Genomic DNA, 144,179 nt, shown 5'->3' on the forward strand with positions numbered 1-144,179 from the left:
TTGTACACACTAAACTTGACACATGTATTGGAGGAGTTTGTAGAGACAGTGAGGGCAAGTGGATCAAAAGTTTCAAGAAAAAAACTACTGTTTAAGTGCCTATGAAGCAAAACTAACAACAATCAGATGTGCACTTCAGTGGGCTAAAGAGGAAAAGTGGACCAACGTGATTATAAACTCATATTGTAAAAGAGCAGTGGTCTAGATCAAGTCAAGATAGGAAACAAGAGACATTCCAACTCACATACTGTATGAATGGAGGGAGCTCCTTGGACAAACTCCAAGCGTCAACCTTTTCCATGAGAAGAGAAGCACTAACTCCGTAGTTGATGTCTGGCCAAAATAGCAAGACATGGAGACATCTTGATGGAAAAATTATTAGCTTATGTAGCCCCCAGGAATGTATTAACCTTATATACTAGATAGCAAGAACCTTTGTGTTAGTAGGAGTCCCAACTCCCACGCCTATACAAGGTGAAACTACTCGGCATGCCTCTTCTATAACTACTACTAGTTAATTTATGGAACGTCTAATTACCACAAAAAAAAAAAAAGCTACATACACGTTGATTAGAGGTAACTGTTTATTATCATCAAAATACAACGATTCCAACATTATTGATTTGCTTTATCAAAGTTGAGGGAAAAATGCTTGAGATTTGAAAAATTAAAGAGGAAGAAAATAAAGAGTGAACCTCGTTGATGGAATCTGTAATCTATTAGTATATTAAAAATACTAGTTTTGGGACCCGTGCAAAAATGCACGGGAAGTGATTTGCTTAATAAGACAGACTTTTCAATGAAACCAATAGCAAACAACGAATTTTGTAATGAAAGAATAAGTAAAAGTTATATTAACAAACATTACAAAAATGTGTATGAAGTTATACATTTTGGAACACTTCCTTGTAAACAACATTTGTGGTTGTTTTGCACACATTATTCTCTTTATCACAAATCAGAATTTTAAGTCCTTTTTTGCTCGTGACTCGGGAAATAGCGACATATAGCTGACCATGACTGAAAACAGGCCTCGGTAAATACAGCCCGACGTGCGACAATGATTGTCCTTGACTTTTATTTATTGTCATGGCAAAACACACAGTCAAAGGAAATTGCCGTCTTTGAAATCTGATAGAAATTTTGTTGAGTCAGACGGTGTTAGTGTCATTCGTGGGATGAATACCTTGTCACCAACATTGCTCCCTGAAATGACAGTAGCTTCAATCACTCGTTGCCTAAATGCTTCACTACCAGCCTCGTGCCATTACACAATCCAGATGTCTGATCAATATTACGAAGCAACATGATAGGCGCACCAACTTTTAACTTAATACTATGATTTGGCAGGCCCGAGCACTTTATTGTGTTTAAGAATTCAGTGGAATATATATCATGAGCCCCTAAGTTCCCTTCATCTTTACTAATTGCATCACAACTCAAGTAAATTTTCTCTTCACCTGGAATTGTGGATAACACATGATCATTTACCTTCTCAACTATTTCATTAGTTGGAGCTAGAATTGCTCTTTCTTGGAAGTATTTGGCTTCCCAAAGGTGATCAGTGAGTGAAGGGTATGTGCTGTCGACAATGGATGATATGGGGTCATCTCCACCGTCTATAAGAATATCTTCAGTGATTTCAATATCGACTTCTCCATCATTGGGCCCTCCAGCTCTGCCATCACCAACGCTCAGTATCCATTCTGAGAAGTCCCTATTTCATTAGCGGTAGACGAAGAAGAACATGATTGAAGTCTCATATTGCGTGTAAGCTTCAAAACCTTACATGAATCCCATAGAAACGAAGAGTTTAACGTCGCAAATACTATATCTTGCCTTGTACCCTTGGGTATAACAGGCAGAATCTATCGTAAATCACCACCAAGACAACAACTTTACCTCCAAATGGTCGATGCAAATTATCTCGATCAACAGCTTGCATAATATCCTTTAAACTCCTATCAAGTGCTTCAAAGCAATATTTGTGCATCATTGGTGCTTCATCCCAGATAATTAGCTTTGTTCTCATGAGCAATGCAGCTAAGTCAGAACCAGGCCTAATAGCTACACACGTGAGTTTTCACAAACATTGAGTGGAAGCCCGAACCTTGAATGGGCGGTTCGACCTTTTGGAAGAAGTAGGGACGCAATTCCACTTGATGCTACTGGCAAAACAATTTCACCCATCTTCCTAATTGCAGCACACAATGTCCTCCAAATGTATGTTTTACCCGTGCCTCCATATCCGTATACAAAAAACACACCTCCTGATTGGCCATTAACAGAGTGCATTATTTCGTTGAAAACCATTAGTTGTTCTTCGGTTAGACATGGAAACAGATTGTTATATTCCTGAATTAATGAGGGTATGTCATATGAAAGCTCATCCGCTATTAGCTTGTTTTGACCTTCAAACACGACCAATTCATCTGGAAAAGGCATCTCACTGAATTTTCGAAGGCTACTTCCATTACTTTGCAGTTTAGCTTCAATATCTGCCAGTGCAAAAGCTTGAATTTGTTCATCCGTTAGAGTTAAATCTGCAATGCATAGGAAGATTTAATATTAGATGCCTTCATTTATGTCATACGATCCTTTTTTCGTTGCACAATTATTAAACATCCAAGTGAGCGAAAAAAAAGTAAGTATGCAAAATACTGCGACTTTTACCTTTGTTTTTATGAATACGACGTTGTTTATATAGAATGTCATCAGAGAGTAGGTGCCATGTCTTTTCCCATATGTCTTCTGGTTTAGATAAGCTACCAGACATAAGTAACATGCAAAATAGATTTCGCAGATAATGCCCCGTTTCTCTAAAGCTTGCCTCTGTTATGGCGTCTATGTATTCCTTGTCGTCATCAAGCAGCCCCCTTGCGTAGCAAGCTTCTTTGAAAGTTGGATACACTAACCATCAACCGTTCTTATATCCTCGTAGCACGTCGGGCCTTTTACAAAATTAAGGAGCGTTCTTAGATAGTATTTCTCACCAGAACCTGGGGAGCGACATGGTATACCCTGCCAAGTGCGAACCCTTTCGACCTAGGTGTCCATTCTCGCGTAGGTTGTTTCCAAACAAATTTCGTGGGGAATTCTACATAACTCAACTGTCTTGCTTCTTCATACTTTTGGTTGCATTCCATCCACGATAAAAACTTTGTGCTATCAACATTAGGTCTATCAAGTACATCTCCCACGTCCATCTGGTCAGTGTAGACGACCGTTTGCTCCCCAGGTAGATGGAAACTCAATCTCTCAACAGGAGGGGTTCGATAGTGAATAGGAAATCCATATATCCTCCACACTGCCTCACAAGCAGATATGTAACGGCAGTCATAATACATTTTAATCTCATCAATCTTTTGTGGATCATCGCAGCTATTTTGTTTGATAAGAAGCAGCAGCAGTTACTCTATCGTAACCCTTATTTATGTACTTGAACAAATACTTTATCGATCTGGATTGATTGCACCATTCAACGTTTATATGAGCACGATACTTACGAAGCAGTTGTGGATTATAAGGAACAACAAACCTATTATCAAGATGCACTCCGTTCTTTTCAACCGAGATTCCGTTATCTCTTCTTCTATAAACTGGATATCCTTCCTCATCAACCTTTGTTTCGTCAATAAATCTTTTAGGAAAATGCTTTGACACTTATTTTGATCCATGCAAGGTGCATTAGTGTTTGAGGGACCACATGGACCATGTAGCATCATTTCTGTAACAGTCTCATACAAATCCGGATCCTCAATTGGATCTGGTAACTCAGCGCATATAATCTTGTCAATATCGCTTGCCTGTGGATATTTGTCAGCAGGGTGCAGGAAAGAAGTATATGAGCATGGGGAAGGCCACGCTTTTGAAACTCAACTGTATAAACAACTGGAGAAAAAAGAAGATATGTATGCATCATTATTTGAACAACTTTATAAGTAGACCAACTAATCTTGTCTGTGTAAATTGTTTTGTAAAATAGTATGAAATTCAAGTAATTCAATCTATATATATATTAAAGAATAAAAAAGCTGTAGAAATCAACATAATTATACCGGATTTTATTTATACGTACCAGCTTTGACTCGGCCAAATATCTCATTCTCCTTTAGGTCTTTAACCAATTGGTCGAGCTTCATTTTAAAGACTCGACAGATGATATCCGGTCTGTCCTCGGGTCTAAGTCCCCTTTTTTGAACGAATCTGGTTATTTCTGGCCATTTAGCATTACATGTAAAGGTTATGAACAAATCTGGATAACCATACCATCTACAAATGGCCATTGCATCCTGATAGTTCTCTCTCATGTAGCTATGACCACCTGTGAATGACGGTGGTATAACAACGCGACTACCATTGGAAGATCCCTCTGTATCACCTCTTTCCACAGCCCCTCTTAAATTCTTCACATTATCTGATCTTAAACTTTGTTGGTTATTCTTTAGAAAGGATAGCCTCTCCGCCTCAATCATAGTGTAACCGTCAACCAAAAATTGTTGATACAACCGACGACATAATAACAAAGTATCGGCTTCATGTTCACGATCTTGCATTCTGTATGCAAACCACTCCCGCATAGTAAGTCGTTCTCTTTATTCGTAGAACTACTTGATGCGGTCTTGTCTCTATGCATAACATCTACTCGATATCCATCTTCCCCATATGGGAAAATCAGTGGATATTGTAACGGTAAATACGATGGGTGAAGCTCAGATATCTGCCTTAATCTTCCATTTTTCCTTTGGACTACAATATCCCTCTTATCTGCTGTATCAATGTCTCCAACTATAAGAGCGGCCACTTCAGATGTTGTTGGAAGGTTATAAGTCCTTCCATCAGAATCCCTTCTTCCAATTAGCCTAAGTTTTAAGTCTTCGCCATTGTTTGATTCAAAACGATCTCTAGCCATTCTAAAACTCTTGGCCAATGGGTTATGTTGATCAACCATATCCTTCAATTGTGCAACGACACGATCTTCAAATTTATTAGGGTCTTTAGAACTGACGAAATATAGTATGTTTTAACGTTAGCATTGCTTTATTATGAATGAGGATTATATATTACATTTAATACAAATGACATGTTCAAATATTTGCAGTAAAATAGCACGATACCTTGCCGCATTCTTCCTATTGTTAATCTCTTCTTCAGTGTCATATATGTATAATTGAGAGAATTTAGGACGTGCTCCATCGTTCGGCAACAAACTGCCTATAAGGTGATGATTTTGACCTCCAATCTTGTATGTATATGGACCACGACCATGGGTAGTTGGTGCAATTATTCTACCTCCCATAGAAGTGAACGAATACATCATGTTATACCCTCTAATATTTTCAAGGAAGTGCGCACTTCTACTATGTCTCTTTTTCAATAGATCTTCCAAAAGTTGGGGTGGACGCTTTAGTAAAGGTAATTGTACTTTTCCTTGCATGCAACACATCCCAAACTTTGGTCGTCCGATCTTATTCCGTTTGTTTACTCGTTCACCAAACCACATTTGTGCTCCACAAAACTCGCAAACACATGTGGGATCTCCCAAATCTGAATAACCTTCTACAATTAAGAAAAAACTTAAAACTTTAATTAGTCTTTTAAAGAATATACCAAACTATTATATGCCTTACTGCAGGATTTATACCTGAATCAATTATTTCTACTCGCGCATTAGAATTTGCATAATTGTCAACATCCATATCATTTCCTTCACCATCACTGTCATCTGTACACAAAATTTAAATTTTTAATGCATAAACACACAAGTTTACTAATTTATAACTTATCTACATACTATTTATTTGCTATATTAGTTAATTAACAGTTACTATAACATACCTGGAATGATTCTCTTTGAAACCGATTCAAGTACTTGCCTACTTCGGATTACACGTGTCTTTGATCTAAATGAACTGCATAATCGCATTGGTTGTATAACTTCCGTTGACAGTGGAAATGACGTAGACGCTATGTCAAGCGACAATAGGTGATGTCAGTTGGTCACAACGTTTTAAATATTTATGATCATACTATGCCAAACTGAAATAGTATAAACATGGCATATTTATAATAGTTTTATTTATTACCAGAACTTCGTTTCTCTTCAATTATAAGTTTTCGTTGGTGCCTTGCTATCTTTGATGCATGTTCTTTATCTAACGCACACAATTTCACAAAATATCAATAGATTGTTTATACAGTAACGTTATTAGACAAATCAACAATCAATAAGTTAATAATTTAGTATAAACAAACCGATACTAATTTGTGTTATAGCACTTAATGGAGATTGAGTTGTCACGTGCACATCACAACTAATATCTTGTGAACTTGAAGATGGTAGACTTGTCGAAAATACTGCATTAAGAATAATGTTACATTACTATCTTGCAAGTAATACGTTTTCAAAGTAAAAGAAATTATATACACTCACCATTAGGAATCGGAGTTACGTACGAATTAGTAGAGAAGTTTGTAATTGTCGACGATAAAGGAGATAATCCATAAGTTGAGGAAAACGCTTATAATGGGAAGACAATAAACATGTTAGTTGCATATATAAAAACAAAAGGATAACTAATTATTGTCCAAAATGGTTTGATGATATGTGTTAACTACTTAATCTAATTGCAATTTATACCTGATGAAGATCCGTTAAGAGGTAAGTTGGTTGTCGTGGCCATTAAATTTCGTGATCGTATAGGAGCAGAGTTACGCGTAGATCTTGCACGCTTTTCTAACATAATAAACTTCCTCTTTTGTCTTGCATATTTTTGTTGAGCTTCTTTTGATAACAGTTGATTGAGTGGATGAGTGGTAACTAAAATAAGAAATGTTTTCCACGTTAAAATCCAAAATTTGTACGTATATTTAGATGGTTTTGAATTCATATGTACGTTCAATGAAATTAATGTTATAATTCTACTTATGTTATAGTAAGTTGTTCTTGTCAAAGTATAACAATAAGCAAATTAAAATAGTTAACATATAAGAATTAAGGTGTATTATACTAAAAGCGAACTTTGAAATTCCACGTTTGCTCAATAACATAAACATTCAGTCATTTATTTGTTAATTTACAAATTAAATAATATAAATTTAGCATGAATTAACAATTTTTTTAAATATGTACATGAAACAATATTGAATGGATGATAATAACAAATTGATTAGTTTACATAAAATAACACTTACGAATGAAATATGTTTGGAATGCTTAATGAGAAGGACATGACATTTCTATATTCTATAAAAAATTTGTAAATACATAGTATGATTTCCAACTAACTCAATATAGATATATATATATGTTAACCTACTTATAACTTATATCAGTGTAACTATTAAAATTTTTTTATGACGTATAACAATGATTTATAAATAGTTGCGACGATAATTATTTATTTAGGCATAAAGTGATTTATTTAATGTGGCCTTATAATAATATAAATTGTTTTTAAAGCGCATTATACATTTACACCTAAACATAATATTTACTATAATAAGATTTCCAAGCCAAATATAAATACACAATTATATATATATATATATCTCTTTAATTATAAAGCCCAAGATACATTTCCATTTCCATTATACATAATTATTTACTATAATACTCTATTTATACTACCTAATACTACCTAACACAAACATTAAAAACCTAAGTATATATATGATTCCATCAAACCAAATGCACCAAACAAAAAATTTCTCATTCATTTGGCCGTTCATATTCTCTCTCTCTCTCTCTCTCTCTCTCTCTCTCTCTCTCTCTCTCTCTCTCTCTCTCTCTCTCTCTCTCTCTAATTTATCTCGAAGATTCATTTCCAATATCTCGAACATGCATGAACATATTCTCATCAAAAATGGCAACTTTCCTTCTCTTCTATATTTTCCAGATTTTTTTAAAGCTATTTACACAACAAAAATAAATTCGATTAACAAAGAAGACAGCATAAAGTTTTAAGATTATCCGAAAAGGGGATTTATAAGTTGGGGAGTTCAATTTCGGAAATTTTCTTTGCATGCAAACCGGAAAAAAAGTTGATTGCCATTGATGAAGAATTGAAGATCCGAATTACAGGTGTAGTGCTTTTATAGATTTAAGTTTGTTTTTTTTTTGTAAGTAATAATTATATTAGTTCATGAGTATATGAAAATTTTGTAGATCTTCAATTTTTTGCTTAAAAACCAGTAAATTAAAAAACATGCATCTATATCCTCTATTTGTTTTCTTTCGTTTTTAGTTTATATGAATCTAGATTTTTTTTTTCGCATGCATGTGACAAAAAAAGAATTAGATGAAAATATTACGATATCTGAATATCTAATTTGTGTTTTCCTTATACTTTACATGGTGATCTATTATTTTGTTGATAATTTTTATGGTTAAATACATTAAAAAAAATCAGTTTTGCATTAAAATAATGAACGTATTAAATGGTTTTTGACTCTACCTTTCTCGCAACTAAATTGCACAGAAATTTATGATATTGTGTAATATTGTTAAAAGTTATTTTTTTTACTATTTACAACCTATATTATTTCATGAATATATGATTTAAGATTCAATCTTAAATCGGTTCTTAAAATTTGCATGCATATCCTCTATTTGTTTTCTTTCGTTTTTAGTTTGTATGAATCTAGATATTTTTTTTCGCATGCAAATGACAAAAAAAAGAATTAGCTGTAAATAAAACGAAATTTGAATATCTAATTTAAGTAGAAATATCATAATACCATTTAAATTTTGCATTTTTGCTAATTATTTCATGAATATATCATAATTAATCAATCTAAAATATACCTTTTTTAAAAACCGTAGAATTAAAAACTAAGTGTATCCTAAAGTGCTTTATTGTTAAACATAAGCTTAAAGAAAAAATAATTTCTCGCATGCATGTCACCAAAATTAGCTTTAGATTAATAAATAATAATATATAATTTTAAAAATAAAAATCTAGTAAATAATCATATATCATTTAAAAAATAGTTTTTTTAAAAATAATATCATTTTGTAGAAATACAACAGTTAAGCATTAAAATAATAAACGTATTAAATGGTTTTGACTCTACATTTCTCACAACTAAATTGCACAGAAAATTATGAAATTGTGTAATATTGTTAAAAGTAAAATTTATTTACTATTTACAACCTATTATATTTCATGAATATATGATTAATGCATCAATCTTAAATTACAATTAAATTTGCATGCATATCATCAATTTAATTTTTTTCCGTATTTAATATGTATGCATCTGTAATTTTTCTCGCATGCATGTCACAAAAGTACGAAATATAAAATAAGTAAAAATATCATAATATCATTTAAAATTTTACATTTTTAAAAACCGTAGAACTAAAAACTAAAGTGTATCCTAACGTGCTTTATTGTTAAATATAAACTTAAAGAAAAATAATTTCTCGCATGAAAGTCACCAAAATTAGCTTTAGATTAATAAATAATAATATAAATTTTAAAAATAAAAATCGTAGTAAATAATCATATATCGTTTACAAAATAATTTTTAAAAAATAATATCATTTGGATAATAATTTATGAATGTATGAAATACTATCCATAGATATAGGTATAGAATCGAATGTTAATTAAAAAAGTAGTGATAATATGTAGTTGATCCTTTAAATCAAGTAGTTCATATCCTTAATCGTATATCCTTAAAAGTAATTTTTTTCAATTTCATATTATGTTCTGATTTTATAAATTTAGTTGATAATATTTATGATTTAATAGATTAATAAATAATCATAAATCCTTGATAATTTGGAGTTGATTCTATAAAAAGTAGTAGATATCCTTAATTGTATATTATGTTCTGATTTTATAAATGTAGTGATAATATTTATGATTTAATAGATAAAAAAATAATCATAAATATTTTTTTTAAAAAATATCATTAAATACATAAGCTAAACTATGTTTGTTTTTTTTGGAGGGTTTGCTTTGGATGCAAAGGATGGTGGCCATTGAACAAATAATGTGAGATGAAAAGGTAGTCTTCTCTTTTCCTCTTTATAATGTATAATAATTATATACTTTATATACATGATAAATATAAGATATACTAAATTACCTTGACTTATGTATGTTATAGTAAGCACATTTCATGATAATACCTTTATTTGTTTAGTCAATGTTTGATTATTCCATAAAAACTGTACAAATATGAATATAAAAAAAATGTGAGAAAGTAGTTTATATTGTTTCACATCTTCTTGAAAATTTGTTTTGATTTAATATTAGATGGAGTAGAAAATGTTAATATATATATATGGGAAATAGTAATAGAATTCAACCATTTATGTTTGCATTACTTTAAAAACGCGAATAATATTTTACTATCATGAGTAAGTAAGAGACATCAGAAAATATATACACTACAAAAAAAAAACTTGGCAAAAACCATTAGTCTATTACAACATATGAAACATGGAGTCCTGATGAATATGTTGGTGTACATAATAATAAGATTAAGTAGTTTGAATACAAATGTATACACATAATATATGCCAACATACTAATCCTAAAATTATACTATACATTTATACTAACCAACAATACATACCATTAGGAATATTAATTTCAGGAGATAAAAGAATGGGTACACTCAATTCCTGTGTTTTCCTTTTATTTTCAATCAAGCTTCCCTTCCTCCTTCCCCTACTGACCTTGTCATCATCATTGTATTAGACGCTGTCTTTGTATGTAGATCATTATCTCTATTGTTACCTGGAATTAATATGTTTAATATAATATGGCTTAGTTAATGTCAATTCACAACTATGTTTAAAATACGAACTATATAATGAAAAAAGAATTGCAAATCAACTTACCATTAGAAATGTCAATTAAAGGAGTTCTCTCAGTCGAAAAATTTGACCATTGGCTTCTACTTCGCTTATCGTTCAAAATTGATTTCCTCCTTTGCATAGCAACCTTTGCATCATGAAGTTGATTTGAATTGTTACACACAATTGGTGTATGCCACCGAAATCGTTTTCTTTTCCGTAATCTGAAGGTTTCTTTACGCGTTTACTATTAGAGGAACTCATTTCTCTAATTATTTGTTATTAACGCAAAAAAATATGGTGTAATTCAAAAGATAAGAACACTATATAATTAATTTGTCTAAATGACCATGAAGAATATATGTGCGTTTTTAGTGGAGTGGAGGTATTATATAGACTCTAATATGCTAAAGTTTCCTTAGCAGTTATATATCTTATTATATATATAGAGTCTAATATGCTAACGTTTCCTTAGAATATGGTGGAGTGATCTAAAGTATCTTTAAATAAATATTATGTGAGCAATGGTTATTAGGAATATCATATAATAGGAAAAAAATAAGATTTCCGAATAAATAAAAGACTCAATTCCTATTATTAAGCTTCTCAATATCTCCCACGTTTGGAAACAAAATTGTCATGATCATATATAGGTTTAAAAAAGTAATTAGGGCCTTTTAATTAAGTTGATTTGATGCGCATTTAGAAAACTTGCCTAAATTTCTATAGTTAGTTATTTAGGGATAATAACGTTTTTATATAATTTGTTTTATAATAATTGATATTGTTTTCCTATTATGAAATATGATGTCTACCATTAACTTACCTAAATATTAATTCTTAAAAATGTGTAAGATGATGTACGTTAGATAGGTTATTATAATTGATATTGTTTTCCTATTATGAAATATTGATATCGATAATTGATATTGTTTTTTTTCCTAATAACGTATACCAAATAATTATAAAAATGACCTATTTATTTAAGCCTACATTTATTTATTTATATTCCGATTCCTTATAATAATATACATAACATGTAATACTAAATACGTCTATCATAAATAATAATATATATATATATATATTATTATTATTGATTATGTATAATTTATAACAATTAGGTTTACAAATTAGTTAAATATTTAGTTAAACATAAAACATTAGTATCAAAATACATACATATAATTATATCACTGGAAAATGATTTTTTCTTTAATAACGGCTACCAAGAATTATAAAAACGAAATATTTATTTAAGACTACATTTATCTATTTATATTCGGATTCCTTATAATAATATACATAACATGTAATACTAAATAATGTTAATCATAAGTAATATATATATGTGTGTGTGTGTGTGTATATATATATATATATATATATATATATATATATATATATATATATATATATATATATATATATTGATGATTATGTATAATTTATAACAGTTAGGTTTACAAATTAGTTGAATATTTAGTTAAACATTATATAGTGAGGAAAACATATATGATAATCAAATATATCATTAAATAATGCATAAAAAATCACATGTGAACCGCAAAAGTGTCAAAATGATTCTAAAGGACAATAACCAAAACCTTAATAAAGTAATGCAAATTGTTTAGAAATATAGAACAGAACTCTATTTGTAGTTCCTAAATCTAGATGAACTTTATAGACTCCATTTTTGTCATTCTTCTTCTTGAGGCACAACAGACTTGAGTTTCTTGGTAGTTGAAAGCTGCATTCCTAAGGGTGAATGTTCATCAAGTAATGTTGCCCTCTTTTGCGGTGTGATGTGGGAGAAAGAAGAGTCTGCCTCCGAATGAGAGAGATCCTATTGAATATGGTGAAAAAAAAAATCGTTGTTAGAAATGCTAAACAATAATTAAATAATATATATACATATATATATATATATATATATATATATATATATATATATATATATATATATATATATATATAGATTATATATACTTACATAAATGTGAGTAGAAGGAATTAGTTGATATATCTAATTATTACCATGTTCTCTTCACATTCTTGGACACTTTCTGCCTCACTCTCTTTTTTCACAACAATAGAGTTCTGTTAAAAATAAGTGTACATAAGTAATTACCAATTAATTGTTTACATAATAATAGATAATGAAACAAATTGGAAAATCATGTGTATCAATTCAAATACCTCCAACTTCACGTAAAGTTCAATCCACTTATCAATTAATTCAGGTTCATCAGACGTAGAATTCACAGTGTAGGAATAATTTTGATCAACACCATTATTATATGGCACGGTGACCTTAAACAAAAATCTTTTCCCCAATAGACTTTTGAATTCTTCAGGAAACTCATTGTTTTCCATCTACATGTAGTTCGATATTAGTATTTATAAATGTACATAAGAAACCATGTATTACAATTGGTAGTTAGATATTGTATGCTAACAAACCTTATTTTGAGAGGCAACCATTTCTTTTGCTGTTCTACCAACCAATTTAGACACCTCTTTATCAAACATCATAAAAGAAGCATCTCCAGATTTATCAGCAACAATCAATTTTATTTGAATCTATAAGAATTTTCGAAAATTAACTATTAAAATATAAAATATGTAATTTTTATAACTTAACATTCAATATGTGTATATTTTCCTTTTTGTAATGGTAAATTAGAAAATATAAGTACCTTGGTGTTGTACTACGTAACACTACATTCTCCTTTCTACATCGAATGACATCATCTTCCCTTATCACTCCACTCATACATCTGTTGCATCCATCGTAATACCAACTATACCCAACATCTATGTCCTCTATTGTGGCTAGGCATACGCATACACAAGACTGAGAAATGAAAAAGTGTATTAAGGATAATTAGTCATTTTCTTGTGATGGTAATATATATTGTTGAATGAAATAACAAAATTATCACCTTTTTCATGTTCATAATATCGAAAATATCTTTTACATATTCTTGCTTCAAAAAGTCATCACTCTCATTCGTCAGTTGAGTTAGTTGGCCAGATATTTGTTGAGTTTTGCAACACATGCTGCAAAACAATCATGTAGCATAATCTTAGACAAATCGTGCTAAATGTGTATGCAAAATGTATGTTCCTACTATTTGTATGAGTTTTTGTATTAATAATGCATTTTCCAAGAGATTAGTTTCCTATTTATCTAATAATGCACTCATATTTCATATGTTCTGATTTTACAAACAAACTTAATAGCTAATCTATAATGTAGATATATTTGTAGGATATCATGCAACAACATAGAGTCCAAAACTTACATATTTGGTGATATGTGATGAAACGCAGGTATAATTTCTTTAACTTTATATGACACAACATAATTTACATTTATATTAATACTATCAATACATGCTTACTATGTGATCCATAGCATATATTTAATTGGTATAATAAATTAAATAATAATATTTAACCATGTTGGTTACTATTAAATGGTGTTTATTTTATTCCACCTAATATTAGTTTATTGTTATATGTAAATCTATTTTTAAAGCGATGTAATTTGTTGTTAATTTTAATTGTAATAATTATTTATTTGTATTTGATATTATTAGGTGGAACAAAATAAACTCATATTCATAGTTCACCTACATGGTTAAGTACAATTATATTAACCTATTAATTAATGTGTTATTCTATACAAATAATTAGATGTAGTTACAGAATCTCAAATTATATTATTGTGGTAGATAACATACAATTACATGTTATTCTAATACATAGTTGCATGATAAAACAAAGGTTTATACTTGTACGAAATATATTTTGTTTTTATATATGAGTGTTAAGTAGGGTAATTGATATATAACATTAATCATCATTAAAACTTTAATTATATAAATGTTTAATTATATAAATGTGGCTATATCATATATTAAATTGAAAATTAATATAACTTACCTATCTTTAAAAGCAATAATTTCAGATAGTTGTGTGTTAATGAACAATCTTGAAGCATATCGAGAATTTTGAACACGAACACCACCTATTATAAAAAAACAGATAGACAAATTAATATATATAACACAATAAAATTTAAATACAAAAATCGAATCTAATTTACGTTAAAAACATACGAAGCAGTTATGGTAAATATACAATTTTGTAACTTTTTTAAAAATATCCGGAAAAAAAAAAAGTTAACTGGTGCATTTTATTATACTTTTTCTTGATTCTTCAAGATATATTTAATACACATTTAGTACGAAAATAAAATCTATTACAAATCTAATACGAAAATTAAAAAGCTAATACATATTTAATACAAAAATTCAAATAAAGCGTAGATTAAATAAAAGTAGGAATTACCTTTATACATTATTCGTTTTGCAAACTGTAAGATGACTATAACTGCACCATTAGCTCCCTCAGCATTGATGTAATTTATCATCTCATCAGCATATGTGCCCCATAGAACACATGTTAGGTTGTCATTCCTAATTAGAAATACGAATGAAAAGTTTAATAAGTTGTTATATTAAAATTTGAATAAAATTTTCAAAATTATCCCAAAAACAATAGGCAATGATTAATAATGTATATACACATACTTTGTGTCCATCAGCTCAATAGTCATGCACCTCGATTTAGCCGTATTGATTAGTTCACCATACGCAGTCACTTGCCCAATTATATCTATATGTTGTTTTAAAAAACAATTATAACTTAATGTGTACGTTTCAGAATTATAACTAAATATCATAGAAATAAAGAAAATTATTATAGAACAAAATAAACATACCAATGAGATAAACATCAGAACCTTTTTTGGCCAAAATATCACCAAATGGAACAAATTCAAAACCATACAGTGGGATATCCAAAGGATTGCAGTCTACTATAGACGATCCATAATTCATTGATATGGTGAATTTATGTTGCGTTGTTAGCTCGTATCCAGCATTATCACGTAGCAAAAAATTTGAAATATGTCTAAACCCTCCTTCCTCAATTTTAGGCCAAAAAGCAACAATTAGGTTCCTTCGAATACTGGCATGTATTTTTGTACCCTATGAACACATATAAAATATAATTGACTATTAGTAAAAGAAACGAATAAAAATATCTATCTATATAATATAATTACATAGCACTTACATGTACATCCATCAAAATCATTTCAATGCTACCAGCTTCCATATTGTTTGTAAAGTTTGGCTTCTCATAAACCCTTATTATCCGGACTTCAATAGTGATATATTTCGTTCCCTTAACCAAATCAGAAACATTAATTATTTTTTTAACAGGTGCATCATTTTGGGATGCCATTTGTCTAGGAATATATTCGAATGAATGAAATATAGAATAAACGGGTTTTCAAACAAATGTGAATTAAGATTAGGAGTAAGAGGTCAGTTTGTATTTATATAAAGTGAAGTAAATTATACTACGAATTAGTATTCACGTTAATATGGAGCTATTTAAGGAAATGATTTGGTCAAAAGTTAAGACCTAATTCGGTTAGAGAATTGAAAAATAAGAATATCTACTAATCAATTACAATGTTAATCACCGATTCTAAAATTGAGTAAAGATTTTTGTTATCTTAATATAAATCATTAAATCACTCAAAATCCGTCAAATACATCAAGTAATACGATATCTCCTATAAAAAAAAAGAAGTAAGATATCAATCCTATTTTAACATCGAGTATCGTATATATTCATGAAATACAATTATTTGGAAAATTTCTATTATTGTAAACTTTGTAAAAAAAAAAAGAATAGTATCATGATTCCTTCTGAATTAACAAAGAGATCTAAAAATCTATATATTTGTTCGTTTATAGTGATTGTAATTGCTTACCTAAAATTTAAATATATCATAATCATTGACAATCTGAATGACCAATTATAAGACTGCTTACAATAAGTTATTACCTTCATTTAAATATATTCGTACAGTGATATTAGGAATAACATACCTAAAATATGAATATCTCATAAGAATATCTACTAATCAATTACAATTGTAATCACCTATTCTAAAATTGAGTAAAGATTTTTGTTATCTTAATGTAAATCATTAAATCACTCAAAATCATATCGTCAACTACATCAAGTAATACGATATCTCCTCTTAAAAAAATAAAAAAAAAATTAATAAGATATCTATCCTATTTTAACATCGAGTATCGTATATATTAATGATACGATTTTCTAATCAATTTTTTTCCTTTGTAAAATTTTTATAATCTTAATCACCGATTTCTTAATTACTTACAATAAGTTTTTACATTCATTTAAATCATTAAATCACTAAAAATCATATCATTAACTGCCCTAATTAATAACATATCCTACTAACTACTAATTTAACTTCGAGTAACACATATCTTCCTAAAATACAAAAATCTATAATACATAATAGTAGCATGCTTCGTTGATTCGTTCTGAATTAATGTTGAGTTTTTAAAAAATATAGGACATATATTCACAAATCTATGCATATATTACTAAAATAAGATAATCAACTAATCAATTACTAATATATTTACTTTTATTTTTTCATTGATTAGACCATATATTCCCAAAAATCGTAAATTTTTTTTTTTTAGATAAAAAAAATATAAGACATATAATGTACAACCTTTACGTAAATTGACGTAACATTAATATTTAATTCCATTACTTAAAAATTAATTGTTAGCGTGCATATATAGGTAAGTATATTATGAATCTTAAATAAGCCAACTACTTAAATTAACCTTATATAGGCTTAAACAATTATAAGTTTTGATTATTAGTGTTTAATCTAAATATTGGTATAGATTGCTTTGATATGTGGTCAAACTGAATATAAATTTAGCATAACTTAACAAAAATGATTATCATTTACTAAGGAAAAGATATAAGATTAATAAAAACTGATCTTATTGAAATTAAAACTCTTATTATGAAAAGAAACTTGATACAATTGAAAAATAAACTACAAATGTATATAAAGCAAACATTTAAAACAACTATTTCATAAGTTAAAAAAGCTAGTCGAGCAAGCGTAGAAAAAAGGCTGCTTCGCGATTACATAAGTATGCGTCACATAAATGATTGAGATCATCAGGACCCCATGCGAAGTAATCCCATTTGTCCACAATGTTGTCATATTCATGAAGGTGCCCTTGATCACACTTGACCAATTGGTCTGACTCACGAACAATGCTATTATTTAACCAAAGGGACACCATCATATCTCGTAAAGTTCCTCTTAATTGAACCACTTCATCTATTGGATGCTGGTGAAAAACACTTAGTAATAACGATACACCCCTCTTTTTGCGCTCTTCATCTACATTGCATATAAGCAAAAGTCCCAATAAATATGTGGCCAACAAATTTCCCTCTGCATGTGCCAATTCGATGGTTTTCAACCCTTCATCTAACAACACATATGTAAAATATTGTACCTATAGAGAAATAGTTAGGTATGTTCAGAATTTAAATAAACAAAAAAATATACATGCGATAAAATTTCGTTATTCAAAAGTAAACAACTTTACCATGCCATAACGCAAAAGTGCTTCTGGGTTCTTGTATTGCACGCACAAATCAAAAAAGTTTGCTTTATTTTCATCATTACGCATCGAATGCATGTACAGATGTTCGAAAGAAACTTTTTATATATCTTCTCATCGTGTGACATTTTATTAATAGCCTTGCAACTGAAAATAAATTAATTTCATAAGATGATAATGTGTAAATTTAAATCTCGTAAAAACAAAAGAAATATATAAATATAAAACTCACGTCATTCTGCATGCAAATAAATCAAGAGCACTTGCAGCACCAACGCGTGAAAGTATTTCAATAATAATTTCAGTAGGAAGGGAATGAACAATGTTAGGCTTCTTTGCATTTGGGAATTCCATGTTTGAGAGTGTGAGAAAGAAAAAATCGAAATATCAATTTGGAGGGTGTATTTTGGTTAAATGAAGTGTAAAAACTATGCATGTATATTTAGATATATATAGATTCATAAAAAAATGCATGCTTAGAGAAAATGAAAAGATGTGTCTTTTGGCAATAATATTTGAGACAATGGAAAGTCAGAAATTAAAACCTAATCATAGCAACATTTCGTAACTGCCAAATGTCTATGTATATCCCAATTAATTCCATTTTAATATATGAATTATTAAGAAATTCATAAATAAACGAAACAAATCAAAATTCGATTTTTATTTTTTGTAAAAAACCGGAATATATAAATCTGTATATATATTATACATATTTACATTATTATAAATGGTTGTGTCTTTTGGCAATAATATTTGACAAAATGGAAAGTCACTAATTATTGGCAACACCTACCAAAATTTCGTAAATGTCAAATATAAAACTACCCCAATTAGTGCACTATGTAATATAGGAAATTTTTTCTAAATTCAATTACAAAATTGACGCCAGTTACTATTTTTTTTATTCAGCGTGACTAATAATTGTATATGGTTGTTTTATATATACGTCCAATATTAATTATTGCACTAATTTAGTTTATTATTTTAAGTGTTTGGTAATAAATCAAATTTATAACGGAATATATAAATACGATTACATATAATCTATATATAATGTTATGATGCTTTATTGGTAATAACTTTTCATTCTATTATGATTTAAGACATAAACAAAACCCTCGAATTATATAATTAATGACGCATAACAAAAAGTAGTAAACTTACATTATAATTGAAACACAATTTGTAACTAAGAAAATTTAAATAACAAATAAAATACATAAAATTTATATTTTGTGATCCATTTGTTAGCTATAAGTAGGCAACTTGCAAGTAAAATTGATAAGCACACTCTTCCGCCCAGTAAACGTGTGTAACATCCACAACTTTATGAACTTTAGATTTAAAACATAGCAATGTCGCTTCAAGTACGAAAACATATGCATCTCCAATATGAGAGAAAGTTTGGTTCGTATGTTGTCCATGTATTTAACTACAAAAAAACAATCATTAGCGATAATGCAAAATTTATATTACAAAGTTGTAGTTGTATCATAGAAGATTATAATATTAACATACATACCTCTTCAGTTCGTGTTGGTAGATCAAGAGTGGACTTTTGTAATATAAAACATATTTGCTTGTGAGATAGTCCAACACTTAATGACCCACTTATATCCTTAATTTTGATATGCATGAATACGGAATTAGAACTATTTACTTTATCAATATCATCTATTCTCCCAACAACCTACATTTGCATCCCTACAATGAAATAATGAATTTAATTTACATATCTATATAAATATAAACGAACGCATTTAAGATATTATAAAGTAAATATCAGATAGGACATACTCCGTTGTATTTGTGAAACTCAGAAATGGATAAACGCATTGAATTCGAGATGCATAGTAATCTATTGAGCGGAAGAGATGTCTTATTTATCCATAGTGTCTTGTGTCGGACAAATTGATCGTTACGAAACCTAATTAACCCAATCAAAACATGTATTTAAAGAGAACACGTTAAGTTGCGCATGGTTCAAAAAATGATAACAAATCGCATGTAAGTACACATAGTAGCTTACCACTGTTTTAGTTTGCTTGCAATCTTTGTCCTAGGATTGATCATGATTTGTGTGTTTCAACAGATTGCAAATAAATGCCTATGAAATGTAGTAAAAAGACAAAGGTAATTCAAATACAGAATTTGAACATATGTTACCTAAATAATACAAATTTCATGCTTACCGTCATCATTTTTCAAAAACCAATCCTCTTGCTAAAACAACCACAGGCGTCTTGTAATAGGTCAGAACTTAATTGTTCTAAATGGTAAAAAAAATTGTCGACAACGCATAGTTTCATAGCAGTATAACTGATATAAGTAGAAACAATTAATCAATATATTAATTATGGCAAGAAAAACGAAAATAACTACAATTACATGTAATATAAATCACGAAATTATAAAATTACCTCTTGTCAATTAGTATGATATATTGTTTTTTGCTTTCTTGATTAATTTTTGATTGAACACGTCCCATATAGATGAGTACTCCAACAACACCTAACATGTCATTTTTTTAGAATTACACATTTACGAATATTGTCTATTTCACATGCATATAAATTTATGATACTACTAATACTAAACGTGGACAAAAAAAAAAAAGAAAAAATCAAACAGAACAAAGAGGCGAAAATTGCTATACTGTGATAAAAAATCAAAAAAGGATTTATTTAAGCTACAATGTAACGATTTCTTATTTACTTGGGATTTCATGTAACGATTTTTTTGTTTTTTAGAACTATAATGTGATAAAAACGAAAAAGGGTTTATTTAAGATACCATGTTTTAACAGAATGTAACAAAGTAAAGTTTAAAAAAAAAACGTGTGGAAATAATAATTTGCAGTATATATATATACCTATTTCCTTATTTTGAACAGAACTTGCCTCATCAAAGAATTTAGCAATGTTAACTCATTTTTGCGCACCTTATTGACATGAGGATCCATTTCACAAAAGAGAATAAAACAACTGTTTTGTATGTTCAATATATATAAGAAAAAAATACAGCAAATTAAAGTATGTGTTGCTTGAAATCACTTAATTTCGGAATCAATCAAAAAAAATTCACTGGAATATTTCGTTTCTAAATTGCTAAATATAAATGTTCATAATTAGTGTTTTAATGCTTATGTTTGGTAACGAATAATAATTAAAAGGTAAATCAAATCAAAATCTTTACACATATAAGAGAATCCAGGGATTGTTCATTGTTAGATCGAATATACAAACTAATTACGTTAGAATTAAAATTTTATGTCCGTTTTTTTTTAGATCGAAAAAAAAAATTAACTTATATTTTCTTTCTTTATTGAAATTAATTAATGACTATGATAATAAAGAGATATACATAATACATATTTAAAATTCATCTATAAATTTCACTTAATAAATTTAGTCTTGTGCAAGACTTTTTGTAATAAACAAATTGACCATCAAAAATAAAAGAGATATGGAATACATGTTAATACGGATACAAATACATGAGATAAACTTGAAACACCACTAAACTTGAATTTTATTTTTTTTCTGAAGACATATCTCAGCTTTTCATCCTCATCGTTGAACACGTTTAAGTACATTAATCATTTATTAGGGAATCCAAATCTGAACTCTTTCCTTTGCTTCTATTGTTGCAAGTTCAATCTTATTACGAAAGGAGTAATATAAACCATACCATGGTTTCCACTTCATCTTCATCTATTTCTCTAGTGCTTTTAGAGATTTCGAAATCTCCTCATCAATGGCAGACCACGCTTCAAAAAATTCATACATAGACTCGTTAATATCATTGACATGTTTTGCAACTCTAGGATCCATTTAATGAAATAAATTGTTTTTGAGAAATTTGAAGGATTTTAAGCAAGGATTTTTAAAACCGATTTTGATGGATTGGAAGCAAGAGGGGTTGAAAAAATCGGATACTTGCAATCTATTTTATAGGCAAAAAATTTATCATTTAATGTATTGCATGCATTAGGTGGTAGATACTATTTAATGGCTTGCATGCATTGGTTGGTATTTAAAAGCTTGAATTTATTACATGTATTAATCACCAACCATGAGTTTTATTTTTTGAGGGGAAACAACCATGACTAATATTGGACACAAACACGTATCTATATATATTAAAAATGAAAAAAAAGTACAACTCTAATTGGACTTATTTTGTAATTTAACTAAGAGAATTAACATACTACATTAATATAAAATAGTATGTAAAACAACTTGCTAAATACACCTTGCACAATAATACAATAAAGTTTTATTTCTACTTAATTGAAGAAGATCTCCGTCGACCAAATTCAATTCTTCGAAACACTCATCACACACTTTATGAATCCTTGGAGGAACAGTATGTAGGTAGTATAACATCATGTTATCACAATCCAAGTGTACCCTAAACCGAGGTTTTGATGAAGTAACGTCTTCAATAGTATCCCATATAGGCGAATCAAACATATATCATGCGTGAATTCTTCTGATACCTTATGACTCAAAGACGACCCGAACGAATAGTGTTAACACCATTGCATCAACATCAAAAAAATTAGAATGTGCCAATTTCGGATGCCATGTATCTTCATTTGAGGCGCATTGTGCTTCACATGGAACTTCATGAATTACATCTTCAATTACGGACATATCACGTTTATGGTTATTGGATTGGTTTCTATTTAGTATTTTTGTGAAGATAATATCATAAAAACGCATGAATAAAATCGAACAAACTGTTTTATAGTGTGCCATGACCATCCTAAAAACGCCATTTAGACTCTCCTCTAATTAAAAAAATTCCGGAATTTTGGATTTGGTGTGGTGTGGTGAGACAAAGCCAAAAAATCATTGATATTTATACTACATATGGCCGAGTATAATTACCATATTAAATTAATTTTTTTTTTATTATAGTAATGTAAAATTGTTTCCTTAATATTAGCATGGGTGGTTGGTTGATTATCAATTACAACCATGATTGATTCCTAATTGATTCGATAATTATTTGTTTCCATAATACTGTTATTGATATTCAGATTTCCTTTATTGCTTCCATAATTTATGCGAAAATCTCTCAATTAAGATCGTGATTGATAATTTTTTTTTTTTTTTAATTTTCACGTTTAACTTGCTCGACACACATGACCTTATTCCAATAAACGTTTCCTTAATTATGTAGATCACATATCAATTTAAATCCTTGATTGACGCCAATTACATCTTCTTTGATTCGAATGACACGTGGACACCCTCAATGAGCTTCGAGGAATACTGATCAAAGGAGCATGCCACGTAATGCCACGTGGGATTGAAATGGCTAAGAGAACGACACATGGCCTGAAGGATTTTACTTTAGATATATATACTAGCTTTTGGGCCCGTGCAAAAATGCACGGGAATTTTTTTGTTTAATAAGCATGTTTATATACCAACTACATTAAAAGCATATAAAAGATTCTTTACGTCCACTCGATTTAATATACGTTTATGTACTACTCGAAACTCAAATGAGTTTAACCTCTATACCATATTAAATTAATAAACTTTGAACGATGTGTTGAAATACAGAATAATCCTATACATATTTAACTAAAAACAAAGCATCACTGATGTGCTTTACACAGAAAGACAAAAAATGCTCCTTTATGTTAATTACGAAGTTGTTTTGCAAATACATGACACTTTTAGGTTGTAGAAGACTTATTTATATATGTCATTAGCTGTAATATTAGACATATCATGTTATTTCTCACAAATCAGTATTATTATACACTTTCTACCCGTGACTTTAGAAATGACCACATAAAATTGGCTATGGCTGAAAACCGAAATTGGGAGATACAAACCCATATGTGATAGGGATATATTTGACTTTTATTTATAATCATTGCAAAACACAATTTAAGGGAAATTTTGTTCTATTTGACAGAATGAGTGTCATACGGGGATAAATACCATACTACTCCCCTTTCCATGACATACTCAGGCCCCCTTTAAATGATTCTCTAGGAAATACCAAATATATGTTTTCTACTATATATAGTTGATAGGATCATTTCCCTTTCCCCAGCTAAAAAATTAACGTAATTGATTTTCTTGTTGCTGGCTCCTTGAGCCACCCCGTGTCCTTGCCACCGCCTGATTGGTTGTTTTTCCATCTTTTTTTATTCTCATTTTAGTAGTGTAATCTCCTTTTATTTGGAGTCCCTTAGCTTGAACATGCATGTCTATGACCTCGAAGATGAATATTTGATTATCCATGTACCACAATTAACCAAATTTAGTAGAAGAAAATACGCTACCCATTGGTAGAAAATATGACTTCTCTTGTAGAAAATTAAATAATTCATAATTTACGTTTAATAAAAATGCACGGGATGAGATAGCCCGTGAAAAAAAAACTCAAACGACATGAGATAAGTACATCACGTTGATGTCATTATTTGTATAATCCATGTTATTTTAAAGTCATTAATTTTACTCAAACAAAATTATGGTTTTTCTTTAAAGAATTATAAGAGAATAACATAAAGAATTATGATTACCATAACAATTATAACTTACTAATAGAAAGTGTTCCTACTCGACCAAAATACACACTAAACCACACCTCTATTATGCAACTTAGTAAAATTAGAATTTAGCATATACTATTTTTCATATTGTTTTGTCCTACTCAATGTAAACCAACCTTAAATAGAAACCACCCTCATCCCTTTAATTTTATTCCCATAGTCACCCCACTAATCATACAATTAACTTCAAAGTGAACAAAAATATTGACTTCAATTTATACTTGACATTCACATATCGCCTATCTCTAGAACAAAGGGGTATTATAGACATTTATTTAGTTCCACTATAAAAATCATGATATGAATATATAGGTGTTAAATACATTTAACACGCCAAGTTTGAATTTGTCAATATTTAAACTTATAGTATGATTAATATGATTCAATAGGTGTTTCAATAAAATAACCAACCCATTTCTTTACATTTGAAAATATAATGTGATAGAATAGATCTAGTTCGATCTTGGTTATGCATTATTTCTAGGTGATTATGCTCCACTTATGATGAAACTAATTTTAATTATGTTATAATTTTAACATATATTTATTGATATATAAAGAGTTTTCTAACTTTATTCCTTCTTTAATACTCCCTCTGTTTTTTTTATTGTTCTCACTTAGAATCTTGACACTATTCATACTTAGAGAGAATCTTCTCAATTTTTTTCAATTTATAAGAAAAAATATAGTCATGTGGGATCTTGTTTGATTCGTCTCATATCATGTGGCTTCAAGGATTTTGTTTTAGATATAGAGATATTATAATTAAAAAAAAAAATTAAATACATACTTTATTTAATGGTTGTGTACAAATTTAATAAATTTTGACAGTCATTATTAACATCCATTTCAACCAACAATCACGATTTTCAAAATTATGAGTAGATAAAGGAAATGTTAACACAATAATCTATTATATTTATAAATGTGATCAATTAGTATGATATATTGTTTTTTGCTTTCTTGATTAATTTTTGATTGAACACGTCCCATATAGATGAGTACTCCAACAACACCTAACATGTCATTTTTTTAGAATTACACATTTACGAATATTGTCTATTTCACATGCATATAAATTTATGATACTACTAATACTAAACGTGGACAAAAAAAAAAGAAAAAATCAAACAGAACAAAGAGGCGAAAATTGCTATAACTGTGATAAAAAATCGAAAAAGGATTTATTTAAGCTACAATGTAACGATTTCTTATTTACTTGGGATTTCATGTAACGATTTTTTTGTTTTTTAGAACTATAATGTGATAAAAAATCGAAAAAGGGTTTATTTAAGATACCATGTTTTAACAGAATGTAACAAAGTAAAGTTTAAAAAAAAAAACGTGTGGAAATAATAATTTGCAGTATATATATATACCTATTTCCTTATTTTGAACACGAACTTGCCTCATCAAAGAATTTAGCAATGTTAACTCATTTTTGCGCACCTTATTGACATGAGGATCCATTTCACAAAAGAGAATAAAACAACTGTTTTGTATGTTCAATATATATAAGAAAAAAATACAGCAAATTAAAGTATGTGTTGCTTGAAATCACTTAATTTCGGAATCAATCAAAAAAAAATTCACTGGAATATTTCGTTTCTAAATTGCTAAATATAAATGTTCATAATTAGTGTTTTAATGCTTATGTTTGGTAACGAATAAATATATTAAAAGGTAAATCAAATCAAAATCTTTAACACATATAAGAGAATCCCACGGGGATATGTTCATTGTTAGATCGAAATATACAAACTAATTACGTTAGAATTAAAATTTTATGTCCACGTTTTTTTTTATAGATCCGAAAAAAAAATTAACATTATATTTTCTTTTTCTTTATTGAAATTAATTAATGACTATGATAACTAAAGAGATATACATAATACATATTTAAAATTCATTACTATAAAATTTCACTTAATAAATTTAGTCATGTAGTGCAAGACTTTTTCTGTAATAAACAAAATATTGACCATCAAAAATAAAAAGAGATATGGAATACATAGTTAATACGGAAATACAAAACAATACATGAGATAAACTTGAATAACACCACCTAAACTTGAATACTTTTTTTTTTCTTGAAGACATAATCTCAGCTTTTCATCCTCAATCGTTGAACACGTTTAAGTACATTAATCATTTATTAGGGAATCCAAATACTGAACTCTTTCCTTTGCTTCTATTGTTGCAAGTTCAATCTTATTACGAAAGGAGATAATCATACCAACATAACCCTGGTTTCCACTTCATCTTCATCATCTAATTTCTCTAGTGCTTTTAGAGATTTCGAAATCTCCTCATCAATGGCAGACCACGCTTCAAAAAATTCATACATAGACTCGTTAATATCATTGACATGTTTTGCAACTCTAGGATCCATTTAATGAAATAAATTGTTTTTGAGAAATTTGAAGGATTTTAAGCAAGGATTTTTAAAACCGATTTTGATGGATTGGAAGCAAGAGGGGTTGAAAAAATCGGATACTTGCAATCTATTTTATAGGCAAAAAATTTATCATTTAATGTATTGCATGCATTAGGTGGTAGATACTATTTAATGGCTTGCATGCATTGGTTGGTATTTAAAAGCTTGAATTTATTACATGTATTAATCACCAACCATGAGTTTTTATTTTTTGAGGGGAAACAACCATGACTAATATTGGACACAAAAACACGTATCTATATATATTAAAAATGAAAAAAAAAGTACAACTCTAATTGGACTTATTTTGTAATTCAACTAAGAGAATTAACATACTACATTAATATAAAATAGTATGTAAAACAACTTGCTAAATACACCTTGCACAATAATACAATAAAGTTTTATTTCTACTTAATTGAAGAAGATCTCCGTCGACCAAATTCAATTCTTCGAAACACTCATCACACACTTTATGAATCCTTGGAGGAACAGTATGTAGGTAGTATAACATCATGTTATCACAATCCAAGTGTACCCTAAACCGAGGTTTTGATGAAGTAACGTCTTCAATAGTATCCCATATAGGCGAATCATAACATATATCATGCGTGAATTCTTCTGATACCTTATGACTCAAAAGACGACCCGAACGAAATAGTGTTAACACCATTGCATCAACATCAAAAAAATTAGAATGTGCCAATTTCGGATGCCATGTATCTTCATTTGAGGCGCATTGTGCTTCACATGGAACTTCATGAATTACATCTTCAATTACGGACATATCACGTTTATGGTTATTGGATTGGTTTCTATTTAGTATTTTTGTGAAGATAATATCATAAAAACGCATGAATAAAAATCGAACAAACTGTTTTATAGTGTGCCATGACCATCCTAAAAACGCCATTTAGACTCTCCTCTAATTAAAAAAATTCCGGAATTTTGGATTTGGTGTGGTGTGGTGAGACAAAGCCAAAAAATCATTGATATTATATACTACATATGGCCGAGTATAATTACCATATTAAATTAATTTTTTTTTTATTATAGTAATGTAAAATTGTTTCCTTAATATTAGCATGGGTGGTTGGTTGATTATCAATTACAACCATGATTGATTCCTAATTGATTCGATAATTATTTGTTTCCATAATACTGTTATTGATATTCAGATTTCCTTTATTGCTTCCATAATTTATGCGAAAATCTCTCAATTAAGATCGTGATTGATAATTTTTTTTTTTTTTAATTTTCACGTTTAACTTGCTCGACACACATGACCTTATTCCAATAAACGTTTCCTTAATTATGTAGATCACATATCAATTTAAATCCTTGATTGACGCCAATTACATCTTCTTTGATTCGAATGACACGTGGACACCCTCAATGAGCTTCGAGGAATACTGATCAAAGGAGCATGCCACGTAATGCCACGTGGGATTGAAATGGCTAAGAGAACGACACATGGCCTGAAGGATTTTTACTTTAGATATATATATAGATATATTAAAATTTCGATAAAAAAAAATATCTTGAATGGACGCGGTGCACAATAACTTATTATGCACCCGCTGTCGCGTGATATTGTCAGTATTTGTATGATATAATTACCTTTATATAGTCACTTTTTGTATGATTTATGAGTTCTTTTATATAGCTAATTTTTATTTTAATTCTATTTAATATAGTCATTTTAAATTCACAATAAATTATTATCGATCTGGTCAATTTACTTGTTGAAAATTGATTATTAGGACTTTAGGACTTCGGAGAAACTCGAGTTTATAATTTATTTAGGGGTTGTTGAAATATTTTCTTGAGGTAAATTATTATACATTTCTACATCCCGATGCCATGACATGAATTGAACACCCTTCTTTCTTTCTAGTTTCCATCAAACTAACAAGTAACAACATCAACAAATTCCAGAAAACCTAATTACTTACTTCACTAATTCTTACAACATCTCTGTTTCTGTACCTTCCGGCAACTCTTTGCGAATAATCGGAGCTCCATCAATGGACCATTCATGGCGTCCTCACGCAATTCAAGGTAATATCTGCCCTACTTGTTCAATCTCTCACTTTCCCTTTTGCCCTCCTAACCCTCACCCCTCTGCATATGCTCCACCTAATATGGATCCCATTTCTTACCCAATTAATATGAACCGACCCACTTATTATAATCCAGGCGACCCATATTATGATCCGGGTCATTTTCATAAAAACCCTAGTTTGCCTCATGTGGGCAATTTTGGGGCTGGTAGTAGAGGTCCTTATTCGATGCAAAACCCGGGTTTTGGGGATGGTGGGTATACGGGGAATGATTATAACAATGTGAGTGATCGGAGTAGTAAGAGGTTAAGGGTTGATGGCACCTATCCTCGGCCGTATGGGGCCGAGGTCGATGCTAATTATCATGATGATGGTAGAGTATTGAGGTTGGTTCATGATCATGGAGGGCCGAATTCGGGTTTTGGTTTTGGTAGGGATGTAAGAGGGAGTGTTGTAGAAAGTTCGGGTTTTGATAGGAATGTTGGTGGTCAGGATCCCAGGATGTCAAGTGATTTTGGAATGAGACCTTTGAATGATATGGAGATGAACAATGCCGCGGGAAGTGGGTATGGTGTGGATTATAAAAAGGATGAAATAGATTACCATACAGGTTATGGATCACAGTATAGAGTTAAAAGGAGTACGTCCGATGTAGAGCAAGGTAGCTTGGGAAATAAATTTCAAAATCAGTATGAGCAAGTGTCAATACCACCTGATCCTACAGGTTTATATCAGGGAGGAGTTGGACATGATTATGATAGGCAGTCACAGGGTTATCATCACTCAAGCTATGGAAGTTCTCATGGTTCAAATGAGAACTTTTATGGCAGGAATATGGAATCTTTGCATTCTAATGGTGTTTCCATGCACTATGATCAAAGGAGCAATGTGCCACCATCAAACCACTACTCCAGTAGCCATCCGTCGTTACCTTCTGCAATGCATCAACCTGGTCAATTGAGATGTGATTACGGTTCTCCACACCTCTTAAGTGATGTAAGGCAGCCAATTGAAATAAGGCCACCCCCAATTGAAGCTTATCAGGTTCCAATTAGTAATCAGAATGTTCCTCCCCGATCACATTATGGACTCCCACATATGGATCACCCAGGAGGCTATGCTAACTCTGTTTCTGAAAACATGGGTCACTTACATGCTTCACAAGGTTTTGATGTGCAGCCTCCGCTTCCAGCTTCCCCACCTCCACGGGCTCCACCTCTTCCTATGGAGCCGCCAGGTCGCTGGCCAGCAGAGTACAAGCCTTCATCTTCATCGCCAAGAGTGTCCTCTTCATTGTTTCCGGTTCCTGTTGGCTCTACAGCTACAGTGCACTCTTCACATGCCCTAATTCCCGAGCCTCACATACAGCCACATTCCCCAATTCCCAAGCCTCACACACGGACAACCCCACATTTGCTGAATTCTCAACTTGGACAAATGGCTCGTGGTGGGTTCCAAGGGGTGAGTGAGTCCTAATTTTAATTTCCATTATTTATGGTTTCTGTGTTTGTTGATGTGGCAGTTTAGTTCCAGCTGGTGCTGCCGTACTCTATAGTAGAACATGATCCTACTTTTCATTGTGCTGGACAAGTTGTGCTGTATGATGGATATTCTCAAGTGATAGCTGTTTTTTTCGGAATACATGATAATACAGTTCCCTCCCCCTTGAAGAGAGTAAATCTCTGAAGTCTGAACTCTTTAAAATTACCTGTATCATCTTCTTTTAACCCCTATCTCCACTTGACTCCGGAACAATTTTGCAGAGTTTGCAACTATTTTTATTACTTGATGGCTTTAACAAACTGCCAAATCGGCAATCTTTCTTTCTTTTTGATAACTTATACAACAATTCAGATAATTTTGAGAAGGTCCTACCAAAAGTAAAGATATGATAAGAAGATGAGTGAAACTTCAGATTATTCATATAATTTCTATATGCAAATTGCTACTGGATTTGTCTCAATGAATATATTCAATATATAAACCATTTTATAATATTTTACTAATAGATCATCATAATAGTCAAAATTATGCGTTGACAAAAGTGAAAAATCAGTGTGTTACAACTAATAAAATATGAAGGGAGTATGTAATCTATAATTGTTTATAGCGACTGTCATGAGTATTTTTGTATCAAACTTCATGTTATATGAGGAGTTTCACAGTGTTATTCTCACTATCCATGGAATCTCTATTAGAATAATCTTTTCTGCCGAAATCCACCGGTTCTTTACTTAGCTCAACTCGACTAAAGACTTCTTGTAGTGATTGCTTTTGTTGATTTCTGCAAGCATTGGAGAGCACAAAGATCAATGTTTATTTCTTACTTTTTTATTTAATTTTTTCAAAAATCTTTATCCAGGATCCGCAAGGCACTTTGACATCATATGGACAATATGTTGGAGACGGCCAAAAACTTTTATCAAAGCAGAACATTCCTGATAAACCAAAAACTATTGATGCTGCCCACTTATTTAAGCCGCCTCACCGAACATCACGTTCAGATCATTTTGTGATTATACTTCGAGGCTTACCAGGTACTTCTATTTCTGGCCCCTCTTGTTGAAACTTCTCATCTGCGAACTCGTCATTTGGTCTAAGTTTGAGAGTGGATGTTGCTGATTTCATGCTATAACATTAACTAAGAACTAGGTTGAAAGCTAAATGCTTACGGTAGCACCTTTTTTGTTTTCTAAAAATCTTATGATAGTGCGAAGATGTTATGATTGTAAATTGTCAAATGGGTTTCACAAAATTTGGGTATTAGTTTGAAGTCAAACGGACCAAAACTCAGCAATTTGATCAAATGGATCAAAAGAAAAACCACACTTGAAACAAAGGGCGAAAAGGAATCACGCTTAATTTCTCACAAGTTTCATGCAAATTTTAAACGATTTAATCTCAGCTGAACTTTGTGGGATGAAAAGGTACATCAAATGCCCTTTATATAGGCAAACACCAAGACAAAGTTCGAGATTGTTCCTAATTAAATTCCCTGAGCCATGCTGGTAAATTACAAACCAAATCAGCTTGGTGAGACTGGTTAAGCAACATAAAAGTTGAACAAAAATTGCTAACTCGATTGAACTCCTAATACGCGTGTAACTATATCAGCGAATAAATACCTGAAGCAAACCAGTGTTTCTTAATATGCGGTATGAGAATGAATATGGGATCCATATTTGCTTCCTTGTTTTGTTATCTTAGCTCAAAAGTATACCACTTGCATGTATCAATATGCCTTCAAACTACAGCTCATGGAAGTTTAGTGAATTAAGTAACATTGAAACAAACCAATAATACTTCAATGATCAAAACTAAAGTTAACAGATTTTCCATCTAGTAACAACAATACTATACTGACAAGAATAAAAATCTAAAAGCGGACAACTAAGAAGCATGTTAAAGACGTGTTGGAACTTGCAGCTTGCTGCTTCAATTCCTTTGCAAAGAACAAGATACAAGCTTCATCAAAATGTGCTGCTTGCTTGATTGATCTTGCACAACCAAAAATGTAGACAAAGTAATACAGTGCGGTTGAGCTGGTTTATTATTGAGTATTATCTGAGGAAACACGGTCTAATAGACCGTGCTGCTTCTTTTTTATAAACATTGTAAGCAATAAGAACTTGCTGCTGGATATGTTATCATTAAGATGGCAAAAGGCAAATGAACGAGTATTGCTTTTGGTAAAGACGTAAAGCTGAACTGGTGGAGCCAAGGAATTGCTCAAACGTTTCTTTTTTCTGTTGGCAGAAATAAATTATTTGAAATATAATTAAGCTGGGGCAAATTAGAGCTATGTATATGAGTATATCCATGTAGTAAGCCAGCCACACTTAATCGTACGTTAAAGAAGCTTCCAACACTTCCATTCAACCACCCTCGCATCCTAATAACTGTACTGCCTTCATAGTACACAAAATTAAGAATACAAAACCAGTTTTAAGTTATCATTATTATGAAGAATGATCTAAGAATCAGTTCAAGGAAGTTTGTTCCAAGGTACCCGTAAGTCCGTAACTCCATAAGTGAAAATGTTAAAATTCAATAAAGACCGTCGCCTTCTTCTTCCTGAAAATTTGCTTTTCCTGGGTGATGTAGAATCATTAGTTTAATATGCATTTAGTCATTGGATGCAATCTGGTAAACCTGGAGCCTTGGTTTGAGGGTTCTCATACCAGGTTTTCTGTTGTCCCCCCCCCCCCTTTGGGAGTGTTTATGCACATTCTTTTTTTTTTGGTTTGTTGCAGCATTCTGCAAATGTTTATTTTATGTGACCATTGCTTACTATCAGCTTCGAGGCTTTCTAGATTACATGGGGGCTACGTCTTATAGAAACAAAGAGATTATCATACGTAGCTAGAAAGCTCCTTACAGTAATTTTTGAACATGCCCAAGATATAACCTAGAAACATCTTTATCCCCACTGTCTCTTAAGTCTAAATTTCTTATTTTCACTGAGTGGTGATATTGAAATCTCTTTTTGCTGAAAAGTCTTTTTTGCTATCAAATATTCTTTACTTTTCAATTTTAACCACTTTAAATGGTTCATTTCAGAATTAGGAAGTTTTAGTCTTTACTTTTCAATTTTAACCCGCTTTTCCTTTGTTTCAAAATACTTGGCACACTTCTCCATGCACGCTTACTGATGCATAACTTCAATCATTAATATCTATTTCCCAAGTTGATATTTCAAAAGATGTCGATTGTCGAGATGAATCTAACAAGATCACACAAGACTATGTTTTTCTTTATGTAGAAATCATAAAATACATTCAAAGGAGAGATTATGAATAGTGCAAAATTCAAACTTTGTCAAGTATTTTGAAACGGAGGAAGTATACCTTAGGAATTTAGAAATAATGATTTATCAAGTTCTCTCCTTAGCTTTTCTCTTGCTTACATTACGGCTTGGACCCCTTTCATTCAAGCCGTCACCAGTTCACTGTGGCTTTTGATTTCACCATAGACTTCATTTCCAGCCCGCTATAGGAAATTGCTGCTCTTGCAATTAATTGTGAATACTCTGCAAGTTATTGACGTTTTGCATTTTTCACATGCTCTCCTCTTCAAAAGCATCGATTTATTAACTAGAAGCTTTGTTACTCGACTCATGTACTTGTATTGGACAAAGTATGTGTCCCAAGTCATAAAACAACTTTTCATGAATATTTCCGTATTTGGGGTCCAAAATGAAGTATTTAAGTGTCCATAGCCAGTCTTCTGTCAATGGATGTTTGTTGTTAGATTTTGTTAGGAAATCACAGGCAAGAGAGATTCCATTCTATCCTTTTTAAGGAAAAATAGTTCAATTAATTGTTTCAGCTTAACACTAATGGTCTAACCAGCAAGATGCACGGCTGTGCTGCTGTATGGACCAGTCTATTACTTCTGTGACTGCTACTATTATTTCTGGATGTACATTGTGAAATTGTTCGACAGAGGATGTGTTTTTGAGTTCATCTTATCATGGCTGAAGGTCCTTATATACTGCTCGATTTAATTGGTCGATCATCGCCATTGGCATTTGGCACAAAAGAGGTTCCAAGACCATGATCGGTATCGTGATCTCGATCTCGAACTTGATTGTATGTGAGATCTATGTTTATGTGTCCTAGGCACAAAGCTTATTATTTCCTCCGTTTCAAGTTAGTTGTGACACTTTTAAAATCACATAATTCTAGGCAATTTTTGGAGAGGAGAGAGAGAGAGAAAAAAAAAAAAAGGGTCCCATGTAATAGGATAGAGATAGAGAGAAGTTATTATCCAAAATGAAAGTGTAACGTGTAATATGATTTTTTTTTAAAATAGAAAGCATCACAACTAATTTGGAACTGAGGAAGTAGTATATTTAGGCAGTCTCTTATTCTTAGGGTTTGTTAAAAAACTATTAACTAACTATACTCGTCAAACTTTTAGCTTATTAGGCATACTGCTATACTCCCTCTGTTCTATGATAGTTATCAATCTTGTCTTCCATGGATGTCCCAATTCAATCGTCTAATTTATTTAGAATAATAAACTAAGGCTTAGGCCGTATGTGTTATGGTCTTATGGACTTTATTAGTCTAATCAATGATGAAATCTGGTTTGGTGTGGTCTCATTCTCTTAATGGTTGAACTTTTGAACGTATGTTTGTGTTGATAGAATTAATATCATCAGTTGGGATCTTGTGAATTTCACCTTAATATTTTCAAAATACTATATCTTCACAATTTTTATTGATTTGCAAGAGATATTTGGTTATAGGAATTTTGAGATAGGATCTCAGTATCTTTCAATTCTGGAATTATATGAGCAAATATGAACTTGTTCCAACAAGAATAAGTAATAATACTTCCTCCATATTCAAGTAAATGTCAATGAGCGACTACATTATTAATTGTACCTGAAATAGAAATCTTATCCCACCAAACTCACTCAACTCATACAATGTGGGTTTCAACATTATCACTCATTCACACTCTCTTCTTTTTTCATGTGATGCCAGACCTCATTAAATTTTTGTCTCAATCAACTTTTTGATTTTTACTGTTACATTATCTACCAAAAAGACCCACAAACCTCTAATATTTACACTTAGTATGTGTCCCCAAGTCTAATAGGACAATAAATTGATGAGAGAGGGAATAAGTTGAGGTAGTGAACATAACCTTGATAAGCCACAAATAAAATGACTATTGGTTAAAAGTTATCGAAGTTATGGAAAATATCATAGTAAATGATGTCTCCTTAATTATTTTACTAAGCATGACACCTATAATAGGACTGAAGGAGTAGTATTATATGTTCTATAAGGGCCAAAAACTCTGTCAAAGATTGCATCTCTTGCAAAGGACGAAGGGATGTGTTTCCTCACTGGTTAAAATGCTTTTATTGCAGGAAGCGGAAAGAGCTACTTAGCAAAGATGTTACGTGACTTGGAGGTTGAACATGGTGGTAGTGCTCCCAGAATTCATTCAATGGATGATTATTTCATGACGGAAGTTGAAAAGGTGTGTTTCCGGCTAGTTCCCTCTTGCTCTGCAAATAATGTTCAGTTTGACTTAAGATCTGTTGTAACTTGTAAGCAATTTTAGGTAGATAATTTTTCTTGGTTGGTATTTCCATCATACTCTTTTTGCTTATTCTGTATATGAAGTGTTCTGTGGGGCTATTAGATTTCATGGAAGGAGCAATGCCAAAGCATATCTCAATTTCAAATTGAAGGGTATTATTGGATTTTGGAAATATTTAGACTGTAAAATTCTAGTTGTGCACTTTGAATTAGTAAATTTATTAGTTTGACGTTTTTGGGGTGGCGTATCTTACTAGCATGGTGTCCATATACAATCCTAAACAGGTGGAGATACTTATGTAGAATTTTTTAAACTTGGAATATCGATATCTTTAGCTCTTTTCATGTTTTGCTACTTAGGTTGAGGAGAATGAGACGTCAAAATCTTCTGTGAGAGTCAAGAAACCTACCATGAAGAAGGTCTTAGAATATTGTTATGAACCTGAAATGGAGGAGGTAATGCACGAATAATTTTCTTTGAGCGGTCTTTAATCATGTTATTTTGATTTTTCATTGGATTCATATATGAATGTGTCCTTTTTTTCTCTGCTTTGCCCAAATACTCCTGGAAATCTCGACTTTTTTCCTCTGCCTTGCCCGAAACGTTGACTTGTGAGTGCTGTAACAGGCTTACAGATTAAGCATGCTGAAAGCGTTTAAGAAGACTCTTGAGGAGGGTGCCTTCACCTTCGTAATCGGTATGGTTAATTGTTATTCTAGTAAAAAATTGCCATTCCTTATTTTGAAGTGCCCTTCCAATTCCATATTCAATCTATCGTATGACTTATTCTTGTTGTATGAAACTAGTTCTGTTTGTTGGACTTTCTGTGATATAAATTTGTTTGCCTTCTTGCATATATATTCCTTAGAATATTTTAGGCATAGACATAAAATAAGTAGAAGGTATAGTTCCTGTTTTATCAGGGATTCACGAATTTCAGCTGTTGAGTTTAGTTGTGGGTTTTAGTGGTCATGTGGTGCTGTCGCACTGCTTTCATCTTCACTGACATCAGATGCAGTTTTCATTGGCAATTGACCCATTTGTCGCTGATATGTTGTGCTTCGTCTTAGTGGATGACCGCAATCTGCGGGTTGCTGATTTTGCTCAGTTTTGGGCAACTGCAAAGGTATATTCTGTCTCTTTTAAAACAAATTATGTGAGCTTTTGTTGTCTGTTTCATGTTCTATTGGGTTTGACAAAGAATTATGCTCAAGTTCAGAAGGGATATCCGTGTGGGCAAGTTGCTATTGTAGTTTCTTTGGCTCTGTTTTACTAGTCTTCTTCTGTTATTTTCTTAGTCTTTAAGGTGCTGTGCAGTAATTTGATATTGCAACATCAACAAAGACAAGCAAATGTTGACGAACTAGTTTTGTTTTTGTCTCCCCTCCCCCTCTTCAAATTCACTGATGTGTTACATTCATTGCTTTAAATGATGTCGATGCTAATTGCTTAAGCTCGTTATTGAGTTGAGTTTGGAACCGTCAGCTGCCCCATAACTGCTATTATCATGTCTGCTAATTGAACTATTGAGATGTACGTTTTGACTGATGATTGTCTTTTCTCTTTTGCTCAGAGGTCGGGCTATGAAGTTTACGTGCTTGAAGCACCATACAAAGATCCAGCGGTGAGTTCCTTTGAGATTTCATGTATATTGTGGGTCATAGGCTCATAGTGTAGGCTTCATGTGTTTCATCTAAGTAAGGTCTAGGTGTCTAGCAAATGGGGATCATGCACATCTGTTGAAAACTATATCTTTGTTGAGCAGCAACAAGTTTCCTCTTTATATCCTTTTTCTCTGTCCTGGTTTCTCCCACAAAGGTATTGCACTCCCTGTTAAAAGGTCAAGAAAAGGAAAAAAGGGGGCGGGCGAGAAGGAAAAACTATATCTGAATTGACGTAGTTCTCCGTTTTTTAATATTCTATTTTTGGAAAATCTCTATAACTTGCAACGTTTACAATTTTGGCAATATATTCTCTCTATCTCTCTAGCTCATGGGGGTTCTTTTCTTATCTCTCTCCTCTCCTTGATGACTTGATCCTTGCGCTGTTGCGCACATCTCAACTTTGAGATTAAAAAACAGAGGAAGTGTTAGAAAATTCTCTGCCTCTTATGTAGTTATATCCCCACTAGTCTATGGGAATAGAATAGTGTGGTGTATCCGTGTATAGCATATCTTTTAGAGGTAAATTGTTGAAATGTCATTTCTTGGCTCTAAACGTTTTCTAAGCATATGTTCACAAATTTCAGGGTTGCACTGCTAGGAATGTTCACGGCTTTACTCAGGTTGATGTGGAAAAGATGGCTGCACAATGGGAAGAAGCTCCATCAATGTACTTACAGTTGGATGTTAAGGTTGTGAGCCTTCTTCTGTCTATAGCTTAAATTCTGTTTTACACTTCAGATTATGGATATCTGATTTCTTTTAACATGACTAATATATCGCATCTCTAACAGTCTATATTCCATGGAGATGATCTGAAGGAGAGCAACATAGAAGAGGTAGATAACCAACCTTTGTATTTATTCAATTATAAATATACTTCCTCCGGGTTTTTTTTTCACTTGCATCATTTCCTTTTTGGACAATAATACTCTCTACCTCTCTCCTACCACACGGGTTCTCCTTTTTTTCCTCTATATCTCTCTCCTCTCCTTAAAACTTGTGTTTGATGTAAATGATGAAGTAAAAAAAACAGAGGAAGTATATGTGAAAACACTGTCTTTCTTCATTCAAGTATGCTAGTTGATCAAAAAAGCACCACACCAGAAGGACGAGTCCTTTGGTAGGCGGTAACAGAATATAGTAACAAACTTGTATGTTCTTTTGAAAGGTCTCCTCATCTTAATGTCCATGGTTATGCAACTTGATCGCCAAGTATTCCCCGATGTGGGTTTCCATTATCACTCATTCGACCTCTTGAGGTTGTATTGATTGGTTGTGTGAATTGATGAAGTGAAGCAGACACATTTTGGGGTGAAGTATTATCATGGACATTCAAGTATGCTAGTTGATCAAAAAAGCACCACACCAGAAGGACGAGTCCTTTGGTAGGCGGTAACAGAATATAGTAACAAACTTGTATGTTCTTTTGAAAGGTCTCCTCATCTTAATGTCCATGGTTATGCAACTTGATCGCCAAGTATCCCCGATGTGGGTTTCCATTATCACTCATTCGACCTCTTGAGGTTGTATTGATTGGTTGTGTGAATTGATGAAGTGAAGCAGACACATTTTGGGGTGAAGTATTATCATGGACATTGTCCTTGAACTTCTGTTGTAATATTACATATAAACACAATATCATTACCGCTGTTTTGTACTGACTATCAAACGAGTTGTGAAGATCTTTGTCTTGAGTTCCTAGAATGATATTGTTGGCAGTTTTAACTTTGATCCCATATGATTCTGGTATAATTTCCCCAGGTTGACATGGACACAGAAGATGGAGATGTTGATGGAGACTTGTTTAATTTGGATGAGACTGGAGCTGAAATTGTGACATCATCAGCTGGTAGCCTTGGACCTTATGGTATAATTCAGCTTTTGTCGTCAAATTTTATCTACTTGGCACATTTACACATGGAAACCTTTCCAATTGATAATGCAGTTGGGAGTGATATATTTTTGCACCTTTTCTTCTCCTTGTAATTAGCAAAAGATTACTTAACAGTAGCAGATGATTGCATTATTTCATTTGGTGGCACAATTGTACTATGAGAGGTTTTTATCTACTGAAAAAGAAAGAGTGAACTGAAGAGGTCCTAGTTGGATGCAACTTTGAGATCTAATACCTGATGCTGCCGGCTGGAAAGGCATGTACCAATTGCCTGCTAACATATTTCCACATTTTGTGATGCTCTGTGGTTCACTACCTCTCTTGATTGTATGATTGTAGGCTTTTCTACATTGTTGGCTTTTTAGCTGAGTCACTCATAAAAAGTTGATTTTATAAGGATGAAGGACCACTTGTCAATGAGAGGCTTAAAATATTGTCAGACATTTGAATCTCTTGAAATCTTTAGATTGGTAGCATATTATGTATCATACCTATTATTATCGTATGACCTCCTTAAAATTGTGATAGAGAGGAAGGGTATATGGTTAAGTTCTGTTTTTTAAAATACAGTTAAACAAAAGGACGAGAGGAGCTGGGATGCCGAGGTCGGATATCCAACAGAAGAAGTCAAAGATTTAGGACGTAGTAAATGGTCAGACGATTGGGATGATGATGATGATAAAAGAACTGAAGCTTTGAAGGGCAAGGCCAGTGTTCTGTCTGGATTTGTTAGAACATATGGGAAAGAAGGTAAATCTGTTCACTGGGGTGATCAGGTATGATACATTTTTATCATCCTTCTGTGCATCTTCCTGCTTGAACCTTGATCAATCTTTAGTCTTGTACAAACGTCTCATTTTTGTAGTGTAGTTGTGTGTGGTGGTGTTACTGGACTGGTCTTTATTTTTTGATTGTGAAACTGAAGTTGATCATTTTAAATACATGATTTTCTATTACTATTTGTATTAGACATCATAATTTTTTAACGGAATTGATAGAGGCTTGCCATTAAATGGATTCTATCATTTAATTGAAGTCTCATTGATTTGTGAATATTATTTATTTGCTTCTGGAAGTGGATTCACCCCTATTGCGCATGTTCATTTTGCAATATTCTAATAGTTTTATCTTTATCTTTTGACAATTTGGATGTTTCTATGGTCAACTCATATATATATATACAAATGATTTTGTTAAGCATTTTATATGTCAGAATTATAATTATATCCGATCATCAGAAAGAAAAAAGAGGAAAAGAAATTACAGTCCTCTTTCGTAATTAGAGCTATCCCCCTTGTACTTGATTCTTTTTTGTTGCATATCCTTCCAAGGATTTATGCTAAGAATTGTGATTGTGGGGCAAACTGAGTTATAAGTTGATAGATTTACCCGAGAGGGGTTGTGTTTGTTTTGTTTTTCATTCCCTTTTGTGACTTGTGTAATTGTTAATTAAAAGGCGGCAAAGCTGCTTTGCTTTGAAAATTGTATTAAGCTCATCCGTTTGGTTTCCACTCAACATTGATTTACTTCCATACTTGGAGTTGCTTATTGCTTGGGATTTCCTTCCTACCCGGATTTGCTTGTGGCTCCATGTTGTTAAATTCTTACGAACTGTAGTTGTTATAAGGTTGCACCGACGGGTCAGTGTTGGTATTTATTTCTCATTGGCAAATAATGGTGCTATGTTTAGGATGGCCGTACTGGTTTCTCTATTGGTGCTGTCAAGAAAGCAAATTTGGCATCTTTAGTCATTGGCCCTGGTGCAGGTTACAACTTGGTAGGTTATTTCAATTTTTTTTTTTTATCTCCAATTTCATTGAATACTTTTCAAGTAGTACTTTGGTGTACTTGGTACTTCGTGGAGGTTTCATCTTGTTACATTCAAGGCACATTTGATCCTTATTAGCTGTTTTCGGGGGTGGGAATTTCCCTTATCCTTTCTCCCACTCAAGGGCTTGGCCTGCATAACTGACCCAGTGAGAGGTTCCGGTCTAGTAGATTTCTCTTGACCGTATATTAAAAAAGTCGTTAAATACTTTGAAAGACTTTGGTATTTAATATCAAATATTTTCTTGCTAAAAAGTACTTAAAACCTTTTGCTTGAACTTCCGCAGAATGCGAACCCATTACTTGAGGAGAATGCCGCAACCAGAAAATCGGAAGAGACGAAGAAGCATAACATGTTTCAAGAGAGGCTGCGTGCGGAGCAAGAGTCATTTAAAGCCGTGTTTGACAAGAGGCGACAACGTATTGGTGGTCTTGCTGCAGATGAGGATTGATGTTGAAATGCTAACAATTTTTTTGCAGTTAGTTTGGCATTTTTCCGTGTCCTTTTGGATAGGATATGCAATTTTCTTTTTTCCTCTGTAGGGTGCTTAATACAAGCAGGTAGAATATTGTATTACCCGTAAATATTGTATTGCCTGTAAACAGATATGTTCGATCACTCCATGGTTCTTCGAATTTTAGTAAATTATGTGTTATAAAGCCTTGAATTGTATGACAGACGCAATTCAATTTTTGTAATCATTCTGTTCCAAAATAGTTTCATGTTTCTTCATTTGTTCATCCCCGATATTCTATAAGATGGGCTAATATATAAATTTTAGTAAATAAAAGTTGCGATCTTGTATGTTAGTCTTGAAGATTCACTCCTAGTCAAATTTTGGGTTTTCTTTGGGTAAAAAGTTGCAAATGCAAATCATTGGTCCCAAGCCTCCTGCATCTTTCCTGGAAAAATTGACGATTCTTTTATGCTCAAAATTAATGAAGAATTCAAAAATTTCTTTTGGTTTACTTGTTACAAAATTAGGACTTCTCTACACATTTTCCTTCGTAACATTTAAAATAATTTCTTTTACGTATTTGCATTTATGGGAGAATCAGGATCAGGCCGTCTCAATCATTATGGAGGTCCTATGCAATTAATATAAAATGGGACCCTTAATTTGTAATACTATTTTCTCCATTCGTTATATGTTGATGATTGTCTTTTTAATTCATAATTAATTACTTATTAATTTTTGAACATTTTACTAAGTCTGAAATGTTGTCTCATCATTGAATCAGATGATGTGGAGAAGCTCCTTCTTCTATCTTTATTTTATTATAAAATTAGTCAATCTTTATATTAGTATCACTATCAAAGTATAATGTTTTTTTGGTGTTAGAGACGGCCTAAGAGCAATGATGTAGATGGGTTTGATCCCAAGTGCTGGATACCACCCCCACAAGACTTTACTATCAAAGCTAGATGGCATCCACATTAAAGTGTAATTAGTGCTTGTAGAGGATTGGAGTTCTCAAGAATAATTATTAATATCAATTGCTATTTAGTAGGTAGTGTTAGATATTTAATGTAATAAAAGCAAAAAATAAAATAAAATAAAGCGTTTTATTGATTATTTTCCAAATTAATTCAACTGTATTTACTAGGGAAAAGGTGAAACACATAGTGTCATAAATACATCAGCATTGACTTTGAAACAGAAAAAAAAAAAGATTTGGGCTACTAAATTCGAACTAATGTACTATTTTAGTTTAATAAAACTACTAAATATCAATATGCAAAACCACCACAACACATTCAACTATCTCTATGTATATCGCAGCAAATTGTATACATAAGTTTTCAGTTTTGAGGGCCCATTTTATTGGAGGTCCTGTTCTGGTACATCGGTTGCACATGCTATTAGCCGAGCCTAGGGAGAATGATCTTCCATATGGTCAAATAATCCAAACAATATTTCAATTTGATCCAATTGTAGAGTAGCTTTTCCATATTTGTTTGCCAATTAAAGAGTAGAATTAATAAAAGCAATTATATTGAAATTGACATTTCGAATCCATATATGTCCTTTCAAGATCATAAACAATGGCCAACATCTTAGACGAATACACTTATTGCTTTCCTAGATTCAATTTTTTGATCTTTCCTCTTGCTCTCATTATAAGCAACAAGTACTACATTTTTTTTCTTAAAGAAATTTTTTTTTGGATGGCAACTAAAACATACAAAATACATTCAACCATTTTTTTTCTTTTTTTTGCCCATCTCTCATTACTCAGAGCTTAGCTAATAACCCTAGTAGTTAGTTATTCTACCAGAGAAAAAGTGATACAGAAGATTTGAACTTCATATATATAGTCGATGTGATTCAATTGAAATAAGCGCGATATTAGCATGCTATCCCTTCCTTACAATTAAGGGCACCTGCAAAACGCGTAAGATGCGTTACTTCACTTCCAGGTTTTGCTTTTATCATATCTTTTTTAGCGTAGGAGGGCTTCTTTGATGTATCTCCAGATTGATTGAAGAAAGCTCCATTCATCATTATATCATCCTCTGACGTCCATAACCAATCCTTCCATACACTGTATGGTGCATATTCTCTCTTCGTAACCTAAATCCACCATAATTATCATTGTTAAAAAAAATAAGTTTGTAAGCTCAATCTTATAAGTTTCGGCATCATTTATGACACTCGCTGCATCCAGGCCAATATTTTGTGATGTTTTAGATACTGGTTAAAGTTGGTGGCGCTGGATATACCTGCATCATAGTTTGTGGTGTTGAGGCTAATTTTGTCAATTTTTTTATAGTGTTTTAATTGATTATTCATCGCCAACTTTTTTTTTATGTACGGTTTTCTTGATGAAGAAGTGTTGATGAAGAAGTGTACATGAGTACATGACTCCTCTACAAAGCTATCAATCGATGGCCTTAAGTAAGCTTCAAGATGTTGGAGCATCAAAATTACACACCACCATCGAAATTTAGGTCCTATCACCTGATTTTTACTAAGTTGAGCAATTTCTAGTGTTTCTCTCATAAAGTTCACTGATTTTTACTAATTGAAATTGTCTTTTGCTAATTGAAACTGACTATTTCCTGTAAAAGATGATTAAGTGCATATTGTCAAAGAACCAACTCAACCAAAAGCTTAAGCTGATGGTTGGAGTCTCAGGAATAGTTTAATACTCTATCATTCTCCCTCATGCGAGAGCCCATTGGGTTTGAAGTATGGATGTAGCACAAGCCTCCCACCACTTAGAAATCCACTTAGAAATGACGGGGCGAATGAGATTTGAACCCGTGACCATTATATCACGCTGGCTCCGATACCATGTCAAATGACTAACTCAACCAAAAGTTTAAGCTGATGGTTGGAGTCTCGGGAATAGTTTAATACTCTATCACTCCCCCTCACGCGAGAGCCCATTAGGCAAAGTGTAGATGCAGCACAGGCCTCCCCCATACATATTAATATTTTAGTTGAAGTGGACATATACTAATTTGATTCACGACGTAGCTACACTTTTACTAAGACTAATCTAAATAGGAGTTCCATGTAATTTTTCTTCACTATGTAGTACTTGATTCATAATAAAAAAAAAAAACATCAAAGTAAGCATTGTTTGATCAAAAAAGTCAAATGTGGCCAATTATCTTGGTAATAAATTAAGGATACCTCTTTGGCAAAAATATTAGGAGGCGCGATGAAGCGATTTCCTTGACAAATGATAGTTGGATGTTGGCTTCCTCCAATAGCATACATTTCCCAGTGAGTGTAGTCATTGTTAAGAACATGGAAGAATCCAAATCTGCATCTTGGCATTCTCTGTATCAAACGCTTCCCAAAGTGGTTAAAGGCTATTGTTACTTGCATTATTTCATCCTGCGAAGAGCTATCTCTTGCTCCAAACAACATCACCTACACCAAATATATGTACAATGTACTTCATATGTGAGTCATTAATCATATTATAATAGTGTGTTCATTAAATGAGTGATGTGATAAGTGAATTTCCAAACAAAGGTAATAGGTTTAAAATAGTGTCATACTGACATTTTTTTTTTACTAATACTTGTTACTAGAACACCGGCTGGTCTCCTGTCACATGATCTGACCTAACGAGACCACTAATTTCTATGTATTTGGCTAAACTTAAATTCATTATGTCTAACTTTAACATAGAGTCATAGACTAATGATCCTTCCTTTTCGCTGAAGTAATAATATTGATTCTACATACTTGATTTAAACCATACTTCCTCGATCCGTTTCAAAATACTTGCACCATTTGCTTTTTCACGGTTGTCAAGACACTTTTTCTAACGTTAATATCTCTAATTGCATATAAATAAAAATTATAAAAAGTTGACATTAAAAATCTTTGTATTGAGACGAATTTAACAAGATCCCACTTGACTATGTTTTTTTCTTATATAATGGCGAGGGAAGACTTGTCAGAGTTGGTTCATGAATAATGACCAAATGCCAAATGATGCAACTATTTTGAGTGCGGAGGGATGGAGCGTATACTTACATCATTGTGGTCAGTGAAGTGACAATTAGAAACGGTGATAGCAGTAGAAGCCTCAATAGCATCAATCAATCCATCCATACAATTAGACATGGAAACATGATCAATCCAAATATTAGTTGATCCAAATATGGAGATACCATCACCATCACTAGCAGTCCTAAAACCAAAATGACTCACAGAATCTCTAATAAATCCTCCTCCTCCCGTTTTGATATCATGTATATGCACATTGTGTATGATCACATTATCTACAAATTGCAACATTATTCCAGCACCACCAGCAATATGTACATGGCCTCCACGGCCATCGATCGTCTTATTGCTCGATACGAGGAGCTCTTCCTTGAGCTTAATCACCATTCCATGCTTGAAAATGATCCAAAGTGGCCCATCTTGGATGACTGCATGGCGCAGGGTTCCTGGCTTAGGGTCAAGTAGCTCATTGTCTGAATCATCTGTTACCACATAGATATTCCCCTTTTTGCCTCCAGTGGTCTTGTGTCCGAACCCCACTACGCAATCAGCTAGCTTCTGACGGTCCTTGGACCAGTTGTCGTCGCACCTCCAACACCGGTCTATTGGGTTGTCAGCTTGGCAAGGACCTTCATACTTCCCTAAGCCCCTCCTTGCATAATTGTTGGTTCTGTTGGTTCTGTTCATGCCCCTGCTCCATAAAAATAGTTCACAATTGTGTTTTTTTTTTACAGCGAGAAAACTTGCATTAGTTAAAGAAAGAAAGTACCACCTAACGTTGATACAAAGAAACATAAAAACAAAGCAAACAAAGTTGAAGGAAGCTGAAGGAGCTTCAAATATTGATCAGTAAGGCCTTCAAATAACTGTAAAAGTAACCTCTAATAGGGCATTTATTTCCTATTTCATTTGATTTTACAAACTGGGGCGAAGTCAGATTTGGTTAATGAAAAGGGCCAAATATTCTTCATTTTTATTATTTATTACATTGTGATGTGCCACTTTACTAGAATTTCTAATTTTCTTTTATTTGAATCTCTTATATATTATAGGTACGATTGGGCTAGCAGGGGCTGTAAGGCCCGTAACCTTTTACAAGAATACTCTACATTACTATTTTTTTTAGGGAAATTCCCAATGATGACCTTGAAATTTTTGAGTTTATTATTGGTGGCACTGAGTGTTTTTTATTCCCATTGGTAACCCTCAAGTCAATTGCTATTTTATTCCCGAATGTGACCTTATAGAGTAATTACCTGTTAGTTTTGTTAACTTTTCATTGAATACATGTCTCTATTTGCGTGATTAAAAATTGTCTATGTTTGCATGCTGCAAATATTGCCCTCTTTAAGTTTTTGGGGCTCATTTTTGCCCTTAAGGGACAAATTTAAAGTCTAAATTGATTTCCGTCCCTAAAAATTGGTTGGCTAAGGAATTAAGGGTCATTTTGGCCCTTAAAGATCAAATTTGTCGTCAAAATTGACAAAAAATAACCGAAGCACCTTGGTTTGTGTTCCAAGACATTAGTTCTAACGGAAAGTTAATGGAATTAACAATTTTTTTTTTTTGCTTTATAAGGTTACATTTAGAGTTAGAACAATAATTAAGGGTTACCAATGAGAATAAAATAAACTAAGGATCACCAAGGGAAAGTCGAAAAGTTCGAAATCACTATTGGAAATTTCCCTTTTTTTAAAGATAAGATGAAGAACCTAGCCAGTGATGAAAATTTGGGAATTCAACTTTACTAGGGACAAAAAATCAAACGCCCTTCTCACAAAGATGGAAGGAGGTCCTCCAATCAATTCTTACCAGATAAATAAACATATTTTTCTTCTCTCTAGCTAAAGAAACAATTCCAACAGTTCATTTGCTAGCCTTCAAACTTGGGCCTCTAACATATTATTGTAAATTGTGAGACATTAAAAGTGATTAACAATTATAACGTACATATTGTGGACTCGTTGGTTAGTCTGGTGAGTGATTCCATGTGGATCAGTATTATAGGCCCTAGCTGCATTAGCCTTTGCAGCTTGCTCCCTTTGTTTCCAATGATCGTCATAATTCCCAATGTTAGCCTCTACATGATGAAGGAATATGATTGAAACAAACATGAAAAAGAGCATTATATTTAGTGTAATATCTGTCATTCTTCTTTTTGTTTGTATTGCCTACTCTAATTTCCTATAGAAAGTTTTCTCTCTTTTTTAAGAAAGAATTTTTTTGGATATAGTTTTAAGACTATAATTGAATTATCCTAGACTGAAAATCTTGTTAGTTGCAAAATGAAGGTATAAAAGATTTCCAATTCTAAAACAAAAACAAGGGAAGAAAGAAAATGGGAAGCAGAGAGAGAAGATAGGTGAACATAATCAAAAACAGTGAGCTAAAAAATAGAAGGTGGTACTTTCATCTAGCCTTTTCAGCTCCAATTTTAGTCATTTTTAGATATTGGCGTTACTACGTATATATAATCCTATATTCCCATGTGTATAGGAGCTTGGGAGGTAAATAAAGCTACAAATGTTTTTAACGAAAATCACGAAAATTGATCAAATCAGATACCTTCTATATAAAGGACTGGTCAGTGGTCGTTGCATTTTTGTGTAAGAATGCATGGAAAGGTATACATATATAGAATAAGGATACAAGGAAAATTCTAAGATGATCATACTTGAAATATGATCACTGAAAATGTAGGTCCTGAATGAATATGAGTCGCAAATTTAACATGGTCCATTTTCATTTTCATTTCCTCAAAAACATTTCTAATATTTATGAAAATACCTTAAATTAATTTATGAAAATCACAAAAATAAAAAAAATACCAAAAAAAATTCCAAAAATTTATTTTTCTTATTGAATTTTTTTTTTAACTTTTGGGGTACTTTCTCTCTCTTCTTCCTTCGACTTCCCACGGTTCCTCTTTCACAATTGTGAAAACCTCGTATCCCCATCGAAAGAATCTCTTAGCTTTGTGCCGGCGTCGAAGAATGATGCTAGGCCGGCGACAATCACTGATACTCGACCGACAACGATGATATTCGTGGAAGAAGATTTCTTTGGGTCGTTTGGTAGTCTGCCTTTACCTTCCTGTATCCCTATATGTCTGGAATCAAACCCTTGCGCCGGCAACGCTGACCTCCACCTCGATTAATATTTTTGCACCAGATATTTTAGATTGTATCTCGAGATATGTTATCGGCGACGAACTGATATCAGATTTCTCCTACAGACTAAGAAAGAAAAAATCAAGACATGACCCCAAACTTTATGCCCGCCCAAATATTTTAGGTGAAGACCCAACATTTAGCACTTGGTCGATTTCTAGGACATACTCTGAATTTTAGTATTATGGCATGACCCAATCTCCATGTCATGACGTATATTTTAGGTGACGACCCAAATATTTTGCATTGGTCGATTTACTCGATTTTCTAGGATAGCCATTTAGGACACGACCCAACTTTAACCATATAAGACCGGATCCAACTTAGCTATTTAGGACACGACCCAACTTTAGCCATTTAGGACATAAGCATCGTTGGTTTGGGAACACAATCAATCTTTAACACCAAATGGTCCCGCAAAGACGTCTGTCATATACTCCAATAGAATATTGTTGTAATATAAAATGAATTGTTTACTATTGTTGTAACCATTATATTGAATAATCATCATTGGTGTTACTTAATTAGGAATGAATACACGACACTATTGTGTACATTGATGTCTCTTAATTAGGAATAAATATGTGTACATGAAGCTCGTAAATTATTGCATTAGTCGATTTAAGCACACGACCCAACACTTTAGGCTCAGAACACCAAACGAGTTAATGTGGAAATCAAATAATAGGTAGATTTCCTTAGGGTCATGTCTTTAAATAATAGCGACCAACACAATAGCTATTGATTCATAGGAGACAAGACATTCCACACAACACAATGGTTCTTGTCTCTCAGTATGGATGAAACCCCTGGACCTTAGTGGCTCACCATGGGATAATAATCTGATAAGGTACGAGGGATGACGTTATTATATTTCTTGGAATGATTTATTCGGAGAGAACAATTGAGACAAACGATCAATAAACCCTCCGACGCTTTTCATCTTGGGCATATTTGGTTGGATGAAACCCTCTAACCACTACTTTGAATGAGGTAACGTCCAATAATAATCACCATTGGTGTTTCTTAATTAGGAATGAATACACAACATTATTGCATTGGCCGATTTAAGCACATGACCCAACACTTTAGGTTTAGAATACCATACGACTTAATGTGAAAAATCAAATTAGGTATATTTTCTTAGGGTCATGTCTTTAAATAATAGCGATCAACACAATGACTATTGATTCATAAGAGACAAGACATTCTACACAACACAATGGCTCTTGCGTCTCAGTATGGATGAAGCCCCTGGACCATATAGTGGCTCACCATGGGATAATAAGCCGATAAGGTACGAGGAATAACGTTATTATATTTCTTGGAATGATTTATTCGGAGCGATTGGCCAACTTATTCGGAGAGAATAATTGAAACAAACGATTAATAAAACCTCAGACACCTTATTTGTCTCAATATGGAAACTAAACTAAGTATAGTGGAGATAATAAGAAATTTGTTAAGGTTGGCCCGTGTAAAGTCGGGTCATTTAGTAAAATTAAACAACCTTTTATATTTGATAAACACTGATACAAAAAGGTAACTCTTTATTTCGTATTAGAAATTAGAAAACGTGTTTTAGCTACTCTACGTTCTAAGTTAAACAAATATTCCGTAGCAAAAATGTTTTCATGTCAGCAAATATATAAATATGTTTATCTTATTTTTATCTTTCATTTGGGAATATTGTTACATAATCAATAGGGGAGAAGTATTTGCTGTGCTGATACCCCTTGACTCCGTGGTCGGTAGTCGTGATTTAAAAATCTCATGTAACGTCGAGGGATCGATTCTTTTTTATTGCGAGATGAGTATTATCTTTTTGTAATTTTTAAACTTTTTATGAGATCAAATGGTAAATATCTTTTTTTTTGGCTTTTTCTACGTTATTTTGAATTATTATTAACCACATATTGTTACTAATGTTATTTTGATCCCCAACATGACAATTTTTTCAAAATTAATACTATCAATTTTATCTAATGTTTGTCATAAATTTTAATTCTTCCTAAAACATGATTATACAGTCATTGTTCATTTGAATCCAGATAACAAACCACAATCTACTAGAATAAGTTGGTTGGATCAACATGATAGTTGAAGCTTTCTTTGTTCTTGGAACATAATAGTTGGGCCATCACCCAAATCTCCAGAGTTGGTTCATCATCCAAAGGCCGATAGCTGGGTCATCACCGAAATCCCCATAGTAATTGGGTCATCACCCAGACCCCCCCCCCAAATTTTTTTTTGAAAAAACCAACAGTCAGGCCCCGTTGAATATGATATGACATTGAAAAACCCCTAAATCGATTAAATGAAAATTAAGATTATTGAAGAACATGTTGGTTTTGTTCATGCGAAATGGAGTATAGACCTAAATCAAACAAATGAAAACAACTGAAATCGAACTTTCTCAAAATCCTAAATATGTAAAGAAGATTAAAATCCAGCTTTCCCTAAAAGCACACTTCCACCCTTGGTGTTTGCATGAAGAAGATTCACTTATATGTGAAAAGTAGAGTAACAAAAGGGTAGTTAATTGATCGAAAATGGTCGAGGAAGGAGATGAGATGGGTGGAGACTGGAGAGAGAACGCAGGGAAGAAAGTAGTTCCTCGAGGTTCAGGGGGAAAAAGAGGAGAGAGAAAAAAAGATGGGTAATTTTTTTGTAATCAAAACAATTAATTTCAGGAAAATAAAATAATATTTTTTAGGATTTTCTTATTAATTTTTTGGAATTTACAACATTCTAGGAGAGAGAAAAAAAGATGGGTAATTTTTTTGTAATCAAAACAATTAATTTCAGGAAAATAAAATAATATTTTTTAGGATTTTCTTATTTATTTTTTGGAATTTACAACATTCTATTAAGTATTTATCATAAATATTTCTGATTTTAGTAAAAGAAATGAAAAAGAATATGGCTTGCTGAGTTGGCAAAACATGAGGTGTTAAGGTCCTTTGACTTCGGTAGTCATAATTTTTGTATGATCACTGAAAAATCATCCAGGATACTGAAAAACTATAATCTTAAATAATTTCATAAAAAACTCCGACATTATATTAAATTCAGAGAAATTGTAAAAAAAAAAAATTTCTACAAAAATTTTCAGTAAAATTCTTAAAAAGTTATTGTAAATTCTAATAAATCCTAAGAAATTTAATCAAGATGAACAAACCAAAAGGTGCTATAAAATGTAGATTTGAAAAGTTTGCAACAAATTGAAAAATTTCGCAGCATATTGAAAAGATGTTGGGTCAATCATAGCACATCTTAAATCTTGCAGTATATGTCTTGAGTTTTGTATGAGAAATTCGCAGCAGATTTGGAAAGTTCCGCAGCAACTTTGAAGAATTTCATGCAGATTTGAAGAAAATAGAGGAGATTGAGAGGCAAAGAGAGGGGAGAGAGGGGGGGGGGTTTAAACGGTTTGAGGACGGTAACATAATTTGTTTCTTTTAGTGGAAAGAGGGTTTCAAAATAGAGGAATCGGATTTGGGCAAGTAAGGGAGTGAAAAAGATGGACAACCCAACCAAACATATAGAAAAGGAGTGGGCTACCTCAATCCGTTTACAAGCTCAAAATAATACCAACCAAACAGGCCCTTAAAGTGTCAAATACATATATATTTGGGTATGTCCAATATGTGTCGTTGTCCAATTCGTGTTGAAGTAGGTTGTGAGACACGCCACCTACCTGAAGTGTCTTTAATTACAATTTAAACGGTTTGTCCTTAACTTTTTTACTCGTGGTGTTTTGTACGACATTGTCAAGTTAATGTCCTCTTGTTTGTTCCTCCAAGTCATTGACTAGATATCCATTAATTAAAAAAGATTATTAGTTCTATTGATTGCATGAAATGATTGCTCCATATACGAAATTTGACATGATTTTTAATGTTCACATCACTCATTTATGTATAAGATAGATAGAGAAATAGATAGATTTTATGTTAAGTAACTTTATGATTAAGATAAAAATTGAGTTCTATCAACTAAGAGCAACCTTTATAGTGCATGGTTTCAACTTGTAAAAATGCAAATCAAACAGTACATTAAAATGCATGTGTTGACATAGTTAGCAGAAGAACGAAGTTTCAAAAGAAAGAAAGCAACGAATCATCCCTTTTCCCTTGCAAAAGACTTTGATTTAGCATTCATGACCCAAACACCAAATACCAACACTAAAGCCAAGCTTGGTATAAAGCAATGCATAAAACTACAAGTAAAGCCTTCTCTTGAATTTAAACATATTAAAACTGCACAGAAACATGCACAAACATGCAGTTTTTTTTTCCAAAAAATTATCATTCATCTTTTAGTACTAGTACTATATAACATCAGCACATTAATTGACATACTAATTCAGAGACAATAAAACTGTAGATCACTCAAAGTTGATCCAGAATTTCTCTGATTCTTTAGAATATGGCAGATTTCAGAAGGAGAAACTGGATCATGCGAGGCAAGCCATCCGCTGCTGCTGCTGCTCCTCCTCCTCCTCCTCGCATGATAGACGAAGAAATCATCCCTTCTTCTGGGTGGACTACATTCCCTGAATTTCATTACCTCCTCGTTGATCTCCCAGGTTAGATGAAGCACGTACTTCATTTCCTTCTTGTACATGTGCTCATTACATATTCTTTCAATCATATTCTTGTAATGTAACACAAAATCAATTTTTTGTAATGAATGGTTAACTCGCATTTGATCCTGCAAGCACATACAATTCAAAGTGAAAGGATGTACATTTCTATATAAGTGATCATATCTCACTTTCGTACATAAAAGATCATACAATTCATACTAAAGGAATATGTAGGTATAATGAAAATGAACATAAACCTGCATCATATTAGACATTGTGCTTTCAAGTGTAGGATCGAGGAATTGAGATGGTCAATTATTGCTCACAACCCACAAATAGTTAATTTATTGTGTGTGTAATTTGTTGTAAATTTTGCGTGAAATAGATTTGAATAAGCTAAGGATCGTGTATTTGTTTTTTAGGTTTTAAAAAAGATGATGTTAAGTTTCAAGTCCATGATTCTGGAACCATAGTAATGAGTGGAAGGCGGAAAATAGGAGAGGAAAAACAAGTCCACTTTGAGAAGACCTTCAATGTTCCACAAGATGGAGAAATCAAGGGCATCACTATGACATTTGAAGGAGTTACATTGAAAGTACGCGTTCCAAGGGTAGTAAAAGAGAAAGATGAACAACCAACAAACACGAATGAAGCGTCAAGCAACAATACCATAAATGATGACTCCATGGTTAAGACCCTCGCTCCAAGCAAAGAAACAGAGGAGGAGAAGAAGAAACAAGCTAACATTCCATCTTCAAGCAACGACACACAGGAGGAGAAAAAGAAACAAGTTAACACTCTATCTTTAAGCAACGACACCAAGGAGGACGAGAAAAAGAAGCAAGTTAACAACCTAGCTCCAAGCAACAACATCAAGGAGGAGAAAAGAAAACAAGTAGACACCCATCCTCTGAGCAACAACACCAAGCAAGAGAACGAGAAACACGTCAGCACACCTGCTCCAAGCAACAATGCCGAAGAGGAGAAGAAACAAGTTATCACCGAGGAGGACAAAGGCAAACAAGTTGACACACTAGCTCCACTGCCTCCAGACAACGACACCATTGCTTCAGGCAACGACGTTGAGGAGGAGAATAATGATCAAGGTGCCACCATTGCTTCAGGCAACGACGTTGAGGAGGAGATTAATGATCATGCTAACACCCTTGCTCCAGGCAACGATGTTGAGGAGGAGAACAATGATCAAGTTAACACCCTTGCTCCAGACAACAACGTTGAGGAGGAGAAAAATGATCATGTCAACACATCTGCTCTCAGCTACAGTACTGAGGAGGAGAAGAAACAAGTTATGACCGCTGCTCCAATCAATGACACCAAGAAGGATAAGGAAAAGGATCAAAGCGAGAGTCCTGCTTTAGGCAACGACACCAACAAAGAGGAAAACGGAAAATCCGACATCCCCAAAGAAGCAAAATACACAGGACAGAATGAACATGACCAAGGGAAAGAAAATTCAAGCCAAGGCGAAAAGAGCACACAAACATCTGTAATGGAGAAGATCGTTGAGAACAAAGGAATTCTCATAGCTTCCATTATATCATTTACACTAGGGGTTCTACTGTCTCAAAAATTCCACTCACCACCTCCTAAATAAACCAACATATATAGAAGTTGAAAACTCTGTTTCTTGCGCTGCTTCATCATAATTTGTAATGTACATTCTACAAATATCACAACAAAATATGTCCTGTACAAGTTTACAATGATAAAGATGATCAATCCAATGTTGCAGATTGTAATTGTTTAATAAATCAAATTATACTTAGAAGATAGAACATTCAATCTTTTAGATAATCTCTAAACAAGTAGATCAAAGTGATAATTGTAACATATACAAGATTACAATCATATGCTTTATTCCATCAAAAAATTTATATGACATCACATATTAGATGTCAAGGTAATATGAGTCACAAAGATGCTGCAGAAGATATTTCTGGCATCAGTTAAATTACAAGGAGGAAAAAGAAAGAAAAAAAGAACATTAGTACTACTTTAATTTGCCTACTACTTTGAGGATCTGATTCTAAATAGATAATACTACACAAATCCACTAAGAAACTGGCTGAAGAAGCTTGTTTGGGATTTGAGCTGAAAAGTACAGATGAAAAAAGGTTCATTCAAGTGTTAGAGTCAAGCAACTTTCACAAGTCCATGATACATACTTCCTCCGTTTCTTTTTACTCGCTACACTTCTCATTTCACGGACTCCTAGACAATTTTTGGAGAAGAGAGAGGTAGAGAGTAAAAAGAAAAAGGACTCATGTGGGAGGAGAGAGATAAAGAGAGTTTATTGCCCAAAAAAGAAGTGTAGCAAGTAATGTGAAACTTTCCATAATGGAAAGTGTAGCGAGTAAAAAGAAACGGAGGAAGTATATAACATGCATGGTGCAAATCATTCTCTTAAGTAATCATCGTCACTTAGCTTAATCTGATTAATTTTGTTTTTTTTTACAAAAATCTTAGTTTACATATAGAGATGAGTAATCTTATAATAGCTTCTTTCGTACTTATTAAATAGAAGTGAATAAAGAGCGCGATATTAGTTTAGGAACAATTTTTTTTTTTTTTTTTGAAGGGAAGTTTAGGAACAATATTGTTTGTTAAGAAATTTCATGTACTCAATGCTACCATCTCAAAAATGTACAAGCTAAACGGAGAACAAGTTCACTAGTGAATAAAAGAAAGGAATTAGAATAAGGCCCACACCACACGAATTATCCCTTCTAACATGTTCGCCCAAGAACAATTCTCAAATTTTAAACCCAATTGGTCTTATTAGAATCAGATCTTACTAATACTATGCTAAGAAAATGAAGGAAAAAGGGAAGCGTTATCTTTTAGCTAACTACAGCAAATAAGGAAATAGATATACTAACGTGATATAATCCTAAGGCCAAAAAAACATAATTAAGAAAAAAGTAAAGAGTTTTGACAATGAGTTCCAGAAGAATAATGGAACATTGGAACCTATCTATCTATGAAAATAATAAAGGAGATGCCTTTTGCACTTGGAAAAACCCCTTTATTCAAGATGTTTAAGGCCTGCTTTTTCTAAAAGAAAAACCATAAAGGAGAAACCTTACTTATGGCCCTTATATTTTGAGCCTTTACCATATGCTTTGCATACAGGGCATCTCAGTCATTCCCTGTGGGTTGTGGCATATTACTTCCTAGTTGTGTCATCTTCAATCTTTCCCAAATTCTTTCCTACTTTATATAGCTTACAAAATCAAAATCAAAATCAAAATCAAAATCAAAATCTTGATATTCTTGTCAACCTCCATTTTTTTTTATTCCTTCTACCGGCTTCGAGTGTTCATGACCACTAAAGGGCTTATTCTCCCTAACTTATTTTCAGTTCAGTTCAGCTCTGGACAAAACTTTTACTCTCACATATCACTATTTATTTTATTTCAGTTCAATTCAGTTAAATTGTTTTATGCCGAAGAGAACATGCCTTAAGACTATGGGCCTGTTTTCCCCCAGATTAATTTCAGTTTAGTTCAGTTCAGCTCTGGACAATACTTTTACTCTCACATATCACTATTCATTTCAGTTCAATTCAATTCAATTCAATTCAGTTCAGTTCAATTCAATTCAACTGTTTTATACCGAAGAGAACAGGCCCTATATATGCACTTCTTCTAATCCTACTGTAGCGTAATCCGAGTTGCATTATTGGTATTGTTAATACTCTAGATATTTTCAGAACACTATTTTACCAAAACTATTTCTTTTTACCTTCAATAGAGTTTCATATCGACAAAAAGTTCTGCTTAATAATATAAACTACTTCATATTCTGAAAGTGATATAAGGCATAAATTTGATGAGAATAAGTTTGACATAGTTACTCCATCTCTTAATGTTTATATTAGTTGTACTGTCATATGAGAATTAGAAGTACATATGAAGGAAAATAAAATTACTGGCACATGAAAATGATACTGATACTCTAGTTAATTCATTTATGCAAGACAAATGAAATTCAATACTTGCAATTTCTTTGTGAAGAAATTTCCTCAAATCTGCATTTGATTCTCTTTAACCTTCTTTTTGGGATATCATGAACATAGTACAAACAGACCCAACAAACTATATAGAAAAGACAGCTTTGCAAATTATGAAACCATAAACAAAGGGAAGGAAGCTGATTACTAAACCAAAAAAGAGGGAAGCTCAATTATTTAATAAACACAAAACCAAACAAAAACAAAAGAAAAAAAAGGTCCAAATACTCAACTACAAGCAATACCTTCAGGACAAGAATAGAATCTATCACAATTCACAGTAGATCAAAATAAACCCACAACAAAAAAGAACAAAAAAACATTCCCTCTAATCTGAACACAAAAAAAAAAACACACATATTTGAAAAGGCCAACCCCAGGAAAACAGGAAACAAAAACTCACCCAAGAAAAACAGTAAGGCACTACTACCACCAACAACAGCATCAATTCCAACAAACAAAATAATAGTACCCCTTTTTTCTCACCGCTATCAACGGCAATTCTGTCTATCCTTACAACAAAAACAAGAAGGCAAGGCTTTCATAAGTTTATTACAATGAAGGCATGAGCTCATCACCACCACCTCCTCATCAGTCTCAGACAGAGCCTCAGGGAGTAGGCCAAGAGCAACGATTGGTTCGAAAACTAATCGTCGAGGTAATCGATGCTCGAGACCTACTCCCTAAGGATGGTCAAGGGAGTTCAAGCCCATATGTGGTGGTGGATTTTGATGGGCAAAGAAAGCGTACATCAACCAAATATAGAGACCTTAATCCTACATGGAATGAGCCCTTGGAGTTCATTGTTTCGGACCCGAATACAATGGATTATGAGGAGCTTAATGTAGAGGTTTACCATGATAAGCGCATGTCTCCTTCAGGTTCTGCTCGTAAGAATCATTTTCTTGGGCGTGTTAAGTTGTATGGTTCACAGTTTGCTAGGAGAGGTGATGAAGGTTTAGTTTACTTTCCATTGGAGAAAAAGAGTGTATTTAGCTGGATTAAAGGTGAGCTTGGGTTGAGAATATTTTATTATGAGGAGATGTATGATCATCAACAGCAGCAGCAGCAACCTCCACCTCAAGGAGAATGTGGCGGACCTCCGCCACCTGAGATGGCGGAGGTCCAGCCAGAGCAGAGGAAGGAAGATATTCATGAGCATGTTCCGCCAATGCCGACTGATGTTGCCATGGAGGCTTCAGGTCAAGGTCAAGGGCAATGTCCTCCACCTCAAGGGATGGTTGTTGAGGAAGCTCCTCCGCAACAACCACCCATAAGCGGCGGCGCCACCATAGAAACCGTCGTCCACCACCACGACGGTTATCCTCAACCACCACCAGACCACTATCACCACCCACCACCACAAGAGGCGCGTGAATTTCACGCGCCACCACCAGAGATTATTCGGCGTATGGCAGCTCAGAAAAGAACCACCCCAGGAGAGTACGCTCCGAGGGTTATCTCTGGAAAATTCGTACCCGAGACAGAGAAGATTTCAGCTTTTGATTTAGTCGAGCCCATGCAGTTTCTCTTCGTACGTATTGTAAAAGCTAGAGGATTAACTCCTAATGAAAGCCCATTTGTGAAAATAAGAACATCAACAGAATCTCGACGTACTAAACCTGCTGCATATCGTCCAGGGGAATCACTAGAGAACCCTGAATGGCGAGAAGTTTTTGCAATCCCATCAACTTCACAATCCGTTGCAGGTAACTTAGAAATCTCTATTTGGGATGCGGCAACAGAGAGATTGTTCCTAGGAGGAGTGTGCTTTGATCTATCAGACGTGCCCGTACGAGACCCGCCTGATAGTCCGCTTGCTTCGCAATGGTACCATCTTGAAGGTAGTGAAGGTATCTCAGGAGATATACAGCTTGCTGTTTGGATAGGAACACAAGCTGATGATGCATTTCCTGAGGCATGGACTTCAGATGCACCACCGCAACAACCGAGTGTTGCGTTTACACGGTCTAAAGTGTATCAGTCTCCGAAGTTATGGTATCTACGTGTGACAGTTATAGAGGCACAAGATCTTCATATTCCTCCGAATCTCCCGCCTTTAACTGCACCGGAGATTCGGGTGAAAGCTCAGCTTGGGTTTCAGTCAGTTAGGACACGAAGAGGATCAATGAGTGTACATGGTGGAGCTGCTGTACATTGGAATGAGGATTTGATTCTTATTGCTGGGGAACCGTTGGAAGAGCAGTTAATTCTGTTAGTTGAAGATAGGACAGGTAAAGATCCTATGCTTTTAGGACACGCTATTGTTCATGTGGGGTCCATCGAGCAACGGAACGATGAGAGACAGGTGGTAGCTAAGTGGATTACTTTGGAAGGAGGTGGAGGTGGTGGTGGTGGTGGTGGTGGTGGTGGAGGACCATATTGTGGGAGGGTTCTTTTAAGGTTGTCTTTAGAAGGAGGGTATCATGTGCTGGATGAGGCTGCTCATGTGTGTAGTGATTATAGGCCAACAGCGAAGCAATTGTGGAAGCCTCCGATTGGGGTACTAGAGCTTGGGATACTTGGAGCTCGTAGTTTACTTCCAATGAAGACTAAGGGTGTAGGTAAGGGGTCTACTGATGCTTATTGTGTGGCTAAGTATGGGAAGAAATGGGTTCGAACTCGAACGATTGTGGATAGTTTTGATCCTAGATGGAATGAGCAATATACATGGCAAGTTTATGATCCGTGTACTGTGCTAACAATCGGAGTATTCGACAATTGGCGGATGTTTGCAGATCCTGGAGAAGAGAAGCCTGACTACCGAATTGGGAAGGTTAGAATTCGAGTGTCTACATTAGAAAGTAACAAGGTATATACCAATTCATACCCTCTTTTGGTATTGCTTCGATCAGGGCTTAAGAAGATGGGTGAGATTGAGTTGGCTGTACGATTTGTGTGTCCGTCTTTATTGCCTGATACTTGTGCTGTGTATGGGCAACCACTTCTTCCGCGAATGCATTATCTTAGACCACTTGGTGTTGCCCAACAAGACGCTCTTCGTGGGGCGGCTACTAAGATGGTGGCAGCTTGGCTAGCGCGGTCAGAGCCTCCTCTAGGGCCTGAAGTAGTAAGATACATGCTAGATGCTGATTCACATGCTTGGAGTATGAGAAAAAGCAAGGCTAATTGGTTTAGGATTGTGGCTGTGCTTGCTTGGGCAATTGGGTTAGCAAAGTGGCTTGACAGGATTAGAAGATGGAAAACCCCATTAACCACAATTTTGGTTCACATTCTTTACTTAGTCCTAGTTTGGTACCCTGATTTGATCATCCCAACTGGATTCCTATATGTTTTTCTAATTGGGATATGGTACTATCGATTCAAACCCAAGATACCTGCGGGTATGGATACACGATTATCACAAGCGGAGACAATAGATCCAGACGACCTCGATGAAGAATTCGACACGATCCCTAGTTCAAGACCCTCGGATATAATCAGAGTTCGGTATGATAGGTTGCGGATATTAGCAGCCAGGGTGCAAACCGTATTAGGAGACTTGGCAACCCAAGGTGAAAGAGTTCAAGCATTGGTAAGTTGGAGAGACCCAAGGGCTACAAAATTGTTCATAGGGATATGTTTAATGGTCACAATAACACTCTATGCGGTACCTCCAAAAATGGTAGCCGTAGCACTTGGGTTCTATTTTTTGAGGCATCCTATGTTTAGAGAACCTATGCCTCCAACTAGTTTGAACTTCTTTAGAAGACTACCAAGTTTGTCTGATCGATTAATCTAAACCAATTTTCATCTTTTCAACAAGCTCACCTTTTCCTATTTTTTTTTTGCTTAGAACAAAGTATTAGTTATAGGTTCATAGGAAAAAAAAATATGTATACTTATGTTAGTGGGAGACTTTTTGTGGGGGAGAGAAAGTGTAATTTTTTTGCACAATATTAGTGGGTTTGAAAAGGGTTTGGTCTCCTATATAAGTACATTGGGAGTGGAGAAAGTGAGTTGAAAATTTTGGTAAGAGGTTTTTGTTTCTTTTGGGATTGAAATTGATTGCCTGACAGTAGGATTGAAATAAGGAGTAGAGGAAAAACAAAGGTGGGGCAAATTTTTTGGGGGCAGATTTTGGATGCCAGAGAGATTGGTGTTATACTGTCTCCATAATATTGAATTATTAATATACACAATTGAATTGCTTTCTACTTTCTAGTTTCCACTAATATCATATTACATATGTACAATTGCATTTCGATTTTGTAGTATTTTACCAAAAGTTAATAATTGTTGATGAAAATTGCGTGATTATATTTATGATTTTGACCATTTATATCCTTAAACATGTGCAATAATTTTCACGTTGAAGCAAACTAGCAAAGATATTAAGCCTACCAATTTATAGCTTTTTAAGGCCATCAGGCCCATTATCTGTGAGTAGGAAAAAAAATTGAATAACCCACATTCCACCCCCCACCGGACCCACTCCCATGTACTAAAAGTATGAACCAACAGTTTTAAAAAAATTAAAAGCTACAACTATTCTATTTTTGGTTCTCCTTTTATTCATACATCTATTATGTCAATACTTATATGGTTCAGTTATATCCTTCCTTTTTTTTTCCTTCATTCTATTTGAAATCTTTTTATCAAAGTAAATGTAATATGTGGATTGTTCTCCTAGGAGCACAATGAGAACCGTGCTCCCATAATGTAAAATAGAACATTTATGAAAATGAAAACGAACATTTTACTGTTGAAGTGGAATATTACAAGAATTCACTTAAAAAAACGAACATTTTACTATTGAAGTGAAATATCACAATAGTTAACTTATGAAAACGAACATTTTATTGTTGCAATGGAACATTACCATAATTCAATTACGAAAATGAACATTTTACTACTAAAGTGGAACATTATCAGAACTCAATAACTGAAATAGAACATTTTGTAATAGCCCGTATTTTTAAACATGTTTTAAATTAAGTAATTGTGTTCATTAGTTTAACTAAGCTTTATATCAAAATAAAGATTACTAAGAATTTTATGATGGTGTGGATTTTATCAAAGTGAAGTATTTAGTAAATGATTTTAAGCTTAAAAAGAAAAAAAATATATGAAATAAATAAATTTCATCAATTCACTTTCAGGTGGCATATGTGGAAAATGCCACATACTTGTTATGTGTCAAACCCTCATTTTTCTTCATCAAAAGGAATGAAACTCAACCCTTTAAACACTCTCTCTCCCGTGTCCTCTGTTTCTCTAAACCCCCAAATTGAAAACCCCAAATTCCCAGTCTCTCTCTCTCTTGTCTTGGCGTCCAACCGTTTGAGTATCTTAGGGGACTCAAACGGGGGTAATTTGGTCATTTTATGCGTTGGAAGATTTCACGCGCGTGTGGCTGACATTTGCTTGGTACCAATGCTAGGTTATAATGGTACCATTCTCCGAAAATATTGATATCTTGGTACCAGTCCTGATAACAATTTGATACCAATGTCAGGTTATATATAATGGTACCATTGTGTTTTATTTTGGGTGTTTGAGTCTTTTTTGGACTCAAACTGTTGGTTACCAAGCCTTTCTCGGTTAGAGGTTGTTGTTGTAAATTGGATTCGTGGGATGATTGTATATGATGAATTGTAGATAGTTCATGGAAGAGTTAGAAAGGATGAGCAAGTTAATTCATTTATCTGAATTATAGTTGGAAAGAATGTAAATTGTTGTTATTGTTGTTATGAGGTGAATTTCGGAGAATGCTTTTGAGAAGTATATGATTCAAGCTAAGATGAAGGCTTTTGGAATCCACATTGGAATTAGACTAGTTGGTGTCTAAAATAAAATGATCGATATTTTATATATGGGTGTTCAATTAGTAAGTATATGGAAGTGTTATAAAAAGATTAATCGAATAAGTTATGGGTTTCTAGTTAAACCATAAGGTGTATTCACTATTCTAATGATAATTATTGTTTATGGTGAATTATGTGGAGTTTAAGATTGAGTTGGTGATCAAATATCAAGATCTTGGAGGTTTGTAAAGAATTGGATTTCGAGTGAGGTAACCTTTATCTTCAGCAAAAAGTATTTACATGCCCGTATATGTGTTGAATAGTACTCCCTCCGTCCCAAAATATAGTTCCCATTTCCATTTTGGGTGTCCCAAAATATAGTTCCCATTTCCATATTTAGTTCCACATTTTTCCGTAATTTGCCTAGAAAAATCGTGTCTCATCTCATTTATTTGCTTCTTGAATTTTGTTTTTTCCTTTGTTTATTCAACCAAAATGTTACAATTAATGCTCTTTCACCAATTATCTCCATTCTCTCTCTTAAAATCATCTTTTCCCATACAATATTTATTTAAATAAACAAAAAATCTTTACTATCTCAACTTGCATAAATTACCGTGAAAAAAGGGGAAATGGGAACTATATTTTGGGCCAGAGGGAGTATTTTTTAATTCTGTATATCGTTTATAGTCATGGCCATGGTTATAGATGCATCTTCATGTATGGATTATGAAATATATATGACTTTGTTATATTATTGGAATTGTTCGGAAACTATAAAGTATTCTAGAAATATGATTTGAGTATGATAATGAGAAAATGTTTTCGAAATGGTTTTAGCTGGCTTAGTTTATGAACTGAGATGAATAGTGGGCAAGGTACAGGTGGAGTAAAATGATTCGTATATGAGTTAAGACCAGATAAGGTCGAATATTATGTTAAGTTATGTTATAAGCCTGTACTTGCCAGCGATTTAGGTAATGTGACTAAGCTATGCCAGCGATATATTTAAATGATGAATTATTTTCGAACAATTACCAAGTTGTTTCTGATATGAAAAATGTTTACGAACCAAAACTGTTTTGACAGGCTGAAGTAAAGTTACTGAGTTTTTCGCTCATTTTAGTTTTTGTTTTTGTTTTGTATTTTTTTTTTCTCTATAATTTGCAGGTGTATGTTCGGGTTTCGGAATGAATCAAGAGAAAGAGTTTTCAGTTAAGAGATGGAAATTAAATTATTTAGAATATAAGTTGTTGTATTAAGTTCTCATTGGATATTTAAGTATTATATTATTTTGGGATTCGAGTAAAGATATTATGTAATCTGTTATTTGGTTATCGAGGATGATGTGTTGTGGGCCCTGACCCACAGGTCCAGGATCGTTTAATAGTTATGTGTTCCGCTGCGAGTGAATGTAATTCAAGGTTATTAAGTGTTAATTAAGTTTTATGGATGTTAAGTATAATTAGCTAGCAGCTCGGAAGTGCGGGCTGTTACACATTTGCTCATCAAATATAGAACATATTTTCACGAAAAACATATATTTTGCTGAAAGATAAGTTCTAAACGAATATTTTTTAAAATAGAATATGTGTTTATCAAAAATAGAACAATTTTCACATAAAATAGAACATAATTTTCTGCTAAAAATAAGTTTAAAATGAACATTTATTGAAATTAACATTTGCTTATTGAAAATAGAATAATTTTTAAGGAAAATAGAACATATTTATTTGCTGAAAAATATGCTTAAAAAGAACATTTGTTTATTGAAAATAGAATAATTTTCACGAAAAATATAAACATATTTTTTCGATGAAAAAATGCTTAAAACGAACATTTGGTTAAATAGAACATTTACACATCGAAAATGGAACAAATTTGACTGGGTGCACCTTCTGCACCGTGCTCCTAAGAGCACAATAGAATTTTCAGAGTAAATCTATACAAATATATTAAACGGCATGCCTAAGGAAGTTGATGTGCCACGTGGCACTTTCCTCAAATTTCTAGTGCAAATGTTTTATGTCCATGTGTACCCCTTAACTTAAAAAATATAAATATTATGTATTTGCAAAGTATCGAACATGTGTGACATTTGAAATAAAAGTAAGAGCTTAGCCATCAATAGACTATGGCTTTATTGTCTAATGTTTTAAATACAATATGATAAAGTCTTTTAATAATTATACTTAACTAAAAAAACTTAAACAAGTATACGCATCTCTAACGCTCTTATTACGTGACTAACAAGAGACTATTGATGTCATATATATTATCCTACCACAATTCTTTTTAAGCTATTATTTTCAAACTCAAACATTTCACAATTTTTTACTTATTACCTCAGGACGTGAATTTTTCAATTTCTTAGGGTCTGTTCTCTCCAGCTTATTTTCAGTTCAGTTCAGTTCAGTTCAGCTTCCATCAGTTCAGTTCAGCTCTCATCAGTTCAGTTCAGCTCCATTCTTTTATAACCATTTTGTTAAATATTATTATTATGTTGGTATAATTTATTTTACTAATTACTCTTATTATTATTATTATTATTATTTATTATTAATTATTTATTATTATTTAAATATATATCATTACTATTAAGTATTATTATTATTGTTGTTGTTGTTTCTATATATTATTTTGTTTATTATAGCTTTACTCATTGTTATTACTATTATTATTAGGAGGAACATGGTTTAGGTCAAAACACAAATTAAATAAACCCACTTTTTTAGCCCATAAACCAATCAAATCGTGTCAAGATGGTTTATGATGTAATTTTCGCGGTCCAACCCAATCATTATTTTTATTACTAAATATTTTATATTATTAAATCTAATTATTAAAAGTAATATTAATTTACTTCTTAGATATTATTGTTATTATATACATCATCAAGTATTAATATATTAATACAAATAATATAAAATAAATTATTAATTATCATTATTATCATTAATTATTATATTATTATTAATTTATAATTATTATATTATTTATTTATAACTATCATTTAAAAATATCCAAAATACTATTATTATTATTCATTATTATTACTTATCATTATAATTATTATTTAATATTCATATTATTATTGTTTAAAATATTATTTATATATTTATTACATCAAGTTTAATTCAATTTAATTTAATTCAATTCAATTCAATTCAGTTCAATTCAGTTCAGTTCAACTCCAATAAGTTCAGTTCAGTTCAGTTCAACTCCAATAAGTTCAGTTCAGTTCAGTACAGTTCAGCTGTTTTATGCCGAAGAGAACAGGCCTTAAATGAACAAAGAAATATGAAAAGTATTTGTTTATTGTAACGACCCGAGGCATCGCTCAGCCCAAAATACTAGTTGGTCATAAAAAGAAGTTTTTGAAATAGGTGTTTCACATACTAGAAAGTAGGGCTGGTAATCAAGTCGGATTGGGTCAATTTCAGGTTGACATGATTTATATTTTAGGTCAATTACCTCTAACCCAAACCCAACCTGATTCTAATTTCAGGTCAACAATCATAACCCAAACCCAACCTGATTCTAATTTCAGGTCAATAATCATAACCCAAACCCGACCTTATTGATTTCGAGTTGACCTGAAACCAATCCAAAATGACCTGAAATGAAATTCAACTATACACGCTAAGTTATGAAAGTATGGGTTAATGACCTTAAATGAAATTTAGGTGATCCAAGAAATGTGTTTGGCCCAATACAAATAAAAATAGCAAAAGATAGGTTGTATAAGTTATGAAAGTTTGGATTGATTTTAGGTTGACCTAACCTGAAAATAATCCGACTTCTAAATCAGGTTATTCGGGTTATTTTCAAGTTCAAAAAGTTAACCCAAACCTAACCCATTATATTTTCAAGTCGGGTTGGGTCGACCCATTTTTTAATTCAGGTCGAAATCTCAACCCAAGCTCGAAATTTTCAGGTAGTTTTAGGTTAGGTTATCGGATTGGGTCAACTTTTACGAGCTCTACTAGGAAGTTAGGAACTATTGAAAATGATCTTTAAATTGGTGGGGCCGTGGGGGTGGGTGCTACAACTACAACTCTACCAGACATACTAGCTCATAGAAGAATTGGGTGTCCTTTATGCAATGTCACATGTGCATATCTGAATCTGATACTGATATCACCTTTCATTGTTTGACTATGAGATGTTAAATTAAACCCTTTTTCGTTGTGTGTTTGAAATTATATTGTATTTTCAATAATTTTTCTTGAATCTCAATTTCTAAGAATATTGATCTATTAGGCTGGCTCTTAACTCACTTTTTTGAAGCTTGGCTTTAATGGTTAGCATTAGAAATTCGCTTGCAAAAATCACTATTCTTCATTTTATGCTAGTCGAAATTTGTACATGAACTATAAAATGCCGCAATGTGAATTCTTCCCAATTTAAAACAACGATACTAAGGTGTTGTTTGGTTGAAAGTTATTTTCCTTGGAAATACAAATTCCTAGGAAATAAATTATGGGTGTTGTGTTTGTTTGGAGGAAAATGGGAGAAGCATAGGAAATAAAAATTCCAAGGGAAATAGAATTTCCCATGAAACATGGGAAATCACTCACCAAGCCCCCCTTGGTGAGTAATTTCCTAGGAAATGCAATTTCCTATGATGTCAACCAAACAATTTTGTCTAATTCCTAGGAAATTAACAAGGGAAAGAATTTCCCATGAAATGTAAATTCCCATGGAAAATTACTTCCCATGTGAACCAAACGAGGCCTAATACGCATACTAGAAGCATATGGTAGATATTTTGTGTAATTTTGAAAAAGTTGTGGCATTTTCTCATAAAATAGGGGGTAATTTGGGCAGTTTTTCTCTCTTTAGTCTTTTCTCTATAAAATCATAAAACCATCACTATAATATGCATTATTTACATATTTACAGTGATTAATTTGTAGTTCCTCATACAAAGCCTTCATGTCTATTTGTTGTTTCACTTTTTTTTCATTCTCCCAACCCATTATTATACTGTACATTTCCAAAAATAAACTTAATGGCATCACTTTAAACTTGCTTAAAAAGCAAAGCTAGCTTGTGGGAGTGGAATCACTTAAAACTCAACAATATTTTGGGATGGAGGGAGTATATACTTTTCTAATTGTAGTAACTTAGGAACATATATTAGAAGTAATGTAATTGTTTGAAAATGTTTCACAACAATTAAATAGACAAAAATGATTTTTCGGCCAACCGTTCACTCAAAAATCACAACCGTAATCCTATCATTAGCTGTTAATTTTATCGGTTCGGTAACCGTACTGTTGAAACTTTTTTTTATCGTTAAGATAACCACCCATTTAGATTAATTTTTCGATATTTCAATACGATTTTTCGATTTTTTATGAACACCCCTACTTAAAAGTATACGAATTAGAAACAGGGAGATTTGTGGGGGCTTTGGCCTTTGGGTGAGATGTGATATTAGGTTAGTAAGCTCATCAAAAGCACTCAAAAGTTCTAGAAAGCGTGAGTTTTTTCTTCGTCCTTTATGTTTCCTTGATTCCTTCGCTAATCACCATTGTGTTTGCTCACAAAGCATGCTAGTAGTACTTTTGGGATTATTTTAATCCCTGTGTGTACAACATTTTGAGATTTATTTTGAAAATCAAACAAGTAGCTAGGCAATTATTTTTGAAACGTCAAAATCTCTCTCGGAGTACCTTTATTACTAACATTAATCATAGTTCTGTAAGTTAATGTCGAGGATTAAAAATACATCAACTACATGTGACATTTGTGAAAATTAAATACTCGATCCTCAAATATGAATATCTATACAATTATATTAAAAGGTGTGCGAAAAAAAGCCTATGTGTCACGTGACATTCTCCTCGCATTTCTAATACAAATGTTTTATATCTATGATGTGTATTCCTCACTTTTGAAAAATGTGTAAATGCAAAGTATGGAACCACGTGAATTTTGAAATGAAAAGTAAGAGCTTAACCATCAATATACACTATGACTTTGTTGTCTAATGTTTCAAATAAATACAATGAAGTTTTAATAATTATAATTAACTAAAAAGACTTTGAAAAGTATATACATCTCTGACACTTTTATTACGTAACTTACAAGAGAATATTGATATCATATTACGTGAATTTTTCAATTTCTTGATGGATTAAAAATACGAAAAGTAGAAAAATAAATTATAAATTTTAAAAATAATAACATATTTGTTTATTGTAACTAACCGAGGTATTGTCCGAGCAAGAAAAAACTAGTTGGATTATTATATTGAATTCATATTATATCTAGATCAATTCATATCCGATAATTTAAAATATTTCGATTTTCAAATAGGATCAAATATCTATCCAATGATGTGGCAGTGGCACACCATAGAAACTTTGAATATCTAATATTTTACATTACCTACGTTATACTTCATCCGTTTCTAAATAAGTGCCAACACTTTTTGTTTTCACGTTTGCCAATAATACATTATTTTAACCATTAATATCTTCAATTTTCAATAAGTAAAAATTATAAAATATTGATATTAAAATAAATTCACATTCAGACGAATCTAACAAGATCCCACATGACTATGTTTTTCCTAAAATGTAAATCGCCAAAGCTAATTAATGTTTAAACTGTGAATAGTAAATACTATGCAAATGTTGCACTTATTTAGAAACGGAGAAAGTATAAGATATGTTTTTTTAATATATGTTTTTGCTTTATGTATTTTGTATATTTCTTGCATTATTACTTTATTGTATATATATTTCTATTGCAACATGAAAGATTGTTCACTTTCTATAAACTATGTGGAGACAAGAGAAATGAAAGAGATGTAAAGTATTAAAAATAAGAGCCAATGTAGTAGGTATTAAAAACTAATTTAGAAAACCGATGGGAGAATTAAAAAAAGTTAACAATCATGCACATAAAATAATGCATTATATGAAATTAAAACTAGTAAACTTAATAAGACTATCTTTAATTATTTTTAATATACATAATTTGACTATTATGGTTATTGAAACAATATACTTAGCCTTTGAGTCTTCTCTTTATATTCAATGTGTTAGCTGTTATGTACATCCATGCATATTTTTTTAGATAACAAAAACAGTTAACACTAAGGAAGTTTCCTAGTCCACCAAGGAGAGTAAACCAAATAGGAAAGGTAAGAAGAAAGGGTAAAATAGTCCGAAAAAATGGATTTGGATGATTTTAAGTAATTTTGGAGCGATAATTAACAAACCCTTGATTCCTAGAACCTATTTATAGTTTCATACTAAGAAAGATCAAACAGAAAAAGGCAAAGCATGATGTGTTGTATGAATTTATCAGACTTACCTGAGGGATGTCTTTCACATATCCTATCGTTGACGTCGCCGAGTGATGTCCTCCGATCATCGGCTGTTTCGAAGCAGTTTTTATCAGCCTCTCTTTCCGATAATGTTTGGGAGAAGTTTCTGCCGTCTGATTGCGATCACATCATCAGTCAATCATCTACACCACTTGATCACCAAAATTTTGCTACCAAGAAAGACCTCTTTTTCCATCTCTGCCGCTCTCCTATACTCTTCAACAATAACACTCAGGTAAATGTAAAATTCAATACTTATTTTGTTGTGTACTTGTTGTTGTTGACGATTTAAGTAATCAAGTACTGTGTCTATGGCTAAACATGGGTTATGGGGGGCCTAAGGCGAGCAACCCCACAACCCGCAAAAATATAAGAGTCCAATTCTATTAATTGCCCATTCAAATTTAGAAATAAGAAAAATAAATAAATTTAATTACAAGTATTTATTTTCAATTTATCGCGTGTAATGTTGGATACATATTCAAAGAGATAAAATTCTAACTAGTGTTTGCTTCGTTCGGTCGTTCCTCCTATTCTCCAAAAAAAAAAAAAAATATTATGGCTTTTCCATCTCTTTCTATTCACCAAATTTTTTCCAATCCTTATAATTTAATTTAATAGAACCCTTAAATTGTACAAGACAACCCTAATGGAGTTGTTGATTTTAAATTTTGACGTTTGGAATCCACTAATCATAGCTTTCTATATGCACTCTTCATTTAAACCATATATGATACTAGAGGTGACAAATGGGTCATACGGGTCGGACCATGTTTTGGTCAATTTTGTGTTCAGGTTACGTTCATGTCGGGCGAGGATCTTTTAGGAGCGGGTCCATGAACTTTCGGCTCACATCGAGTCGGGTTAAATCAGCTTTCTGATCTAGAAAATAAATAAAACACGTGTAAGACTAATCAGAGTAAATGAAGTAATTAACGGACAATGGTTAACTCACATATAGTATTTCATGATAATGTTTTCTTTAAATTTGTTAAAAAAGTAACTAATATTACAACTTTTCGAGTCGGATTTGAGGTATCATTATCTAGTCAATTTCGGGCCGGGTCATATTCATGTCTATTTTATTTGCTTTTGGGTCGTGTTATTTCGGATTTCGATTCTATTTCGAGTAATTACTTTTAGATGAAAAAATGGGTCTCAGTTCATATATTTTGGGTTAACAAGTACGAGTCTATTTTGTCGGCTATAGGTGATACGGGACAATCCTTTAAGGTTAGTTGTGCTTTTCAATGCCCAAAATTACCCTAAATTCAGGTTGAGCCTAAACCAAGGCTGGGGTTGATCAAGTCTAATTCTAACTTAAGTAAATAGATGCAATAAACATGGTTTTTATCACCGAATATCAATTTCAATCAGCAAGCATAAGTTTCAAACCGTGAATATTAGTTTTAATTAGGAATAATAAGTAAAATGTACTTCGATTCGGTTAAATATTTAGTACAGAATAGTTTCAAGAGTTAGTATTGTGTCGGACTCGTCCGACCATAATCTTTGGTCGGACGACTTTCAGGTGGTTTCAATTTTTTTCCAGTTAGTCTTAATTTTTTTTCAATTAGTCTTCGTTTTTTTTCACTTAGTCTTAATTTGTTTTCAGTTAGTCTTTATTTTTTTCAGTTAGTCTAACTGAAAGTAACTTAGGTCTAACTGAAAGTAACTTAGGTCTAACTGAAAGTAACTTAGGTCTAACTGAAAGTAACTTAGGTCTAACTGAAAGTAACTTAGGTCTAACTGAAAGTAACTTAGGTAACTTAGGTCTAAATGAAAGTAACTTAGGTCATTTTTTTTCAGGTAGTCTTCATTTTTTTTCAGGTAGTCTTCATTTTTTTCAGGTAGTCTTCATTTTTTTTCAGTTAGTCTTCTTTTTTTTTTCAGTTGGTTTCAAATATTTTTAAACACCAACTGAAACATATAAAACACCAACTGAAAGAAATAAAGAACTAACTGAAAGAAATAAAGAACTAACTGAAAGAAATAAAGAACTACTGAAAGAAATAAAAAACGAACTGAAAGAAATAAAAAACGAACTGAAAGAATACAAAAACTAACTGAAACAATACAAAAACCAACTGAAAGAAAAAAAGAACTAACTGAAAGAAATAAAGAACCTTCTCCCACAGACTGAGGATGACTTGTCACCTCCCCCTGCTGATTACTTCCATGGATGGCCCAAAAACCTCGGAAAAAACTGCATAAAAGCTGGCAGAAGGCAACTAAAGGTAAGCGACGTAGGAGAGACTCACAAAAAAACGACATTGGTAAATATGCTGTTGCTTTTGTTGTGGGCTTCACTCTCGTTGGGGCGGGGTTGATTCTGGGATGGACAGTTGGGTGGTTGCTACCGGCTTTCTAGGAGCGATACCTTGTTTTGAAGAATTGAAGAAGCAGAGCACTCAGAAATCTTTTACTATTTGATATCTTCTCTGGTGTGACATACAATATCTTGGGGTCTCCTTCATTCTTTTCAAGGGCCTTATAAATGAACTTCTCATTATCAACGGTGTGGATGGAGCACTGTCGACGGCGAAGAGCTTTCGAGTAGGATTGGCAGCATTAGTGACGAGAACTTGTTTTGGGCTCAGCCCGTTTGACAGTAAGTATTGGTCAGACGGTGTGACCCAATACTTTCACTAGTTCCAATCAGTAAAATCAGTTTTAATTAGGAAGAATATTTAATTAGGAAGTATTTCCTCCGTCTCCTAAATACCCGATTCCGAATGATCAATTGGAGTCTGTTTGCGATTTCATTAATACCTTATTCCGAAAAAAGCCTTTATAGGATCCGTTTAAGTTCGATTCAATTAGTATAAATCAGCGCGTCTTGTGTGTGCGGCCACACGCGAAATTACAGGTGTGGCAGCGCGCGATAGCCTATCAGCCCGTTAGCTAATTTTCAAATGGTCATAAATCACTCGTTTCTCATCGGAATCGAGCTTTTGACCAAGCGTTGGAAAGCTATCAAACCACATTTTCAAACTTGAATCTTCCCAAAATATTAAGTGTGCTATGAGAGATGACCTTTTGAAGTTGAACCTTATGCACAAACACTTATGAACAAATGAAGTTACTCTTATGAACAGATAGAGTTACTCTTATGACCAAATGGAGTTACTTGTATGAGTATATGGTTACTTTTAACAATAAAAGGGTATCATTCCTATAAATAAACGTGGTTACTCTTATAAGCAAATGCAGTTACTTTTGTGAACCTTTGGGGTTATTCATATGACTAAATGAGGTCACTCGTATGATTAATTGAAGTTACTTGTATAAATGAATGAGGTTACTAGTATGAATTAATTGGGTTACTCATAAGATTAAATGAAGTTAATCACAAAAGTAACCGCATTTGCATACCTCATCTAATTAAATAATATATACATGTTGAATGTTTTTTTTATCCATATGAGCCACGAAGGCATTACAAAGTACAAAGAAGGGGTGGGGGGATTCGAACCTGTGACCTGTCGTTTACAGCAGCTCAATCTTAACCATTAGGCCAAGACATCCTTGGTTGATATACATGTTGAATGTTGTTGCACAATTTAGAGCTTTGGCTTGGACAAATGGAGTGGAAAGAGATGCTACATGCTTGGTGCCAGGACACTCAAGATTGCTTGGATAGACAACTCTCAATACTGGACCTGGCAAACCGAACTTGAATCGAGGTTTCCCCTTCTCACTTTTTACATATGCACACACAATCATACTAACCATTACATCCCATGATGCTAATCATAGTTTTTTTTTTTTTTTGAGGGGAATGCTAATCATAGTTCATACATGCATGTATTTATGTATATTGTATCAATGTATGTAATGTATTACAATTGTTTATCTTATACTAGCATGGATCTTGGGTATGTAGGTTCCCAGAGGTTGCTGAGCTCCAGAGCGTGTGCTGGTTAGACATAAAAGGCACAATACACACCAAACTTCTATCGTCAAATACAACTTATGGCGCGTATTTTGTGTTCAAGAAGATTGATAACTATTCTAATGGATTTTTGTATACACCAGTGAAGACATATGTGTTAGAGATTGATGAGCAAGGATCATTGCCTGGAGACGATAATGACAATCATGGTGTCATTGTTAACAGATTCTACCTCGAGGCCTCAGAAGATACGAGTTTATTGAGAAGGCTCGAAGAGCTTCCGGTTGAAAGAGATGATGGATGGATGGAGATAGAAATGGGCAGGTGCGATGTTAAGGCTACCACCGATCAAACAATGGTATTGGAGATGAAATTGGAGGAGATTGAACATCTAAATTGGAAGCAAGGTATTGTTGTTCAAGGCATTGAACTCCGTCCTTTGAACTGATGATATTCACTTATCCTCAATTCTATTTTCATTACTAGTGGACACTTCAATGCATTACAAACTAGGAAATAAGAATATTTGCTTTATGTTTGTGTTACTCTTATTTCTTACTACTGATCAATTCCTCGTTGTAGTTTTCTTTGTCAACAATACAAAGCAATACGTTTAAGATTCTATATTTGTTCACTTTTACAAATGCAATAATAGTTAGAGAGACAATTTCTAGTCGATTCATATTAAATAATTTTTAAGTGTCATTGAGCTAGAGTGCTAGACACCTATGTTGCTCAGACTCGGGTACCCATGTCCGACACGGGTACGTGTCCAAGTGTCCGACTCGGCTATTTTTTGGAATTTTTTCTATTTATTAGTCTAAAACAAAGTGTCCAAGTGTCCAAGTGTCCCACCCATGTCCGCGTGTCAAGGATCCAACACAGGTACTTGAGGTGAAATGAAGTGTCCGAGCAACATAGCTAGACACCTATGGTTTTCGAATTTGAACTTTCAGTATTAGTTACTCTCAATACATATTTGAATATATGGAGTAAGAAATTACTTTTTAAAGATGAATAGAAGGCAATATTGCTGTTTTTATGAACTTTTATCACCGGGGTAAATACTAAAACTAGTGTGATCATCTTTTTAAATTTAGTTATTTATTTGAGAAAGTTCTTTTAAGCCATCAAATATTGAAAAACTATAGGTCCAAATTCAAGGATCTTATTTTAAAACATTACAACTTAATTATTAGGTAGATGGGATGTGGAAGGAAAAAGAAAAGTTAAACCAAACATGTGAAACTAAGAGCACCCACAATGGCAAGCTACAACTACTTGTAGCTTAGTGTGCCACATTAGATTTCCAAACTACAACATTCCTAAGCTACAACTTTTTCCATTAGAAAACTACAACCACTTGTAGTTTTTGTAGGTCCCACATGTTATCACCATACAATAATTTTAAATGTGAAATAGTAAAGTGAAAGTGAGGCCCACAAAAAATTGACAAAGCAAGTAGCTTTGTGGAGCTACTTGGCTTCACAAAGCAACACGCTTGTTTTCTCTCCAACAATAGAGCTAGTAGCTCTAACTTTTGGAAAATTGCAAGCTAGGACCTAAGAGCAACCATTGGAGTTGCTCTAAGATTTTTTTTCCTTTCTTTTCTCTTCTTTTGTCTTTTGTGCAATTCTCTTCTCTTCCTTTACGTTACTAAAAAACGAACAAAACACGCTGTTAGTGTTCGTGTTTCACCGTTGTACAATATTTTGCATAACAATTAAAAAGTTATATAGACAAATATAAAAGACTAAACAAAGGAAAACTCCCAAAATGAAAATGTCAAAAATATCTTCCAGCAGAGTTGCAGGTTGGAGCTCCTAATTGGCATTACCACAAAAGTACCTTAATAAGTTTTAGGTTAAACAAATTGCATACCACAAATGTTACAAGAAAAATAATGGGCATTAACATTTTCCGGGACAAACACTTCTTTTAGGGCCATTAATTATTTAGCATTTCATGCAAGGTTACAAAAACTATTAACCAATAATAGAGATAAATTGAATACATAAACATGTACCATTTTATGATTTTCAAATGAAATAAATAACATATAAAAAAAGAAATTCCAAAAATATATATTAGTTCATATTTGTTATATATCATGGGAGGAACAGAAGAGGAGGTTAAGCAAAAGCACAAGGATGGGGAGGGAAAAGAAGGTGACAAAGGAGAAGAGAAAGTTAAGGACAAGAAGAAGAAAGACAAAGAAAAGGGTGAAGGAGGTGATAATAAAGAAGACAAAGAAAAGAGTGGTGGAAAAGAGAAGAAGAAGAAAAACCCTGAAGATAAGAATGATCCATCAAAACTCAAGCAAAAGTTGGAGAAAATTGAGATTAAGATGCGTGATTTGGCAATCAAGAAAGAAGAGATCTTGAAATCCATTGAAGAAGCTGAAAAAACTGCAGCTACTAACCCAAATAAGGAAGCTGAATCTATTGTTAAACAAGAATAAGTTCAAATGAGTTACTTCAAAACCCACAAGTTTAATTCATTCATCAAAATCTCCCTATTAGCCATTAGACAAAGGGTGAGTTGTATATTTAGTCACAAGACTTAGACAGTACTTGTAGCAATTTATTGATGTACTGTACATAATTTTTTAGTGACAATTAATCAATTATGATACCATACAAATTCTTATATGGAACAACGCGTCATACTATTAGTTGATGGTGCAATGTGAGAAAGTAATTGGAAAAATTGAGATAATCGCAATGCAAAGCTGGGTTCCTAATAAGAATTGCTAAGGTTGTAATGGGGTGAAATTATTAATACATGTATGGGAAGATCGATAATGTAGATAGGTACAATTGTACAAGTAAATTGAACATAACGCTTGAGAGATAAATAAAACCAACAACACCAGATGACTATTATTATTGATACAATTTTTTCACCATTTAGTCGTGAATAATTTGTATTGTTCACCATATATCAATCAACTTTTCAAAATTCACCATATATATCCTTCAATATTAAGTTGCTGAAATTCACCATATATCCTTAATGATTATCAATTATCAATTTATCATAAACCCTTGATTTCATTACCATATCATAATTAAATTCTACTTCACCCATTTACCCTAATATACCACCATCAAAACACCACTTATGACTAAAAAAGGAAGGAGAGAGTTATGGATAAAGACAAATAAAAGGGTCGTAGGTGTCGGTGGTGTTTTATTGGCAGTCAATGAATATTAATGGGTCCAATAGAGGACAATTAGGATTTAGTAACATGATTAGGGGCTAGTGACTAAAATAGTTAACGATCGTTCGTCATTAAGTACATATAACAAATTTTATAGAAATTTAGTAGTATATGATAAATTTTAAGAAGTTAAATTTGTGAAAATAAAATTACTCAAGGATACCATTACAAAAATTTACTCAAGGGTATATGTAGGGATGGCAGTGGTCCAAGTCCCGATCCATATCATGTTGGACCCACCTCATTCTAGGATTTGGGTCCAAGTATTTAGACCTAATGGGTTTGGGTCTAAATGTTGTTATGTCATGTTCAGCTACGAGTTCAATGGCGCCGGGCCCAGACCCACCCCAAATATGATCATAGACTCATTTTTCATTTTTTTTCTCAAAAATATAAAAATGTTGAAATTGCAAAACACAATTTATCTGCTTCCAATAATAAGTCTATATTCTCTAAAATAATAAAAATTTATGATGATGAAATGTTTTGATATTATTGTTATATACTGAAATTCTATTATTATTATTATTATTATTATTATTATTATTATTATTATTATTTTATTCTTATTATTCTTATTATTCTTATTCTTATTCTTATTATTATTATTATTATTATTATTATTATTATTATTATTATTATTATTATTATTATTATTATTATTATTATTATTATTATTATTATTCAATTATCACTATTTTTCAAATTGTGCTCAGATTTCCAGTCCAGCACAATACACTTATGTAGGGATTTACAAAAATATATAATCGAGTCGATCCGATCCGATTTTTTAGTTTTCGGATCGCATATCCGAAATTTTTTCGAATGGGATAAAGATTTTTTCGGATATCCTATCCGAAAATATATGTTTCAAGGCTGGATATCCGAAATATCCGGTGATCCGATCCAATCTAAAACTTATTTTATGAAATTTTCCTTTTAATATTTCAATTTTTTAGTTTTCGAATATCCGATCCGAAATTTCTGATGTCTGATTTTTTTGGATCGGATTCGTATCGCATTTTTCCTAATCCATAATTTTCGAATATCCGAAATGAACACCCTTACACTTATTTACACTTAAACCCTTTTCTTTTAGACTGAATGAACTTAACTAAATTTTCATTAATTCAATTTAAAAAAATTAGGGCCTTAAATTAAATTAAGTTCAGTTCAGTACACTTAAATAAAATTAAATTTAATTAAATTAAGTTCAATTCAGTTGATTACACTTAATTAAATTAAATTCAGTTCATTTCAAGATACTTAATTGAATTAAATTCAGTTTAATTCAAGTCATGTTCTTTTGGACATAGTTTCAATTCAACTTGTTTTAATTTGTTTCAATTCAACTACTTTTCTCTTACAATTTTAACTCAATTTCGTTCGTTTCACTTCAATTCGGTTCAACTACTTTCGGCCTGCAATTTAGGGCCTGTTCTCCCCAGCTTATTTTCAGTTCAGTTCAGTTCAATTCAGTTCAGTTCAGTTCAATTCAGTTCAGTTCAGTTCAATTCAGTTCAGTTCAGTTCAATTCAGTTCAGTTCAGTTCAGTTCAGACCAGTTCAGTTCAGTTCAGTTCAGCTCTTGACAATACTTTTACTCTCACATATCACTATTCATTTCAGTTCAGTTCAGTTCAATTCAGTTCAGTTCAGTTCAGTTCAGATCAGTTCAGTTCAATTAAGTTCAGTTCAGTTCAATTCAGTTCAGTTCAATTCAGTTCAGTTCAGTTCAATTCAGTTCAGTTCAGTTCAGTTCAGCTGTTTTATGCCGAAGAGAACAGGCCCTTAGTTCCATTGAGGCTAAAATAACATCTCCTGGTTGGCTTCTGTCCAACAGAACCACCTTAGTCATTTAGAAAAAATAATTTCCACTTTATGCAAGAACCAATGACAATATGCCACATGTAGTTGAAGAATAGAAAAAAGAGATTGGCCTCCTTGAACATGAACGGCTGGTATGGTGATATCAAACAAAGATTACATTGTGTGGGAGAAACCAAACCACAACACTCAAAATCAGAAATAAATAAATAAATAAGCGGAGAAAGATCCGGCAACCAATTTCTCAGACAAGAATGGCAGCAATAACTGCTGCTGCTTCAACTGTTAATTTTGGAAAGATTGAGCAGCATGGTTGCCTCTTTCCCGCTAAACCCCAATTATCCCATTCTTCAACTTCTCCAAGAATCATTGCTATGGCATCCCAAAAGAAGGTACATCCCCAAACCCCATTCCTATACTTATATTATGTAAATTCATGTTTTGCAGGAAACCATTGATTAATTTAGCACAGAGCCCGTAATTTTATGAGACGGTCCTCTTCAACATTTACGAGTGTACTACCTCCTGTTCCTAAAGATCCTCCCCATTCGACATTTTTCACTATTCACAATTTTCACTTTGACTTATGTTTGTGATTTACACATAAGAAAAAATATAGTGATGTGAAATCTTGTTAGATTCGTCTTAATATTACCTAAATAACTACTTTTTATAATAATTCTAAATACATAATCAAATATACTAGTGTTTATAGTTTTAAATTGGCATGAGAAGTGAAAGTGGATTGATGTTTAATGCATTTTTACAATTAAGTTTTTCCTTGAAAAAGGATTATAAAAATGCTGCTTGATATGCAAATTTTAGCTATCCTCATAAGATTGAGTGTTAGTTTATAAAATTGCCACTTGATAGAGAAGATATATGTTACTCGTATTCTTAATTTTATCTCTTCAAGCCATGTCGAATTTCCAGTACTCCTAAAGTGCATATACGTTTTGACACATCAGTCTGGGCCAGAATCCTCATAAAAATTACCAAGTTAGATATTTGAAGTTTTGAACACTTGTCGTTGTCCGACACGAATCCGAGTACAAAAATTATTAAAAGAAACGGTCTAATTTTAATATATAATTAGACCAAGTCATTAAATGGATTAAACTAGTCACTGAAAGAAATTAACCCGGTCACTATTGAGCTAATTCTCTCTTTAATATTGGGTTTATCATATAATTTTAATTTAAAAGTAGGCGGTATCTTACAAGACAAACTCATCCGAGTAGCATAGGTGAAGGAAGATTTGAGATTGAACCTCATATGCACTACAATACTACCCAAAAATACATATAGGAAAAAAAAAAGTCCTATGTTAAATATGCTTTAGACCTCTAAAACCCCAATTTCCATTCCATAGTTAGTAAGTAGTAGTAACATGTTCTTGTACATTATAAATAGCTACGATTAATATTTGTAATTTTCTCCTTTGAACAGGTGAATAAGTATGACCCAGGATGGAAAAAACAATGGTTTGGAGCAGGACTGTTCTTCGAAGGGAGTGAACAGGTTGAAGTAGACGTGTTCAAGAAGTTGGAGAAAAGAAAAATTCTGAGCAATGTTGAGAAATCTGGGCTACTATCAAGAGCAGAGAAGCTTGGATTCACACTCTCTTCCATTGAGAAATTAGGGGTGTTTTCCAAGGCAGAGGAGTTGGGATTGTTGAGTTTATTAGAGACATTCGCTAGTTTATCTCCCTCAGTCTTGGCATCCGCAGCATTGCCCTTCCTAGTAGCAGCTATCTTAGCAGTTGTTCTCATTCCTGATGACTCAGCTGGCCTTGTGGCGGCACAAGCGGTGGTTGCTGGCAGTTTTGTTGTTGGGGCTGCCGGTTTGTTCGTTGGGTCTGTGGTGTTGGACGGGTTACAGGAGGCTGATTGATAAGGAATTGGGTTTGTAAGTCGTCTCTGTGTACATGTTAGTGGCTGAAGGTGTGGGTGTGACACTGGAAAAACATGTTTTTGTCTAAGACATTTTGTGCATTTAATCTGCATATTGTAAACAAAGAGTAGGAATCCTGACAATTATGGGTTGAATACTTGAATCTATATTTTTTTTTTTTGTGGAACAAAGGAACATCAAATTAACTAAAACAATCCCGAAATAAAGTTATTACAATCCGAGATGTACTCATTCATGCAACAAAGGGGTGGCGTGCTAAAAAACTTTGTTACATTCATGCAATCATCAAACTTTAAAGCTTCCTTTGCCAATCGATCCGCAACCTTGTTTTGTGTTTTAGGTAGATGCTTGACTTGGACTTCCCTGATCTTTAATAGGAGCTCCCTGCACTCAGATACAATGTTAGTGTAGATGTCCACCACTGATTGACGACGCGTAAGCAAGCTAATAGCATGTAGACTATCAGAAAAACAGTAACAATGTGTAATATTCTGTCGTACAACATGTTGTAACCCTTCTCTTATCCCCAATAATTCCGCAAGTACTACATTTAGAGTGTAAGATTTTTTGCAAAAGCCCAATACCCAAGTACCCTTAGAGTCTCTAATTAGGCCACCAATACCAATTTGAGAGAGAGGATCATGGAACGAGGCATCGGTATGAATCATAAAGCTATTATTAGGAGCTACAAAGAGTTGTGACGGGGAGGATAAAAACAAGGGTTGTAAATTGGGTTGGTCCGTAGGTAGGTCCGTCAGGGGTTTGTACTTACAAGCCTTTAAAAACTCCCAAGCTTGTCTTTTTGCCTGTATCATGGTTTCTTGGGGAGTGGGTATATCTTTACCCTCGAAAACTAGCAAGTTTCTAGCTTTCCAGACCTCAAAACATATCCAGGGAAACAACACTTTCCATGGTAGGCCATGTAGTGCCCTCGTAGATTCAAGATTCCGTGTTATCCATGTTTGGATATCTCCCTCTCTAACCTCGGCGTCGAGGTCAGCAAGGGTCCATACTGGAGCCGACAATTGACAGTCCCGCAAAACATGAATTCCATCTTCCGTGAAATTTACACACCGAGGACACATTGGAGATGGGAGAATATGTCGGATATAGAGGAGTAAGTTATGAGGTAAACGGTCACGCCATACCAACCAAAGGAAGAATTTCAGCTTGGGAGGGGTTTAAGCTTTCCAAATCAAACTTATCTTGGACGGTAAAGGTTTGATTACATTGGGGTTTTGCAGGAGACTCTCTTGATAGGCCATTGCTAGGGAGAAACCTGTTGCATTAACGAAATTTGACACCGGTGCATCAGTGAGGAGGTTCTGCGGGGGGGTTATTGAATGAATACGGTCCACAATTACATCTGGGAGGGAGATCGATAGTGGTTGAAGATTCCAAGACCCGTTGGTAGTGAGGTCCCTAAGTGTTAAATTACATTCAGTCTCAGTGAGGGGGCCCATAACCAACTCTCTCAGCGGTCCAACACCCACCCAGTTGTCAAACCACACCCTAATTCCTTCCCCATTCCCAATGACCCAAGAACTGTTTCTGGATAGTAAGTCCCACCCTTTCCCGATTCCTTTCCACACATGAGACCCATACTTAAAACTCGTAACATGATTGTTATGAACATATTTCAAAAATATACACTCCTTGGCCAGGGTAGATTCACCATGGCACATTTTCCACCCCAACTTTGCCATGGATGCCTGGTTCAGAGCCATCTGGTTTCTTATCCCCAGCCCCCCTTTATCCTTGGGAAGGAAGGTGGTCTCCCTATTTACTAAATGCAAACATTTTTTCTCCTCTGTGTCTCCCCATAAGAAGTTATTACAGATCCTATCTATGTCGTCCAAAGAAGCCTTAGGCAGGTGAGTGGCCTGCATGTAGTACGATGCTATTGTTGCTAGGGTCGATTGAACCAAACATAGTCTCCCCGCTTTGTTCAAAAAGGTAGTTTTCCATTTTGCCAACTTGTTTCTAACCTTGTCCACAACAAACTGGACTTGAGCTCTAGATGGGCGTTTATGAGAAATGGGAAGGCCCAGATAGAAGCCCAAGTCAACAGATTCTCGTATGTTTAGGGTATCCTGAAATAGGCTCTTATCTTCCTCAGTAGTGTTAAACGAGAAGACTAGTCTACTCTTATCATCATTAATCTTTTGGCCCGACTTTTGACAGAACACATTCAAGACCTCCCTAACCGTAAAGGCTGTATTCTCATCTACTCTTCCAAACAAAAGCAGGTCATCTGCAAACATAAGGTGTGAAATCGGTACCCGCTTCCTCCCCACCCAAAAAGGCGTCCATAACTTCCTACTACAAGCTTCGTTGATCAAAAGGGTTAGATGCTCAAGACATAGGTTAAACAGGTAAGGGGACATGGGATCTCCTTGTCTCAAGCCCCGAGAGTGTTTGAAGTTGGGCCCTTTCCTTCCGTTTATGAGAATAGAAGATGAAGCCTTGGCTATGCAGTCCATGATTAGCCGGATGTTTTTTCATCAATACCATGGCTAAACAGACAATCTCTAATAAAGCTCCATTCCAACCTATCATAAGCTTTTTCCAAGTCTATCTTTAAAGCAAACCACCCTACATGGCCCTTTTTCTTGGACATGGAATGTAGAACCTCGGAGGCCACTACCAAATTAATATCGGGCGGTCTACCCTTGGTGAAGCTATTCTGATTTGGCGCTATGAGGTCGTTCATAAAGGGTTTTAAGCGATTCACAAGTACTTTGGTTAACACCTTATACAAGGTATTGCATAGACTTATAAGTCTCAGATGTCTAACAGTCTCCGGGGGGTATTGTTTGGGGATAAGGCATATTGTAGCTTCACAAAGATGTTCCGGAACACTCCCTTCCCTAAACCAACTATTTAAGGTTTCCCAAATATCTTGACCTAGAATACCCCAAGTCCTTTGGAAGAAAATCGGGTGCAGACCGTCCGGTCCTGGAGCCTTATTTGGATGCATACTAAATAGGGCTTCCTTGACTTCTATAATGGGTAAAGGGTGATCTAACCATATAGAAACCTCATGCGCTTTGTGGGTCCACAAACTTTCAATTTTTTCCGACGAGTATAACTTAAGGAAAAAGTCCGAAATATGCTCTCTAATGTCCCCTGGGTCTGTCAACACATTTCCTACTTGGTCCCTAATGGAAAGAATCCTACTTGACTGGCGGTTCATCAGAACACTTCTATGGAAGTACTTGGTATTCCTATCCCCCTCCTGCAGTCTTTCTACTCTACTCTTAGCAAACCACAAAGCTTCTTCTTGGTTTAGAATATTCAACAACTCCTCTTGTAATTCCGATTCTAACCTAAATAAGAATTGGGATGAAGGGTTATTAGCTAGTGCTAACTGGGTTCCTTTTAGCCTCGCATTCGCTCTATTCTTCCTTTGATAGATATTCCCAAAGGTGTTCTTGTTCCATTGGGTCATAGCCTGACATAAGGTAACTAAGTCTTCACTAAGCGGACCCTTCCCTCTAATTTTCCCCTACTCCGAGGCCACGAACTGATAGAAAGAAGAATCCAAGAGCCACATAGGCTCAAAACGAAAAGGTTTAGGTCCATGTGGTGGAGTCTTGTGGTCTAATTCTAACAAAACATGGCAGTGATCTGATGTGATCCTAGTTAGATGCCAAAAAGAAGTATTTGGGAAGGTGGTAATCCAATCCAGATTTCCCCATCCACGATCCAATCTCTCAAATATAGGTTTAGTTTTCCTCTTATTCGTCCAAGTGTACTTCGGGCCATAAAAGCCCAAGTCAACCAACTTACACTCATCCATGGTACGTGCAAAGAGCTCCGCCCGTTTCCTATTAATAGGTCTACCCCCAAATTTATCCGTTTGACAAACAACTTCATTAAAATCCCCTAGTACTACCCACGGGACACTAATCGTCCTACCCATGACACATCATTCATTCCACAACAATTTTCTAGCTTCAAACTTAGGACTAGCGTAAATAGCAGATAATAAAAAGGATGAAGAGAGATTTTGTACCTCCACTAACCCGTGAACTCCTTGAGCAGTCGCTCCTGTGAAATGAATAGTGACCCTCTCGGGGTTCCACAGGAGTAGAATGCCGCCCACAAATCCCACTGGCTCAACTAGATACCACGATTTCAAAGGGAGGCTCGACACAATATTTGTCGTGTGCTCACGACTAACCCATGTTTCAACTATAATTGCTATATCCGGATTATGATAGTTCATAAGGTGGCGAAAATTGGTTTTAAACGAGGGTCTAGCAATGCCTCTCGCATTCCAAAAAATAACTGACATATTTTTAGGAATTGATGGTCGGCTTTGGATGCTTTGATATAGCACCCCTTTTGGTAGTCCCGTTGTCTCCACTTCTAGCCCCGTAACTGGACACATCCGAAACCCCCTTTGTGGCCACAACACCATCTCGGCCTCGCGTGGGTATTTTTTCCCTTTTCCCTCGACCCAACTCGCTGAAATCTGAAGCTGTTTTAGTGGTGTCCTGATTCTCGCTGCCACCAGCGCATTGGTGTTGCTCAGAAAACTTAAACGTTGTGCCGTTGATAAGTCATATTTATATATAGTTTTTAGGTGCATTTAGGTTGCATTTTAGAGCATTTAGTTTTATATTTAGGTTCATTGTTGCATTATATTCTTAAGTTATGCTTTTCTACTCCTATTCGGTATGTTTTCTTGTTTTTGATGAATTTCAGGCATTGATAACGTATTTGGAGTATGATTAGCTAAGCTTGAGGATTAGGAGCACTTGGAAAGGAGCTACAATGAATAAGGATCGTATGGATATGTCATAGTACGAGTTTGAGCAAAAACGAAGCGGAAAATCATTAGAAGAAATGTGGAAAAGGAGTCACGTCTACTCTTCTGATCATAACTTTTGATGTGATTCTTAAAATCCAGTGATTCCAGCAGATTTGGAAACTAGACTTGAAGAGCTTTCACGATAGGCACGCCGCGAGGAGACTTTTAGTCAAGGAGTTATGCCTTTCAGAAGATTGCACTGTTTCTGCTGGGATCTGCCACGCGTACGCGCGGATCATTAATCCGCCTATTAATGATTTATTTAAGACTTTCCTTATCTTGTAAATTACTTTCCTAGTCATATTAGGTTAAAAGATATTATTTAGATGGGTTTTTCATTCTTTTTTTCTCTCTCTCCCCTTTCACGTTATTTTTAGTTTTAGGGTTTAGTTTAGTTTTCTCTCTTTCTCTCTAGTTTTAGTTGTAAACCCTAATTTTTATCCTTCATTAATTCATGATTTCTTTTAGTTTCTTTCCTTGATTTCTTTAATTATGCTTTTCCTTGTAGATTTAGATTTCATTATTTATTTCATGATAGAGTAGTTTTTATTTATAGGGTTTTGGGAATCCATGTTTATATGCTATGATTTGATTTATATTTATTCATTGTTTGATTAATTATTGATTTCTCTAATTGATTAGTGTTTTATTGTTAATCTTGCAATCTGATCACTTGTCTGATTAAATATTGTTAATATCGAGTCATAGATCGAGAGATAGTACTCTTTACAGGCTTACCTACAATTAGCAAATCTGATTATGTTGAGCGACCGTACTAGCATATGTTGATTTGAGAGCGTTAATGCCTGACCAAGGATTGACCTGTGCTCTAGATATCTGATTCATTGAACCATTGATGATATTTGATAGATTATAGTTATAAACATGGTGAACCATTGCCCTAGATCTTTTTAGTTTGATTTTCGTAATTTGATTAGTTTAGAACTTTACTATTCTTATTCTTGATCTTGTTTAGTTTCTCTATACCTTATAAACTAGATTAAAATGACCATCTCTCTGTGGATTCGACCCTACTTACCCTACTACATTGTTAGAAGGTTTTGCAGGAATTATTTTTGACAGATGTACGACAACCTATCAAATTTTGGCGCCGTTGCCGGGGAGACGGTATTGTTTTATTTAGTTTTTATTGTTGGTGAAACTAAATTGTATATATTATTTTTTTTCCTTTTTGTGAATATTTTTATTTTTTTTCTTTTTTTTTTGAATCATGGAGTCATGGTATTTTGATGATGGGGATAATTATTTTGCTAGGCAACATAGTAATAATTCATGGAATTCTCATGTTTACAGTTTTGATGCATCATATCAAAATCCTCCCAATTTTTACATGAGTTCCCCTGAATTACCTCATATGTTATGTGAACCCCATGCGCATGGTAGTAATTCTAGAGCAATTTTTTCTTTTCCTCAGTATGAGAATGAAGTGTTTTGGAAGTATTATCATAGGCTTGGTGATTTTATTGGTCCTAATCATGAAATTGAACTGTGGGATATGTGCCTAGTGATTTATGAGGGGTTAAATGAAGAAACTAGGATGGTGGTAGAATCTATGTGTAATGGAGGATTTCTATTCCAATCACCTGATTATTGTTGGGATTTAATTGTGTGGTTGGCTAGGGATACTTATGAGTGGGAGATGTCTTCATCTGCTCTTTTACCCCAAACTTACATGACACCACCATCAGTATATGGTTTTGACCCCTCTTTCCAATTTGAATGTCAATCTGCTCAAAATTCTAACCCCAACCCATTTATTTATGATGATACTGAGGGGTGGATTTTTAATGAGAGCTATTTGGATGATGATAAGATTGAGAGAAGTGCTAATGTGATGGATGTTTTGCAGGAGGAAGAAATCATGGTTGAAATTTCCTCTTCGGAGGAAAGTCAAGTTGAGAGTGAGGTGATTTATGAGTCTTTATCGACACCGTATACTGTTTTTGAGTCTCATGTTCCCTTTTCACAACCATTTGACCTTATTCCTTCTTCTCCTATATTATATCCTCCATCGTTCCTTCTTTCTCCCCCTTTGAATGACTCACGTGATAACGTAAATAATGTACATTTAGTTTCTTTTTCTTCTTTTAAGTCATGTAAAAAGACTAACGATTTTTCTTTTTCTCCTTCTTGTAAATTTAATTTTTCCTTTGATTTTTCTTTTTGTAGTTTTAGTAATTTTTTAGTACTAATTTTTTTTATTTTTCCTTTTCACTCTTATATAATATGCTCTGAGATGTCTGCAGGAACATATGATAAGCTTCTTAGAGCATTGAACTATTATGAGCGATCTACTAGTCTTAAACGGTCATGCAAGACCTTAAATTTGCGCTTCTCGGGAGGCAACCCGAACATTAACCTATTTTCTCTCTTCTTGTTTTTTTTTTATTATTATTTTTATGATTTTTGTCTTTGTTTTTTTAGTAAGTTTACTCACTTTGGTGTATTTTTTGTGTGTTTGTTGTAGGTGGACCCAAAAAAAAAAAAAAAAAGTTGTCGAAGTCTTGACAGAAACCGTTGACCGCCGCCCATCCAGCGCACCACCTGCCGAAACCTCGCACCTCTACTCCTCTAGACTCCAGCAGCACCCTCCCACTGTTTCACTCTCTCACCACCCTCCCACCATCAACCACCGCCGTTCATCATCTTCGCATAAACCGCGCGCTACCACCGGAGTTATCGCCGGCGACCGCTATCGCACAACCGCCCCTTCTCCTCCTCTTCGCGCCTTCTTCTTCTCCGGCGCAGAACCAGCACACCACCACAACAAAATCCCTCGCGCTTCCGCCTTGCTGCAGCCGACCACTTTAACCAGCGCACCACCACCTTACTGCGGTGTCCCGCAGCCCCGCGAAATCCCCACCCCCCCTGATTTCTTATTCTCTCTTCTCGTTTCTCTTTCTTTTCTTTTTACTTTGTTTTTTCTGTTTTTTTTATTCCTTTTTTCTTTTGAATTCTTTTTTTTATTAACACATCTTTGCATTTTGATTAATGGTGTTATAGGACTTATGCAAGTTAGCAACCAAATAGTTCAAGTTGGTCTTCCAAGAGTAATGTTATGTGATTAAAGCTTATTCGACTCTTCATTGGGTTGTAAGTCTCTCTATTTTCTATTGTTAATACTCTTGGTATGACTTTCAAATTTTTGCTTGGATTTTTGTTTGAGATGACATACTTGTTGAATTCTTGGGACAACTTTGATGATGCATCGATTGTTGGGTTTCATATTCTTGTGTGGCGTTAGTGGTGATTGGTGACTTGTGGTGATAGGTGGGTGACTTTGGTGTTGGATGATTGTTGGGGTTCAACTTTGTTCCTTCTCTAATCTAGTTTTTGCAGTGAGGACACTGCAAATTCTAGCTTGGGGGAGGAATATTCTATCCTTTATTGCTTTCTAGTGTAGATTTCATTGTTTTCGTAGGATGTTGCACGGTTTGTACTGCTTATTAGGAGTGGGAGTTTACGTGCAACCAAAAAAATTATACTGCTTTATTAGTTGCATTAGCATATTTCATCTCATTTTAGTTGCATCTATGGGACTATTGCTAAGACTTTTTGAGAACTTTGTTGATATTTTACTACATTTGTTAAGTGTCACTCATCTTGTTCATGATACTTCATAGCACGATTGTTTCGCAACTGATTGTTTGTGGTAAGATTGATTGATCTCTCTCTGGCTCGATTTAATATTACTATGCAGACACCTTAACCTAAGTGAGCTTTTGTGCCTATAAACTGACGTATCTGTGTCAGTTCTATTCTTTCATGTGTGATTAGTTCCTCGTTGTTGCATTGATCTTGACTTTGATTGGTACTCCTTGATATTTGATAGTGCATACATTTTGATATGATTGAGGCTTTCATTTGATGATCTTAGCTCCAGAGTTATTCTTATTTTCATATTATCCTCCTCTAGCCCCGCTGAGCCTTTTCTGACTTTGTTTGATTAATACCTACATTACAAGCCATTGCCTCATTTGATTCTTGTCCCAAGCCTAGCTTGGGGGAGCGAGTATTAGTTTTGGTTTGGTTTGTATTGAATTGAAGTGCTCTATTTGTGGTTAGAAGGATGAAAATATGTTTAGTGAGCTTGAAAATTGAAATGAAAGTTCGTGAAAAAGAAACACAAAAAAAAAGGTGAAAAATGAAATGAAAAAAAGAAGTGAAAGAGTTGTGAATAAAGTGAAATAAAAAGGGTTATGATTGAATTTCTTAAGTCAAAAAGGTTGTTGATTAGATTTGGAGATTGTTAGTTGTTGCATGGAGTTATTATGACCTTTCATAGTCATGTTTTAGTTATATGATGCCCCCCTTCTGGTTTTTCCACCACAATTCCCAAATTATTTCCATACCTTTAACCTAGCCCCATTAAACCCTTAAAAGTCCTCTTGATCATTATGTATTGTATTGTTGAGTATTAAGTGAGTCAAAAAGTCAAAGTTAAAGAGTATTTGCTTCATCGAGTCGACTGATTTAGGTTGAGAGTCATTATTTATCCTTAAACACATGAGAGATTTGAGTGCATATAACTATAGTGAGGTCTGTCAGGTTTGGTTAAATCCACTTGGGAGAGATGGTTTGTGGTATGATTGGAGAGTCGATTGCGATACATGATATGCTATGCGGCTTTGTTCGAGATTGTTTCGGTGCTTGGTTTATGTAGTGATTATATCTTTTGTGTTCTCAATTGAGTGTTTAGCCCTGTTGTAGTCCTATATTGTAGGTTGTCTAACTTTTCCGATGTCTATGTCTTATTGCTTGAGGACAAGCAATGGTTTAGCTTGGGGGAGTTTGATAAGTCATATTTATATATATTTTTAGGTGCATTTAGGTTGCATTTTAGAGCATTTAGTTTCATATTTAGGTTCATTGTTGCATTATATTCTTAAGTTATGCTTTTCTACTCCTATTCGGTATGTTTTCTTGTTTTTGATGAATTTCAGGCATTGATAACGTATTTGGAGTATGATTAGCTAAGCTTGAATTAGGAGCACTTGGAAAGGAGCTACAATATAAGGATCGTATGGATATGTCATAGTACGAGTTTGAGCAAAAACGAAGCGGAAAATCATTAGAAGAAATGTGAAAAAGGAGTCACGTCTACTCTTCTGATCATAATTTTTGATGTGATTCTTAAAATCAGTAATTCCAGCAGATTTGGAAACTAGACTTGAAGAGCTTTCCAACGATAGGTGGCACGCCCGAGGAGACTTTAGTCAAGGAGTTATGCCTTTCGGAAGATTGCACTGTTTCTGCTGGAATCTGCCACGCGTACGCGCGGATCACTAATCCGCCTATTAATGATTTATTTAAGACTTTCCTTATCTTGTAAATTACTTTCCTAGTCATATTAGGTTAAATATTATTTAGATGGTTTTCATTCTTTTTTTTCTCTCTCTCCCCTTTCACGTTATTTTTAGTTTTAGGGTTTAGTTTAGTTTTCTCTCTTTCTCTCTAGTTTTAGTTGTAAACCCTAATTTTTATCCTTCTCTAATTCATGATTTCTTTTAGTTTCTTTCCTTGATTTCTTTAATTATGCTTTTCCTTGTAGATTTAGATTTCATTATTTATTTCATGATAGAGTAGTTTTTATTTTTAGGGTTTTGGGAATCCATGTTTATATGCTATGATTTGATTTATATTTATTCATGGTTTGATTAATATTGATTTCTCTAATTGATTAGTGTTTTATTGTTAATCTTGCAATCTGATCATTGTCTGATTAAATATTGTTAATATCGAGTCATAGATCGAGAGATAGTACTCTTTAGGCTTACCTACAATTAGCAAATCTGATTATGTTGAGCGACCGTGCTAGCATATGTTGATTTGAGAGCGTTATAATGCCTGACCAAGGATTGACCTGTGCTCTAGATATCTGATTCATTGAACCATTGATGATATTTTGATAGATTATAGTTATAAACATGGTGAACCATTGCCCTAGATCTTTTAGTTTGATTTTCGTAATTTGATTAGTTTAGAACTTTACTATTCTTATTCTTGATCTTGTTTAGTTTCTCTATACCTTATAAACTAGATTAAAACGACCATCTCTCTGTGGATTCGACCCTACTTACCCTACTACATTGTTAGAAGGTTTTGCAGGAATTATTTTTGACAGGTGTACGACAACCTATCAGCCGTGTGTGTCACTCTTACCACCAAGCGTCTGTGAGGGAGGAGTGGCGTCGGGTCTAGCCATGGTCCTAGATTCTGAATTAGTGCCCTCTCCTCGAGCTCCTCCTTTACTTCTCTGGTCAGTAGCCATGTCATGAATATTTTCATGACTTCTGGGAGATGAGAAGCTGTCTGGAATTGAGGTACATGGGGGGGTAAAAATTCGTTGGCATCGTGATGATACATCATCATCTTCTTTGAAAGGTCGGGAAATGCACTGGGTTCGAGTATCATTGCTTTTATCTGGGCAAAAGTTATGTCCTCCACAAACTCCTCCTCCTCCTCTAGAGGAACTACATAGTCCGTGAATCCCGGGTTCATCTCCGGCATCAACGGACGAACATGGCGGTTGAAAGTTATCGGTCCCTCGTAACCTCGGTGAATGAAGTGTGGTGGTGACATCGGCGGTGACCCCGGAGACGATTGGGGGGAAAGTGGTGGAGGTGAGAGAGAGTACAAGCTGATTGTCTCCGGTATGGGGAACTCCATTCTTTTTTGGTTTAAGGATGGAAATGGTTATTGGAAGATTTGAGAGTGGTTTCTGGTTTTTTTGAAAGTTTGGGTTTTGTATTTGATCTGTGGGAGTAGTTACGGTATTTTTCAAGAGAGGGGTTGTGGTTTTTTCTTTGGGAGGAGTGGTGGTGATGGGTAGAGTGGCTGTGGCAGGGGGTAGGATATGGATTTAGGACTACTTATATAATTTGTATACAATGATTTTGATGGTTCGTTGCATAAATCAAAATTAGTTTTATACTTAAATCCGACAAACATGTAACTGATGCAAGTGACATAACCTTGTTTGTGGCGCGAGCACAATTCATATGCTTGAATAACATGTCGGGATTGTTATTATTCAAGTTCCAATATAACTTATCATGCACCCTGCATAGCTTAATTGCTTCTAATTCAATACTATTAAGGGGATGTTTCATGTTTGGCAAGGAAAATTTTAGGCTTGGAACTTGGAAACGGATTCACATAACCGTCTACTTATAAGTTGTCTGGTTAGGTTCGTTAGGACTTGGGATTATTAGGTTACTGTACGTCTCGCTTTTAACCCAAAATTTTTAAGGCAAATTGAATGACCTTATTCTGAAATTGGTTGATAGCACAGATCTTTGAAGGACCAGGCCAAGTTGCATAAGAAGCCTTGCTTAAACAGCAGTTTGCATGCAGGAAAAATCAAAAAGCAAAAAAAATGGAGATGCGGGGTATCGATCCCCGTACCTCTCGCATGCTAAGCGAGCGCTCTACCATCTGAGCTACATCCCCTGTTTGATAAAACAAGGATATTAAAATATAAAACATAGACACTACATCGCGTGTATTCGGTTAATTAGTGTGTCGATTCTTAGCTTCATATGTACTGCTGTGCTGCCCTTTCGAATCCAGCTCGTCTAATTCATGAGGCCGTCTATATCTAGCCAGAGATGAAGTTTTAACTTAGGACAATTCATGTAAAAAAAAAAGGGCGTGTTCAGCAATACCTTTTTAAATAAGATTAGATGCCAGAATAATGAATCTTAAGCAACTCCATACGTACAATGATACCTAAATACATCATATAATTGTCCTAGCAGGTAAGCTATCAGTGATCTAATTAAGTACTACAAATCATTTATTCAGCATTAACTTTGATTCATGGATTTTGATACTTATATCTTCTAGCCCAAAACAGGTAGTTCAGGAAATTCAATCCACTTAACACACACATCAACCAGTAGAACCATTCTAAGCGATAATGATTTAAGTTGCTTCCTTTAAGCCAAGGTGTATGGCCTGAAATCCTGGTGATTCGATTAACCACAGTTACTAAAACCGAGCTTAGATAATACCCAAATGCTAAGGATGCCCATGAGAAAGATGTAGCCAATGATTTCATACTACTTGGAGCCTCAGTAAAGAAAAACTCCAACAGACCAGCCAAGCTAAATAGATCTGCCGAGCCAAGAAACAAGTATTGTAGCGCGATCCAAAGAAATGTAATAGGAAGTGGTTCAGGAGAGTCTAGTAGTCCATGTTTTTCTGCAACTTTCTTTCTTTTTGTCTCCACTAGTGCAGCTACTGCCATTGAAACAATTGACATAATGAGGCCTGTACCAATTCTTTGTAGATAAGTGATGCCCATTTCAGTGTTTGTCAATTTTCTTGAGAGTGGGAGTATGATGTGGTTGTATAATGGTGCGAGTACCATGATGAAAATGACCGGAAACACTGGAAGTGATGCTGGTGGGACTGTTAAGGAACCGAGTTTTGTGTTCATTGTTGCGGCTTGTTGGACTGAGAAGGTGGAGAGTTGAGCAAGACAGCAGTTGAGCATTATGGTGGAAGCAAATACAGGGATGGTTTTAATCACAATTTTGACGTCTTCTACTTGTTTCCTTGAACAATCTAGTGTCTGATGGACTGGATTGTTGGTCACTGCTTGGTTTAGGAACTTAAGGTCAGGTGTTTCAGTTGTTTGTCCCTCTTGGGTGGTTCCGCTTGCTTCCGTATGAGGGCTTGTTTCCATGTTCATCACAGCATTGCTCGGTTTCTTTGGGAAGCACTTGTTGCAAATTGCTGCTGTGAAAACCTGATCACCATGTGAAATTGATCATAAGAGTTAGGATAATGGATTTATATATGTAGAGAAAGCATCACCATGTGAAATTGATCACTTATGTAAAAAAAAAATCAACTCTGCTAAGATACAACCTAATACCAGAAACCTTACTGAACTAGATATCCTAACAACTTTACATATAGGAATATAATACAAGACTCCTAATAAATATAATACTCCGATAAACTGTGCATGAAAAGAAGTCCCCCTAACCTTAGGGAAAACATATTATGATGGAAGTTAAAACTGACCTTAAAAATAACTGTCAAAGGGCTTCCTGCAGGAACTTTTATCCTGTAAGCAGCAGATCCAAGTAGAAAGACGGGTATAGCTAGCAATATAGTCAAAGTGGCAATTCCAAAACCCCATTGCCAGCCTATGTTATCTTCAATCCACACCACAAATGTTACAGCAATTAAACCACCACAAGAAAGACAGAATACATAGTAGTTGAAAAATGTTGATCTTTTCTTCCTTCCTCCTTTGGTACTTTCATCAAACTGCTCCGCTCCATGTGGTGGTAGCGAACCTTTAATCCCTCCTACACCAAGTGCAATCAGATAAAGACCTACGAATAGCATCGCCGCCTTGCCACTTGTGACTCCTCCGCATAATCCATCGGTGGTGTTGCTCGGAGAACACGGTGGTGGTTGCAGCGACCCTATTTGAGCTTGTATAGTGAGTAATAAAAGACCCTATATAAATGTACAATTGACATTCATATGTTAATTTTTGGACCATAAATATTGCTTTTAGTAATGATATTGATATATACTACTAGGAAGTATATATGACATAATGCATCTCAAAATACTATAACCATCTTTTTCATTCTCCATGACACATTTAATTTTACCAAATGTATTTAATTATATGAGTAGTAGAAGTAATATTAAAAGGTATTTATTACATGATAATATTTTTTATATATTAGCAAATTTAAGCAGCAAATGATGGTCTAATGGTATTAACATCATTTTCGAGGTACTGGGATTGAATCTCACCCCTTGCATAAGGGATACCCAGATCTACTATGGTTTACAGAATTACAACATTCTAGTCTTCAAAATGTACAAGTTGCTTTCATGTCGTAGTCACTTCCACAGTCCCACGTGAAGGAACATTGATTTGATGCTATTCTAATTAATTTAAATTGTCTTCACACACAAAAAAAAAATGGTAGGTATTATAGTTAAATTATGATGAAGCAGGATTATAAATTGTCTCCATCTTTTAAGATGAATTGCTCTACTCTTAGCTACTTACCAGAAATTCAATGACTGCACTAAGAAAGAACACTTGATAGGTGGTGAAGTAAGCGTCCGACAAGAAGCCACCAAGAAGTGCTAGTAGGAAGGCTGTGCCCATGAAATTTGTGACGATGATGGCTGATTTGGAGGGTGAGAAATGCATGTATTTTGACAGGTAAAGCACTAGATTACTCGCATTCGCTAAGAATGCAAGGTTCTCCATTATCTCCACAACTGATAGTTGAAAAACCACAATCAACAAAAAATTTATATAAGTTTCATGTTGATCGATCTGCAACTTCTATTATACAAGCTAAGCAAAGAATGTTGTGATAGTAATAGCTTTGGAATTAATGTTAAGAGTAAAAGCCCACATGTAAGTTAGAATAATTGTCCCACACTAAAGAAGAGTTAGAGAGAGAATGACTAGCTAATATACAGATTGGTGGATCACTCCACCTATCACCAATCGGTTTTAGGATGAAACTCTGTGAACCTTTAGTTATAGTATTAGGCTTCCTACTAAGTTTAACCGGGTCCTAGAGACTAGAGAGTCACAACTCGCACACATTAATCTATAAATCAGAATGCTATAGAGTTTTTATTGTTAGGAGTGTTTACCAAGTATTAAAGCTAGTGAATTCACGCATCAAAGATATAAACTAATAATATTTTATCTGATTTTATTTATATTAATAAATACATGAGAATACATGAGATTCCGGTATTTAATGTTAGAAGTATGTTTTTTAAACTTTCATTTGGCTTATCGCAATTAAACTCCTACGTTATTCCTTAGCAAGATAATCCTTTTCAGTTGCAGTACATTGCAAAGCTTCTAGCCTCTAGAAAAGTGTTTGACACACTCTGTGTGTGATCATGATGCATCATGCATGCACGTCCATATTTTTTGAAATTTTCATATTACAAATTTAGCGAAGGTAATAAGTGAAAGTAAGAAAGCACGAACCTAAAACGAAAAAGGCTGCAAGAATTCCGCCGTGACGGCCTTTTATGGCGGTTCTGTTTCTCCAATCTACATAGCCTTCCCATTTGCCTAGTCCGTGCGCTTCTTCCTATGTGATGTATACATGTATTGCTAAGATTAGATAAAAAGAATAACAAAGAATCAAATTTGATCAAAAGACATAATATAAGAAAATCTACCATGGACGAGAAACTTTTTGCATAAAACTGCAAGTATGATGGTTTTCACCAGTAAGGTATTTTTACTACATTGGAGGTTTGGGGTTACGCAAATATATAGCAGCATACATGAGTTATTCTTCGCTCATTTTTTATGTGAACCATAGAGAAAGATCTAGCGACTCCATGAAAAGGACTTGACATTCTAGTTCTTGGACCTTTTCGCCAACTAATGTTTGTGTTGCAAAAGTCTACACATCAACTTCAACGTTATCTCATAGAAATTTTGCTAATGGCGAAATAAAAGGGTTCAAGTATGTATAACAGTTAATTTTACGTATATTCTATGTGGGTAATTGGTGTAGGAACTAAAACTGGACGATCAATTGGAACAACTTATTTGGATAGTCGTGGCGTGAACAAACATTGCCCTAAAGTATGTACACACGGACTCTTGGCAACCAACCTCTAGAGTCACTGCTCCTCCAGTGCAGTACAGTCACGAATTCAGAACATTTTGAACAATTTCCTGAACAAAAAAAATACAGAGAACGTGCTTTAGAATTTAGCACAGAAGAATTTTTCTGTGTGTCTAAGAAGACTGATAAGGCTCCAATTTATAGAGGAAAGCCAAGATGCAAAAAACGACAACACAATCAACTAGGTGGATATTAAGGGGAAAACATAAATATTAATAACGACAAAAATCAATCAAGGATAGCAATTACGAAATCAGCGAATATATGAATGTTGATTTCCGAAAAAAAAAATAAGCAATTGAACTAAAATGTCCGAAAACCGCAAACGCGTCGCGTCTCACGCCCTCGCGCAAGCCCGGGTAGCTCCCGTGTGTAGTGACTAGTTTCTTCCCACTCAACTTTCAACAAATGTATAATGAAGAAAACTCTATATAAGGAACGAAGGGAAAATATCTTTAAACTACCAATGTAATATCGACAAGGAGCTTTTTGTTCTTATGGAGTAAGAAAACTAAGACTCCATATACTAACTCCAACAATTGGTATAGTTTATTCACGACTAAAAGACATATACGGAATTTTGATGGAGTTGAATTAAAAACACTAATTTGATCGGTTGAAATATGTCTTGATCAATTATCTGACGTTAGGATTAATAAATCATGAGGGTCTTTGTATGAAACTTTTTTTTTGGAAGAGAAATTTCATTAATTGAAGTCAAACGGCATATACAATAAGTATTAAAGAAAAACAAGATATAATTAGGCAAGATCAAATTTAATTCATTTTCGAAGAAATCAAATAATAAATCAGATCAAGCAATACAATGCAACCCCCACGTATTTGTTGAATAACGCAACTATTGATGGGGAAGCTAAGTCTATCATTTTCACATAGTTTGGGGAGAAAATTCTTGATTTAACCATGTTGATCGCATTTGAATTTCCAATACCTCGATGTTGATGGTCTTGAACTTAAACCAATACAGACAATTTCCATACCATTTTTTAAACTTTCTCATGGGAAGAGAATGAAACCAAATTAATTTCAAACCCCATGAAAGGAGAAAAAGAAAACAAATTTTGGGTAGAAAACCCTCAAAAGAGAGAGAATGGAAGATTACTAATAATAGAAGCAATAAAAACTTGAAGGAAGAAGAAGAATATGGGGTTTATCATCATCGAAAGGATGATGACAGTCCCAAACAAGAAGAAAAGGATTAGGGTTTTTTGAGAAGGAAGAGAAGAGAATGACAGGAGGAGGCTAGGGTTTTGTTGTTGTGTATGCAACTTAGTGAATTGTTTTCGTTTTAGTTTTGAGTTTAGGCCTATTTTGTTTAGGTTAGGTATTATATAAACCTTATAATTAACTTATGTCTCCTTATTCTAGAGCTGATCAACTCAGCTCGGCCTGATTTTTTGGACGGGTTTTCAACATAATTTTATAAACCGCAGTCGGGCCCTATACAACTCGTCCTTGTCCAATTTTTTTTTGGCTCGGGCTTTAGGCAAGCAAAAAATGACTTTTTAGTCTATTTTTTGTTCCAGTAGGATTTTGGCTCGAAAAGCCCGCTCATTTTGTCCCCGAAACAGTAGGATTTAGGCACAAAATTTTGGCCCGACCCAACCATTGGGCAAATTTTTTTAGGCGTGGACCGGCCCATGATCACCTCTACCCTCTTTTAAAAGATAATAAAAAAAATTTCCTTGCCATGTGGATATAGCTAATATATTGTTAGTGAACCATGTTATATCTTGTGTTAGTTGTTCTTTAATTATTCGTTGCTATACTGCATTCTTTATAACAAATTGATGACTGTTATGCCATATAAGATGATAATTTGCCAATCGGATATACAAAACACAAAGTCTTATAAAAGACGGTCTCAAGTTAGTCTTAACATGAGACATGTCAAAATCCAACAGACAAGCACTTAATCTGGTCTAAGGACAACTTTCTTCTTCATTTCTCTCTCCTCTCTTGAAAACTCACAACTTCCCCTTTCTCTCTCCTCTTCTTCTTCTTCCATTTTTACTTCGCTGATACATTCTTTCTTACCTTCCCCAATCTCCTCCAACATCCTCCTCGATTTCGCCCTTTTTCCTTTTCTAATTTCTTCCAAATTCACCGCTCTTTCTCTTTTTATTCCTTTCAAGAAGTATTCTTGGTTGAAGAAAATGATCATAAACAAACTCTGAGAATTAAGGTTGTGGAATTAAAGATATCAAAAGGTAATTAAATCTACACCCCACTTTCAAATGTTTTTAAACGTTTGAGTTTTAGTTACTAGAAGATGGTGGGTTTTGTTATAGTGTAGTGGGTTGATTTTTATTAGTGTTCAGGTGGTGGTTTCTAGGTCATATGGTGTGTGAGTGGTGAGGTTGGTTAGTGGGGTTCACTGGTGGAATTTTTCAGATGGGTGAGTTGATTTTCGGGTGAAAGGTGAATTTGTGGGGGAAGATTTTGTCATTCTGAAGTTATAGTTATTGTTATAGCCTAAAAATCAACGGCTATAAGTGGGACATGTGGCCTCATTTTGTCCCTACACGTGGCCCTTTCCTGCTGCAGAAAAGTACATGGTCCAAAAGGGTGCATGGCCTAAAGTACACCTTTCTGACTAAAGGGAGTTGTACTTAGCCCTTCTTCTGGCCCAATCTGTACTTAGGCCCATCATTTACAAGGGACATCTTTATAGAATGGATGATGTGTACTCTCCAATCAATGATCGCCATGTGTCAATAAAACTATTGCTCAACCAATTAGATGCTCTCAAATTAGGGTGACATCAAGGTTCAACAGTCACTTCAAACACTATAAATAGTCTTTGCAATCAAGGGAAAGGTACTTTTTTCATAGCAGTGTACTGTTATTCTGCCATAAATTCTCTCTCTCTACTTTCTCTCTTTAAAAGTTTCTTTTCTGCCCCTGATACTTGACTTAAGTTTCGGAGGGTGAAATGTCACCCAAACCTCCAGGGTGGGTCCCTTTTTGCAGGTCTGAAGGTGGAGCTCAGGTTCAGGCTTTGGGTCCAGACATTGTTGCACAAGTCTCTTATTATAGAACCTACTATTGGGGATATAGTAGTATTTATTTACGAGTTTAGCACTACGTAACAGTTATAGTTTCCAATTAGTTAAAAAATTTTAATAATTAGTTGCATATTTTTGACTCTTAGTTATGGTTTTATGATTCATAGTTAGTTTTTGCTTAATAGTTATGAAATTTGGATACTTATGATTTTTATTATTATTATATGTATGGTTTTATGGTTGATAGTTGTGATTCTGGCTATTAGTTATTGGTTTCTGATAAATAGTTATGATATTTGGATATTTATTATTATTGTTTTTTACATTAGTTATGACTTTTTGTTTTTTAGTTCCGATTTTATGGCTAATAAGTTTAGTCTAGAAAATAACTGAAAGATTATAATTATAGCATATGAATAATTATCTATTAATTTTATGAGTGACAATGATGAATAGTTTTACGGTTATAGTTTTGATATTTGGTAAACAATTATTATACTTTGAGTGTTGATAGTATGGACGGTCAAAAGTTATGATTTTAAGGTTATTAATTTTATTTATTTGTATGCATTAGTAAATATTATAAAGTTATGATTTTAAGGTTATTAATTTTATTTATTTGTATGCATTAGTAAACATTATTTTTGCATTGGTTATTTAAGGTTGGCATAACTAATGCAAAAATGCGATAGTTATTTAAGAAAGAGAGAATTATTGCGTTAGTTTTTTTTGAAAAAGAGAGAATTATTTATGCGTGATACTGAAATTATGGCCAATAAAATGCATTATAATATTATTTTTATGATATAACTATTATATTTCAGAGCTTAACTAATATAATTCGGCGTTTAACTAATATAATTCAGCGCTTAACTACTTTACTTCAGCGCTTAACTATTTCACCCAGAAGCAATTTAAGGCTATCATAACTAATAGGTGCAAGCGCTTAACTAATTCTACTGCTGTTTGATCTACGCGCGTGATATTAGCATGACATCAGTAGTCTCACGTTAACACTAACGTGAGATCGTCTCTCAAAACATAGACTCTATAGAAAATAAGATTAGTCAATCCAATTCTAAGTAATGATCACCCTTGCGTCAGATAATATTCCCAGCTCTTTGATACATTAGCCATAACTCATAAGTCATAAGGGATCGAGAATGATGGATAGTGTAATTAGTCATCTTAACCTAATTGATACTCCCTCTGTTTTTTTTTATCTTTCTCACTTTCCATTTACACATCTTCCAATGCACATTTTTGAACTTAAATATCTTTCATTATATATTAGTAAAAATTATAACGATTGAATATTAATAATGTACTAATTGAGACGAATCAAACAAGATCCCACATGACTATATTTTTTCTTATAGATTGAAAAAAATTGAGAAGATTCTCTCTAAGTATGAATAGTGTCAAGATTCTAAGTGAGAATGATAAAAAAAAAAAGAGAGGGAGTATAATTTTTGTGTTTCTCTTTGTCAAAAGATTTAGGTATTATCCTATGCTATATAATTAGATCGGAGCATACTAGAAACTGGTAAGGAAAAAAAGATCGTGTAAGCTTAATGGAGAATCACGTTGTCCCACCCATTCGGAACATGTTGATCTAAAATCCCATCAAGTGGGAGCTTTTTATCTATTTCGAGATAAGTTGATTTGCAAAAGAAGGAAATGTGTACATGCTTCCTATAGGTTCTAAGGTAATTGACTAAAAGGGAATCATACATCTATTTTTCTTAATTAAAAATATTTACATCTCTATTAAACTTTTTTCATTAGAATTTAGACAATTTCGCTTGTACTCTTGTCAACCACAATTTTACCATGAAAATCTTTAATTACGAGGAATTGAAAAAAAATTCACCAGGTACCCCTATGGTTTTTCAAAATTCATGAGATACCCCTACTTTTTAAAAAAATGCACCAGGTACCTTTTTGGGGTAAAATGTATAAAATACCCTTAATGACTAACGGTGTCAAGAATCTGTTAGTCATTAGGGTTACAAAAATTAGAGCATTATAGAAACAAATTATGGCAACAAAATTTTGAATTGTTGATAGATAGAAACATATATTATTTATTTGTTACCTATTATAAAGTGACGCTTTTTACTCTAATTTTTCAACAAATAAAAGCAACATATTTTTGATTTGTTGCTATTGGAAACTAGTTGTTTTACTATTTGTTGCTAGATAGCATCACATTTTCAATTTGTTGTCATATAACAACAAACTACGACAACAAATATTTGGTTTGTTGTCATTAGAAACAATTAATTTTGTTATTTGTTGTTCGATGGCATCACATTGGCAATTTGTTGTCATTTAGCAACAAATTAGACAACCAACTGTGGCTCTGTTGACATTAGGAAAAACTAATTTTACTAACTGTTACTAGATGGCATCATATTTCCAATTTGTTGCTAAATGGCAACAAATTACGATAACCAATATTTCATTCGTTGATCACATTAGAAACAATTAATTTTATGATTTCTTGATAGATGACATCATATTTTCATTATTTTGCTATTTAGAAACAAATATGGAAATAGATATTTGATTTGTTATCGTTGAAACAATATATGTTATTATTTGTTGCTTAAATAACATCAGTTTTTCCTTAAAATATGTCCCACATTGAAGAAAGATTAGCCAAATTACCACTTTATATGTCAAGAAGTTTCATACACTATTATCATTTTCTATTAGTATCAGTATGCACATATCATTCGGAATTGTAAGTGGACTGACTCTCCTTCTCTTTATTGATTTGCATAAATGTATTTATCAAATCATAAAACAATTAACAAAAATATAAGGTTAACCTACGTTGTATGAAGAGTGCATTAGTCAAAGTGTAACTCTATAACAATTAAAAATTTGTTTCTATTTTTAGCAACAGATATCAATAATTTGTTACTAGTGTCTAGATATTAGCAACAATCATTTATAACTCGTTACTAGAGTTGGCAACAAATGCGCCAAATATAGAAACCAACATGGCAACAATATTTCAATGGATGCTATATGACAACGAAAATGTTTCAGATTTTGTAGCTAAAATCATATGGAAACAAGCCTTTTAGCAACACTTATTTTTTGTTTCCAATTTGTTGCTAAAGCAAGTTAGCAACAAATTTCTCATGAATAGCAACAATTTTTTACTGTTGCTGAATTGATTTATTTTTGTAGTGATAATTAACCCCTCTAATCCTAATTAACTAACTAAATCATAACTTCTAACCCTACCCTAACCCCATAACTCCAAACCCTAACCTCCACCACCCAACCACCACCATCTCCCTTCCCCATCCCCTTCCTCACCCCCTGCAGCAGCCCCCCTCCCCCGTCGATTTTCCCAACCCACATCCACCCTCGCAGTAGCCCCTTTCCCCCGTCGATTTCCCCACTCCTCCCACCATCCCTCAGCCACCCTACTTCCCGAAACCCACCTCCCCAGCCCACCGTAAAACCACCCTATTTCTCAAAACCTCACCCCACACCAGATCGTCATCACCGGATCACCTATCGCCGCTCATCACCCCAGACCACGACCAACGAGCATTGGTGACAAGCCGACCACACCTTCGAAATCAATTTTTGAAGTCAAATTTTGAAATCATTTTCGAAATCAGTTTTTGAAAAAAGGATATCAATGACGAAGGAGGAGAGAGAGATTGAGACCTCTAACAACAGTAGCAGGCCATTGACTGGGATGAGGGTATTCGACGAGAGTGGGGTGGGTGGGGTGGGGAGGGGGAATTCGACAAGGGTGGTGGGGGAGGGGTAGGGGGATGTGTGAGTGGGGGAGGGTGGGGGAATGTGGTGGTTGGGTGGTTAAAGTTGGGGTTAGGTGTTAAGGGATTAGGATTAGGGCTTAAGGGTTAGGGTTAGAGGGTTAATTAGGATTAGAGGATTAATTAGGGTTAATGACTAACATAAACTTAACACCGTTAGTCATTAAGGGCATTTCGTGAATTTTATTGAAATAGTAAGGGTACCTGGTGCATTTTTTTAAAAGTAGGGGTACCCCATGAATTTTGAAAAACCACAGGGGTACCTAGTGAAAAAGTCGTAAATATAATCAAAAATTGGTATTTCGAAATATGTGCATATTGAGACTAATCTAAAAAGTTTTCAGAAGATTATATTTTTCCTTATGCATAAATCACAAATAATAATCAAAGTGAAATATGTGATCAAATTAAGTTCAAAATGTATCGCTTAAGAAGATATGAAAGGGGCCGGGTAATTAAGTAGAAAATATTTTATATATGCAAGCAATGTATATCATATATATGTGGTACAACCAACTATTAATTAACCAATCAAATAATTAGGTAATTTTTCTTATAAAATAAAATTTTCCAAACCAAACCAAACCCGCCTCGAATCTGAGATGATTACATTGTCAAGTGGTGTACCCGTAGAAAAACTTTCGAGGAGAAGTTCGGAAGCATTCAAGCATAATGTAATTTCTGCCATATTTACAAGGAACAATGGAGTATTAAGTTGGTAGAAACACCAATATTTTACAACTAGGTTTGGCAATTCAATCTGTTTTTATTATTTGAGTTCAACTCTATCCAACCGGAAAAAATCTAATCCGAATCCTTAAATATGAAAATTTGATCCAAATTTTATAGGAGGTGGACTTAGTAATATTTGAAAATCTCACCTGAGTCCGATAACTACTACCACCTTATTATGTTTGTATCTTTAGAAAAACTAGTAGAATATATTAATATTATGTTCTAAAACTCTGATTTTTGTAATCTTAACTGATAAAATAGTTTGAATCTGACGTAAACCAACATCCAATAATCTAATAAGATTCGATATATAGATAAGATCTAAATCGAAAGCCGACATAAATCCGAACAAAGATAGTCGAATATAAATTTGTAAAATCTGACTAGATTTGAGCCATTCTCATTCCCATTACAACACAATACATTGTACACAAATTTAGGATCCAAAGCAAAGGACGAGTTAATTTTTTCTATCTCAGAGGAGTCTGTATCCTCTAAAGTATTAATAAAATTCTACAAAATCGATAGAGTTGTATCTGAAACATATATTTTATAATCAATGGCTCATACAAATGGGAACTGGAAAGGAAAAAGTTAGGGGGTTGATTTTGATGAGAAAAATAAGGGGATTTTGGAAAGCTAATAAATGAGTCATTGATTTTATATTTAATGGTTAATATTTTGCTCAAACTCTATCTTGTAATGTTTTTTTTTTTTTTTTTTGATACGAAGAAAAAAACCTTAAGCTATCCTCCTCGATGAGGAGGCCAATCTAAAACATCATTGTGGATTAGTAGAAAAAAATCAATACAATAGGGGGAGACCAAAAAAGCACACTCAAGAAGGAATGACCCTTATACGTCATAAAATCCGAACCACGGTTGGCCTCTCTAAAACAATGTTATATAATTATATCATCAAATCAGTCTAAAAAAACTATCCTATAAAGTTATTTTAGAACTATAAAGATCCAAACACATCCGAGAGAAAGTTGGTATGCAGTGTGAGTCTAAAAAAACTATCCTATAAAGTTATTTTAGAACTATAAAGATCCAAACACATCCGAGAGAAAGTTGGTATGCAGTGTGACTTAAAGGGTGGGGAAGTATTTCGTGGTGCTAGTTGATTGCCTTGGGAGGATGGATGGGTGATGTTGGACATGTCAGCTAAATTTTCGCAGCAAAGAAATTTGAGGTGATCATAATTCATGAGGTTGTGAGTTGAGATGTATAAAGACAAATGCAAGTGGGCATGAGCTTAAATGCTCCGAAAAAAATATTTGCGACTTTATATGACCTCTTCACTTTAGATAAGGTAAGGTGACTTAATCTGAATTTTAGTATTTGATCTATTCTAGTACTATAATTCTATAGTTTGAGTGAACTTCAATCATATTTTTACACCAAGTCATAAAGGAAAATATGTTAATGTAGGATATTATTGGATTCGTTTTGACATGTAGTTTCTCAAAATCTAATTCTCGTAACTTTTACTAATATGAAATTAAATATGTTTGGTACTAATGGAATTAAAAAGGTCTAAGATCTACTATGAATTAGTTCGGTTCGGTTCGGTTGTTACTCTTTCAATCATATTAATCACACCACATCCTCGTGCATAGAGTTTTAGGAAGCAGATAAAGTGTGATATAAGTTGCATTATTCTAATGTTAAAGTTAATTTGATTGAAGATAGTGCAGTTTTATATTACGAGTAAAATATGTTGGTCATCTAATAATTAGGAATGGGTGTGTTATTATTTCATTATTGTTTCATCATTTTCAATAAAAGTGTGGGGTATAGTTGTATATTGAGAAATAACAAAAATTTAGTGAGTCCATGTCCAAAATGAAAGTGTTACATTAACATGGGGCAGTCGAATATGAAACATGTTGTAATTAATTTGGGACTAAGAAGTATAACAATAAGTAACAAGTTTTCAAAACGAAGTGAATTAAGAGAACATAGCTTTAATATTTTTTTTTTACATGGTCTTCAAAATAAAATAAATTTTAAAAAAAAGAAATGGTTAGTTAATAATTTATCGAGCTACACAACTACCATCTACAATTTATAGGAAAGAAAACTGCTTAGAAACTACAACTTCCAATATTTTTGCCAATCACGACTTTACATACTGTTTTCACCACACAAAAAAAACAAACTTTACATTCTGTCAACAGAGCTCATAAATAATAACTTACAAATGTTAAGTGCATATTGTTCCTGAGAACACAACATAAGTCCAATCTTTATTAGAGGCAATTTTTAACAGACCCATCGCTAGATTAGCCAATTAGCTAGTGTCACGATTTAAATAATTTTACCCCAAAAATTATTTAAAGCATATATAATATAAGTCCAAAAATGGCTTCATATACTTTTTTATAAATTTAATTATTATATTCTAGAAAAAAAATATTCTCTCCGTCCTATAAAACTTTTTGGAATAATTTATTATAATAATGCAACATTTTGCTGATTTATGGTTTTTAATTTTCACCAAGTACTATTGAGGTTTCACAATATTCACCTGGTACGCTCGTGTTTTCAACAATTCACCTGGTTCCCCTGAGGTTTTGAAAAATACATAGCTTGACCTTGCCGTTAAGTTTCCGTTACACACTTTATTCATCATTTACCCCTTTGGTTTGTGAGAATTTAGAATTCAACGATTGCCAACATTTTCACTCTTTCTCCACCACAACAGCACCAACACCACCACCCTCCTCCCACTGCTGCATCACCACTAAAACTACACCCTCCACTCTTTGCTTCGCCAGCGCCTATGGCTCCAACTGGATTTCCTTCTCTCACTTTGCCTTCATTTTGCTCTGTTCAATTTTTTCGCTGTTGATCCCAACCCCGTTGAAGTGTTTGAATCCTAACCACCTCATCCCCCTCCCTTCCACCATCCCCCACCCCTCCCCCTCCCCTCCTCTCCCCTCCCCTCCCCTCCCATCCATCGCCGCAACCCTCCTCCCCTTCCCTTCTATTTCTCTCCCCGATGCACTCACTCATGCGCACCACCAAAACGCCATCCTAGCCCAACCCCTACCCCTCCCCATCAATTTCTTTCCCCAACACACCACCAAAACAAAACAACAATAGCAGCAATGACCAAAAAACAACATCAGCAGCGACGAGAGAGGGGGAGAGAGAGAAACGCCACTGTGAGAGAGACAAATGTCGGTGTGAGCTCTCTCAAATGTACCAGGGCCTTGAGGATTTCATTCAAACTTGTGACCATTGAAAAGCACCATTGAAAAGGAGCAGTAGGTTAGGGTCTGGATGGCGGTGCTGGGTTGACGGTGAGGTGGGGTCGGGGCTGGGGTTGGGGATGGATGGCGGTGCTGGGTTGACGACTGCTGGGGTCGAGTTTGTGGTGTTGCCGCTGTTGGGTGGGGTTGCAGGGGTGGAGTGAGGGGAGGTGGTGGGGTTTGGGTAGTTAGGACATTAGGGTGTGGGGTCAGGTAGTGGGGTTAGGGGTTAGGGAGAGAGATAGGTTGAATAGGATTTAAAGTTATTAATTAGGTTTAGTTAGAGTTAATTAGGATTGATTAGTATTAGTTAGGTTAGTTAGGGGTTAATTTGGTTGATTTAGCCTTAATGACTAACGAAGTTGATGGTCGTTATTTAAGGTATTCTAATGATTTTTCAAAACATCAGGGGCACCAGGTACAATCATTGAAAATGGGAGGATATCAGGTGAATATTGTGAAACCTTAAGGGTACCTAGTGGAAAAACGGTTAAAGAAATGGTTAATCCTATAATCGAGTATTAACACATTGAATTTAAGGTATGAAGTACGGTTGCTAAGATAATCAGGATATATGTGATCATGGAACCTGCTGGCTTTGGCCAACAGAAGTGCCCACTGTCGGGCCAAAGCCTTGGGACAAGCTTTGGACCGAAATTCCCGCACCAAAACCACCTATTTTGGAGCGGGTCATTTTTGGGTCAACCAAAATTTAGCCTATTTTTCCAAATTCGTGTTTCTCGTGGCTCCGTCTTTTTACCCCAAAATTCAAGTCGAGCCCAAACCATGGAGCGAAAAACTGTGCCTTAAACCCGCCCATTTTCAGGTCGGACATATGTTGATCACCTCTAATTCAGAATTAATAATTGTAACAAGCATCTAAGAATATGATCTTTCAATTCTAATTCCTATTAGAAAATTAATTAATTTTTTATATTGGCCAATTACAAGAATCATACTATTTAAACTTATCAATTGATACTACTCAAAACCCTAATTTATAAACCAATCAATTTTAATCATGGTATAAACATGGCTTTTCTACTCACTCATAATTGAAATAACTAAAGCAAAATCAATAGTTAACCTAGAATTTATGCTTGAGAAATAATAAAAATGATATTAATAATCGACGATAATAAAGAAAAAGATAATGAATAACAAATATTCATAAAGGAGAAACAATGAAAAAATCCTCAAGAAGTTGAATTAATCACTAGCTAGTAGAATAAATGTTTATTGTTGCGGTCAAGTGGCCTATTGGGGCGGTTTTGGCCTATTGCGGCGGTTTATTGTGTGTACGATTAAGTGGCCTATTGCGGCGGTTTTTCCGCGCATCAATTAAGAGGGCAACAATAGACAAATAGTATATTGCTACGATTTTAAACAGAAGCAATATTACAACATATTGCTGCGGTTCCTAGCCAAAACCGCAACAATACGTTTATTTTGTATTTAAAAAGTACAACGTATTGCTGCGGTTTTGGCTAGAAACTGCAGCAATATCTTGGCCTATTGCTGCGGTTGTTGCCCAAAACCGCAACAATAGGTCGAGGTACAAGAAGAAAAAAAATTTTGCATTTTGCAATCAAATTTGAAATATTATCCATTATCCACCAAATTGAACTCAATAAAATGACATGAATCTCTTTAATATATAATACAAAAAATATAGTAAAATGGAAAGCAAAAAAAAAAAAAACAATAACTCAATAAAATGACATGAATCTCTTTAATATATAATACAAAAAATACAGTAAAATGGAAAGAAAAAATACAAAAACTAAAACTAAATGACAAATTCCAAAAAATATAATAAAAAATATATTAAAAAAATAGCAAACTGAAAATCAAAAAAATCCTAAAACTAAAGAAACTGAAAATAAGAATTTCACAAATGATGTGGGTCGACGAACAATAAAATTGCACACACGGATCAAACACATTCACACACACATTCACACAGTCGCTGGAAAACTTCCGTCAATGTAAAATGGCGACAAAGCCAATCCACTCGACCCACGACCCAGATCTCAATCATTGGCGGTCGACGAAAAGTAAAATCGCACGGCGGAGTAGCGGAGCGAAAACGACGACGCGATTGGCGACTTGCGGTCGAGGCCGGTGGGCTTGGCGGCTTCGTCGACGTCGCTTCGTTCGGTTGGCTTCGAAGATTGACGGGAGGCGGTCGAGGTCGGTGGGCCGACGAAGAAGAACGACCGACGGTTGAGAAGAAGCGCTTGGCTTTGCTCGTTCGCTTAGAAGAGTGACAGAACGACGTGTGAGAAAGGGAAGAGACCGACGGTTGAGAGGAATAGATGAAGAGAGGTTGAGAGATATGAGAGGAGAAGAGACAGAACGGCATGTGGAGGGAAAGCGAAAAAACAAAAAAAAAACCCTAACTCATGTCTTTTATACCTTTTTTTTAATGATATTGTTGGGTTTCCTATCAAAAACCGCAACAATATATCAAAATATTATTTTTTTAATATTATTTTAATATATTGCTGCGGTTTTTGATAAAAATCGCAGCAATATGTCTGGTCAAATAGTCAATTTTTTTCAAAATATTTTCTGTTGATACCATATTGTTGTTGTTTTAGGCCGAAACCGCGGCAATATCTTTATTTTATATTTTATCTTTTTTTTACGTGATATATTGTTGTGTATAGGTAAAACCACAGCAATACCAGTGCAGCAATAAACAATTATTCTACTAGTGAATGGAAGAGAGAAAAAAGTAGGATTCCGAGGAAAGAAATAGAGAGAAAAACGTAATATTAGAGTTCACTAAGGTAAATAATAACATGAGATTAGAGGAAAATAAAATAAATCTCCTTTTGAGTATTTATATTTTCCTCTAATCTAATCTCCATATAAGTAAGCAGAAAAGAAATAAAAAAAATAAACTAATAAAAGAAAATTTGATGATTGTTTGATGATAGTAGAGTCCCATGCATAGCCGCGTCAAAACCCAGGCAGCAAACTCCGACAAGAGCGAAGACGACGACTATTGGGAGCTGAGAGATGATGGGCGTGTGACAACTTCGTTGGGTCATCTTATGAAGGTTGTATCTCGATCTCTAGGTATCGTCTATGGGCATCTGACCTTTCATTGTGAAGCTCTTTAAGCCGAGTTTCCAATGCAACTTCTTCAAGTCGAGTTTCCAATGCAACTTGAATCGCTTAAATCCAATCTATATAACTCAAGTTATGATCAAAAGTTTAAGCCGAGTTTCCAATGCAACTTCTTCAAGTCGAGTTTCCAATGCAACTTGAATCGCTTAAATCCAATCTATATAACTCAAGTTATGATCAAAAGTATGAATATGTTTCGGTTCTTATAACTTTACAATAACATATTTCCTCGTTTTCAACTTAAATTCACTCTTGGAATATATGTTGCGATCCTCATGGAAGCTATCTTCACTTTATATGATTATAAGACTCAAGAAAAAAAACATCCATGAGCATATATTCATCGATAAAAAACCACAATTCATAAACTTTCCATTGCAAGAATTATCCAATTCATCCAAAATTGCTTCGAAAGCGTCCAAATAGCTATGAAACTACCTGAAACATTAAGAAAACCACAAATAACGAAGCCTAATTGAGCACGCAATAGATAATTCATACTAATGACACCTAAAATACAACTATATGAGCTAATATACTCTAATAATGCAAGTTAAATGTGACAAAAAAATATCTTAAAATGATTTATCAGCAATCATTCAACTTAAAAAAATACAACTTCCTAAAAATAAAATGTATTTCTCATCATATGGAGGAAGTTGGTTACCTATCCTACTTAAATTTATGGCCCACTCATATCGTCATACTAATTGTCATAGTATGTGAAGCAAATTATTTTTACTAAATTGAACTTATTTTAAGTCAAATTTAATAGAATCTTATTACTAATACCACATTATCAATGTTGTTTTTTTGGTTTATACATAGACGTAGATATTTAATAGCACCAAAAAGAAATCGTAGATATTTAGTTTCCTTTTATTCGAATATATGCTCATAGATCATACCTATAAAGATGCGTCATTTTCTTCGGACCGTGTGATCAATTTAGTCATTCGACAACCACAGTGTAGATCCATGGATTAAGATGCTTCTTGATGGTCACAAGAAGTAAGCGTCACCTTACACAATTATGATTATCCTTGATATGATTGACCGATAATTTTGGAAAGTTTTCACTTTTCAGGGATTTAAGCAAATTTATCGTTTAGTGATCCAGAAGTTACTAATTATGATTATCCTTAATATGATTGACCGATAAAATTTTCGAACCTTGTGAGCTGTGACGGGTTACATAGCTTGTTCTGTGGCATTAGTAAAATGGTGGGGAATCTGATCCTGAAACAAGTGAAAGAGAAGTTTCCTAAGCCATCATCAAACACCAAATTGCTATTTTATGGATGTCATGTCGCAAATTACTAGCAACAAATTTACAAATCAAGCTAGGTAAACAACATGGTTAACTAGCTTTTAAATGGCTATGCGGGAGTTAAGAAAGTATATATACAACTACAATATTATTATTTTATGTTAAATTAGGTCTTGGTCTGAGCGTAGCTTTATATATACTTCTTTTGTTTCTTTAATTGCAACAATTTAAATTTTTAGGTGTTTTTATTTTAGATCTTTATGTCGCAAATTTTATGTGCAACTTCTTTTGTAGCTTTATGTCGCAAATTTTATGTTAATTTAAAATAAATACTCCAAATCTCCAATCAGGCTATTCCTTCTTGATGGTAAACCTCATTTTGACCATATTCATAAGATTATATTCCTCTTTTTGTTTCCTCCATTCATTTCATGCACCGACTAAAGTACACAGAAGTTACTAGTTGCAACCACAATTACCCTCCCTATCCTACATGCATGCATAATAGTATAGGACGATCACAATTCACTAAGTTGGTTTTTTGTCAATTTTCATCCATTGCTGTCCCAAGAAAAGTTTATTACCGATCAAAGAGGATATTTCCATATCTTGCAATTTTACTCTTGCCAAATTTTACTACTTTCTGATAAGCCAATCTTTCACCACATACTTTTCCTGAAGCACGCAATATCCTCCGAAGTTTCTGGTTTCCTACTAAGCCATTCTGATCTTGCACTAAAGTATATCGCTCATTCTTAATTTAATGGTGAATCAATAGTATAATCTCATACGACGAAAAGGAAATTAAAGATCATGAATATTAAAGAAAGATAATTAAGGATATATAATGCGCATGAAGTTGTTTGCAAGGCTCGATTTGATCTTTTTCCTTGGGATTAAAGATTAGAGAATGCAAGAAGAACTGCCCGTTATTTTAATTTGCTCTGTTTTGTGTCAATAGATCTGTTTTTGTTTTAGTAGCATGTTAATTTATGATCCTCTTTCTCATTACTTAATTAGAGTGTGATATTGGTTAGTTATAAGATTCTCTTTTATTGACTGAAAGCCTGGAAGAGTTATGTATAGACATATAGTCGTCAGTAGATTAACGAATTCTAACTTTACGCTAGAAAGTGATAGCAATATGTATGGTTTTGTATATATTTAACAATTGCATTTAAAGAAGAAAAAATTGACATGAATAATCTCAACTTTTCACCAGTTTTCTTAAAATAATCTCAATTTTGAATTATTTTAGAATAATCTCAATTTTAGGTGTACCTTCTCAAATAATCCGTACTATTAATTTTCAACATATTATAGACCTAAAATGGATTAATACAAGCAAAAAAAAAGATAGTTTGGTTCTATTAGAAGGTCCCCTCAACAATTAGGATTATATTGAAATAATCCAAAGTTGGGGTTATTTTGAGAAGACGGGTAAAACTTGGGATTATTTATGTGTATTTTTCCTCTAAAGAAATTCCATGCATATTAGTAATTGATTAGTGATAAGTAGTTGTGTGTTAGTGTTAGCATACGAATATTAATTTATTTTTTATCAGTAAGTTAAGTATTGTATTGCATCAAAAAACAAGATACAGACTAAGGCTATCTTTAGTTCACCTGAAATTTTATGATCTGAACTTATCTGAACTTATTTTTTCTGATCTGATCTGATAACAAGATCTTATCTTTTAGATTTTTCTCAATATATAAGAAAAAATATAGTCATGTGGGGTCTTGTTTGATTAGTCTCAATGAGTACTTTATTAATATTCAACTAGCTTTTTATGCACGCGATGCGTGCGATGACATTTTTAGGCCTAATTATTACTAAGTAGTAAACAAAAAGAAAATGCAAGTTAGTATTTTAAGTTCACCTCCATTTTGTGAATAAGATTCTTTGAAATACAATCAAATAGTACACCTTCTACATTCTGTTCTTTCTTTTTGCAGTCATTAACTCTTTGCATTTAAGTAGCATTACAATATTACTCCCTTAGTTAAACTTATCTCTATTGAACAAAAAAAAATTGAGTCCATATTATCTGTTACGTTGAATTTCCAATGCAACAATATTATAATTTGGCTAATTTATACTTTGATCTACACTTGTATTTGAAACCCATATAATAATTTGGCTAATTTATACTTTGATCCACACTTGTATTCGAAACCTAAAATTTGAGTGACGTGTTGTACCCTGTAGGCACATCCTTCTAGAATTTTAACAAAAAATATTTCACTACCTTTTCCACTACTTGACAACATCAGTATAATTCCACTACTTTTGCTATTCATTTTATCTCTCCTCTCACTACAAATCTACAAACCATATTATCAAGGAACCTAGTTCATCAAACTATACACTATACAATAAAAAAATCAGCCTTTTCAAGTATTAAGCAAAGCAGTAGATCTAATTCATCAAAAATCCATCAGTCGTATCGACCATTTTTGAAGGAAGCAAACCAACTTCAGTTTTTTCTTGGGTCGATTTTCTAACAAAGAAAGGTAATTTCTTAAATCAACTTCAGTTTTTTCTTGGGTCGATCTTCTATCATCCCAAAATTTAATCCGAAAAGTATGAATCAATTTCAGTTTTTTTTTGCCTTGCCTAACATCTAAATTATGATTTCACAAACTTATATATAAAATTTTCATCAGTCTCATATTTAAAATTATATTTGAGATAAAATTGTAAATTTTCATTCACAATTTGATATTGGAATTTTTTTAAAAAACAAAAATCGTTTCTTTTATCTTGTTTTCTGATTTAACATGAAAATGAATTAAATTTAAATTGTAGAAAAGCCCTTTTTTTCCATTTTCAAAATTTTACAGTTGTCTTGCTGCTTAATTTCACTATTTATTTTCGCAAAATAATGTAATTTTTTTTCTGAAAATGGTTTTAGCAAATTAATTTTTTCTGAAAATTGATTTTTGCAAAAATCGTTCGCGAAAACTTTGATTTTGTTTTTTTTTTTTCAAAATTTATTTGTGAAAATGGTTTTTTTTGCAAAAGTTATGAGCAGAATTTTTAATATTGGAACTTAAAAAAAAAACTAAATTTGTTACTTTTATCTTGTTCTTTCATTTCATGTGAAAATAAAGGGTTAAATTTAAGTCTTTTTTAACTAATTGCTATCATCTCCCTTTTTTCTGTTAGTCGCTACATAACAATTGCTATTGTTTTTTCAACTAATTTGAAATAACTTGGAAGATTAAAAGAATTATGTACCTTTTTGGAAGTTTGCAAATCACCGATGGACAAATGTGTGATATCTCCGTCGAAATTTTATGTTTTTTTTACAGATTTTTATGCATAGCGTGTATAGGTAAAGAATAATTTGTAAGTGAAATTTGTGAGTTCTTGAGAACAATAATTTGTAAGTGAATTTTGTGAATGTTTTTTTTATGTATTTACGCCTTACTATATTAGTTTTGGTTTGTACGTTAATTTTTAGTTTTTTGTAAAGTTTAGTGATTTGCGGGATTTCTTGAACGTGATTTAGAAAGGGATTTGTAAAGTTTTCTAATATAAGTGATTTGGGAGTGATGTTGAAATTTAATTTCCGGTAGCTTTGTTTGAATCCCTATTTTGGTATTGATATTATTTTTGTAATTTAGTAAGGGATAGGGGGCAAAATAGTCAGTTCAAAACAGGACACCATAGGTCCCCCTTCCCTTATGTAATAGAGATTATTATAATTTTTACTAATATGTAATGAAAGATATAGTGATTTTTAAATATAAGCATGATCTGAACTGATCTGATCTGAACTTATTTTTTCTGATCTGGTTTGATCTGAACTTATTTTTTCTGATCTGATCTGAAATAAGCAAAAATAAGGTGAACTGAACATAGCCTAACTCTTTTTGTATGGTTCTAACAGCAGTATCTAGACATTTTATAGTATCGTTCCACAAAGCATTATTACGTTCTTTCCCAATGTGGTAAACTATACACATTATAACAGAGTAACGGACCTCTTTCTTGAATGTGCTGAATTTTCTTCTGTAGCCCCATTTTATATATCAGAGTAGCAAGATCATTAGAGGTGATGTGTTTTAAAATATACCGCAAGTGCACGGTGTTAGTTTAGCAGAAACTGGCAAATACGGGTCGATCCACAGGGAGATGAGTTCTACAGATTTATGGTTGATTATTTAACTACTTCAAGAGAGAAAATCGATTGAAGAATTTATAACTAAACTAGAGTAAACTAGAACACAAAATAATATAAGTTTATCAAATAATTAAAAACCTAGGGCAATTGATCGGTCCACCATGCTTATACCAATCTAATCACTACAATATAGTTCAACAATATGTGGATTGAGATTCGAATAACTAGAGTATCTCGTTAATCCATGGTCAGGTATTAACAACTCTTAGATTAACATATGCCAGTACAGTCGCTCAACATAATCAAACCTACTTATTGTAACAAGCCTCTAATGAATACGATCTTTCGATTCTAATTCTTATTAGCTAAACATAACTCATGATATTGCGCAATTACATGAATTAAACAAGCATAACAAATCAAAAGGAATTATTCTAATTCAATCCAATTATCGAAGAACATCAAACCACAATAAAAAAAAAGGTATAAACATGGCTTCCCTCTCTAAGCCCTAAAAATATACTACTCACTCATGATAATAATAAACTCAAATTAAAGAAAGTAAAGGAGAATACCGAATGATTGAAGAACAATGAAAAGGAAATCAACGAACTCTATAATCTTCAAATGTAAAAGTTCCTACCAAACTAGAGAGAGAAAAACTAAGTGTTTAGCCCTAAAAACGTAGAAAATAAGATAGTCTAATCGAAAATACTAAAAATCTATTTATACCTTTTACAAAACCGGTTAAAAAAGACGAAAAAACCCATCCCGAGAAACCGCCCGATCGGGCGACGGTGATTCGACTTCTACGACAAAAAGGAAAATCCTCCCGGTCAACCAGGCGAACCCGCCCGGTCGGGCGCACAAGAGATTTTGGCTCTTTTTTCGCCCGGTTGACCGGGCTAACATGTCTTGCATCCTGGTGAAATATTAATTTCGCCCGGTCGGGCGAAACCGCCCGATCGACCGGGTGAGAAAACTGCAATTTTGCGTCAACTTGCAAAGGTTGTATCTCTCAAATTAGAAGTCGTATTGCAGCGTGTGACCTATCATTGGAAACCCCTTGAAGTATAGTTTCCAACCCAAATTGAATTTCTTGATTATTAATTGTATATAAAAATATATGATCAAAATAGTGAACATGTATCAGTTTTGACACTTCGTTCACTAACTCTTTGCTTCATTCTAACTCGAAATTGTCCCGAATGGATGCATTGTGATCCTTGTGCAAGATATCTTCATCTTTAATGATTAATAGGCTTCTTAGGTAATCATAATCAATTTGCATCAAAGTAACCTGAAAATGATCAAAACACGCAAACGAAGAGTAGCAGAGCACAATTTACGTAATTCATTCCATTATGCACCTAAATGCTCTAAAAGGAGTTCTAAATGCAATCAAAATGCATCTAAAAACTATATATAAATGTGACATATCAGGAGGTACTCAAACCAAGCCATTGACTAACCTGCTTCAAACAACTCCTACTAAAATGGCAATCGCAAAACAAGTGTTTATGGCTCTCCTTACCCATACACAAATCATACATTTATTATACAGAGTAATACCCATTTGCATCAGTCTTTGCTTGGTATTCAATCTACCCCACACAGCTATCCATGACATAAATCGATGTTTAGGCTGACCATCAATCTGCACCAAACTGCTCGAGTCCAGTAAATACCCCTGTTACTAGGAATAATGCTAATGTAAGCTTATTTTATAGAATATTTTGACAGGTTTCCAAGTTGATATTTTGTACAAGAAAGCTTCATTGTATCCTTAACATGACAAATTGTCCTCCAATACCAGCTGTTATCATCTTTGGGAGTATAATCCCACTAATTCCTCCCTTTAAGATACACTCAGTGGATCTATCTAAGCCACAAGTTTTTTTTTTTTTTTTGCTAGAAATCATCCAAAGATACTTTCCCATGGCAGCAATGTTCCACATTTTATTATTTACAATACCAAGACCACCCTCCTTTTTAGGCTTGCAAACAGACTTCCAAGCCACTTTACCAGGACAACCATAACCAACAGTATCCTTCCACAAAAAATTCCTACAAATGTTATTGATTTGAGTGAACACACCTGCGGGAAGAATCATAATTTGTGTCCAGTAGGTCTACAAGGTCAGGTCTGCAAGGTCATTAGGACTGAATTCACAAAAGTGAGTTCCTGCAAAAGACATGTTCCTAAAACTCCAGAGCTTGATCCTAGCACACATCTTTTCAACAATCTTATCAGAATCAGTCACTAACATCTTCTTTGAACATATATATAGGAATGCCCAAATATCTGAAGGGAAATTACCCTTTAGCAAAACTAGTCATGTCTAGCACTCTTTGTATCTCTGAATCAGACATGTTAGAAAAATAGATAGTCGTTTTGGAAGGACTTGCTTGCAAACCAATAGTGTCAGAAAATAATCTAAAGCCTTGCATCATTAAGAATATTGACTTATAGTCTCCTTTACAACACAAAATGATATCATCAGCGAAACACAAATGGGCTAATTTTGTATCTCTACACCTAGGGTGTGAAACCCTCCTTCTCACCCACAACATTCAAAATTCTACACAAGTACTCAACACACAAAACAAAGAGCAATCCATGTAATATGCCATTAATGGCCAAAGATAACCTAGGGGATCTGACATAACTCATAATTAGACTAATAAAATGTCTAGGAAACTGAAGATACTCAAGCATTTCTTCTACAAAGTCCCACTCCACAATATTGTATGCCTTTTGAAGGTCAAGTTTAATGAGACACCTAGCAGCAACATTTTTCCTCTCATACCCTTTAGCAAGATCTTGACATACCATTATATTGTGTGCAATAAACCTACTATGCACAAAGGCACCTTGATTTTAAGCAATCACATCAGGAAGAACATTTCTTAATCTAGCACATAAGACTTTAGAAATGCACTTGTAGAGAATACAACCAGAGATGGGTCTGAATTCCTGCACACCTTATGGGCATTTACTCTTTGGGACAAGAGTGATGCTAGTAGCATTGAGCTCCTTCAAAAGTTTCCTATATTCTGATAATGCAAAGCAGCATAGCAAATATCATCACCAATAACCTCCCAACCACCTTTATAGAATGCACTATCAAACCCATCTAGACCAAGAGCTCTATCACCATCAATATCCCACATAGCCTCCTTGATCTAAGCTCTTTTAAAAGGCATGTTTAATAGAGTCTTCTATTCAGGTGTAACCACTGTAGGCATGGCAAATGGGCGGGGCGGATGCGGATACTCCTAAATCCACACCCACCTCCACCTAAACTTTCCATACCCACCACCTACCCGCCAACCATGGCGGGTACAAGTTTCCATATCCACCTCCGCCCACGTGGGTATAAGGGTATACCCACACCCGCTCCACCACCTAAGTGGATATCTATTACCCACTTATACTCGCCCATCACCCAGGTGGATTTTCCACCTGTCCACCTGATTTATTTTCTATATATAACCTATTATATAAATTAATTATTAGAAACACCCATTTCAAAGAAGAAAAAAATACACATTCTTTGTCATACATCAAGTGCAGTAGTTCAACCTCAAGAACAGTTGAAAATTGTTCCAAATGACAATACAAAGTTCACAAAACACTAACAAACAAAACATAAAGTGTAGTATTCATATTTCTTAATTTTATTTTTTACAATTTTTTAGATTTATGAACATAATTCTTTATTTTATAAAGGGTAAATAGTAAATATTATACGGGGCGGATGGATATGGGGCGGGGCCGGCGGATTTGGGGCGGATGTGACCTCATATCCACCACCTACCCACTACCCATGGCGGATGTAACTTTTTGTATCCATACCTACCCACTACCCACCAAAGTCATATCCATACCCGCCCCAACTGAGGCGGATGCGGTGCGAAACCCGTCAAATTATACCCACCTGCCATCCCTAGACTAACCAGGGGACCCTTGTTCATTATACAATGCTTAGCAGAAGTTCTGTTGCTCATGTTAGTACCTAGCAACCATTTATAGTAATCTAAAAAAGCAGCAGGCACTTGTGTAAAGTCAGTCTTCCACTTCCCATGTCTATCTTAAATGGAAAGGATAGTGTTTTGAGTTATTATGTGCTTAATTGATATGTGAAACATGCAAGAGTTCGCATCATCATCCTTAATCCAAGCTTCTTTTGTCTTTAATGAGACAAAAAACTCGGATATGCTTTGTGAATCACAAGATATTCCTGTTGAGCTTCTATCTCCTTGTCAGCCAACTCTACATTGTCAGGAGTAAGATGGAGCTCATTTTGCAACTCATGAAGCTTTTATCACCAAAGCCCTCCCTGTTAAGTTGCTTCAAGTCACCCTTAACACCCTTGAGCTTTTGAACAATTTGATACATTTTAGTACCCTGGTACTGTCTCTGCCAAGCTTGACTAACAAGCTCCTTGTACTGAGCAGTTCCCTGCTATATCTTAAAGAATTTAAACGGCTTTTTACCTTTTGCCATGTCAGGATGAATTTCAAGGGCAATGATCAAAATACCGTTCATTCCTTAAGCATACTTCAGTTGTAGGATACTTCAAACACCATTGATCATTTACTAGGACCCTGTCCAATTTAGAGAAAACCTATAACTACATTTTTGTTTGTTATTCGATATGAAAAAATACCCACAAGCCTTAGCATCATCAACACCACAACAACTAACACAATCTTGAAAATATTGCATCTCTTTATCCTCACATCACTACCAACTCTTTCATCAGTGTTCGAAACACAATTGAAATCTCCCATTAAAATCCATGGCCCGTGAATAGTTTTAGCTAGGCTGCACAAATCCAGCCACAAAAGTGATCTATCTTGCTGAGAGTTATGAGCATAAATGAAAGACCCATCAAACTTTTAGCATTCTTAGGTGTGATCTTGCATTGCACCATCTGACTAGAACACATATAAGGACTAACTTGAAACTCAAGAGGGTTCCAAGCTAAAATAATCCTACCCCCAAGATGCATCATACTATTTGAAGTGAAGCCCACCCATTAAACAATTTCAAGTACAAGGCCCCAAGATTTTTGGCCTTGACTTTAGTTTCAAGGAGACAAACAAAGGCTGCACCTATTATTATGCAGAAAAGACTTGACATCTCTCTACTTGTCAGCCTTGTCCATGAGTGTCAGGAGGTCTCCCACCTCCTGCAACAACATCAACCCCTTTACCAGCTAGCATCACTGCAACACCATCTATTTCACCCTTCTCAACATCTTCCTGCTCCAACACATAAAAAGAGTCTCCCACAATGACTGGCTGAGGAACCTCCTTCCTGACCTGCACAGGCTTTACAACTTGTGTAAACCCTTCTTTTGACACCTCCGAAGGGACTACGTTCTTGCTTGGAGCCTTAGCCACCCAAATCTTGGACCCCTTCTTCTTCTTACAGTCACTTGAAAGATGCCCCAACATTTTACAATGCTCACATATTATAGGCTTCCATTCATAGCCTATATTAATAACCCTCAAATGCCTATTTTCATCATGAAACTTGACCTGTTTAGGGAGTTTTTGAGACAAAGTCACCTCAATTTGCACACGACGCGAGTAAATTGAAGTTTATCTCTATTAACTGTAGCATGATCAGCTTGAATAAATTTCCCTACATAACCAACAATCTTACTCAAGCATTTACTACCCTAAAACTTCAATTCAAGATTCTTCAATTGAATCCATATAGGAACTGCCTGAATTTCATCTTTAAAATTCACAATATCCTTATGCCAAATTGCCAAGGCTAACAAATTACAGGTTTCTTGTCAAAAGTGGGTCTATGATCCCGTAAAATTTTATCCCTATTTTCCATTGTAATCATCGCACTATGAACACCCCATGATCAATGACAACAATTTTATCAATCCCAAAATCCTTCCAAATGCGTCTAAAAAATCTCTCAATTACAGATAAAGGAGGATTGGCACCTAATACAAAACAAACTATGGCTGAATTCCAAAAATCAACCTCATCTTAAATGACATCCATGTCTATTTTCACAACATCATCATTCATATCTCCATTAACAACATCAAATTGAAGAATTGGAATTGGAGATACCAGATTATTCACAAATTTTAGAATTCTCCGATTTCAGCACCGATAGCCATGAAGAGAAGATTATGTGATCTTCCTTTTGAGCTTCCAATGCAGCAATTGAAGCTTTAGGAGAGAAAATTTTCCTTCTTCCTCCATCGATTCCTCGCCTGAATCAACCTTCATTGCCGGAATTCCAAGGATTGTATCAATAGATTTCGTTTTTTTTGCCTGAGAATCCGACACAGGGCCTTTTGGTTTATTCACCGTAACATCTAATCGAGATTTTTGAGGAGTTTTTAGAGTTTTTAATTTCTCTGTCATGGCTTCAAGTGCAATATATGAAAGGGGTCATACCCTACGCTGAGAGAAAACGAAGCGCGAAATCTTTTTTTTAGCAGTATGAATATTATTAATTCATTGATGCATAGTTTTGGAGGATGTTATACAAGGTCATCAATAGATAAATTTCTTAAAATAATTCAAACAGAGGTAACAGTAACTCAGTAAGATCAAGAGTGATTATGCATGGTATTATGTGCAAAAACAATATTAATTTGTCTATCATACTTTTAAAACTATATATCATGGAGATCAGGAGATATGTGTCAAATAGAAAAAGTAGAAGAAGGAAGTATGAATTTATCTTTTCTATACTTGACCGAATAATAACATGACATTGTTATATTATAGATCTCCAAATAACTTTACAATATCGTGGAGTGCCACAAAATTACTCAAAGTACAAGACAAGTGACACATGAGAATGCTCAGTTATTATATGATCTCCACACAAATTGGAGTTTTGGGGATAAACCATGCCGGGAAAATAAAAACTTGTTTGCAGTTTGCATCACAATTTGATCATGTACCATGTACTATGTACTAGACTAGTAGTCTAGTAATAGTGTTAGCACCGAATATGCTGAAATGAATTTATAGCACATGGAATGCTTCCATTACAGTACTCCGCATGTCGGTCTAGAACAATCATGCAAGTTTGCCGTTAATTTGAGGTTACTGAACGCATCCTAAAGCATAGATAATTATGCATTAGCGTACAAAATATTTACCGTACATTTGAAAAAAAAATATCGTTAATATAAAAGAATACGAATTTTTTTCAACAACTTTTATAAATAAAAGCAACACCAGTCTATAAAAGAATATAGATCGTAATGAAAAAACACATAGTATATGGATATCTAGTTTAAACTAAAAGAACATGCCTTTTAAATTGGAATCTGAAAAAAGAAAACTCGCCAAGAATCATTTTTTTGAAAAAGGTAAAAGAAATTGCAAGATTTAGGGAAACAAATAAAAAGTATTTAAATCATGGACTCTGAAAATGGTAAAATGACGTCATATATAAGAGGTTGCACCATCCTTAAATGCACTTGTTTGCATCATACATGTTCCTATCGTGAACGCAAACCCATTTTACTAAATGCAACCCTCCAAAACCTCCAAACGGTTTAGCTTAATAAAACGGTTTCTCGCGTTTCCCCTTAAAAAAAATTGCAACCCTCCAAACCCTTATTTCCATATTCTCTCTAAAGAATGTCTCCCTAAAAAAAAATTGTCTCCTCCAATTCTTAGATAAACATTTGTAAGAGATTAATTAAATAAAATTGAATTTAATCTTTAATGGAGGATGATTTTGGTATGAACTTGAATGAGATGTAAGTCATTGGATTTTATTTTTTCCGGAAAATATATAAATACGCATATTAATGAGATCGTCGACACTATTTCGTGGAATACACGAGAAACAATGCATACTATTTCGTGCGAATTGAACCAAACAGGATAACATGTTTCGTATTTGTACGAAGTAGTATATAATGTCTCATGCTAATTGCAAGAAAAAAGTCAAGAATCTGCAACGTATTTCGTGGACTATAAGGCACAAAATTCTGAGAATTTCCACACTCCAAAATGGATTAGAAATGTATATAAAACCTAACAATTTATCAATTTGACAGCAACTTCATACATATTGAAGAGAATATGCGAGGTAATTCGGTAAACATATTCACTTTGGTATGAAAATGCACTGAAAACGGAAGAAGGAGAGGGATAAGGGGGTTATGAATACATAAGGGTAATTTTGGGTATTAAAGAGGGTATATTTACTAAAGTAAGGTTACATTTAGCAACACGATGTAAATTTTTAGCAAATACTTTCTTAGAGATAGTGAATTATCCTTATTAATTAATCTAATACCCTAATTCAATATCGAGTGAATATAATTAATTCATGAGAGCAACAAGTTCCCTCATTTTTTTCTTCAGAACAAAATACCATCCCAAAATTCTCTTGGGGTTGCTTTTACCACTCTAGATCTTAACAACCACATCCCTAAATTCATCTCATATCCCTTTGCTTTAGACCCTAATTATTAATGGATCTAATATCCCTTTTAGTTTATGTGATCCTATGATCTAATTCTCGGTGTTGGTGGTGATGAAAATGATGCTTATAAGTAAGCTATCCTTTTGTATGATATGATATGTCTTAATCTTTCTAGAATTTAGTCTAATTGGATCTAGTTTGGCAGGATCATCGTATCTAATGTCAACCACAATATGTAGTAAGGGAGCGTTTGGTTCATGGAAAAGGAAAAGGGTTTAAGAAAGAGAAACAAGGAGAAAGAAAAAGAAAACCTTTTCTTCGTTATCGTTTTTTGTTTTAGATTTTCAGTTTTTTTTAATACTAAAAATCAAAAGCAGCAAAACAGAAAAAGTGGTTTTCACTTTTTAGTTGTCAGTTTTCAAAATCATCATGTTCCCAATAAATTTGATTAATTTTATATTCATTATAAAACATACTTTATATCATATGACTTTGAAAATCAAAAAACCAAAAAACAGAAAACCACAGTAATACCGAACGTGCCCTAAAAATGATGTTTGGTTTGAAAACTCATCTTACTACTCTCACTATTTGCCCTCACAATCTTCCCCCCTCTCTCTCCCAAGTTTAGGTGGCGTGCGGGTGGCCGGGGTGGTGATTTAAGGTGGCGATGTGACGGTTCTGGTGGCGAGGGTGGTGGTTCTAGCTGCTGGAGTGGTGGGTTTAGGTGGCAGTGGTGGTTAATGATTGATTGTGGTGACTATTGAAGTAAAAGAGAGAAAGGATAAGTGAAACCTTAGGAGCGTGTGGGGAATGGATGTAGAAGATTTTGGGGGAAAGGATGAGATAAAGAGAATGATTGAAATGGCCTAATAAACATTAAGAAAGGGAATCAAGAGCTTTGTTTTCATTACCATTTCTTGAAGTCTCCAACCAAATGACCCTAAGAATCAAAAATAACTTTAGGTAAATATAGGCTAAAGTTGTACAATTATTGAACCTTAAGTTTGTTGATGATTACAAAAATATCAATTTGTTAAAAGAAAAAGTTAGCCAACCTAACACCAAGTTTTCATCTCTGGTTTCGATGCATATGGGAAACTTATTTGTCACTTAGTAACAGATGCGGTTTTGTAAAACCGCATCCGAAAATCAACATTAAAAACAGGAGGAAATTAGGAAGACAATCTGATGCGGTCCTCTTTTAGACCGCATCAGATTTAGAAAACTGGTGAGGTTTTTGAAAATCTGATGCGGTTAAGAGAACCGCACCAGATTTCCAATGTTTTGACAAAATAAAACCCAAATGCAGCCCAAGAAACAATGTGCAGCCCATGAAGTATAGCCCAACTCGGTCCGGCCTCCTTAATTTAAACTCATATCCTCTCTCATTTCTCTCTCTTCTCTAAACCTAATGACCCATCTCCCTTCTCCCTTCTCACAAGCCGTCATCCTCCTTCTCCTCTTTTCCCTTCGCCTTCAATCTCTCTCCTCTACATTTTCCGCATTTTTCTCTCGGAAAATTCGCCTGACTTCGTTCGTGTTCGTTGTTCATCAAAAGCTTGCCGATTTCGTTCGTTGTTCGTCAAAAACTCTCAGTTTTGTCATCTATTAAGCTTCGAAAACTCGTCGTCTCTTATTCGTCGCCGCGCACGAAATCACCATTCTCTTCATCATCGTCGTTCGTTTTCGTCATTCATCAAAAGCAATAACTGCTTTGTCATCACTCTCTTCGCATCAATTGTAATTTCGTTGGTAAATAGGTTTCACTAGGGGGGAAAAAAGGAAGGGATGCGCTGGAAGAGCAGCGCTTTCTTCATTACGCAGCCCTTCTATACAGTAGGGCCGCGCTTTTAAATAAAACGCAACCCTTCGTTAAAGTAGGGCTGTGTTTTAATAGAAAAGCGCAACCCTTCACATAGAAGGGTTGCGCTTTTTGAACAAGCGCAGCGCTACTGTTACAGAAGGGCAAAAAGCGCAACCCTTCTATGGGCTTTTTTTAAAAAAAAGAATTTAGCGCATACTAGGGGAAAGTTGAAACCCCCTCTCTCTCCTCCCATTTCATCTCATCTTCTTCATCTCCTCACAAAAAAAAACCCGTCCCTCATACGCTGTTGAGAGTGCTTCTCTCTCACCCCCATCGTTCCTTCTCATCTTCACGCCTCCTCTCATCTCCTCTTCTCCTCCTCTAATCATTTTCTTCTTGTAAATTGTTCAAGAACCCTAAGAACGTCGAAGACGATTTTGTAAATTATTCAGAACCCTAAGAACATCGAAGATCTGGATTCTCTCGCTTTTTTCCCCATCTCCTCCTACAATTCTTGTTTGTAATGTTCAGTTTTGTTCAGATTCGAAAGGAAATCTTCTGGATCTTGGAAACCCTAAGTGTATGTTCATCTGCGCTTGAAGTATAGGTCGGATTTTCCTTTCGAACTACACTTAAGCAACAATGATACACAACATAGTGCAAATATTGATTTTCGGAACAACTCATATCAACTTCCTCCAAAATCAATTAGCATCCTTCCAGATTGTTTGAATGCAACTTTTAACACAGCGAACGTAAGTTTTTGTACTGGATGTAACAATTAATAATTGCAGAAATCTTAAGTATGATTCTTAATCTCGTTTATTACTTTCATTTCACAGAAAGTGGAACTCCGCAGTTGTTGGTTTTTTTAGGTCTATAATTTTAGATCTATAATTTTAGGTTTTTTTTTCATTTTCGTTTATTTTTTTCATTTTTTGTTCAAATTAGTTTATTTTTTTAGGGTTATTTTTTTAAATTTTCGTTAATGTTCAGATTAGTTCATTTTCAGATCTATAATTTTAGGGTTATTTTTTTCATTTTTTGTTCATTTTTGTTAACTTCATTCCGTTTTTATTTTCGTTCCTTTTTTTTCTATTTCCGTTCTTTTTTTTTCATTTCAGCACTAAGATTTCTGGAATTATTTAATTTCAGTTGTATATTACATTATTTTGGTTCTATGATATTCATCAGAATCAATAAAAATCTAAATTTTAATTTCAATTCTGGAATTGCATTTACACGCCTGTTGTTGCTGTTGCTTTATGAAACTATATGATTTTAATTTTTTTTATTTTTTTTGGTCTAAAAGGGCTGCGCTTTTTACCTAAAAACGCAGCCCTTCTCTTTTAGAAGGGTTGCGCTTTTTAGGTAAAAAGCGCATCCCTTCACTTGTAGAAGGGCTGCGTTTTTAGGTAAAAAGTGCAGCCCTTCGTTGTGAAGGGCTACGCTTGAAAAGCGCAGCCCTACTTAAAAAGTGAAGGGCTGCTATTGAAAGAGATGCTGCCAAAAAGCGCAGCCCTTCCTTATTTTTCCACTAGTGTTTTTTTTTCTTTAGGATTTCGTGTATTATTATTAGTTTATAATTAGTTTTTCGAATTTATTATATATTTTATAGATCTAGGGTTTTAGTTTTGAAATTTTAGTTTTCAATTTTTTTTCTTTCTCTTTTCGATTCTGTTATACGTTATATATATTTTTGTAATTTTTTTTTGTACAAGTTTGTCAGATTTTTGTATTTTTTGTACACAATTTCATTTTTTTTAATTTGATTTATAATTTTTTTTTCTGTATTTTGTAAATATATATAAAATTATTGAGTATATTTTATACTTCCTCTGTTTTTTTTAGATGTTACACTTTCTATTTTAGGAAGTTTTAAATTAGATGTTACAATTTTATTTTGGGTAATAACTTCTCTCTATCTCTCTCCTATCACATGTTCACATGGGACCCTTTTGTTTTTCATTCTCTCTATCTCTCTCCTCTCCAAAAATTACCTAGGAGTCCGTGATTTGAAAAGTGTAACATCTAATAAAAAATGGAGGAAGTATGAAAAATTGTTGAGCATATTTATATGGGAAATTGTTGTCTGTTGTTAGTAGTAAAATATGACATTGTTGACTTTCTTTGGCGCTGCTTCATGCTTATTTAGGGAGGAATTTGAAAACCTGATGCGGTTTTCATGGCAGCGCGCCACTTTTTTTTTATTTTTCAACACCCACAATCTGATGCAGTTATTGTGGAAAACTGCATCAAATTCTCACTATACTGATGCGGTTTTTAACCGCATTAGTTTTTTAGGTGAGCTAATGCGGGCCCATCTGATGCCGATCAAAACCGCATCAATATGCCCGGCTTTAACCGCATCAGATGGGCTATTTTCCACTAGTTAAGTGAAAGTATAAAGTAAAACCAACTATATATGATGTTGCTGGTGCATCAAAGGCAAATGACTACAAATTCTACTACTAAATTTTGGTGAATTTTTCTATTTTTGGCGATGATAAGCCATGGTTGAAGAGTATGAAATAAAATGAAGGATTTTGGAAGTCTTTGAATAAGTGAAAAAATAATAAAATCTATAATATGTCAATGAGTTCACCAATATTAAAGTTGTTTATTTTATTTTTTTTTGGCAGCAAGAGCAACAGAGCCACACAAAAAAAAAAAAAAAAAAAAAAAAAAAAAAACCTAAGCTAGACTAAATTCCCCTGTCTGGCGCTAGTCGCCAGATTGTGACTATCTTTTATTAGGTCCCTATCTACCTTAATAATTTCACAACTATTAAGATTATTACACAGACTATAAATATCTTTACAAACATTGATTAACTGGAGGGGGGACGATTTATTCTTCAAGGCGTGGATTAAGATTGCAGAGTTAGTTAGAATACGGATGTCCTTTTTTCCTCGAGCAAGAGCTTCATTCACCGCTTTAAGAACCGCTAGACCCTCACACTGTAGTGCCGAGTTTGCTTTGACCACTTCATTTCCTCTGAATAAGATTACCGATCCTACTCTAGCCACCCAACCAATGCCTGCTCTTGTAGTCTTCTTCTTCTTTACCTGTTTTCAAGCTCCATCTATTTCAATGATAATTTGTTGACCATGCTGCCTTCCGTAAGAGAAGATCAATCTCTTTTTCCACCGTTCCCAGATGCTTACTTTTAGTGCAATCTTTCATGCTGTTCTCAGACCTCCTGCTATCAGCATACACCATTTCTTTAGCTGCTCGCAGTATTTGGTAAGGATTCGGTCTCTCCCCTTTGAAAGTGACATTATTTCTATGGGTCCATATGGACCAAAGGATCGCGCAAAACCAATGTCCACGCTCAGAATTCCTGCCATCTCCCTTCCAGAATTTTCTCAGGAAATTGTCGATCCATTCCGTTAATGGGATAGGCCTGCAACCTTGTACCCGTATCCCCAAATGAGACCCCAACCACGCACACTCGATCGACTATGGGACAGTCCCTAAATAGATGCTTCTCGTCCTCCTTACTTGCAAGACATAACTCGCACTTCGTCCTCACATTAATTCCTCTTCTTTCCAGGTTTGTTTGAACAGCTAGAGCCCTGTTAAGCAGTCTCCACAAGAATACCTTCCATTTAGGTTTCACATTCATACTCCACACATGGCCCCAAAAAGCTTTGTCCATAGTAGTACTTTCCCGACCTTTTGAAGCACTAAGCAGGAGGGAATAAGCATCTTTAGCAGAAATTTTCCCCGAGACTTTTCCACTTCCAACATATAGTTCATATTTTCCTGTATACCAACTTTAGTTAGTGCTACTCCATGCAACCAAACTATAGTTTTTATCAAATTGGTGAATTATAATGGTGGTTTTGGTTATGAGAATACTACTACCTCCGTTTCTTTTTAATTGTTACACTTTGACATTATACACTATTCACAAATTGCACTTTGACCCTCGTTTGTGATTTATACGTGAATAAAAACATAGTCATGTGGGATCTTGTTAGATTCGTATTAGTATGTATTTTATTAATATGTAGTTTTTATATTTTTTACAAATACAAAATTAGAGATATAAAGTCTCAAAGTAGTGCATCGGCATGCGTGAAAAGTGTAAGTGTAACAATTAAAAAGAAACGGATGTAGTACAAGAGTTGTGTGCATTAAGCAACATTACTATTGTGATTGTTCGAAACAAACTTTAACTTTCAAAAACATGCTTGATTGATCCATTGTTATTTGAAGCTAATTATTGATTCTTGAAGACTCTGAGAATTACAATGTTATTTGGAAATTTCAAGAGTTTGGATGAATTGATTGAAGCTAAGCTAAGTGAATACTTAAGTGTCAAATTTGATAAACTAATTGGGATTATATATTTATGACTCGATTTACTAAATGAATCAATATAAAGCGCCCGTTAGCAATTGGCTATGATATATTGAAAAAGACTATATACTCCCTCCGTTTCCTAAAGATCTTCCCTCTTTCCATTTAGGTGCGTTTCCAAAAGATCTTCCCTCTTTTACTTTAATCCTTATTTGGAATTTTACTCCCTTTCTCTCTCCTACCTTAACCCCTTTTTATTTGTTTATTTATCTTAACCCCTTTCTCTCTCCTACTTAACCCACCCCACACCCCACACAAATGGATCCTCCTTGGTATATGTAGGAATAGTAACAAGGAAGATCTTTAGGAAATGGAGGGAGTATCATATAGTAGAGTGAGTGTAGATGTCTACAAGCTAAGTTGATTAAAATTTTGGAAGGTGGTATTCAAGATTTGAGATTAAGTATCGTGTATATCATTTTCCCTTGTGACTCACTCTACACACAAAAAAAATAGTAGAGTGAGTGAATTTGGAAAGAAAATACAAATATGCTTGGGTTTTTTAAAAAAGTAAATAAGATATGCATAGAATTAAAATTTAATCGAGGTCGGGCGTAAAGAGCCCATTACAATCCGCAATTAGTATGTGTCATTGTAGAAGATTGGGGGATCAACTAAGTTGTTAACAATATTACAATCAGTGTACTTGGGGTTGAGCCGCATAACATAAAGCAGCCAATGTTTGTCCAGGCCCAAGAGTGAATTATGCTCATTGCCCATTGTCGATCCAACGGCATTAGCATTAAAAACACCTTAGCAATCAGTTGGCCTACAACTTTGGGTTTGTCCATTAAGAGTCTTGTTAATTAAAAAAGGGCTTTGCTAAACGCCGTCCTAAAATTTCCCAGTAACGCCCTAAATACGGTATTTTTATATCGTATTTATATACTTGTATTTTTTCTCTCTCCTCCCCTTGACTTGCTTCCTAATTTTTTCATATTTTTTCCCCTTCTTTCTCCACTTTCTCTCCCATCTTCTTCCACTCACCACTATACACCGGTGCCACCACACAACCACCGCTGCACCACCGCCGCGAGAACACCGCTGCACCACCGCCGCGAGAACACCGCTGCACCACCACCGCCGCACCACCTACCCCGACATACCACCACCGCACCCTCTGTTTTTTTTTTCAATTTACAGTGAATATTTTTAAAAAAAAAATTTAAGGGGGCGTCTACCATAGACGCCCCACCACCGGTGGAGGCGCCCATGGCAGGCGCTCCACCACATGGTGAGGCGTCTGCCATGGGCGCCTCCACCGGTGGTGGGGCGTCCATGGTGGACGCCTCCCTTATTTTTTTTAAAAAAAATTCAAAAAAAAAAAAAAGGAGGCGTCCACCATGGACGCCCCACCACCGGTGGAGGCGCCCATGGCAGACGCCTCACCATGTGGTGGAGCGCCTGCCATGGGCGCCTCCACCGGTGGTGGGGCGTCCATGGTGGACGCCTACCTGTTTTTTTTTTTTAAAAAAAATTCAGAAAAGGAATAAAACAGAGGAGAAGAGGGTGTGGTGATGTGTCGGTGGTGGCGCAGTGATGTGGCGGCGGAAGTGCGGCGGCAGTGGGCCGCGGTGGTGGTAAATGTAATTATATAGTGCGAACAAGATTAGTGTCAGAAGAGTTGGGATGAGTAAATATTGTTCATCTGTAAGGTGGATGCATAACTACTCTTGATAACTTAATTGCAATGATCAATTTTAAAGACAGTAGTCAATTGAATAGAGTTGAATCAATTACCCAGTTGAAATTGGTTGGTGGAAAGAAATATGAGGCTAATAAGCTAATAAGGCTAAACAAGAATGGGATTGAAAAAAATAAATTATGAGAGGTGGTAGTGTTGGTGGTGGTGGAGGGAGTATGAAGGTGATGGTGGTGTGGGAGAAGAAGGGAAAGTGAGGAAAGAGGAGAAAATAAAAAATACAAAAATACAGTATTTTATACAAATACAGGGCGTTACTAGGAAATTTTAGGGCGTGATTTAGCAAATGAGTTAAAAAAACACCCGTCTAATATTGCAACAATTCTTACACGCACTGAGTTATCTTTGTCCATCAACCATGTCTAATCCTCCCCCCGAAGCTTTTTATGGTGCCTCCGATATTACAAAATAAGGTAATCCCAATTCTCAGTAGTTGATGTTGAATTAATAACACCTTTCGTGTAGTTTTTTAGTTGCACCATTTTAATTTTAGGCATTATTTTTATCAATTAACTTAAACTATATTCTCTCATTATAAGTGACGGAGTCACATAGTCACCATAATATATGATTAAACATAGTCAATTGAGATCTTATTAGATTCATTTCAATGTGATGATTCCAAATATAAACTTTTTATAAGTTGTACTTTACGTAATTAGATGTATTAATGTTCAAAAAAAACGTGTTGGATACGTGAAAAATAAATGGTGTAACTAAAAAATACAGATTAAGTATATTAGTGACTGCAAAATAAATTTTGAAAATTATAGTGGATGCAAATGATCGACTTTGACTGAAAAAACTATAGTTTTCAATTTTTATAAAAAAAAAAACAATAATATCAAGGATTTTTTGTCCGAAACTACCTTTAACTTTCAAGTTTTTGCGAGGAACTAACTTATAAACAATTGTTGTCCCAGACTACTTTACTTTTACCATTTTGTTGTTGACAGCTACCTTATTCCGGTTTTCGGCATTGACTTTTGTTTTTTTCGATTTTTTAATGTCACATTATATCACTTGATCTATTCTAACCCTTTTTTAATTTTCCCCACCATAACTTCCCATTTTCCTGCGTGCACGCGCTATATCTCTCTCATATCTCTGTGACACTTTATACCACCAATCCATCATTAAATTCCTCTTCTACTTAAAATAAAATTGAAACAATCACCATTTGAGTCACCTTGAATCTCAAGCAATTTTCATAAGGGTAATTTTGTTTTTCCCACAATTTTGAATTGAAAAACAAAAGTAAACGCTGGAAACCGGCATAAGGTAGTTGTCAACAACAAAATGGTAAAAGTAAGCTAGTTTGGGACAACAATTTTTTTTATAAAATATTTTCCTACAAAACTTGAAAGTTAAAGTTAGTTTGGAAAAAAAAAAATCCTAATATCAATATTGAAGTTGGATGGTTTGACTCCACACCTTTAGGTGTAGCTCCCCCAGGGTAATTCCAAACTAGCATGTGGGTAACCCACACATGCATTAGACAACAATTATATTTCTAACTAGTTATTAGGTCCGGGCTATGCCCCGGGTAAGAAAATTTTCATTTATTAATATTGTACTTTGATATGATAACACTAAATACTACTTGGTCTAGTGGTTAAAACTTTAGTATATGAACTTGAGGTCACGGGATCAAAACCTATACTATGCAATTTCTAATTTTTTTTATTATAATGGATTACATGATCTAAAACTCCCTAAGGAGAGCGCCATGCGGCACCGTTCGTGGTTTACACGCCTTTTAATATATTAGTATAGATGTTACAATTATTATACACTAGCCTTCATATGCACGCGATGCGTGCGTTAATTTCAAAATTTGTTATTCTATTAGATACTCCATTCGTACTTTATTTATGATTAAACTTAAATGTGAAAAATTCAACAGTTAGGTGAATTTAGATATATTAATTTGCTAATGTAAAAAAAATAAAAAAGATTGTGAGTGATTGTTAACATTAATTTTTTGTGAATGAATATTGAACAGAAAGAACAAAAATAATGAGTTGGTTTAACTGAATTAAAGAGTATCAAAAGTAGTGAATGTTCAGACTTTTCATGTGCACGTTATGTATGCCATCTTTTTTTATAAGGTATATATATTTTGTCCATTTAATTTTTAATTGAAGTATTTGATGCATATACCATTTTAAACTTTTTTTAAATGGCAAGTTGGAATGAGAATTTTTAAATGATTTGCTTTTGTAATTTTTTTCATTCCATTAATTAGATCATTAAGGGTATTTTAGTCACTTCAAAAGAGGACACCACACCTCCTCCCTTGGCTTATATAATAGAGATATAGCCTTAAAGGTTAACTTAACATAAAAAATAGTATTTCGTAAAATTAAACTAGTACAGAAATTTATAACAGAAGTACACATCCATCTGTGGTATTGCCTTCTTATATCATTCTCCTTAAGATTATGGCACTAATAAGCTGAACTGAATTGTTAGTTGAAATGAATTCCAAATGGGCTTAACAGAAGTGGACTAATAGCCCATAAATGAAATGGGCCCAAATAATATTGGATATTATTGGGTAACCAGGTTCATAGAATGAGGTTGGACCCATCACCATTCACCCATGTATGGCTTATCAAGAGAGCCCACCACTTCTACGATGATACTGACTGCTTTGGACATTTTCTTTTGTTTAGTCTTTCTCTGCTTATTGCCTTTTTGTCAATCTACTTCTTTCATTTCCTCTAGACTTGCTTAATTTACCAATATGCCCTTCTCATATATGATGGATTTCATCAAACTTTTCCTTTTCTTTTTAGTGGATAACTCTAGCGAAATCTGAGAGTAATCTAGTAATTGTGATGCTCTAGCCTCTCCATGCTTTGACCAACTAGTTTTTTTTCCTTAGGAGATTGACCAACTAGTTAGGGTGTATTTTGTTCACTTGAATAATTGTTAACTGAACTGAACTGAACTTAATTAAATTGAATTGCGCTTAATTTATTGGATCTAATTGAAACTTATTGGACCTGATTGATATTCATTAGACCTGATTGGAACTTATTTGACCTTATTTAACAACAAAAAATTAATGCTAGTAACATAAATACCATCCTTGAAACTTTATTATGACATAATAATTATTAAAAATTATCCTTTTAAAAAATAATTATTAATAATTACCTCTTATGATTAACATTTAAAAAAAAAATACTATTTATATGATTGCCTATACACAACTTTCACCACTATTATATCTAATTCTTGCTTTAATTTCAAAAAGCACTTGCCTATAAAAAAACATGCTATCTCTAGTTGTTTAAAGACGAATTACAAAATATTATAATTATGATGATTATTATTGTTACCTTTATATGACCATACTTATAATATTTTTAAATAATAACATAATTAGCTAATAGTAATATCAATAATAAAATAATACATAATAATATAAATATAATACTATATAATTCTAGTGGTAATTTAATTTAAAATTTTATTAATAATATAATTAGCTAATAGAAATATGAATAATAAAATAATAGACAATATTACAAACTTAATACTTGATAATAATCATAGTGGTACTTTCATTAAAATTTTAATTTATTGATCATTGACTATTTGGACCTTATCGAACTTATTAGACCTAATTGTGACTTATTGCACCTGATTGGAACTTATTGAAACCTATTGCCCTGAGTGAAACTTATTGAACGGAACTGAATCGAACTGAACTGATAGGATCTAAAACTTAATTTATTAAGGTGAATAGAACGTACCCTTAATGTACTTTCACTTATCACTTCGTTTTTGTTTCTTACTTGACATGCTTCACTTCCTCTTATTCTCAACAGTTTCAACTCCTTAACTTTCACACTTCGTCAATACACATTTTTAATAATATATTTAATTAATAATTAAAAAAATTATTATTTAAAAGTTTCATATTTAGACTAATCCAACATGTTATTCAAAATATTTTTATTCAATACAACTCTAAAAAAAAAAAAGTCAAAGTTAATACTTAATTAGTACTTGTATAGTGAATAAGTAAGACGATTCCAAGTAGTAAAAGACAAAAGAATACTTGTTTGGCAATTAGTGAATAGCTGATTGTCTTAACTGATAGTTGATTTTATTAGTTATTTGTATAAAGATGTTTGGGAAGTAGCTGAGAGTTGATTGATACATAATTATGTAAAATGATCAATAAGAACATGTGCTTAATCTATAATTGTATATTTTATTGTGTATTAATGTTATTTTTCAACAACTTTAGAACATAAATGTAATTGACCCACTCATTTCCAAACCTCTAATGTCAAAAAGCTACTCCACCAGCTTTTTCAAAAAGTGCTTATTGGACCCAATCAGCTAATTGAAATCTCTCTTTACCAAACACTCAAATTAAGAGATTGACCAATCATATCCTATAATATGAGTTCAAACCTCTACTTTAGCCCCAAATCTCTGTTTACCAAATGTGTTTGGCAATTAGAGTTCTAGAGCAAAAAAAGAGTTTAGGACCATTTTTAGAGTTTTGACTAGTCAAAAAATCTAAAAGGAGTGTTTGGTAACAAAGAGTTTTATAGAGAGTTTTGGAATATAAACTCTCAAAATGAAAAAGCTCCGCATAGGAGCTTTTTCTTTAGAGGATTAGGTAAATATGTGTTCAATGACTTTTTTGCCTCTAATAATAATACTACACATATGTATTAAAATGTCTATAAATGTCATTTGACACAAACAAATGGCAATAAACTTTTAGCAATCAGTTAATCATTACCAAACACATTTATAAAACAAAAATGTCAAATCAACAGTCAAATATGTTGAAAAAAAAGTTAAAACTCTAACAGCTAAACTCTAAACTCTAACAGCTAAACTCTAAACTCTATTTACTAAACAGGACTAAAGTCGATATATATGTTAAACTAGGTTTTGACCCGTGCAAAATGCACGGAATTTTTTTACTTTATAAATTTTATGATTTTATGATGTTTAATTTCTCCCAAAATCATGGGATGAATATTAGATTGTGATTTAAACTTTTTATAACCATATCGTTTATTAGGAATATTTTAAAACTGACTTATAACCCATGGGCCGGGTTCAATGACTGATGTAGTTAATATTATCGTGCGCCGTTGACTAAAAAAGTCTCTGCTCTACCCATTGCTTCACAATGAGGATCAAATAAAATCACAATTCACTCCATTATTGGGATTCAATCATGGAACCACTTATTTTCCCACTTTCAGCTGTCCCTACTTTCCACAGTCCCTCTTACCCCCACTCTTTTGTTGTCTTGCGATATCGTGATCTTTATCACAAATAAAATTTCAAATCCTAATACTGGTAACTCTTGATATGACTAACTGAACCCATGCAAATTACAAACCAAAAATGAAGATTTAAAACATATCTAGAATTGTTATATTTAATTGAACCTTTCTCCTGAATTTGGGCTATATCATATTTAAATAAAATGGAGATTCATTCAAAAAAAAAAAAGGAGATTTATTCAAAAAATTGCTACATTTGATCAATTGAATATTATGTTATTAAAGAAAAAAGTTCTCATTCAATATCAGATTTATTCGAAAAAAGTTATCCAAAAAGTTTGATCACAGACTCATCAAACACACTTGATATTTTCAAAATGGAGAAAAATGAATTTGATTGTTTTTATCCATTGACGTTGGATGTTGATTTCAGATGTTATCTACATAAGTTTTTTATATGAAGATGATGATTCACTTTCTAGATGTTCAAATTGAGATGGAAAAAGACATAATTTTTATAGCAGTGAAGACTGAGAGTTCTAAATAAGGGTTTGTTACAGTTTGGAACTTTATTAGCAAACTTTGATTTTGTTAAGATTATATATTCGGCTTCTAGATAGAAGTAAGATTCTATGCACCTCTCTTAGAATTTAAAGCTTGTAAGTTTCATACTATTTGACCCATTTTTTTATTTATTTTGGAAAGTAAAATATAGAATAAATTGTATTGTCAATTATTTGTTACATGCACAATTCACCCTTTTTTTCATTTTTATTGTGAGTTTGTGATTAGCTCACTGACCCAGTTCAATAATACTTGTACCAAATGAACGGTAATATATAGAAATAAAAATCAATATATATGTGGAAATATATTATATGACATTCTATCTTTTCTTTGAGATGAACACCTAGAAATTATGAGCTCTTAAATTTCATATGTATGGTAATATTATTTTTCTTTTAGTTGTGATTTGGTTGTTGTGAATAAACTGAACAACTATACTATATGACTTATAAACTTCACAAAGATACAACTACACTAATTAAAATTATGGACAATAAATTTCACAGAAGTTCTATATGTAATTTTAATCTTTAACCTCACATAGAGATGCCATACATTTACCAGTTAAGATAGCATATTCCTAGCGGATTTTAAATATTACGATGTGATATTTGTACAATGAAAGGGGTAGTCCTATTGTTATCATACTAAACTTTAAGACATCTCATGCTTGTTGTTACAATTAGGCTCTACCATCCTTTAAGTTTTACAAACCTCATGAGCCAAGTAAAAGTTAACTTTTGTTGAGACTTTGTTATCTTTCTTTATCTATTTATATATTGGCTAATTCATTTTTTAGTTGATAGTTTAATATTAGGTGTTAGTACACAAGATGTTTAGACTTTTGTGCAAATATTAGTACATAAGATGTTTATTCTTTTGTGCAAGCTAAGTGTTAGTACATAAGATGTTTTATTCTTTTATGCAAGCTAAGTGTTAATACATAAGATGTTTATTTTTTGTGTTATACATAAGGTGCTAATATCAATTATTATTGATTTTATCGTGGATCGTGTTTTGTATTGCTAATCACATTGTAACTCACTAATAATTATCATCGTTTTATGGGATACATCGTAGTCTTTGTAATATGAAGTCCCACGATTTTATAGTTTGCAATGAACTTATAATTTTGATTGTATGGATATGTGGTCAATGATCTTATAATTTGAACTTTAAAAAAAACCTATAATATAACTTATTCTATGATTAATACGTCTCTTGGTAAACTTTAAGTTTAATATTATAATATGTTAAGACTTTTGTTTTTGGGTTTAAGAAGAGAGTACAACATGTTCATTTAAATAGTTGTAATACCTTAAGTAGTACCTAAATTATCAGCTTCTTGCTATAAATTTTTTTCCTTAATTAGTGCCAAAATATATGATTAGTAACTAAAATACCGAATTTAGGGGATATGAATTTTTATTTAGTTTCTAAAATACCGTATTTAGGGGATATGATTTTTTTAATTAGCGCCTAAAATATCGGATTTAGGAGATATATTTTTTTTGTCAGTTTTATGATGCATAAGTAATTAGTAATTAATAGTAATCGATTCCTAAAATTTAGTTGATTTACCTTCCATAACAGAGAACTTTCTTAAATAGCTTTCCAATTATATGCCTAAAAAAAGTAATGTATAACAGAAATATTTAGAGACAAATACACGTGGCAAAAAATTGTAAAAGATATTACAAAAGATTGACACATCAGCAATTCAATTTGCTTTTGACACATAAGCAAATCCTTATTGCTTTATAGTATTATATAGATGTGACTGTGAGACCATATAGTATGAAAAGGGCTTGTGACGACAATGGTAATGAAGGCTTGTCAATAATGAAATTCCATAGCATGTCTTTTGTACGAATTAGGTAAAGACGACTAGAATTGAGTCAACAGGGCATGGTGGTTAGTGTTAGCATATAGCAATATGTGATTCTTATTCACTTTATGGACACATGGGCATTGCTGGGCTCATGAGACATGAAATTCTTAATTTTGGCTCATTCTATCAAGTAAAAATGTAAACATATAATTGGAGTTTTAAATTTTTGTCAATTTCCAATTCTTGTTCATATCATGCGTCGAATAGTATGATTTTCCAATTCGAAGCAAAAGGAGAAACGCAGGATGAACAAGGTTAAAAATGAATTAGCTAAATAGTTAAAAATTGAATATTAGTTTAATACTATTGAAATCAAGTATAAGTGTATGGATAAAAAATAACTTTAAATCCGCTAAATAGCATGTTCATCTTTTTCTGGTGCAAACTTTATCGTAAATTTAGATGGAGGGCTTGATTTTAGCTTCAAAAGGAGTTAAAGAGTGTAATAGCAAGGGATAAAAAAATTAGTCACTATTGATAAGAGGTAGGGGGTCCATTATTTGCCACTTTTTTTATAGTAATTGATACGGTATTATTTTTATGTATATGATGAAAATTTTGCAATTAATATTATATCATGTGCGATTTTGTAAGTGATCAAAAATTCAGGAGGCTGTTCTCTTCCATATATGAGTCAAATAGTAATATTATTCTACTTTGAGAAATATGTCAAATGCATAATCATGGTCTGTATGGTCTTATGGACCGCCTCTAACATTTTCTTTATCAATATAGTTGATCAATTTGATTATATATTGTTGGTTATACTAGGAGTACATGTTAGTTGTTTTGCGTCTTATGATTATTATTGTTTCTTTTTGTGACTATCCTTGTATACGAGATAATATAACCCATTTCACACCCCAAAGTATCAAATTCGAATTATAGATATATGACTTGGTTAACTTGTGATATATTGAGTATCTAATGAATGAAATAAGTTAATAAAAACCAACAAAATCCACAAACTATATGTTTTATTGTTAGAAATACAGTGTTTATGAAGGTGACACTAGCACAAGGAATATAAGCTACAAGAAAATGATAAGAATTGTTGTGTCGTGATATTATGATCAATGCCTCCAAAATAATAGCATCTCAAGTAATACAAGATATTCCATTATATATTTCCTAAAGTTTGCGTAACAATTCTCACACGCATGCACCACGCTTGCACCTATACAAGCATTTGCCCAGGAATACGAGAAAGAGAGTATCTGAATGGTATCAAAAAGAATGACCAATTGGAAATGATATAATCAACAAGTATATATACCAAAAGGAGAATATATGATCATATTATGTCTCAATTATTGCGGATGTAACAACTATAAAATCAAAGAACCAATAAAATGAAGTAAAACTCATCACTTTCCTTACTTGAGAATTGGCACCTCCTTATAAAATGCTAATTAGAATTCCTATAAGAATCAAAGTGTATTAGAATTACAAAATATTGAACTTGAGAAGGAATATAGATTTTACAAGTGTCATAAAATTGACATGGGTGAGCAAGGAACAAATTTGACTTCAGTCGGAGTTGGGCATTTAGAGTCGCGGCACTCAATGACACTAACATGGCCACCTAGTGTCATCCCACCTCGTTTTCTCTTCTTTTTACAACTTTGACCAACTAAAGTGATACAATATTACATGATAAACACATGACTATTAATGTATTTGATATACAAAATTAACCTTTACAAGCCACTGTTTCAAGTTTTCAGCATTTCTTGACTTCATGGATGCCAGTTAATGTCTATTTATTCTAAACCTCTATGACCTAGATATGCAACTAAAGTGATTATATTCTCTTAACCTAAATTTTGCTATATTAAACTTATCCAACTCTATTACACTATATGAACTTGATCAACCTTTATCATACCTTATATTTACACTCACTTCAACCTAATCAAACCTTATATTACACTTCAAATTAGCGTTAACGAGATCCAGATCTATATTCCATAGTCATACACAGATCCAACAATAATTATCATGGCAAACCACAACATTTAGCCAAAACCTAACCTTTTAAAAAGTTAACCTATCAAAATCTAATATGAGAACTCGTTCAAAACAAGCACACAACACCAATCAATTAGGATTTTCTTGTCAAAATACA

General features: G+C 33.6%; 8 protein-coding genes, 2 long non-coding RNA genes, 1 other non-coding gene and 1 pseudogene across 14 annotated transcripts; 6 read left to right on the forward strand and 6 right to left on the reverse strand.

Moving 5' to 3' along the window:
* Positions 1 to 884: 884 nt before the first annotated feature.
* Positions 885 to 4,580, reverse strand: LOC109136385 (uncharacterized; annotated as a pseudogene).
* Positions 4,581 to 14,760: 10,180 nt separating this feature from the next.
* Positions 14,761 to 16,132, reverse strand: LOC125497666 (uncharacterized). Its single transcript, XM_048645312.1, has 5 exons — positions 15,962 to 16,132; positions 15,606 to 15,873; positions 15,415 to 15,499; positions 15,173 to 15,300; positions 14,761 to 14,849 (listed from the first exon to the last, which is right to left on the reverse strand). The coding sequence occupies exons 1-5, from the start codon at positions 16,130 to 16,132 to the stop codon at positions 14,761 to 14,763; spliced, it is 741 nt and encodes a 246-aa protein (XP_048501269.1).
* Positions 16,133 to 29,238: 13,106 nt separating this feature from the next.
* LOC104894104 (uncharacterized) lies at positions 29,239 to 42,652 on the forward strand. Of its 3 annotated transcripts, none has more exons than XM_019249670.3 (13): positions 29,239 to 30,925; positions 31,827 to 32,001; positions 36,351 to 36,463; positions 36,886 to 36,981; positions 37,154 to 37,223; positions 37,597 to 37,652; positions 38,100 to 38,150; positions 38,775 to 38,879; positions 38,982 to 39,026; positions 39,952 to 40,057; positions 40,655 to 40,834; positions 41,775 to 41,861; positions 42,199 to 42,366. In XM_019249670.3, the coding sequence occupies exons 1-13, from the start codon at positions 29,429 to 29,431 to the stop codon at positions 42,216 to 42,218; spliced, it is 2,601 nt and encodes an 866-aa protein (XP_019105215.2). In that variant the 5' UTR covers positions 29,239 to 29,428; the 3' UTR covers positions 42,219 to 42,366. The 3 variants fall into 3 exon arrangements, with proteins under 3 accessions (XP_019105215.2, XP_048500187.1, XP_010678577.2); XM_010680275.4 differs by having other exon boundaries at positions 29,240 to 30,925; positions 40,655 to 40,860; positions 42,199 to 42,652; XM_048644230.2 differs by lacking the exon at positions 41,775 to 41,861 and having other exon boundaries at positions 40,655 to 40,860; positions 42,199 to 42,652.
* Positions 42,653 to 43,239: 587 nt separating this feature from the next.
* LOC104894107 (pectate lyase) lies at positions 43,240 to 48,571 on the reverse strand. Of its 2 annotated transcripts, none has more exons than XM_057394905.1 (4): positions 48,337 to 48,571; positions 46,414 to 47,077; positions 45,556 to 45,798; positions 43,240 to 44,487 (listed from the first exon to the last, which is right to left on the reverse strand). In XM_057394905.1, exons 1-4 carry the CDS (start codon positions 48,534 to 48,536, stop codon positions 44,263 to 44,265), a joined length of 1,332 nt encoding a protein of 443 aa, XP_057250888.1. In that variant the 5' UTR covers positions 48,537 to 48,571; the 3' UTR covers positions 43,240 to 44,262. The 2 variants fall into 2 exon arrangements, with proteins under 2 accessions (XP_057250888.1, XP_048501683.1); XM_048645726.2 differs by having other exon boundaries at positions 46,414 to 47,080.
* A 5,569-nt stretch (positions 48,572 to 54,140) lies between these two features.
* On the reverse strand, positions 54,141 to 71,382 carry LOC125497417 (uncharacterized). Its single transcript, XR_007274143.2, has 3 exons — positions 71,260 to 71,382; positions 54,405 to 56,259; positions 54,141 to 54,272 (listed from the first exon to the last, which is right to left on the reverse strand). It is a non-coding gene; the product is annotated as an uncharacterized LOC125497417 (long non-coding RNA).
* LOC104894108 (hypothetical protein) lies at positions 58,085 to 63,245 on the forward strand. Its single transcript, XM_010680278.4, has one exon. It carries the CDS (start codon positions 58,746 to 58,748, stop codon positions 61,920 to 61,922), a length of 3,177 nt encoding a protein of 1,058 aa, XP_010678580.1. The 5' UTR covers positions 58,085 to 58,745; the 3' UTR covers positions 61,923 to 63,245.
* On the forward strand, positions 63,258 to 65,392 carry LOC104894109 (uncharacterized). The gene is made up of 2 exons (XR_790180.4): positions 63,258 to 64,196; positions 65,098 to 65,392. It is a non-coding gene; the product is annotated as an uncharacterized LOC104894109 (long non-coding RNA).
* On the forward strand, positions 71,005 to 75,845 carry LOC104894110 (putative F-box protein PP2-B12). Its single transcript, XM_010680280.4, has 3 exons — positions 71,005 to 71,507; positions 74,840 to 74,958; positions 75,159 to 75,845. Exons 1-3 carry the CDS (start codon positions 71,229 to 71,231, stop codon positions 75,613 to 75,615), a joined length of 855 nt encoding a protein of 284 aa, XP_010678582.2. The 5' UTR covers positions 71,005 to 71,228; the 3' UTR covers positions 75,616 to 75,845.
* A 941-nt stretch (positions 75,846 to 76,786) lies between these two features.
* Positions 76,787 to 77,814, forward strand: LOC125497276 (uncharacterized). The gene has a single exon (XM_048643885.2). It carries the CDS (start codon positions 77,278 to 77,280, stop codon positions 77,626 to 77,628), a length of 351 nt encoding a protein of 116 aa, XP_048499842.1. The 5' UTR covers positions 76,787 to 77,277; the 3' UTR covers positions 77,629 to 77,814.
* Positions 77,815 to 80,350: 2,536 nt separating this feature from the next.
* On the forward strand, positions 80,351 to 82,266 carry LOC104894111 (hypothetical protein). The gene is made up of 2 exons (XM_010680281.4): positions 80,351 to 80,608; positions 81,666 to 82,266. Exons 1-2 carry the CDS (start codon positions 80,471 to 80,473, stop codon positions 82,107 to 82,109), a joined length of 582 nt encoding a protein of 193 aa, XP_010678583.2. The 5' UTR covers positions 80,351 to 80,470; the 3' UTR covers positions 82,110 to 82,266.
* Positions 82,267 to 94,349: 12,083 nt separating this feature from the next.
* TRNAA-AGC (transfer RNA alanine (anticodon AGC)) lies at positions 94,350 to 94,422 on the reverse strand. Its single transcript has one exon. It is a non-coding gene; the product is annotated as a tRNA-Ala (tRNA).
* A 202-nt stretch (positions 94,423 to 94,624) lies between these two features.
* On the reverse strand, positions 94,625 to 98,270 carry LOC104894112 (protein NRT1/ PTR FAMILY 4.6). Its single transcript, XM_010680282.4, has 5 exons — positions 98,173 to 98,270; positions 97,976 to 98,081; positions 97,022 to 97,239; positions 96,007 to 96,450; positions 94,625 to 95,725 (listed from the first exon to the last, which is right to left on the reverse strand). Exons 1-5 carry the CDS (start codon positions 98,173 to 98,175, stop codon positions 94,790 to 94,792), a joined length of 1,707 nt encoding a protein of 568 aa, XP_010678584.2. The 5' UTR covers positions 98,176 to 98,270; the 3' UTR covers positions 94,625 to 94,789.
* Positions 98,271 to 144,179: the final 45,909 nt, after the last annotated feature.

The sequence above is a fragment of the Beta vulgaris genome, chromosome 5, assembly GCF_026745355.1.
Source record: "Beta vulgaris subsp. vulgaris cultivar EL10 chromosome 5, EL10.2, whole genome shotgun sequence".
In the NCBI taxonomy this organism is placed as follows: Eukaryota; Viridiplantae; Streptophyta; class Magnoliopsida; order Caryophyllales; family Amaranthaceae; genus Beta; species Beta vulgaris.

Excerpts from the sequence above, each read along its gene's own strand:
- LOC104894110 (XM_010680280.4), top strand. The coding sequence starts at position 71,229 with ATGATGTGTTGTATGAATTTATCAGACTTACCTGAGGGATGTCTTTCA. Across the intron at positions 71,508-74,839 it reads TCTTCAACAATAACACTCAG|AGCTTTGGCTTGGACAAATG; the intron begins GTAAATGTAAAA and ends TGCACAATTTAG. Across the intron at positions 74,959-75,158 it reads CAAACCGAACTTGAATCGAG|GTTCCCAGAGGTTGCTGAGC; the intron begins GTTTCCCCTTCT and ends TTGGGTATGTAG.
- LOC125497276 (XM_048643885.2), top strand. The coding sequence starts at position 77,278 with ATGGGAGGAACAGAAGAGGAGGTTAAGCAAAAGCACAAGGATGGGGAG.
- LOC125497666 (XM_048645312.1), bottom strand. The coding sequence starts at position 16,132 with ATGGCATCCCAAAATGATGCACCTGTTAAAAAAATAATTAATGTTTCT. Across the intron at positions 15,500-15,605 it reads TTCTGATGTTTATCTCATTG|ATATAATTGGGCAAGTGACT; the intron begins GTATGTTTATTT and ends AACAACATATAG. Across the intron at positions 15,301-15,414 it reads ATTGAGCTGATGGACACAAA|GAATGACAACCTAACATGTG; the intron begins GTATGTGTATAT and ends ATTTCTAATTAG.
- LOC104894108 (XM_010680278.4), top strand. The coding sequence starts at position 58,746 with ATGAGCTCATCACCACCACCTCCTCATCAGTCTCAGACAGAGCCTCAG.
- LOC104894111 (XM_010680281.4), top strand. The coding sequence starts at position 80,471 with ATGGCAGCAATAACTGCTGCTGCTTCAACTGTTAATTTTGGAAAGATT. Across the intron at positions 80,609-81,665 it reads CTATGGCATCCCAAAAGAAG|GTGAATAAGTATGACCCAGG; the intron begins GTACATCCCCAA and ends TCCTTTGAACAG.
- LOC104894104 (XM_010680275.4), top strand. The coding sequence starts at position 29,429 with ATGGACCATTCATGGCGTCCTCACGCAATTCAAGGTAATATCTGCCCT. Across the intron at positions 36,464-36,885 it reads TCATGACGGAAGTTGAAAAG|GTTGAGGAGAATGAGACGTC; the intron begins GTGTGTTTCCGG and ends TTTGCTACTTAG. Across the intron at positions 37,653-38,099 it reads AGTTTTGGGCAACTGCAAAG|AGGTCGGGCTATGAAGTTTA; the intron begins GTATATTCTGTC and ends TCTTTTGCTCAG.
- LOC104894112 (XM_010680282.4), bottom strand. Across the intron at positions 97,240-97,975 it reads TGCAGCCTTTTTCGTTTTAG|TTGTGGAGATAATGGAGAAC; the intron begins GTTCGTGCTTTC and ends TTCAACTATCAG. Across the intron at positions 95,726-96,006 it reads CTTTGACAGTTATTTTTAAG|GTTTTCACAGCAGCAATTTG; the intron begins GTCAGTTTTAAC and ends CATGGTGATCAG.
- LOC104894107 (XM_048645726.2), bottom strand. The coding sequence starts at position 48,536 with ATGACAGATATTACACTAAATATAATGCTCTTTTTCATGTTTGTTTCA. Across the intron at positions 47,081-48,336 it reads AACCAACGAGTCCACAATAT|CAGGGGCATGAACAGAACCA; the intron begins GTACGTTATAAT and ends ATTTTTATGGAG. Across the intron at positions 45,799-46,413 it reads ACTTCACTGACCACAATGAT|GTGATGTTGTTTGGAGCAAG; the intron begins GTAAGTATACGC and ends TATTTGGTGTAG.